We start from the raw sequence: 131249 nt of genomic DNA, 5'->3' as shown, positions 1-131249 counted from the left end.
ATATCAAATGAAGCAACGGCAGGCCAGGCTTTGTCTTCCAGGCACAGAAACAACTGAATGAGAAACTGTAGGAACTGGAACAGAAGACTTCACCTAAAATCTGTGTTCTGCCATTTTTAATAGTATATTGGTAAGATGGTCATACAGTTTCTGTGCCACACTAATCTCTCAATGGTTAACTACCATAGAAAACTCTTGTATATTCCCAGGACTTTGTGCATGCCAGACAGGTACTTCACTATCGAGGCCTATCTCCTGCCATTTCTGTTCCCTTGCTTGCTAGGCCCCAGAGACAAATTTTTTATTTCCAAATTAATTTATCATGATTCCAAGTCTCTCAGTCATCCTTCATTGCTCATTCTCACTCAAACATTCCCCTTCTCATCCTTAGAATAAAGATCATAGAATGTAGTCAGAATAAAATTCAGCACAAGTTTCTGGGTCATGGAAAATGTGTAGAACATTTGATAACATGGTTTTGCTTCCATGAACATTTTAAGGAACGAGTAGATCTAAAAGAACACTGATGTATATGTTTTACTTATATCATTAAAATTTACAATAAACTAAGAGCACTAAAAAGGGAATTTGGAATCAGCTATAATCCAGTCACCTGTTTGTATTTCCGTATTCATTTCCAGTTATAATCAGTGCTCCCAGAACACACTAAAGTGCTCTACCTTGTGTAAGATTTAACTTTTTCACATTTCTCTATATTATCTAATTGAATATGAGAACATGGTTTCTATTTCTCTAATAAATAAATATATACTACTGTAAGAAATCCCCTCTCAATTAAAAAAATTCTTTCACACTCACTCTTCTAACTGTAATTCCCAATGCGCATAAGTTTTTCACATGGTATCATTGGAATCACCAGTCACCCTGGCTACACCTCACTATGATGCACACTGACAACTTTCACTTCATCCTCATTCTAAGATTCCTTAGTTGTTAGTTAAGCATTGTCCATCTCCCACTGACTTCAAAGAAAGGATCTTTTTCCTAACTCACTGGTGAACTAGGAGCCCAAGCTCACTTCCCCATAGCTAGATCCACATTCCTAAGTCACCCTGCAGTGACACTCCTGCCTTGAACAAGTGCTATTAGTGTACCATGTCTCTACAGAGTCTTCATTTTCCAAGGTGTGTGTGCGTCATTTAATATCTGTTATATTTTCAAGATGTTGCTGACCAGTCTCAGTGAACAAGCTAATTCTCTGGGGCTCTCCACACATACACTTCAGAGATTGGCTTCATCTAATAAAATGTCTCCCTGGTTAGGGACCACTCCTCAGTGCAAATAGTAGGAGAAACCCTACTGAGCTTCTGAGCTTAGTCCACAATGTATCCAGAGTGCCTTGTAATCATGCTTCACTCAAGCTTGGCCTCCCTTTCTTCCCAGATGGCAGCTGTTAAGAATAATTACTATTTGATTGCCAAGGATACCTCTTTGCAAATTATGTTTATCACACACAGTGACTTGTCCTAATCCTCACAGGAAATGTTGTTCTAGAGACCATAAAATTATTAAGACATATTATTTTGAGTTATATTGTTATTTTAAAATCAGTACTTTATACTTTAAAATGGTATCTTCATGACTTAAATTTCTCACATCATGAATTAGATTCAGGTCAAGGAGGCTTTTGATTTGTGCAACATCATTTGGTGTCCAGTTTGGGACCGTTCAGAAAACTGGTCTATTTCTATCAGGGGAACAGTGGTTTCATCCTCTAAATGCCATTGTCAGGAAAACGTGACACAAGTCCTCCTCTGTACTCTCACTGGGAGGGGTCTTGTGAAATGCACATCTGTGAGAGCTCAATGCCTCCTTTCCAAGTACATCACCTCAGGTGACTGTTCTGGATTACCTTTCATAAATAAGCAGACGTGCACTCCCATGGCAAATGCAGGCTAGGATAGGGACACCAAAGCCTATGTCCTCTTTAGTTCCATACAAAGAAAGGACATGAATGAAGTCTTGGAGCTTAGATTCTAGCTCTAGTTTTTTTTACTGGTTGGCTCTCTCTTCCTTTCTTAGGGTCCCAGCCCTCCCTTTATTTTACTCTGAGTATGTAAGTTATCTGGGTGAGGGTGCATATTTTCCAGCAAACTCAAAGCCATACCAACATGAATGCTGCTGAAGTTAGCAGTAGGAAACTTGTTTTGTTGCCTATCAAGGTGAGATTGTTTCTCTCAAAGTATTTTGTACTTAGGTTTAAGAATCCCTGACTCAGGCAAATGTTGCTATATGAATGTTGATGCAAGTAACCATGGTGTTTAATTGCACGTGAAAACACATGGCCTCCTGGGTCTGAGATGCGACTGTATGCTCCTCCATTGTCTTTTGCTGTGTTTCATCCTTTCAGATCTCCAAGGACACTGGCAATAATCAGACTGTCCTCTAGGAATAGGGACAGATTCTGTCCAGACTTGTATTTGCCTGAAAGCAAGGAAAACACCTGAACCCACCATACTCTCCTCAACACAGTCAAAGAATATTCAAAGGTTGTTACAGTTTAGGGAAACTGCATAACCCAGGTATACTGCTCACATTCTCTGTTGGGTATTCTGAGAAGACAGAGCTTGCTTCATATCCACAATGTGAACTCACAGTGGATCCCAGCATTTTGCCAGGCACAGCTTATCAGACATTACATGACATGACGTTTCCCAGCATAATAGTTCAAGTTTTTGACCAGTTTGAATCCCAGTTAATGTTTGAATGATAGGTAATGCTAGTACCATGGCAGTATATGCATGGATACAGTAATCATCACCTTGTTTCCTATGCAGAACTCTCTGAATCAGTAGGGAGATTAACGCTGCACTTAGCTTCATTTTTCCTGGGTGCTATTTTTATTTAGGAAGATGTTGAGATCAGGTTTCTTCCTCCTCTAAGTCACTCCATGTTGTATATATCAGTGTTCTTTCAGACTTTGTTTTGCCCCATGGTACTTCTTATTAGAGGTAGCCTTTCATTTTATTTAGCAGTGGAAAATGACTGTGTGCATGGGTTGACATTGCAAGAAAAGAGGGCATGCCATTGGTGTGTTTGGAAATATAGGTAACGTAAATTTACCCTTTTGCAATGCACTTCCTTAGGGCAGTGAGTCTTGCATCCTTGGGAGGCAAGGTCTTGAGGGAGAAGAACAGGGTGAATGTCATACTTGAGACATCATGTTGAGGACTTACAGAGAAAGAGACTCTTCCTTTTAAAGGCAAGGAAGGAGCTTCATTAAGAGGAATACTTATGGTAAAAGAATGATGACCACCAGAGACAGGGTGTATTTTGGGTAATTTTTGCAAACTTGATACAAATTTTTGGCACCTCGGAGGAGGGAATAATGATTGAGAAATTGCCTACATCAGATCGTCTTTGGCCGTATCTTGATGGTTAATTGATATAGGAGAGCCCAGCTTACCAGGGAGGATGCTATCCTTATATAAGTGTGTGTGGGATGACTAATGCTGGTAGCTGAGTAATTCAGGGAGAACATTTGAGTAAGGGGCATTCCCTGTGATCTCTGATTTATTCTGTACCTTTATATTGCTACATTGGCTTATCTCAATGACAACCGGTAACTTGTAAGAGAAATAAACTTTTTTTTTTATTTGCCCTTTGTCATAGTGTTTGCTACTATAATAACAAACCGAACTAGAACAGGACAACAGGGTATGGTAGACTGAATGAGCCTTTGGCTAATCTTGCAGTGGATCCACCTTTCCTGCTTTCTGCAGACACCCTCAGTCTACTCTTATAGCCCATTTCTGTTTCTTTGTTTCAAATGCCAATACCAAGACATTCTTTTCCTGGACATTTAGTATCCACTCCATGTCTGGAAGTCCGGTAGATCATACATATCTCGTTGAGTACAAAAAGTCAAGCTGGTGCCTAACTAGAGCCTTTCCTCTTACTGGTACTAGAAGGTACTCTGCACACTAACCAGCAAAAGGTGTAAACAGCAATCCAGTTACAAATACTTCTGTCTACAATGGTGACCTACCTGCATGATATTCTAGTGCAACAGTGGGACAAACCTTTTGGGAGTAACCAAGTACTCTATGGTGATATTTAGGGTCTATTCCATGAAGTGGAACTAATCTTGACACTGCTTGGGGGTTCAAGAACCTGACAGTAGAGTGAGGAAGATCAGCTGTTCTGCTAAAGGAAAGTAGGTGTAAAATGATTTCCAATGAGACTATGCTCTATCCATAGATCAATGTCTGACTCAGAGAACCTCCCTCCTGAAAGTTCATGGGAAATCAGACAGTGACCCACAACTGGAAAATGTCCAGAAAGTGAGAGGCTTTGGAACACTTAATGCGATGTTTCCATGAAATTCCTCCCCGCAGGGATGTGGAAAGTATGTGGACAATGAGGCACTTAAATTTTAAAAACCAGTGGGGATGGAAGACACCAGGGAAATAGTGCCTTGATCATTTTGGAGGGTGCAGTGATAACTTCACAAGTGTCTTTATAGAGAGAAGCAGAGAGGGCGGCTTCACAGCAGATAACTCAAATGAGCAGGATTGGGTCAAGGTTTTCACTCCAGCCAGTAAGTTAAGCCAAAAAGTGACTCCTCAAGCTTCTAACAAACAGCTTAGCTAGCACTTTGGCCTTAAATTAGTGGATCTGAGTTATACTTATGGTTTTCAGACCCATTACAGAGGAAGTAGATAGAAAGTAAATAGAAAGTTTTTCTTTCAATTTAATTTTATTTGTAATTCACTCTTTACATTCCATATTCCATTCTCTGCTCCTCCCCTCCCACCCTCCAACTCCTCCACATCCCACACCTCCTCTCCACTACACTCCATCTCCACATGGTTGCACCCCATCTGACTTCTAAACTCCCTGGGCCTCCAGTCTCTTGAGGATTAGGTGCATCATCTCTGAATGAACATAGATATGAAAGTCCTCTAATGTATGTGTGTTGGGGGCCTCATATCAGCTGGTGTATGCTGTCTGTTTGGTGGTCCAGTGTTTGAAAGATCTCAGGGGTCCAGATTAATTATGACTTCTGTTCCTTCACCCTTCTCCTCAGCTTCTTTCAGCCTTCCCAAATTCAACAACAGGGGTCAGCTGCTTCTATCCATTGATTGGGTGCAAATATCTGTATCTGACTTTTTCAGATGCTTGTTGGGTCTTTCAGAGAGCAGTGATAATAGATCCTTTTTCTCTTTCTTTCTTTCTTTCTTTCTTTCTTTCTTTCTTTCTTTCTTTCTTTCTTTCTTTCTTTCTTTCTTTCTTTCTTTCTTTCTTTCTTTCTTTTTTTTGAGAGCTACTCCATAGCCTCAGGAATAGTGTCAGGCCTTGGGACCTCCCTTTGATACAGATCCCTGTCACTGGAACTTCTTTTGCTTAGGCTACTCTCCATTTCCATCCCTATAATTCTTTCAGACAGAAACAATTATGGGACAGAAGTGTGACTGTGGGATGGCAACCCCATTCTTCACTTGGTGTCCTGTCTTCCTGCTGAAAGTGAGCTCTATAAGTTCCCTCTCCCTACTGTTAGGAATTTCATCAAAGTCCCCCCCCCCCGCCCCCGCCCCCTGGGAGTCCTGGGAGTCTCTCACCTCCCAGGTCTCTGGTGCACTCTGAGGGATCCCCCGACTCCTATTTCCTGAAGTTGCCTGTTTACATTCTTTCTGCAGGACCTCAGGGCTTTAGTCCTTTTCCCTCACCCAATACCAGATTAGGTTTCTCCCACCCTCATCCACTTTCCCACCCAAGCCCATCCCTCCCTCCTTACTCATGATTGCTTGCTGAGGATGTGGAGAAAAAGGAACACTCTTCCATTGCCGTTGGGATTGCAAACTGGTACAACCACTCTAGAAATCAATCTGGAGGTTCCTGAGAAAACTAGAAATAGATCTACCTGAAGACCCAGCTAAACCACTCTTGGGTATATACCCAAAAAGATGGCCCACCATGCCACAGGGGCATGTGTTCCACTATGTTCATACTGGTCTTATTTGTGATAGCCAGAAGCTGGAAACAACCTAGATGCCCCACTACAGAAGAATGGTTACAGAAAATGTGGTTCATTTACACAATAGATTACTTACTATTCAGCTATTAAGAACAAGGACATCCTGATTTTTTCAGGCAAATGGATGAAACTAGAAAATATCATCCTGAAAAAGGACATGTATGGTATGTACTCACTAATAAGTGTATATTAACCCCCCCCCCCGAAAAAAAATGTTGGGAGCTATTAAGGCAACACTATTGTCCTGATCTCTGAACAACGGATTAAAGAGGTACTGCACAGATAGTAAGACAGTTCCCTGCCACTTCACTGAGTGTCGCGGACGTCGGGAGGTAAGCCTAGGCATTCAGTTGTTATCCCATTAACCATGGGGAATGTTCTGTCCAAAGAGACAGTTTTAGTGAAGAGATGAAGGGGTCTCTTAAGGAGAGAGGGATAAGAGTTTTAAAAAAGGGATTTAATAAAATATTTTTGTTTTGTGGACGAGAGATGTCCATGGCTATTATTGAATGGTTCTAAAACACACCCTTTAACTTAGAATAAAGTAGGCGAAGATATTAATGCTTTGATAAAACAAGGAGAAGATATCCCTGAGTCCCTTTTAGCAATTGGGGAATCATCAGAGATCTCCTTAAACAGGCAGAAGAGGGCCGAGAAGGTGCTCGCCTCCTAGCCCTTACTAAAGATTTTTTAGAAAACTCCCGATCGCCGTCTCGCAAAAGCAAAACTAAGCGGCCGGAGCACAGTATCTATATTAGAAGGTTTAGCAAGAGAAGGCTACTTGATACCCAATGAATGGAATAAAGTTGTTCAGTCTGTCCTCACTAGAGGCCAATATTTAACTTGGAAGTCAGAGTTTGTGGACAGAGGAGAAAATTTGGCTGCAAATAATAGAAAGATCCTACTAGTAAGACAGTCTCCTGGACTGCTGATAAAATCTGCAGTAAAGATAATTTCGCTGCACACATAAAACAATTAGGGCTCTCCCCTGGTGTCCTCGCCCAGACCGCACAAGCGGCTCTGAGAGTTTGGCGCGCTGTCCCTGCAGAAGGGGTGCTAACTACGCCCCTAACCAAGATTATACAAGGGCCCCAAGAGTCCTATGCACAGTTCATTGCCAGATTACAGGAAGCAGCTGAGAGAATTTTGGGACCTGAGGAATGTGAGGGTCTGTTAGTCCGAAAACTTGCTCTTGAAAATGCCAATTCGGCATGTAGGGCTGCCCTGAAAGGTAAAACCAAGAGTTTAGATATGAATAGTATGATCAAGCCTTATAATGAGGTAGATGTGTTTTCTCAACAAGTTTCTAAGTCTATTAACCTGGCCATTGGGGCTGCTCTAACTCTAGCTCCAAGATTGGTGCCGCGCCCCATTGGCCCTAGTTAGAAGTAGACATCTGTGTCCTCACATTGGGTGCAGATGCCGCCTGGGGCACCCCTGTTTATTATATGCCTCAATTAACAGCAGTTAACACAGGTGAATTTGGACCCCCTCCCCAAAAGACTTTTTTTTTCGTCATCGGCTGAGTGTCCAGACTTTTACAAGGCCTAACGGTGATTCCTACAGTGGTTGACACCAACTACCATGGGGAGATAAAAATCTTAGTCACCGACACGCAGGGACCACTTACCCTTAGGGCTAGAGAGCACATCGCCCAAGCCCTACCACTCCTACTATTCAGCCATTTCCTTTATATAAAAGAGGAGCATTGGCCATCCTCCCCGGGATCCTCAGAAGTCTACTGGGCACAGAAAATAACCGATTCATGGCCCATGCTAACTTTGTTTCTAGAGGGCAAACAGTTTCAAGTGCTCCTGGATACCGGGGCAGATGTGACAGTAATTTCCTCAATACATTGGCCTGCAGCCTGGCCCTTACAGCCCACTAAGGGATGGTGTAATCCACTGATCATAAAATTTACTGCTAAGGGGGGGAACTTAGAGGCTTAGAAAAGTTCTCACCTGGGGCCTAAGATTGTATCAAGATAACTATGACAATGGCCTGACCTTTAAGGCTCAGCTTCTTAAAACCATCCCTAACAATCATAAAGCATCCATAGGACTTCCAGGTACCCACCCCCCTGTTCCTGCCCTAGAACATGCTATGACCCTGTTTCAGCCCACTCTCCCTCAGGGAGATTTACTGTGGTCTACATTGAATGCTTCTGCTTTAGCCTTGTTGGATAAGACACAAAGAGACAATGCGTAAAATTTGAAGATTGTTAGATGTGCTTTTCTGCTTCCCCGCCCTTTTATGAGGACATAGCCTTATTTAAAAATTTTACCCTGCTTTCAGATGCTAGGCAGCTTCCCTTCGAGTCAGTTTAGCTTATCTTGACAGAACTCTCTGGGATAAAAAGTTGTGTGTTGGGCCCAGACATGCTTCTGCCGAGGCCCTTGCTAGAGATTTGCAATAACACATTTAGAGTAAATAAAAATTGGTTTTAAAGAGACTTCATAAAGGTCAAAATATAGCTCAATTCTTACTGTTACCTTATTTACAGCTCCCCAATCCCACATTGTGTCAAAAAATTCATAGATTAGGTTTTATTGGGAGTTAAAAAATCATTTCCTAAAACATATATAATTCATTTTGTCAATGGTGTTTTTGTTGTGAAAGACCCACAACGTGAGGACTCCCCCACGTTCTGACTCAGGAGAGGCGACACCCCAAAATCACCCACAAGAAACGGTCTTGCTGCAACTTGCAAGAGGATTTTTATTCAAGAGCGCTCTGGGCCCACGGTCATACCCCACGCAGGGGTAGAGGACTGTGGCGCCCCAGTAGCTGAGTAAGGGGGTATTTAAAGGAAGAAACCACAACTCAAGGAAGTGGGGAGGGCGTTGTTGGAAAATACCAAAGGTACCAGTTAAGAGTCACAAGGAAGTGCAAAGTCACAAGTGTTACAAGGACTACCTGGTAATTGTTCCTGTTAACTCTCAACACAGTTTCTAAGAGCCCCTAACAAAAGCACATTTGCATAGTGGGTTCCAGCGTTGGTCAGGGTGACTTTCTTTGAATGAACACTCTTTGAACCCAGGAAGCAGGTGGGTGGAGGAAGGAATGTCGCTTTCAAGGTATGATTAGCATACCTTGGAGCGATGAGTCACAAAGGTCACATTCCCAAGCCTCGACCTAAAGGCCTAGAATTTTGTTACTTCTTCAGTTGCAAAAAATAGAGAGCGTTCTTGCAGATGGCTATAAAATATTTGACTAAGTGTGGACTGAAAATGGCTTCAAAAAAGATTTAGCATGATAAACTTTTAGGTTATTTGAGACATTTAGTGTATAGAGATTGTGTGCTCTCTCAAAAATTTGCCCTCAGATTAAATAAATTAGAAGTTTTGGATGCTTGCCAGAAATTGTTAGAAAATTTTGGATTTTAATCTTGGTTTGACAAGCTACCTCTTACAAGCAGGAAAGAAAAGGAAGGAATAGAGGAAAATAGATTTTAGAACTCTCCCAGGGACAGAGGGAAATCGGGGGACACCCTGTTTTATTCTCTCTGGCCCCGACAGGAGAAATTCTCCTCTTTATATTGTCTAATGTTTGGTGCACCAATCACATCAATTCATGTATGTTTTTTGTTTCATTGTCTGAATGATTGTTTCTTTGTCTGAATGACTGACTGTTTTATGTTTCATGTTGAAAAAAAAAAAAGAAAAAAAAATGGTTAAAACTTTACCTGCTGAATCACTCTCAGTTGTACAACTGAGGCTGAGAGACCCCTCCCTTTAGCCAAAAATCAAGCACAGCAAGAGAGGTCCTGCTAAAAAACTTGTTTTTAAAGAAAAATAATCTGCAACCTCTTAGTTCTAAGGCAAATAAGCTAATAGTTGTTTTTTCCTAAAAAATTCTCTGCAATTTTGTGATTATTGCACAGCAAATGACAAAGTGTGTTTTTATCTTATAAGTATAGCTATAAAAAGTAAAATTCTTTGATTGATCTAAATTTAAAAGATTCATGTAGCCACTTCATTTGGTTTTTGACTGGTCTTAAAGGTATAAATATAATCTGTATATCTTGGTCATAGAGAATTGGCTTATAATTTATTTGGGTATGATTAAAAAGGTATAACACTGGTTACAAAGTTAGCTTAAGTAGTAACTCAGGGCTAGAGTCATTTTCAAACAAAAGCACCTGGCATAAACCAGCCCAGAAAACTAGTCCTCTAAAGATACTCCTAAATTGAGATAAAATTTTATGTAATTTTTATCCTAGAAAGTAGACTTATAGAGATAAGATTTTTAAAACAATGTCTCCTTGATGGAACATTAAAATTTGCATTGTCATGCATTCATAAATTGGCAGCCAAACTTTGTAATGTGATAGTGATGTTTCTAGTATTGATTTTAAGGAGAATAAATTGTTTAAAATTGGGTCTTGCTTTCCAAAAGTTATAGATATATTCTAATATTGCAACGGAAACTTAAAAATTATGGTTAAAATTGCCAATGTTCCATTGACTACAGCTTGCAGTTTGATTTCAAATTTAAGATTTTTAATTCACCTGTATATTGTAATTAAGATAATTATAAGAGTGATCATCTTATAAGAGTGCCAAGACAGCAGGGCTCAAGGCAGCCCCAGGGATGCTTGTAACCTTCTTTTATCTTGCAAACAGTGCCTGAGAAAGTTTCCCCTGTGTTCAAGGAAATTTCTTTTTAGCTTTGTTGCAGATCTATTCAGATGTTTAAAATAATGGTTAAATTCGAAGAGTTTTGCTTTTAATAAACTGGCGATCACTAGATAATTTTGCCTGTAGGTATGGCTAACATAGCTTTACAATATGTAAGAAATTTTTATTGTCTGCTTCAATACAAAAAACAAAGAGTTTAAATCTTTCAGTATATATTGTTTCCTAAGTAGAAAGTATTTTATTAGCTAATGCCTCTAAAGGAAAGTTTAAAGTTCTAGGGACTAGTTGTTGCTCCATAAGATTCAGAGGCAATATATTTTTAATATTTAAGATTTTAGTTACAGAAAAATCTAAGAAAGAAAAATTTATTTGCTTCAAAATTTTTATTTTCAAAACCTCCAAGAGATGTTTTGTCAACAATTTAATGTTACACATGTTACTGAGATATTTTATAATTCTCAAAGACAAGGTATTATAAAACTTTAATAACTATACCTTCTTTAAAAACAAAGAAGGAGGGAAATTATATCCCCATGTACATTACTTAGATCACATTTTTGTTTTTGGAAAAACTGGATATAATAGTGTCTAGGGCAGATAAAAAGGATCCACTTATTGGCACATGCCATGATCCTGTTCAGATACTTAATATGGGGAAAAGGGGGAATGTTTTTGGTTTTTCCACAGAATGCTACAAGAGCATGCTAGCTTCCAATGTGACAGGCTGACCTGTGACCTGTGAGTGCCCTGACAGTGGTGACCAGAAAGCTGTGTTGAATGCACAAAAGAGGAGAAATCGGAGAGCAGCCACTTACAAACAGATAAAGAAACTTCGTATCTCCACCATGGGCTGCAGCAAGGAGTACCAACCTGGTGCCAACTTAAAATAAAAACAACTAAAAAAGCTGACTCGTGAGGCAAAAAGACTGGTACAGAGAATGTACAAGATGCTTTCTTCAGAAGCACTGGTTTTTTGCCATTCAGGCCAGCTCCTTATAGCTATGAAAGTTTGTGTACCTTACCTATATGCTTATTGTTAGATAATTTTAAGAGTTAAGATCGCCAATCTTGGCAAGTCTTTTCATATTCATTGTAATTCTTGTCAATTAATTGTGTAGATCCTAATTTAGATAAGGAATCTACTGTTATGTTTTTGTTAGAGACCTGCTTATGTTTTGCTGCCTATTAAGAGTTAGGAAATGATCCTTGGATTAAAAATCTGGGAATGCAAACTTTAAAAAGGTATCTACCACAGCTTTAGATCAGCAGCTACGTACTGCCCATTTTGTTAATAATAAGCATAAGAATATTTCCATAGCTTTGTCAGAGCAACATATTATATAGATAAAAATTTGGAGACAAAAGAGGTCTTAGAAGTAGTAGTCTTAGGACAGGATATAGCATCCTAAGAAGTCCTTGAGCTGACCATGGGCTTGGAATTCAGGAAGGCCGTTGCCTATTCATTGACATTCAGAATTGCCTCTGGCATTACACTATCACTTTAAATGAAAGCTAGGTCACTGCCTTACACAGGAATTTACCATCAACTAGAAAGAAGGAAGTTTAAGACCTAAAGAGGAACCAGAGTGGATACTTAGAACTATAGATAGCTGAGTTATACCCATACAATGGCCTAGGGGGAAGGTAGACTACCAAAACTATTTTTCAACCTTCCCCTGGCTTTCGACCTTGTTACCCTCCCTTTTAGGGCCCCTATTGGGACTCCTATTATTGATTTCCTTCGGTCCTTGGGCATTTCAGAAATTGACCCGATTTGTTAAACCTCAAATTGATTCATCTCTTTCAAGCACATTTGTTTCAGTTCATTACCATCGGCTGGACGTTAGTGATAACAAGCAGGTTACTGGAGAAGAGGCAGGCATGGATACCGCTTCATCACCCTTTTCTCGGGGAGAGAGACTCAATTTCCATAAAATGCTTAAGTAAGATCATTCCCCTCCCCCTAAGTTCGGCCATCAATCTCATGCCACGAATCATTTATAGATTGCCATAGTCTGTGCTTCTGACATGGTAACATACATTCTCGCCACATTGGAAACTAAACAGTCATCCCAGGCTAGACACATCGAAAAATTGGAACTTGAAGCTGTCGCCCATGAGAGTTGTAAGACTAAGTACTGCACAGAGATTAGTCTAGAAGCTGTTAGACAGTCTCTGAGAGGCATGTCTGATTGCATAAAGGTTGAGTGCCCTAGGGTCCTTCCCCCAGAAAAAAACGGCACGGGAGCAGGTCGGGGTTACTCTGGGTAAAAATCTGTGGGCCTGAGAGTCAATCCTGTACATGGCCCCTAACATTACACACTGGGGATCAGACCTCTACCTCTACCCACAGAGCTTGCTTCGTTCCTAAATACCTTGGCTGGCCCAGGTTATACCCAACAGACTGGGACCATTAATTCAAGCCTCATAGATGACTTGTCCTTGTGTCCTTTGTGGTCTTAGAGAATCACCCGGTGAACAAACAGACATTTAAGCAGTACGTGGCTACAAATTTATTATACAATATGCCTTTATAAAAATATTAAAATGGGGGAGATGTTGGGAGATATTAAGGCAACGCTATTGTCCTGATCTCTGAATTGGGCCTCTCCCCACAAGAAGAAAAGAGGGTCAAAAGCGGGCCACCGGACACACCGCTCCAAGAAAGTCAGCACCGGATGTCTGACCTCAAGATGTACCCTGATACCGCCAAGTTCCTGCTTCCCCGTGTAGTCGCCAAAAGAAAAATTTCAGCTGCCCCATCCCTCCTGCTGAGGTGCATTTCCTCTGCCCCATTCTTCCTGCTAAAAGACACTTCCCCTTTTGCTTGTGCATTTAAACCTCGGGCCTGGCTAATACATTTGGGGCTTGATGCAATCCAGAACGATTTCCATTTTGTTATTTGCACAAGGCCCCCATCTCTCTCTACCCCCCATTTGGTTCTTAGGAGAAGGTCCCCTCGAGACCCTCGAATAACTGGACCTGCTGGACGGGTCAAAAAAACATACATAATACAAAAGCTCCAGTTCACAGAATTCAAAAGGCTCAACAATAGTAAGGTTGTTTTGTTTTTGTTTTTGTTTTTGTTTTTGTTTTTGTTTTTGTTTGTTTTTGTTTTTTGTAGTGGCAAACAGTAAGGCAATGATGAATGGCATACAAACTAAAATGCCAATATAGGCCTGAAAAAAAAAAACCCAGAAATTCTAAAGTAGGGGATAATTATAAATGTCTCAAGGAAACAGTTAATGATCAAACTCTCTTTTAGCTTTTTCTTTCCTTTCTGTTTTTCCCCCCTTTGGTTTGATTTCGTTTTATCTTTGAGATAGAGAAACTCCTGTAGCCCTGGATGTCCAGGAATTTACTCTATGGCTCAAGCTGGCATTGAACTCTCATTCCCCACCCCCACTCCCCCTCTCTCTGTACAGAGTTACAGTGTACAAAACTACAGACATCCTCCCACTTCTGCCTTCTAAGTGTTGGAAACAAAGGTGACTGATCTTTTCCTTAAAAAGTATGTATGAAAATGATCTGTAGGCTATTGCCACATTAGTAAAGTACACATGGAAATACTTTAGAACTATTTTTAAATGTTTAGCAATTCCCAAGGATATATTATTTTTATAGCAGTAAGTAAGAAATGGCAATGAAAGAAGCTAAGTAATGAAACATCTGCACACAGAAAGGCTTGGGTGATGCAAGAATTCAAGTGGAATGACTTCTTTCTAAATTCTCTGAACACAGTACAAATTGGATTGTCCCTTCAACAGATTTTCAAGGGCTTTCTTGTGTTTTTCCATGTCTGAAGATGTTTATGTATATACTCCTTGCTCGAATTGCACATATTATACTAGAATCTCTGGAGTAGTAATCATTTTTTGTCTCTTTAGATGCAGTTTTTGTGCCAGTCTGAACACTTAGATGTTAAGAATAAAACTAACTAACTAATTAACTAACTAAAAAAAAATTACTGGGAAGGAGGTAATATGCAATAAAATGTTCTGTTGAATAGCATGAACTAAAAAGAATGATAGGTAGTAAGTCCCAACAACACACACAAAATTTATACTGAGTTGAACATCAGTGTTCACCTGTGAGTTTAATGAAAACAACCTGATAGTTGAATCTAGTAATGTCATTTTTTATCTTCATTACATGAGAAAACATGACTAGAAATTGCTGGCAGATATGAATCTAAGGCTCAGAGAGAATTTATAACGTGAAGGTGGACATTCTGCCAATATTTCCTGTCCAATTTGTCTTTAGAGGTTGTGTATATTTGCTGTTCAGAACATGATGTAGGAGAAACAGGTGTCTAGTTTCTGTTCCAGATGTGACTTCTAACATGTGTGTCATGCACAGACACAAACCATTCAATAATATTCCTGATTCCAGAAAGCTCAAATACCCATTCCCACAGATGCTCCATTGCTTCAGCTTTTCAGGTTTCAGATCTGTGGCTGGCCAGTGTGTCAGCATTGAATTTATGTTAACGAGCACAGCTTCATTCACCTTAAAAAAGCTATTCCTATACTTTGAAATCTTTTTCAAAGTAATGCTTATGTTCCCTCAATTGGTGTGTTGAATGAAACAATGTTATGGCATGACTACCTTCAACCAAATACCCCTCTTTGGAAAGAAATCCAATTTAGGGGAGTTTTGACATAGGAATGGAGCTGAGGAGATAGCCATAGTAATTCAACCTGCACTCTGTAATGATTTTACTCAACTTTTCCAGTTATTTAAATTGTGTGTGAGAAAGATCATCATGAAAGGACAGTGTGAAACATGGTGTTGTACAACAGAAGCAGAGTTTCTTTTTTTTATTGGATGTTTTCTTCATTACATTTCAAATGCTATCCCCTTTCCTAGTTTCCTCTCTGATAATCCCCTATACCCTCTCCCCTCCCCCTGTTCCCCAACCCACCCTCTCCCACTTACTGGCCCTGGCATTCCCCTATACTGGGGCCTAGAGTCTTCGCAAGACCAAGGGCATTTCCTCCCACTAATGGCCGACTAGGCCATCCTCTGCTATGTATGCAGATAGAGACATGAGTTCTGGGGGTACTGTTTAGTTCATATTGTTGTTTCTCCTATAGGGCTGCAGACCCCTCAGCTCCTTGGGTACTTTCTCTAGCTCCTTCTTTGGGGACCTTGTGTTCTATCCAATAGATGCTGTGAGCATCTACTTCTGTATTTGCCAGCTACTGGCATGGCCTCACAGAAGACAGCTATATCAGGGTTCTGTCAGCAAAATCTTGTTGGTATATGCAATAGTGTCTGGGTTTGGTGGTTGTTTATGGGATGGATCCCCAGGTGGGGCAGTCTCTGGATGGTCCTTCCTTCCACTCAGCTCCGAACTTTGTCTCTGTAACTCCTTCCATGGGTATTTTGTTCCCCATTCTAAGAAGGAACGAAGTATCCACACTTTGCTCTTCATTCTTCTTGAGTTTCACCAGCTTTACAAATTGTATCTTGCGAATTCTAAGTTTCTGGGCTAATATCCACTTATCAGTGAGCGCATATCATGTGTTTTCTTTTATGATTGGGTTCCTTCACTCAGCATGTGTGGTGGTTTGAATATTCTTGGGCCAGGGAGTGGCACCATTTAGAGGTATGGCCTGTTGGAATAGGTGTGACCTGGTTGGAGTAGGTGTGTCACTGTGGGTGTGGGCTTAAGACCCTCACCCTAGTTGCCTGGAAATCAGTGTTCCACTAACAGCCTTTGGTTGAAGATGTAGAACTCTCAGCTCTGCCTGCGCCATGCCTGCCTGGGTACTGCCATGCTCCCACCTTGATGATAATGGACTGAACCTCTGAACCTGTAAGCCAGTCCTAATTAAGTGTTGTTTTTATAAGACTTGTCATGGTGTCTGTTCACAGCAGTAAAACCCTAACTAAGACAGGGTGATATCCTCCAGATCCATCCACTTGCTTAAGAATTTCATAAATTCATTGTTTTTATTAGCTGAGGAGTACGTTACTGTGTAAATGTATCCCATTTTCTGTAGCCATTTCTCTGTTGAGAGACATCTGGGTTCTTTCTAGCTACTGACTATTATAAATAAGGCTGCTATGAATATAGTGGAGCATGTGTCCTTATTACAAGTGTGTGTCCTTCTGTGTATATGCTCAGGAGTGGTATGAAGCACAGTTTCTTTATCCTTCAAGAAGTTTTCAGTTTAAATAATAAATGTTAAGAAGTTTGGAATATGGTTGCTTTTATATACATAAAATACTACTTCCCTAGAGGTTGATAATCTTCCTTCTAGTATTAATTTTCAACATTTATAGAAGGAATTTGAAATACAAAATCTGAGACTACTCTGTATGTGAGAAGAAAGTTAATGATTTAATGAGACTGTATGGTATTTGGTGCAGGAGACACAGTTGGCCCATGCATGGCCACTGTCTTTTGAGTTAACATTGTGTGGTCCTTGGTTTTTTTCAAGTCTATATGTGATGAATACAGGGAGGATACAAGCAAATAAAAAAAGTTCTCTGAAATTTTGGGAAAATATTTTTTAAAGTAAAGGAGGACTTTAAAAAAAAACTCTTTCCCCATATCACAGTATTTTAGGTAACTACTGGTACATAAATAGATGGGCTTTGTCCCTTTACAGTTAAGTAACTGGCTGCCTCATATATGTCCTTTCTGTATCATGGTACATTTTCTATATTTCTCTGAAATCAGGAGAAATTTTGTGGTTCCTCTATTGATTGAATATTAGTAATATAGTTGTTCAGTTGGGTTTTGTGTATGGAAAGAGTGGCTAGTGTGTATTGTCCTTCATGACTTGGATGTTGGAACACTTGCTAGTGTTGGTGACAGAAGGAAGAAGAGATAGACACACAGACACATGTAAATACAGTGACACTGTGGTCAAGTTGAGTCCTGCATCAATACCAATATTCTGATTAGAGTGTTTTGAGTTTTGTCAGGAATTTATCTATCCACTAACTGGAGACGTTTAAAAGAACTAAAGCTATTTGAGTCACTTGCATGGCAGTATGTGAATGAAGTGTACCATATAATCTTCTGGCATATTCCACTCTGTTACAGGCTGTAAAAAGAAAGTGGTCTAAAGGGTCCTTTAGGATTGCCTTGACAACAGGTTGGAAAAGCTTCACTAATGGAGCATAAGACTACTGGAGCCAGTATAAAAATCTCAACTAATATTGCAAACTCTTCCATTGGGAGGATGTTGGGGGTAACAAGCTATTTATAGGCTGTCCATCCATCCCTCCATTGTGCTGTGAATTCAATACACTTTGAAGGAGAATAACAAATAGAAACACAGCTAATTTAAATAATAAAATAAAGTAACAAAAGTGACGACATTGTAAAGTACAGTAAAGTATAGTAAAAAGGAAAGAAGAGAATCAAGAGAGAGTGGGAGAGAGAGAGACAGAGGGATATATATATATATATATATATATATATATATACATATATTTTTTTAATGTAGTTTCTTCTATAGAATTACAGCCGTATGCATAAGGCAAAAGTGTACCTTAAATATATAGACTTTTTTTTTTCTTTTCCTACAGCTTACGTTGTTGTGGTCAATACTGGACAGTTAATGTCATATAATTTAAGCAGTGTTTTTTACCTCACTATCATTCCTTGTATATTTACAGGTGCCTCTGCTGTCTACACTTAATTTTACTGCTTTTCTGCCCCTCTCACCATGAGAGTTCCTAGATAACTAGATAATATTCTCTGGGGATAATGCTTTAACTGAAATGTGCCCTATTTTCATAGTGAGTTCAACAAGCATTTAGAGTACTGAGGTTGATACAGGTGAAGGATTTGATTTTATATCATCAAGAACTCCTCAATAATGCTCCTGGAAGGATGCAGCTGTGGATATTATACATACCCATGGAATTTCAGTCCTATAGACACAGAGAAAAAAATAGATTACTGTAGAGTGTAATAAACCCACTGGCCTCGGCCCAAGAGTTATCAACACCCTGGGCTAGTCTCAGCTGGTAAAATCTGCTCTTGATCTAGGTAGGGGCTACCATTCTCTATGTACTACTATCTAGCAATGCCATGGTTTCTGTTCCCTAATCTTGTCAGCATCAGCTACCTTGCTCTTCACAACTGACTACTTCTTCCTTTCTCTCACTCTGGATCTGTGATATGTCAAGGTGAGCCTTTCTGATATGTGGTTGTTCCCTATTTTAGGGACCCAATAAAGAGGGTGGTTCTAATTAGTTTATGAGGAATGGGTGTTTACTGACACTAAAGATACTTGTTTCCAACTGGATTTTGATCTATTATTAGAGATGGTGTCATGGCTTAGCACAGAGAGGGACACCGAGAATGGAGTAGGTAGGACACACAGAAAGAATCTGAGATTGAGAGAGGAGATAGGGATGCAAGAGTGGAGGGCATAAGGTCAACCAGTTATGTGAGCCATAAGTTTCTGGGTAAGGACCCACATAACCCTCCTGGGATAGCAGGGTAAGAGTAGGGAGTGCCCAGTCATTGAATTAGCAAAGGCATTTTAAAAATAGTGTGTGTGTGTGTGTGTGTGTGTGTGTGTGTGTCTGTGTGTGTGCTTGCATGTGTTGTCTATGCTTTGATCTGAGACTTCTCCTGGGCAGGTGGGCACATGCAACAGGCCTGGAACACAAAGCAGGCAGCAAAATTTACATGCAATACATGCTACACAATGTGGGGAGAGAATCCATTCATTAATTTAAGGAATTCTCAGATGTAATGCACACATACAAGTCATATAAGTCTAGGAGGTGGGAAGAACAGATTCTCCAGCAAGCCAAGCTGAAACCCAATGCTTCAAGCTTGGAGAAATAAAACAAAGGAACACAGTGGTCTGGCAAGTAAAGCCTCTGCTTAGAGATGATGGGAACTCCTGCTGTGCAAATAGGCTGACTTGTTCCCCTAGTGCAAGGAGTGAGGTAAATAGAAATAGACAATAAATCTGCCTGTCACCAGGCATCAGATAAATAAAGGATAGGGATTTATAAATTTAATTGCTTTTAAGGATAGAAGGGAATATACAGATTTTGCCTGAGCCACATGGAGATTTCTTCCCAAGGTTCAAAAGTGATACAAAGAACTTAAGATGAGAACTAGAGAGCCAGATGGTAGACACAACAGATATTAAGCTTCACAAAAGAGAGAAGTTAGGGAAATAAATGGACAAATGATCTAAAGATATGTAAGAGTATTGCCAGGACAATCTCTTGGGATTTCTGAATGAGGCTGACACAGGATTTCTGGGATTGTCAGCCTAGTATGTTAAATAGGCTTATACAGTAAGTAGAAGGGAATTTAATTAAAGTTAAATATACATATACATTACACACACACACACACACACACACACATAATTATTGAGGCTTTTAAGCTTAAAAGCATAAGTTTGAAAGAAGGACTTAAGGAGCCTAGGATACCTCAGACAGGAGAAGCTTAAGCCTTGAGAATTATATATAGAGAAGGGACACACTACAATATTTACCCACAGAGATATTAACCTGCATATTAGGAATGATTCAAGTTTACAAAGATGTATAATCAAACTTTGCCTTGATCTCATGAAGGTTGGGGCAGGGGAGAGTAGATGCACTGTCTCAACAGGTAATAGTTGTTGAAATTGCTTTAATTTGTTTTGATTATCAAAATGATTGGGGTTATGATTTTGCTGGTTATGTTAAAGTTCCTCTGGGAGAGAGATCAAGCTATACCCTTAATGAATTCCGATTACTGGACCAAGGACATGCTATTTTTGGAAGAAAAACTGTTTTTGTACTGATAGGAAAGGAGAATAGACTCTGGCTTCCTTCTAGAGTGATATGGATCAGATATGATAGGGGAAGACCACCTGAAGATCTCAAAACATTAGAAAAATCCAAGACAGGTAAATTGATCTACTGATTCCTTGACATAGGAACAGTTCAGTAATTGCCCTCCTTCATTTGGAATGAATGAAGATTTATTACATTTGGTTATCCATAAGCTTAACTCATAAAAAGACAGTTGTCTTTCACCTATTCCTACAAAGAAGAATATTTCATCCTTAACTGATCTGTGCACCCTGCACAATCCATATGAAAATCTTGGTGGTACTAATACTTTGATTGTGAGATTTAAATGTTACAGAATATACAGATTTGGCAGAGATGCTGAACTGAACTGCTTGGCACCCTGCTTCCTGATGCCCATAATCAAGGATTGCTGCTGATTCCACATCATCTTGCCTTTCAGACAAATCCAGTCAGAACTTCAGTCAAGCCCTGAGCCTTCTAAGCATACAGAGACTGGATAGCGGATGCTAAAGATAGCTTTCTTAAGTCTAACAAATTTTCTAATTTTCCTATCATTCTTCACCCATTTAAAGAGTTTGAAGTCACCTCAATCAGCAAGAAACCTTAGCCTAATTCCTTATATTTGGGTGTCTGGTTACAGATATTTTATATACTAGATAGGTTGTCATTTTAAGGGATAATTTGGGAATGATCATAATTTTGAACATGGAGGAAATAGATGGGATGGCACAATCTTACATTGGTAGAAACCTTTGTAATTGATTGACGTAATAATTTCATATATTGGTACAGAATTTATATATTCATATAGATTAGAGGTTTTTATTGGTATGAATTGATACAAAATTTAAAATTAATATTATTATTCTTAGAAAGGCACTCTGGTTATGCAATTCTTTTAAATATAATTTACATAGATACTCTTCAAAAACTTCAGAAATCCACAGAATGTGATATTTAATGTTATTTCATTATTAATGATCATTTGACAATGAGACATGTTTGCTCATTACAGATTCCTCATTCTCCTTCAAAGAATTCAACATCTTTACCTTCAGGTGAGGTTGCTTATGGTGGCAAGGTAGCCATGGGACAGATATTGCTTTTTTTATCTACAGACCAAATACTTCCATCAAAAGCACACACTATGTGGAATAGTTGACTAATAAATCTGACAGGACAGGGTAAACAGTCCTTCACAGTTCTGCTTTACAAAGGTCTGTCACATGATCCTAGGCCAGAAGGTAAAAGACAGTAGCTCCAATGTTATAAGAAATAAGAGGACTGTCAAGGTAATCTACTGTCTCTACAATTTGTTTAAGTGTAAGAAACTATGTTGGGTACTTCCTATACTCAGGTAATATTCAATTCATTCTCAGATTTCTGACGGGATTGAAGACTTACTATAGTCCCTTAAACAAACTTAAGTAGTTTATCATTAAAGACATGATATAGAGTAGAAAGCATGGTTTTCAGTTGGTGTTGCAGGATAAACATAATTCAAGGATAGAATTGTAACCCTTTAAGTTAGGAATGATGGGAGAGTAATTTATCTAATTGACAAATATGAAGGACTAGGTTTTAATTATATATCATACTTTGTAATTTACATGATTATTATGGTTCTGCTCAATTTATGTCTGAAAGAAAAGTCTTTTTTTTGTTTTTGTTTTTTGTTTTTAATTGGACAGAAAATGTGAGATGTAGTGGGTGGTTCTGATGCTCTGATCAGGAATCTGTGTTTACTGATGCTGAAGGTCCTCGCCCCCAAGTAGATTTTGATCCAGCAACAAAGATGCCAGTATCCAGTGGTTGAGCATGGGTTGGGATACTGTGAGTTGCATAGGTAGGATGCAGAGAGAGAATCAGAGGACTAAGAGAGGAGAAGGGAACTTCGTAGCATAGGAAATAAATCCTACCAGTCTCGTGAGTTTCTGGAGAAGTAGAAACTGGCCACTAGCCTGACTGTACCTGTGGTAGTATGGGAAGGATTAGGAGTACCCAGTCATTGAGTTATCAAAGGTGTGTGTGTGTGTGTGTGTGTGTGAAATTTCTACGTGAGAATATGAGATAGCTTCTGAGCAGGTACATGCATGTAACCTGCCTGGAAACATGAAGCAGGCAGCAAAAACTACATACAACAACCCATAGTTGCTCTGTTTTGATCAATAGGTCATTTCTGTAGTTGAACTCCATGCTAGTCTCTGAGACACACAGAGTGACAGAATGGACTTCCTCTCTACCAGTGACCAATTAGCTGGAGGAATGAGCTTTTTTCTTTTCCCCTAAGTTTTTAATTGGCTCTTTATGAATTTGGCTTTTTTTTTCACAAAGGGAAATGAAGTAATTTTATTGATTTTTAAAGCTTCTTTCATTTTGTTTGGAGTAATTTCATGAGAATAGAATTGGCATGAAAATGGGAAAGTGTTAGCAGTAAGATGAAGAAAAGAGCAAAACATTGAAATATATGTTCATAAATATAGCATCACAATGGCAACTTTGCAAAACTCCAAGTGATTATCAGTGACTTCTAACAATGAAACTTCTTTGCTTTATTTAAGTGGTTTTAATTCTTCTACTAACATCAGGATACTGAGGATGTGACTTGAACCCTCTGCTACATTTACTTTTTCTTTCTCTTTTTTAAAAAATTGGACATTTTATTTATTTACATTTCAAATGTTATCCCCTTTCCCAGTTTCCCCTCTATAATCTCCCTATCCCATTTCCCCTTACCCTGCTTCTATGAGGGTGCTCCTCCACCTACCTACCCACTCCTGCCTCACCACTTTAGCATTCCTCTACACTGGGGCATCAAGCCTTCACAGCACCAATGGCCTCCCCTCCCATTTATATCATATAAGGCCCCTTCAGCTCCTTCATTCCTTCCCCTAACTCCTCCTTTGGGGTTCCGTGGTCAGTCCGATTGTTGGCTGGGTGCATCCACATCTGTATTGGTTAGGATCTGGCAGAGCCTCTCAGGAGACAGTCCTATCAGGCTGCTGTCAGCAAGCACTTCTTGGCATTTGCCATATGCTCTGGGTTTAATGTCGTATGTGGTATGGATCTCCAGGTGGAACAGTCTCTGGATAGCCTTTCCCTCAGTCTCTGCTACATTCCTTGTCCCTGTGTTTCCTTTAAACAGGAACAACTCTGGGTTAAAATTTTGAAGATAGGTGGGTAGCCCCTTCCCTCACCCAGAGTGGGGCATGCCTAGCCTCTGGATATGGTCTTAACAGGTTCTCCCTCCACTTTGTGGATTAATTCAGCTAATGTCATCCCCATGGGGTCCTGGGAAGCTCTTGATTTCCTGGCATCTGGGACTTTCTGATTGCTACCCCCAGTTCCCCATCTCCCATCGCTACATACCTGTCTTCAATTTCCTGACCCTCTGTACATCTCCACTATCTAATCACATACCTGAGTCTTACTCCTTACCCCTCCCCCACTTCTCTTCCTCCCAAGTCTCTCCAATCCTCTACTTCCTTCCCTTGATTATATTGTTCCCCCTTTTGTTGCGGCCCGCCCACGGTCCACAACACGAACGGTTCACTGAGAAAGGCAGTTCAGGCTGAAAGAGAGGAAACTAGACGGGGCGGAAGAAACAATGGAGTCAAGACAACATTCTGACCAAGACTCAATTTTACTAATTCCAGACACTCAGTTTATAAAGGAAGGGGGAGGGAACCCAATTTCCCGCCAAGTAACTCAGGGTCCAGTAGCAGGACGAACACGTGTGTGACTCCAGGCAGCAAGGGCAGGTTCCAGCAGTGGGCGTGGCAGGACGAATGAGCCGGTAGCTCCACCCTTGAGCAGGCAGGTTCCAGGCTGGGGGAAGGGAGGCCACATTTCCCCCCATTAGATAACAAAACAAAAATAAAAAGGGGGTGGCCTGTGGCAGAAAAATTATCTATGTTCAATAGTTCTGCCTGAGTTCCTAGGGCTAAAGAAAAAACTTGTTTCCGTGGGGTTCCCTAACTTTTCTAATGGTAAACTGTATCTGGCTAAGACTGTCTTTAAGGCACTGACTGAATAGCAGCGCTGGGCTGTAGGCTCTGACTTTATAATGCTAATTAGTGCTGAATAGGTAGCTACCTGTTTGCATTTTAAGTAGGGCGTTGGAACCCTGGCTGAGTTTAACTAAACAATTTTAGAATAACACTGAGCTGAAAATTATCCACAATTTTGGGTGAAAGGCAGGGGGACAGGGAGAAGGGGTTAAGACTGGCTGGCTCCTAGTACAAGGCCAATTGGCTTTTTTATTTTTTGGGTGGGAGGCAGTGAAGGGCCTGCTCTTACAACAGCAAGGTCTCCAACCTCTCTCCCCCCTATTAATTAAGTTTAAATAGGCAATGCTTAACAGAGGTGATCAAATGATTTTCTCATCCGTAGATGAGTGGGCCTTTAACCTTGACTTGGGTGGACATTGGCCTGATTCCTCCTGTGAGCATTGTAACAACTCACATCTGTGGCTCTTGGTATCTTTTGGGGAGGGGAGGCAGAGCCTTAAGTATTTTTGGTTTTTAGCTGGAATCGGATACCAACCTCCGTCAAATCAGGTGTGTCGCACAGGGAACTCAGAAATGGTCAAACTGGACCTTCCCTCCGCAGTAATCTCCTGCGCCAAGCGGTACCCATACCGTATTCATATGATTATGAATCAGTAGCGTAATTCTGAGTTATTGCGAGGTCTCTATATGAGACTTGTCAACCTCAGATTTAGCAAGGCCTAGACAAGAATTATGTCAGTATTAACACCATTAATTTTGGTTAAAATAGGAGCTGAAAGTCTTTCCTCTTCATCCCTGTTATTCCCAGTAGCCTGAGGAACTAAGGACACCTTGCAGTAACAGCAAGGGTGAAAAGCCAGAGGCCAGCTAAGGGACTAAGCCTATATCTATCAAAATAAGAACTAATCTTTGTAAATATATATGAAATTTCTACTTCCCTAGCTCTCCTGGTAAATCTAGATCTTATCTTAGACTGAAAAGCCACATGCTGGGATGTCCCTGGAAGGGAGATTAGCAGAACCACCTGTTTGCTCGTAGGGGCGGGGCGGAGAACTGGAGAATGTAGATCGACCTGCTTGAGAGAAGGAAGAATTCTAAACAATGAGAGTGTAGCAATGTAAATTTTCTGTTTGGAGAAGTCAAGGTACTTTATTTAGATGCAAATTGTAAAGCTAAAGTTAATCTCCGGCCTCTTGTAGGGGAATTGGGAAACAGAGGAAAACAATTTTTTCTGAGAGCTTCCACTCCCAGCACAAGAGGAATTTTAGTCTTTAGAATGATACTTATGAGGAGAGACAGAATCTGTGTTTACCTGACAAATTAATCTCTCTGGTAGCCACCGTGCTTCATCTTCATCTCGTGAAAAAACACAAACCGAGCCTCTTCCCCAGATTAGAACTGGATCTGGACCCTTCCATTTATTAGTCAGGGCGTCCTTCCATTTTACCAATGCATAAGAATTAGAAGTAACTGGGTGCCAGTGGCGTTCCGCTGCAGACTGACCTTTAATGTCAGTTTGCAAAAAGTTTAGGACAAATAAGGTAAAGGCAAGGTGAGCCTTTGGTGACCTTGGGGGATATAGATGCCCCTCTTTTGTTTTAAAAAGCCAATTTTTTAAGGTGCTATGAGCACGTTCAACTATTCCTTGTCCCATGGGGTTGTAAGGAATTCCAGTTTTATGTTTGATACCGAATTCTTTACAGAATGTAATAAAGTTTTTACTAGAATAAGATGGCCCGTTATCTGTCTTAATAAGCTTAGGCAACCCCATGGTATTAAAGGCTTGTAGGCAATGATCAATTACGTTTTTTGAAGCCTCCCCTGTATGCAGGGAAGCAAAGAGAAATCCTGAACAGGTATCAATGCAAACATGTATATATTTTAGTTTTCCAAATTCTGCATAATGGGTTATATCCATTTGCCAAATATGATTAGGCACAAGGCCTCTAGGATTGACTCCTAGATGTGGCACTGGGGATAATGTAATACATTTAGGACATTGTTTTACAATCATTCTCGCTTGCTCCTTAGTGATCTTATGGCAGAGCCTTAGGGTGTGGCTAGAGAGGTGAAACCTTTCATGATCACGTTGGGCCAGAGCAACAGGATTTGAAACTAAAGCTTCTCCTATTAGAGCCCTGTCAATGCGATCATTACCCTCGGCCAGAGGCCCAGGAAGACCAGAGTGAGACCGTATGTGGCCAATATAAAACGGATTTTTCCGGGCAAGAATGATGTTTTGCAATTCTGAAAATAAGGATCCTGATGGCGTATTGAAGTTAAACGTGCCACAGGTTTCCAATAAGGGTACTGATTGAGCAACATATAAACTGTCAGTAAAAATATTAAAAGCCTCATGTACAGACTGAAAGACCTTTAGCACTGCTGTTAATTCGGCTAGCTGAGCCGAGAGACCAGGAGTCTCTACGATAACCTGTTGATCATTAATAAGATATCCAGCTCGCCCTTTAGAGGAGCCATCAGTAAAAATCAATAGAGCATTATTTAAAGGCTGTAAAGAAGTCATCTTAGGAAATATCATATCATGTACATTTAAAAATTTTATTAACCTATCTTGAGGGTAGTGGTTGTCTATAATTCCACTAAACCCTATCTGTGCAAGCAACCAATCTGTACTATGCTGTTTCAGCCAAGTGTCTTGACTTACGCTGTAAGGCTGAACAATGATATCTGGCTCTTTTCCGAAATAAGTCAATGCCTGCCTTCTTCCAGTGATAATCATCTGAGCCACTGCTTCGTGATATGGCAAGATATTATGTTTGGGAGAAATCCTTGAATGTATCCACATTATAGGAAATTTTTGCCATAGCAGTCCCGTAGGCACTGAGTCGTATTAAAAATTAACACGTGCAGCGGCAGGGAGTAATCTATATAGGTAATGAATTGCTCTTCAATAGACTTTTCCACTAGTTGTAAGGCCAGCAATCCTTCTGAGGTTAGGGATCTAGGGGAAGTGGGATCAGAACTCCCTTTAAGAATATCAAATAAAGGTTTTAACTCCCCTGTAGTAAGCTTTAAATAGGGGCGAAGCCAATTAATATCACCCAACAATTTTTGAAAATCATTTAAGGTCTTTAAGTTATCTCTACGAATAACGATCTTTTGGGGAAAAACAGCTTGATCAGTGAGTCTAAAACCCAAATAATTATAAGGATCCTGAGTTTGTACCTTTTCAGAAGCAATTTGCAATCCCTTATCAGCTAGGGCTTTTTGTAAACCTTTATAACACAAAAGCAATTCTTGGGGGTCCTTTCCCACCATCAAGACATCATCTGTGAAATGAACGATGTAAATATTTGGCCATTGTTGTCTAACAGGCTGAATTGCTTTTGCCACAAACCTTTGACATAATGTGGGACTATTAGCCATCCCCTGCGGGAGGACTGTCCATTGATATCTTTTCATGGGTTCCTTGAAATTTACAGAAGGAACACTAAAAGCAAATCTCTCACAATCCTTTGGATGCAAAGGGATGGTAAAGAAACAATCTTTCAAATCTATAACAATCTTCTAATATCCCTTAGGAATGGCCACTGGGGAGGGGAGCCCCGGTTGTAAGGTTCCCATAAGTACCATGGTCTCATTAACTTTTCTTAAATCTTGTAACAGTCTCCATTTTCCAGATTTCTTTCTGATAATGAAAATGGGTGTATTCCAGGGAGAGTGAGACTCTACCAAATGTCCTGCTTCTAACTGCTCCTGCACTAGCAAAGAAGCGGCCTCTATTTTCTCTTTAGGTAAAGACCACTGATCTACCCACACCGGAATATCATTACGCCATTGAATTTTTTCCGCGTGGGATGCAGGCAAGATAGTGGTCGCTATTGAAAATACTTTAAACCTCTCATGTTAGAGTGGGGTTTAAGATCCTTAAAGGTCTTAATTCCCTGTCCTTTTTTTACTAGTTCACGACCAGGCAGGAGTCCCTGCCTGAATGTCTGTTCAGTCACCATCTCCTTAGAACTGCACAGAATAACACCCATCTGTGACAACAGATCTCTTCCCCACAGGGTCACAGGCAAATTTGACATAACATACAGCTGAATCTTTCCTGATTTCCCTTCCTCATCTCTCCAGGTTAGCAATTTGGAACTACGTTTTGGGTTACTGGCGTACCCAATTCCTTGAAGATGAGTCAAGGAAGCAGTCAAGGGCCAGTTTGAGGGCCAGTCCTGCCCTCTTACAATTGTTACGTCGGCCCCGGTATCTATTAATCCTTCAAAGCCTTTTCCATCAAGAGTCAATTTAAGGTTAGGTCTCTGATTTGTGATAGATTTCACCCAATTTACGCCCGAGGAGTCAAAATTATTTTGTCCTTCCTCACTTTCAAAGAATCTATACAGTGACTGGCGTAAAGGGATCAAAGTAAGTTGAGCAATTTTTTGATTAGCAGGTATAGTTATAACACCACGAGGGCAAGCGGCTATGATTTTAAGTTCTCCCTCATAATCATTATTTATAACACCTGGAAACATCTGCAGGCCTTCTACAATAGAACTGCTTCGTCCCAAGAGAAAGCCACAGGTTTCTGTGGGCAGTGGTCCAAAGACTCCGGTAGGCAGAGTTTGGACTCCCATTTCTGGGGTTAATACTGCGTGGACAGTGGAACAGAGGTCCAGTCTTGCATTTCCTGGGTTTGACCTGACAAGTTCAAGAACTGATCTTGTTGGCTGGGCAGCAGATTTATGGCCCCATAAGCTGTCCTCTTTGAGTAACTCGGGGCCTGGGGCTGACCCCTTTCCTCGTTTCCCGGCACCGGGCGGCTCAAAACCCTTGGTTTATGCTTACAATCTTTTGCCCAGTGGCGGCCCTTCCCACACTTGGGACATATTCCTGGGGTACGGCCTGTTTGTCTACCATTGGCGCCCTTGTTCTTAGGACAATTACTTCTAAAATGATCCAAACTTCCACAATTAAAGCATGCATTATTTTCTCGTTTCCTCGAGAACATTGCTTGCGCATGGGTTCCCTGCGAGAACTCGCAGGAAGGCCCGATGTCTGCGCAAAGACGGACATATCCCGCCAAATCTGTCTGTCCCTTATGCGGTTGAATTGCAGCTCGGCAAGTTGCGTTAGCATTCTCATAAGCCAGCTGCATAACAAAGGGACTACCTGTGTCTGGACTTCCAAGGATTCTACTAGCGGAAATCAACAGCCTGTCCACAAAGTCCTGATATGGTTCATCAGAACCCTGCCGAATGCTAGCTAAACTTCCACTAGTATCTCCTTTAACTGGCAACTTTCCCCAAGCACGGCGTGCGGCTGTCGCAACTTGCACGTACACTGCAACGGGAAAATCAATCTGATTTGTCTTTCCCTCATATGGACCCTCTCCTAAAAGCATGTTGCTATCCCAGTCTGGGTTACCAGCCTGAGCATTAGAAGCAGCAGTTTTCTTACTGGCATCTCGCCATTCAGAATCCCAAAGCAAAAAAATCTCCTCCTGACAGGGTAGCCTTGGACAGAGTCTTCCAATCTGAGGGGGTTAAGTTTGACTCCGCCACTGTGTCCAGTAATGCTTGAGTGAATGGGGCTGAAGGACCATATTGCACAACAGCTGCCTTTAACTCTTTTAACAACTTGAAATCCAAGATCTGGTAATGTCTGGTCCTAGCATCTTGCTGATCAACTGCCTCGACCACAGGAAAGGCCAGCGTATTAGACGAATTCTGTCCTTTCCCACGAGTCTGACTCACAACTCTTTCTAGCGGCACCTGGTGAACTACAGAAGAGTTACTCTTCTCCGCTTCTGAGATCTTTTTTAGTTCCCGAAGCTCATTAGTCAGCCTCTGAAGCTTAATTTCAAATTCTAACTCGCTTAGCCGTGTGTCCCTATGTGTAGCACCTCCTGAAGTGGTGACTATGGGTGAAGCGGGAGATTCGCAAGAGGACCAATTCTCATTAGGGTAATGGGCAATTCCTCTATCTGAGTGATTTTTGTTAAAATTCAGTCCATCATCAGAGTTTCCACATTTATCAATTTTTGAGTTAAGAAGATCTTTTCCTGAGGAGGCCTTCTCTGATAGGCACTCCTCCTGAGATACCACAAGTTCCGCCTGAGGGCAATTTAGCCCTGGGGAAGTTGCATCTTTTATAGCATCATTTACGAGCGCCCAGAGACCTAGGGTAAAATTATCTGTCTTAGCGATATTCAGGGCCTCACCAACTTTCTCCCAGGTTCCGCAATCTATCGTTTCTTCTTCTTTGAACCATGGACAACAGCTATCTATCTTATCTAAAAAATTTCTTACTAATTGTACTTCAAGCCTTACTCCTTTTTTCTTAAGCAACTCCTGAAAACTAAAAACAATCGCCTGATCCATGATTTTGAACCCTTCTTTCTTCCACCTAAGCAGTTTTCTAAAAAACTGCGGCACACCGCCTGTCTCCGTATCTAGTTCCGATTAACGAACTGCTGACCCCAAGCAGAACCAGTGTTGGGTCAGCACTGCTTCAAACTTGATTCGTATCCTACCGCATCCTCAGCAACACTTTACAAAACTGAAATTTTTTAGGCTAGCGCTAGCATGTGTACCTGTCCCTTGCTCCGATGCTCCTCCGATACGAAGATTCTTTCCTTTCTTGTGGAGCTCCACACAGCAGTCGTTTCTCTTAACATCCCTCTGCCATTCTTCAGGTCCCAGTTCTGGCGCCAACTGTTGCGGCCCGCCCGCGGTCCACAACACGAACGGTTCACTGAGAAAGGCAGGTCAGGCTGAAAGAGAGGAAACTAGACGGGGCGGAAGAAACAATGGAGTCAAGACAACATTCTGATCAAGACTCAATTTTACTAATTCCAGACACTCAGTTTATAAAGGAAGGGGGAGGGAACCCAATTTCCCGCCAAGTAACTCAGGGTCCAGTAGCAGGACGAACACGTGTGTGACTCCAGGCAGCAAGGGCAGGTTCCAGCAGTGGGCGTGGCAGGACGAATGAGCCGGTAGCTCCACCCTTGAGCAGGCAGGTTCCAGGCTGGGGGAAGGGAGGCCACACCCTTTTAGAACTAAAACATCCACTCTTTCCTTCTTCTTGAGCTTCATGGGGTATGTGAGTTGTGTCATGGGTTTTCCATGCTCTTTGCCTAATACCAGTGAGTACACAGTCTGTGTAGTCTTTAGAGACTGAATTATCTCACTCAGAATGATATTTTCTAGATCCATCCATTTGCCTGAGAATTTCATGGAGTCATTGTTTTTAATAGCTGAGCAGTATTCCATTGTGTAAATGTACCACATTTTCTGTATCCATTTCTCTGTTGAGGGACATTTGGGTCTTTCCAGCTTCTGGCTATTATAAATAAGGCTGCAATGATCATAGTGGAGCATGTGTCCTTACTGTATGTTGGATCATCTTCTGGGTATATGTCCAGGAGTTATATAGCTGAATCCTCTGGTAGTACTATGTCCAATTTTCTGGGAAACTGCCAGACTTATTTCCAGAGAGGTTGTATCAGTTTGCAATCATACCAAAAATGGAGGAGTGTCTCTCTTTCTGCACATCCTTACCAGAATCTACTGTCACCTGAGTTTTTTTTTTTTTTTTTTTTAAGAAAAATTATCCATTTATTTCAGGTTCCCAGTTTGATAGAGTATAGGTTTTAATATAAGTCCTTATGATTCTCAGGATTTCCTTAGTGTCTGTTTTTATGTCTCCCCCTTTTTTATTAGATATTTTCTTCATTTACATTTCAAATGCTATCCCTAATGACCCTTATACCCTCCCCACCACCACCCTGATCCCCAACCCACCCACTCCTGCTTCCTGGCCTTGGCATTCCATTCCCCTATACTGGGGTATATGATCTTCACAAGGGCCTCTCCTCCTAGAGACGCAGCTCTGGGGGGTACTGGTTAGTTCATATTATTGTTCTTCCTATAGGGTTGCAGACCCCTTTCTCTCCTTGGGTATTTTCTCTAGCTCCTTCATTAGGGGCCCTGTGGTCCATCCAATAGATAACTGTGAGCATCCACTTCTATATTTGTCAGGCACAGGCATAGCCTCACAAGAGAGAGCTATATCAGGGTCCTGTCAGCAAAATCTTTCTGGCATATGCTGGAAGATCCAGCAATACCTCTCCTGGGCATATACCCAGAAGATGTTCCAACTGGTAATAAGGACATATGCTCTACTATGTTCATAGCAGACTTATTCATAATAGCCAGAAGCTGGAAAGAACCCAGATGTCCCTCAACAGAGGAATGGATACAGAAAATGTGGTCCATTTACACAATGGAGTACTACTCAGCAATTAAAAACAATGAATTCATGAAATTCTTAGGCAAATAGATAGATCTGGAGGATATCATCCTGAGTGAGGTAACCCAATCACAAAAGAACACACATGATATGCACTCACTGATAAGTGGATATTAGCCAAGAAGCTTAGAATACCCAAGATACAATTTGCAAAACACATGAAAATCAAGAAGAAGGAAGACCAAAGTGTCGATACTTCGTTCCTCCTTAGAATGGGGAACAAAATCCACATGGAAGGAGTTATAGAGACAAAGTTCAGAGGTGAGGCAGAAGGAAGGACCATCCAGAGACTGCCCCACCTGGGGATCAATCCCATATACAACCACCAAACCCAGACACTATTGCATATGTCACCTGAGTTTTTTATGTAAGACATTCTGACTGGTGTGAGTGGAATCTCAGGTTTGTTTTTATTTGCATTTCATCGATGAGTAAGGATGTTGAACATTTCTTTAGGTGCTTATTGTCTGAGTTTCGGCAGTTGAGAATTCTGTTTACCTCTTATCTCCATTTTTAAATAGGATTATTTGAATCTCTGGAGTGTAACTTCTTGTGTTCTTTGTATATATTGGATATTATCCTTCTCTCAGATGTATATATTGCATATTATCCTTCTCTCAGATGTAGGATTGGTAAAGATTTTTTCCCAATCTGTTGGTTGCCATTTTGTCCTATTCACAGTGTCCTTTGCCTTACAAAAACTTAGTAATTTCATGAGGTCCCACTTGTCAATTCTTGCTCTTAGAACATAATTTGTTTGTATTCTATTCAGGAAATATTTCCTTTGCTCATGTGTTCAATACTTTTTGCACTTTCTCTTCTATTCCTTTAAGTATATCTGGTTTTATATCAGGTTCTTAGTCCACTTATACTTGAGCTTTTTACAAGGAGATAAGAATGGGTCAATTTGCATTCTTTTATGTGCTGACTGCCAGGTGAATCAGCACCATTTATTGAAAATGCTGTCTTTTTTCCACTGGATGGTTTTAGCTCTTTTGTCAAAGATCAAGTGACCATAGGTGTGTGGGTTCATTTCTGGGACTTCAATTCTATTTCATTGATCTACCTGCCTGCCACTGTTCCAATACCCTGTAGTTTTTACCACTATAGCTCTGAAGTACAGGTTGAGGTCAGGATTGGCAATTCTACCAGATGTTCGTTTTTGTTGATAATGATTTTTGCTACCCTGGGTTTTTTGTTATTGCAAATGAATTTGCAAATTGTTCTTTCTAACAATATGAAGTATTGACTTTGAATTTTGATGGGGATAGCATTGAATCTGGAGATTGCTTTCCACAAGATGGCCAATTTTATTATATTAATCCTTCCAATCCAATGAGCATGGGACATCTTTTCATCTTCTAAGGTCTTCTTTGATTTCTTTCTTCACAGACTTGAAGTTCTTGTTGCACAGATCTTTCACTTGTTTCACACCAAGATATTTTATATTTTTTGTGACTGTTGTTAGGGGCCAAGTTTCCTTAATTTCTTTCTTAGTCTATTTATCCTTTGAGTATAGGAAAGCTAATGATTTTTTTTTTTAGTTAATTGTACATCTGGCCGCTTTGCTGAAGTTTTTTCTTTCAGCTCTAGGAGTTCTCTGGTGTAACTTTTGGGGTCACTTAATTGTACTATTATATCATCTGCAAAGAGTCATAGTTTGACTTCCTGTTTTCCAATTTGTATCCCTTTGACCTCCTTTTACTTTCTAATTGCTTTGGCTATAACTTCAAGTATTATGTTGAATAGATAGAGAGAGACTGGGCAGGCTTTTCTAGTCCCTGATTTTAGTAGGAATGCTTCAAGTTCTCTCCATGTAGTTTAATGTTTTCTACTGGTTTGCTGGATATTGCTTTTACTGTGTTTAACTGTGGACTTGAGTTCCTGATCTTTCCAAGACTTTTAACATGAAGGGATGTTGAATTTTATCAAATGCTTTTTCAGCACTTAATGAAATGATTTTTTTTTTTTTTTTAGAGTTTGTTTTTGTAGTGGATTACATTGATGGATTTTCATATACTGAACCATCCCTAAATTCCTGGGATGAAGCCTACTTGATTGTGGTGAATGATCATTTGATATGTTCTTGTATTCAGTTTTTGAGAATTTTATTGAATATTTTTGCATCTATATTCATACGGGAAATCAGTCTGAAGTTCTCTTTCTTTTTTGGATCTTTGTGTGGTTTTGATATCAGTGTAACTGTGGCTTCATAAAACGAATTAGGTAGTGTTCCTTCTGTTTCTATTTTGTGTAATAGTTTGAAGAGTATTGGTATTAGTTTTTCTTTGAAGGTCTGATAAAATTATGCACTAAGCCCATCTGGTCCTGAGCTTTTTCTTTGATTGGGAGACTTTTAATGACTGATTCTATTTCTTTAGGCTTTATTAGACTGCTTAGATCATTTATTTGATCCTGTTTTAACTTTGGCATTTGATATCTGTCTAGAAAACTGTCTATTTTATCCAGATTTTCCTGTTTTGTTAAATATAAACTTCAGGAGTAAGAGCTGACGATTTTTTTTTTAATTTCCTCAGTTTCTGTTGTAATATCTGCCTTTTCATTTCTGATTTTGTTAATTTGCATACTGTCTCTATGCCTTCTGGCTAATCTGGCTAAGGTTTTATCTATCTTGTTGATTTTCTCAAATAACCAGCTCCAGGTTTTGTTGATTCTTTGTATAGATTTTTTTTTCTACTTGGCTGATTTCAGCCCTGAGTTTGATTATTTCTTGCCATCTATTCCTGTTGGGTGTATTGCTTCTTTTTGTTCTAGTGCTTTCAGGTGTGCTGTCAAGCTGCTAAGTATGCCCTGTCCAGTTTCTTTTTGGAGGCACTCATAGCTCTGATTATTCCTCTTAGTACTACTTTCATTGTGTCCCATAAGTTTCAATATGTTGTGCCTTCATTTTCATTAAACTCTAAATAGTCGTTAATATCCACTTGGGTATTCTAAGTTTACCCAAGATACAAGATACAATCTGCAAAACGCATGAAACTCAAGAAGAACGAAGACCAAAATGTGGACACTTTGCCCCTTCTTAGAATTGGGAAGAAAACACCCATGGAAGGAGTTGCAGAGACAAAGTTTGAAGCTGAGACGAAAGGATGTACCATCTAGAGAATGCCATACCCGGGGATCCATCCCATAATCAGCCTCCAAACGCTGACACCATTGCATACACTAGCAAGATTTTGCTGAAAGGACCCAGATATAGCTGTCTCTTGTGAGGCTATGCCAGGGCCTAGCAAACACAGAAGCTCACAATCAGCTATTGAATGGATCACAGGGCCCCCAATGGAGGAGCTAGAGAAAGTACCCAAGGAGCTAAAGGGGTCTGCAACCCTATAGGTGGAACAACAATATGAACTAACCAGTACCCCCTCCTCCCCCAGAGCTCATGTTTCTAGCTGCATATGTATCAGAAGATGGCCAAGTTGGCCATCATTGGAAAGAGAGGCCCATTGGTCTTGCAAATTTTATATGCCTCAGTACAGGGGAATGCCAGGGCCAAGAAGTGGGAGTTGGGGAGAGGGGAGTGGGGGATTATGGGGGGACTTTTGGGATAGCATTGGAAATGTAAATGAAGAAAATACCTAATAAAAATATATAAATAAAAAAATGTCGTTAATATCTTTCTTTACTTCTTCCTTGACCGTTTATCATTCAGTAGGGTGTTGTTTCTTCCATGTATATGGATGCTATCTCTCTCTCTCTCTCTCTCTCTCTCTCTCTCTCTCTCTCTCTCTCTCTGTCTGTCTCTGTCTCTCCCTCTCCCTCCCTCTGTCTCTGTCTCTCTCTCTCTTTTGTTCTTGAAGACCAGACTTAGTCTATAGTGATCTAATAGGATGCATGTGATTATTTCAATCTCCTTGTATGTGCTGAGGCCTGTTTTGTGACCAATTATATGGTCAGTTTTGTAAAATGTACCATGCAGTGCCAAGAAGATATATTCCTTTGTTTTAGCATAGAAAATTCTGTAGATATCTGTTAAATCCATATTGTCCATAACTTTTGTCAGCTTCATGGTGTCTCTGTTTAGTTTCTGCTTCCATGTCCGGTCCTTTGATGAGAATGGAGTGTTGAAGTCTCCCACTATTATTTTGTGATGTTCATTCAATGTGTGCTTTAAGCTTTAATCAAGTTTCTTTTATGAATGTGGGTGCCCTTGCATTTGGAGCATAGATGTTCAGAATTGAGAGTTCTTGGTGGATTTTTCCTTTAATGTGTATGAAATGTCCTTCCTTATCTTTTTTGATAACTTTTGGCTCAATGCCAATTTTATTCAATATTAGAATGGCTACTCCAACTTGTTTCTTGGGACCATTTTCTTTGCAAATTGTTTTCCAGGCCTTTACTCTGAGGTGCTCTCTGTCTTTGATACTGAAGTGTGTTTCCTGTATGCAGCAAAATTCTAGGTCCTGTTTATGTATCCAGTCTTTTATTCTGTGCCTTTTTATTTCGGGTTTGAGCCCATTGATGTTAAGAGATACTAAGGAATCGTGATTGTTGCTTTTTGTTATTTTTAATGCTATTTTCATGTTTGTGTGGCTATCTTCTTTTGGGTTTGTTGAAAGAAGATTACTTTCTTACTTTTTCTAGGGTGTAGTTTTCCTCCTCATGTTGGTGTTTTCCATCTATTATCCTTTGTAGGGTTGGATTTGTGTAAAGGTACTGTGTAAATTTGGTTTTGTCATGGAATATTTTGGTTTCTCCATCTATGGTAATTGAGAGTTTTGTTGGATACAGTAGCCTGGACTGGCAGTTGTGTTCTCTTAGGGTCTGTATGACATCTGTCCAGGATCTTCTAGCTTTCATAGTCTCTGGTAAGGAGTCTGACATAAATCTGATAGGTTTGCCTTTATATGTTACTTGACCTTTTTCTCTACTGCTTTTAATATTCTCTCTTTGTTTTGTGCATTTGGTTTTCTGACTGTTATGTGATGGGAGGAATTACTTTTCAGTGCCAATCTATTTGGTGTTCTGTAGAAGTCTTATATGTTTATGGACATCTTTTTCTCAAGGTTAGTGAAGTTTTCTTCTATAACTTTGTTGAAGATATTTACTGGCCCTTTGAGTAAGGAAACTTCACTATCTTCTCTATCTATTATCCTTAGGTTTTGTCTTCTCATTTTGTCCTGGATTTTCTGGATGTTTTTGGTTAGAAACTTTTTGCATTTTGCATTTTCTTTGACTGTTGTGTCAATGTTTTCTAAGGTATCTTCTGTACCTGTGATTTTCTCTTCTATTTTTTTGTGTTCTGTTGGTGATGCTTGCATCCCTGAGTCCTGATATCTTTTCTAGTTTCTTTTGTCTCTAGGCTTGTCCCCCTTTGTGATTCCTTTATTGTTTCTATTTTCATTTTTTAGATTCTGGATGGTTTTGTTCATTTCCTAAACCCATTTGTTTGTGTTTTTCTAGGATTCTTTAAGGGATTTTTGTGTTTCCTCTTTAAGGATTTCAAGCTGTTTGTCTGTGTTCTCCTGTATTTCTGTAAGGATGTCATTTTTGTCCTTCTTAAAGTACTGCATCACCATCATGAGATGTGGTTTTAAATCAGAGTCTTGCTTTTCTGTTGTGTTGGGGTATCCAGGGCTCACTGTGGTGGGAGAACTGCATTCTGATTATGCCAAGTAGCCTTGATTTCTGTTGCCTATGTTCTTGCCCTTGCCTCTTGTCATCTGGTTATCTTTGGTGTTAGCTGTTATTGTTATCTCTGACAATGGCTTGTCCCTCCTGCAAGCCTGTGTATCAGAACTCCTGGGAGACAAGTTATCTCTTGGAGGAATGTGGGCTTGGTTAGCTGTGGCTCAGGATCAGCTCTGGGATGTACTTAGAAACTGGAAGGATCCTATTCCTGACTTTTCCTTGGTATCTGTGTCTTGATGGCTCAGGGCAGGTCCATCTTGTGTTAGGAATTTGAGTAGAAGTGGCGATCTTACCTGTGTTCACAGATGTGTATGCACCCCTGGGAGACTAGCTCTCTCCTGGTAGTATTTGGGTATGGAGCACTGAGGCACAAGATCATCTCTGTGCACAGATGGAAACTGGCACTGAGTGGCATTTTTTTTTTGAGTTTATGTTAGGTAATTCCACAACAACAGATTCTATTGCATTAACAAAGAGGAACCAGGAATATATATGAAATCAGATAGTAATATCAGTGTATATGGAGTGATGCTTTTTTGTTTTTATAATTGTACCTACTCTTCCATTAAATACAATTGCAATCCCACTGGGAATGCTACCTTTCATGGTGGACAGAAATTCCTATCTCAATTAATGCAGAGAGAACAATCTCTTAAATATATATACAGAGTTGGGTCTATACTTTCTCAATTTGAGAAAGCCTCTGATGTCATAGATCATATGGGTGAGTCAGGAGACAGAGAATACACAGATAGAAAAACAGCAGCATCCTCAGTCCCTGCTCAGAGGGTCCAGAAAGAATTTCCTCATGTTCTCTGTATCACTTCCTGATTCCAGATTCCCTCAGTGATGGTCTATTACCTTGGAGCTGTTAGATAAAATAAAGCCTGTTCACCCAAAGTTGCTTCTGGTCATTGTTAAACCACAATGGAGAAGCAAACTAGAAAACATGTAAATGATAGGAATGTTTGAGAATTACAGGAAGTAGACCTGCGTTTTGTGAAATGATTGTGAGTATGAAATTGCAACTGTTGAAAATGGGATGTACTTTGGAGTGTGTTTAACAGCTAACTGTGTCAGCTGATGTTTCCATTGATAATGAAGTGTCATCAGGAGGTGAGAAGCATAGATAAAACTAGGGCTGCTTTAAGGAGGTTCATCTAAGATGTATCACCACTTTTGTTGGTATATTTGTTTTTGATTGAGGATTTTCATGCAAGAAATAACTGCAAAAGAATGAGCCAAGAAGATGAATTAACATCGGGTATGTCTTCTGTGGGTTTAAATAGCTCAAACAAACCAAACTGTGTGGAATGGAAAGGAAACGATAGGATAGGATAGGAATGGAATGGAATGGAATGGAATGGAATGGAATGGAATGGAATGGAATGGAGCAGAGCAGAACAGAACAGAACAGAACAGAACAGAACAGAACAGAACAGAAAGGAATAGTGTTGTAAGCCGGCCCACGGCCTACATGAACCAGGTAGGCACCTGGGAGGCAGGTTGGGGCTGAAAGAGAGTAGATGGCGAGAAAAGAATGAAGCCAAGACAACGTGCTGATCAAGGCCCGCGATTTTACTCAGAAACTGTCCTTATAAAGGGGGAAGACCCCACCCCCCCACTGCCAGTCCATTCTTGGTGTCTGGAGCCAGCCTGCAGGTGATGTGCAGGATAGGATGTGCCTCCAGAATATCTCAGGGGCCTCTCAGCAGGTAGCAGTGTCTTGGAGGAGAGTAGCTGCAGGTAACAGAACAATAGAGCCATCTAGGTCAGAAGGCTCCACCCTAGGTAATCTCCTTCTTAGTGGCAGCAAGGTCAAAGTCTGGATCAGCCTGCTTCAAGGCTGAGGGAGGCTACAGAATAGAAAGGAATAGAATGGAACAGAAAGGAGAGGAGCAGATCAGATCAGAGCAGAACAGAACAGAACAGGACAAGACAGGACAGGACAGACAGGACTGGAAATGACAGGACAGGACAGGACAGGACAGAACAGAACAGGAAACAAAAAATATATCCTGCATATATTTGGTCAGCCCTAAGAAAGATGTTTTACTATTTTGTTTTTCATGTGATTAATCTTCACATTACTTCTCAAGATAACAACCACACAATTTTGATTCAATCTGCTGAAATTAATTCTAATCTGTTCTCCAATACCCAGTGAATGTCCACTAAAATGCTCACCCACAGCAAGGAATTCCACCCACAATTACTTAGATTCTATGTAAAAGAAAACTTACTTAGACTTTTTCTCAAAAAGAAAATGTATTTAAATGCTGTAAGCCACATTGGAATATTTTGTGTCATGGATTACTAAGAATAATATAACATTATAAATTAGGCTATAATCATTTTTAGAGGAAGATATTTTAATTGTAATAAGACTGTTTTGTTACAATACATATGTGTTTCATAAACAAAGGTTTAGACTGACTCTATTTTAGATAAAAATTTGACTCTAAGACTCTAAAGTTACATATGAAAAGTGTTCTAGTACTTGTGAGGGTGTAATTGGCCATCATATTGTAATTGATAATACATTTCTCTTGGAATTCTCAATCAAATATTACCCTGTAGTTTTGGTTGGTCAGTATTTTCAGAAATTTCATTTTTAATTTCATCTATCTATTACCTATTAGGCTAACTACTTATCACCTATAAATTATCTACATCTACATGCCATTTATCTGAAAGAATAGGATCTTGAAAATGTTTTATAACATTCCACAGTGCAATTAAATTCTACTTTACTCTGCAAAATATCATGCCAAATATCTCTGATTTTTTTCCCTCCAAATTAGCATCTTCTCACATGTTCTGTGTAACTAACTGCAAGCTTTATTTTTTAAGTTAAGATCAATTCAATAGAAGATTCTACTGCTATGCTGTCATCTTAATTCTTCTGTTTTTGTTTCCTAAAAGATTGTTTTCATACTGACACTTTCCCACTTATGAAAAAAACATGACACAGCATTTTGTAGAAAATCCCAGGATCCCTTTGAGAAGTTTTCTATTTCTCTTACATGTTAAATAAGAAAAGAAGTTTTCAAAATATTTTCCTGAGTTTTCCCTTTTTAATTCAGATAAGTAATATTTGTCATATCCTCTACTCTAAATCAACATAAATTATTCTAATTGAGTAGTATCCAATTTCAATGATTATAATAATTGCCAAATGGCAGCTGATTGAAAAACAGTGTTAAGGAGAACATTGTGATAAGTAATCATCTAGTTTTGCATGTCACATGGATCTCACAGCTCTACTCATCCAGAACAGTGGACACTGTAGTGTTGTTAAGCTCATTGCTCACATAAGCTGAGGTCAGCTGGATGCTCCTCTCAACAGTAGGGACTCTTCCACCAGCAGTTTCATCAGTGTTCCTCTTTGGCCTTAGCAAGATAATGAGGCACTTGGGAAGAAATAGACAGCCTAACAAGCCATAGCTGGATGCCAAAATGGCAAATATTTCAACAGCCACTTTGAATTTGCCTTTGGTGCTCAAGTAAGCAGGGACAAAAGAGATCCAGACAATTAAAAAGACCAGCATTCCAAAAGTGATGTACTTCCCTTCATAATAGTTATCTGGCAGTTGGCAAGCCACAAAGGTTGTAAGAAAACACAGCAGAGCCAGCAGAACATCAACCCCAAATATAGAGCACAGAAACTCTACAGAACCTTCATTGCATTCAAAGATGATCTTTACATTCTGACGTTCAATGTTCTTGAACATGCCGGGAGGCTTCAACACCAAGTAAGATGCACATACACCAATCTCACCAAAAACATAGATCAGCACAATGAGTTTACGAAAAATGGGGTGCATGGATATAAGCCATGTTTTTGATATAGAAATTCTTTATGCAAAAAGAGTGAAATAGTCTTTCCAAGAATGGAAGACAGACAAAGGCAAAAGCCCAGTGCTAGGATGATCTGGCAGGCCATGCAGGACCAGCTGCTGCATGGCTTGCCTATGACCAGCATAGTTGACAGCATCGTGATAACCAGAGACATCTGAATAAGGAAGCTCAGTTCCCAGTCATTGGCTTTCACTAATGGAGTGTGCCTGTGGATTACATACACAACAGTGACTGCCAAGACCACAAGTGCCCCAAAGATGGACAGGATGACAAGAGTGAACCTCACTGCCTCCTCATAAGTGAGGAATTCCATAAGCTTTAGCACACATTTGCTCTTCTCTGCATTGGACCAGTCATCTTCACTGCAATGATTACACAGTCTTTGTCCTATTGAGAAAAAAAAAAAAAAACTTAGATAATTGGCTATTGACTTCAATGAATTTGACACATGTAAATGTGGACAGTCTGTGGCAGTTTAAGACCAGAGCAGAATTTACTGGAAATCTATTATAAAATCTATATAATATCTTAAAATTAAAATTATTATAGTAGCCTTGTTGCAGATGTTGTAACATATTCAATGTTGTTTTCAGTATCAGGAAAAGATCACTTCTCAACTTGAGCTATTCTTGAGTATTTCTTTTCTATAGATGAGCTCTTTTCTTTCTCCTCTATCTGTTGAATAAAGAGGTCTGTGTCTTCATCAAATTTAAATAGCCAAGGAATGCGAAGGTTACAGCATCTGATACAAAACAATCAAAACGAATGGCACACAGCTGGTTAAAACCCTAGTGTTTTCATTCTCTCATGTAATATCTCTTCATGGAGGAGAATCATGTATTGCTACTCAAAAGTACCCAACTCTAGGTGCTCATTCATTAAGTGATGAGGATGGTGATGGGAAGGAAAACACCACCACCAATCCTCGTCCCTGAGTCTAAGAAGTCTAAGTCTTGAGGGAGACTCTAAGAGTAAGCATTGGTGAACAAGCAAAAGCTAGTTGAGGTAAGATTATGACAGATAATAGAATGGTTTGACTCAGTGTTAATTTAAAGATTCAGGTAAAACAGATATTTTCTTTCAACTGCTCTGACTCCTGGTCTGGACAGCTCTGGATGGATTCTTTGTGGAGACTTTGGGACCTTTAGCAAGGGAGTTGTGTTGCTTACAGGGTGCTTCTTTCCATCACAGACATTTTTTTTTATCATTTTACATGATTATTCTTGTAGGCTGTGTGAAAAAAGACAAGTGAATTTTAGTTTCTTCAACAAAAAATGAATAGAAATTTAAATAAACCTGCTCTAACATATTTTTAGAAACCAAACCTGTCTATGTCACCTCCACTGAGCAGTAACTGAACAGGCTGTCACAGCAATCCAAGCCTCAGCCACTGTGCAATGCATGTGCCTTCAGTGCTTAGAACCTTAGGACAATTTGAGGACTTTCTCCTAGTTAGTGTTCAGTCTAGTTCAAAATCAAGTACTTAGAAGATTTTATGAATTTATTCATATTTCACATTTTATGTGTTTTCTTATGCACATGGTTGTAGTTGTTTTCCAACAATAGTAGTGAAAACAATATTATCCTTCACTTACACTGCAAAAAACATTTAACCATTTAATGAATGTTAATTATTTTGCCATACATTGCTTATATCTCTTATAAAAATAATTTTAAGTATGTCTTTGTAAGAAAATGTTTAATATAATTGCATTACTATTCATGAAAATGTGACCATCTCTACCTGGTTTCTCTGACACATATCCATTCTCACGTAGGATGCAATCAAAGCACCACAGGGGTTGTCCTGGGAGAATTCCATTCCGGGTCCCTGGTCACTTTTGAGCAGACTGAATCTGGAAGCTTGAGAAAATACAGAAGCTGGACATCACAGAGCCTTGAAACATTTCCACTTTTGAAATGGAGAAAGTTTTCATTTGTATATACATGGAAACATATGTCTCATTACAAAGGAGATGAGTGCAGGATACTAAGCAAAGATAGCAGACAAATCATGATAACATGGAGAGTCTGGAAAGAACTTCATCTAAAGGGATGCTAATGAGAGTTGTTCTTCACCTTGGTGATCAAGACCAAACTACCAAATCACATGAAATGCTTTAGATGGGTGTTTGCTAAGACTGTTTCTGGTTTGATGAGACTTGTGACACTAATAATCATCTTCAGCTCCTGAAGGATATTTCCTCAGCAACTGCATCCCAAAACATTTTTTTATTATACTTAGACATCTATCTTCAGTGGCTGACAGAAAAATGGAAAAAAAAAAGAATTATCTTTTCTGTGTTAACTATTATTGAAAATAGATAATGTAGAGAAACCATAGCTTGGCATTTTTGTTGCTCACTACAGTTAGAGATTTCAATACCAAATATAGGCCTCTTTGGTTTTTTGTTTGTTTGTTTGTTTTGTTTATTCTACATGGATGTGCATGTGAAATTCAGAATAAATCAGGCATTTACATATCAATCTGGGACGATAAATATTTACAAACAGATAAAAATATGTTTTGTGATAAATGCCTAGTGATTGCTTGAATAACTTAGTAAGACCTCACTCAGCTTAGAAAACAAACCATACTAAAGAAACAATAACTCTTCTGGTCAGAAGAGCACCGGGGTAGCTAGGGCGCAGGGTCGGCTGACACTTGCCAGCTACCCACAACACCCGCCACAGGATCTTAAGACTTCTGGTGAGTGGAACACAGCTTCTGCTCCAATCCAATTGCCGGCGGGACCTGAGAGTGCATTAGTTAGGGAAGCAGAAAACCGGCCTGAGTAGGGCCACAGGCCTCTTCCTGCCTGACCAGCACCGGGGTAGCTAGAATGCAGGGTCGGCTGACACCTGCCAGCTACCCACGACCCCCGCCACAGGATTTTGAGACTTCTGGTGAGTGGAACACAGCTTCTGCTCCAGTCCAATCACGCGGGACCTGAGACTGCTTTGGTTGGGGAGGCAGAAATCCGGCCTGAGTAGGGCCACAAGCCTCATCCGGTCTGACCAGCACAGGGGTAGCTAGAGCACAGGGTCCGCTGACACCCGCCAGCTACCCACGACCCCCGCCACAGGATTTTGAGACTTCGGGTGAGTGGAACACAGAGACTGCTCCAATCTTTAAACAGTGACAACGATAACAACTAACCCCAGAGATTACCAGATGGCGAAAGGTAAATGTAATAATTTTACTAACAGAAACCAAGACCACTCACCATCATCAGAACCCAGCACTCCCACTTCGCCCAGTCCAGGGCACCCCAACACACCGGAAATGCTAGACACGGATCTAAAAGCATATCTCATGATGATGGTAGAGGACATCAAGAAGGACTTTAATAACTCACTGTACTGGCTGGTTTTGTGTGTCAACTTGACACAGAGAAAGGAGCTTCAGTTGAGGAAATGCCTCCATGAGATCCAACTGTAAGGCATTTTCTCAATTAGTGATCAAGGGGGAAAGGCCCCTTGTGGGTGGGATCATCCCTGGGCTGGTAGTCTTGGGTTCTATAAGAGAGTAGTCTGAGCAAGCCAGAGGAGGCAAGCCAGTAAAGAACATCCCTCCATGGCCTCTGCATCAGCTCCTGCTTTCTGACCTGCTTGAGTTCCAGTCCTGACTTCCTTTGGTGATGAACAGCAGTATGGAAGTATAAGCTGAATAAACCCTTTCCTCCTCAACTTGCTTCTTGGTCATGATGTTTGTGCAGGAATAGAAACCCTGACTAAGACAAATTGGTACCAGCAGAGTGGGGTATTCCTGTGACAACCTGACCATGTTTTGGGGAGGACTGTGGAAGGACTTTGGAACTTTGGGCTTGAAGATCCATTCGTTGTTAAGAGCTCTGTCAGATGTTGTGTAGGAGCTTGGAAGATAATGCTGAGAACAGTGCAGAAGATGGAGGACTGGTTTGTGAAATTTCAGGGGGAAAATTAAAGACTCTCTTCAGGGCCATTGCTGTTTTTTATTGTGAAGATTTTGTAGTTCTGGTTAGCTGGGACTGAAGAATCAGCTGTGATTAACAAGATACCAGAACTACTAAAGCAAAAACTTTGCATTACTGGGACTATTGATGCTGGTTAGGTGGAGCTAAGAAATTAGCGGTGATTAAGAAGAGACCAGCATCGTTGAGGTGACATCTTCTGGGAAGTGTTTTCTGAAAGCACAAAGAGGCTGTGTTCCAGAGATAGGCAAGGTTGTACTCCTTCTGCAGTGGGACTTGGTAATGTGTAAGGGTCACCCAGGTGGTACTGGTTTTGAATGCATGAAGGGGTCACACAGCAGCTCAGGCTCGGCACTGTGAGAGGCCATGGAAGGCCATTGGTGAAGGTGCAGCCCCAGTTGTAATTGCAGGCCCAGGACTGAAGGGGTCATGCAGTGTTTTGGAGATGCCAGTACCACGAGATGACCATCAAGAGCAGCAGCAGCAGTGGAGAACAGGCATCTGGAGCCCAGAGGACGACGTGTGTGCTACAAAGGGCATGGTTGGAGAAGTGACCCAAGCCCTTGGAGGAGCCCAGAAGATCGTGAGTTGGATCCCAGACGTTGGACGGTTGGAGATTGATTTTTGCTTTGATTGTGACTGTGCCCTGATATTTTCCCTCTTGAAGGAAGAAACTGTTTTAGTGGAGCCCACAGTTAAGAGACTTTTAATTGTAAAAAGACTTTGGATTTTAAAAGAGATGGATATTTTAAAGAGATTGAAATTTTAAGAATATGTAAAGACTGTGGGACTTTTAAAGTTATTTAGATCTTGGGGATGAATAAGAATGTAAGGGTTGAGGCTTACTAGTGATGTGTTTGTGTGTCAAGTTGACAAGGGATCAATTGTACTGGCTGGTTTTGTGTGTCAACTTGACACAGCTGGAGTTATCACAGAGAAAGGAGCTTCAGTTGAGGAAATGCCTCCATGAGATCCAACTGTAAGGCATTTTCTCAATTAGTGATCAAGAGGGAAAGGCCCCTTGTGGGTGGGATCATCCCTGGGCTGGTAGTCTTGGGTTCTATAAGAGAGTAGTCTGAGCAAGCCAGAGGAGGCAAGCCAATAAAGAACATCCCTCCATGGCCTCTGCATCAGCTCCTGCTTTCTGACCTGCTTGAGTTCCAGTCCTGACTTCCTTTGGTGATGAACAGCAGTATGGAAGTATAAGCTGAATAAACCCTTTCCTCCCCAACTTGCTTCTTGGTCATGATGTTTGTGCAGGAATAGAAACCCTGACTAAGACACTCACTTAAAGAATTACAGGAGAACATGGCTAAAGAGTTACAAGTCCTTAAAGAAAAACAGGATAACACAATCAAACAGGTAGAAGTCCTTAAAGAAAAACAGGATAACACAATCAAACAGGTAGAAGTCCTTAAAGAAAAACAGGAAAACACATCCAAACAGATGATGGAAATGAACAAAACCATACTAGACCTAAAGAGGGAAGTAGACACAATAAAGAAAACCCAAAATGAGGCAACACTGGAGTTAGAAACCCTAGGAAAGAAATCTGGAACCATAGATACGAGCATCAGCAACAGAATACAAGAGATGGAAGAGAGAATCTCAGGTGCAGAAGATTCCATAGAGAACATCGGCACAACAATCAAGGAAAATGTAAAACGCAAAAAGATCCTAACTCAAAACATCCAAGAAATACAGGACACAATGAGAAGACCAAACCTACAGATAATAGGAGTGGATGAGAATGAAGATTTTCAACTCAAAGGACCAGCAAACATCTTCAACAAAATTATAGAAGAAAACTTCCCAAATCTAAAGAAAGAGATGCCCATGAACATACAAGAAGCCTACCGAACTCCAAATAGACTGGACCAGAAAAGAAATCCCTCCTGACACATAATAATCAGAACAACAAATGCACTAAATAAAGATAGAATACTAAAAGCAGTAAGAGAAAAAGGACAAGTATCATATAAAGGCAAGCCTATCAGAATTACACCAGATTTTTTACCAGAGACTATGAAAGCCAGAAGATCCTGGACAGATGTTATACAGACACTAAAAGAACACAAATTCCAGCCCAGGCTACTATACCCAGCCAAACTCTCAATTAACATAGATGGAGAAACCAAAGTATTCCACGATAAAACCAAATTCACACATTATCTCTCCACGAATCCAGCCCTTCAAAGGATAATAACAGGAAAAAAAACAATACAAGGACGGGAACCACGCCCTAGAAACAACAAGAAGGTAATCCCTCAACAAACCTAAAAGAAGACAGCCACAAGAACAGAATGCCAACTTTAACAACAAAAATAACAGGAAACAACAATTACTTTTCCTTAATATCTCTTAATATCAATGAACTCAACTCCCCAATAAAAAGACATAGACTAACAAACTGGCTACACAAACAAGACCCAACATTTTGCTGCTTATAGGAAACTCATCTCAGAGAAAAAGATAGACACTACCTCAGAATGAAAGGCTGGAAAACAATTTTCCAAGAAAATGGTATGAAGAAACAAGCTGGAGTAGCCATTCTAATATCTGATAAGATTGACTTCCAACCCAAAGTCATCAAGAAAGACAGGGAGGGGCACTTCATACTCATCAAAGGTAAAATCCTCGAAGAGGAACTATCAATCCTGAATATCTATGCTCCAAATACAAAGGCAGCCACATTCATTAAAGAAACTTTAGTAAATCTCAAAGCACACATTGAACCTCATACAATAATAGTGGGAGACTTCAACACACCACTTTCACCAATGGACAGATCATGGAAACAGAAACTAAACAGGGACACAGTGAAACTAACAGAAGTTATGAATCAAATGGATCTGGCAGATATCTACAGAACATTTATCCTAAAACAAAAGGACATACCTTCTTCTCAGCACCTCATGGTACCTTCTCCAAAATTGAACACATAATTGGTCACAAAACAGGCTTCAACAGATACAAAAATATTGAAATTGTCCCATGCATCCTATCAGATCACCATGGACTAAGGCTGATCTTCAATAACAAAATAAATAATAGAAAGCCAACCTTCACGTGGAAACTGAAAAACACTCTTCTCAATGATACCTTGGTCAAGGAAGGAATAAAGAAAAAAATTAAGGACTTTTTAGAGTTCAATGAAAATGAAGCCACAACATACCCAAACTTATGGGATGCAATGAAAGCATTTCTAAGAGGAAAACTCATAGCTCTGAGTGCCTCCAAAAAGAAACTAGAGAGAGCACACATTAGAAGCTTGACAACAAACCTAAAAGCACTAGAACAAAAGGAAGCAAATTCACCCAAGAGGAGTAGACGGCAGGAAATAAACTCAGGGGCGAAATCAACCAAGTGGAAACAAGAAGAACTATTCAAGAATCAACCAATCAAGGAGCTGGTTCTTTGAGAAAATCAACAAGATAGATAAACCCTTACCCAGACTCACTAGAGGGCACAGGGAAAGCATCCTAATTAACAAAATCAGAAATGAAAAAGGAGACATAACAAGAGATCCTGAAGACATCCAAAACACCATCAGATCCTTCTACCACAGGCTATACTCAACAAAACTGGAGAACCTGGATGAAATGGAGAAGTTCCTAGACAGATACCAGGTACCAAAGTTGAATCAAGATCAGGTTAATGATCTAAACAGCTCTATATCCCCAAAAGAAATAGAAGCAGTCATTAATAGTCTCCCAACCAACAAAAGCCCAGGGCCATAAGGGTTTAGTGCAGAGTTCTATCAAACCTTCAAAGAAGATCTAATCCCAGTTCTTCACAAACTATTCCACAAAATAGAAACAGAAGGTACTCTACCCAACTCATTCTATGAAGCCACAATTACTCTGATACCTAAGCCACAAAAAGACCCAACAAAGATAGAAAACTTCAGACCAATATCCCTTATGAATATTGATGCAAAAATCCTCAATAAAGTTCTTGCTAACCGAATCCAAGAACACATCAAAACAATCATCCATCCTGACCAAGTAGGTTTCATTCCAGGGATGCAGGGATGGTTCAATATATGGAAATCCATTGACGTAATCCAGTATATAAACAAACTCAAAGACAAAAACCACATGGTCATCTTGTTAGATGCGGAAAAAGCATTTGACAAGATCCAACACCCATTCATGATAAAAGTCTTGGAATGATCAGGAATTCAAGGCCCATACCTAAACATGATAAAAGCAATCTACAGCAAACCAGTAGCCAACATCAAAGTAAATGGTGAGAAGCTTGAAGCAATCCCTCTAAAATCAGGGGCTAGACAAGGCTGTCCACTTTCTCCATACCAATTCAACATTGTACTTGAAGTCCTAGCCAGAGCAATTCGGCAACAAAAGGAGATCAAAGGGATACAAATTGGAAAAGATGAAGTCAAAATATCACTTTTTGCAGATGATATGATAGTATATATAAGTGACCCTAAAAATTCCACCAGAGAACTCCTAAACCTGATAAACAGCTTCGGTGAAGTAGCTGGATACAAAATTAACTCAAACAAATCAATGGCCTTTCTCTGCACAAAGAATAAACAGGGTGAGAAAGAAATTAGGGAAACAACACCCTTCTCAATAGTCACAAATAATATAAAATATCTTGGCGTGACTCTAACTATGGAAGTGAAAGATCTGTATAATAAAAACTTCAAGTCTCTGAAGAAAGAAATTATAGAAGATCTCAGAAGATGGAAAGATCTCCCATGCTCATGGATTGGCAGGATCAACATTATAAAAATGGCTATCTTGCCAAAAGCATTCTACAGATTCAATGCAATCCCCATCAAAATTCCAACTCAATTCTTCAACGAATTAGAAAGTGCAATCTGCAAATTCATCTGGAATAACAAAAAACCTAGGATAGCAAAAACTCTTCTCAAGGATAAAAGAACCTCTGGTGGAATCACCATGCCGGAACTAAAGCTTTACTACAGAGCAATTGTGATAAAAACTGTGTGGTACTGGTATAGTGACAGACAAATAGACCAATGGAATAGAATTGAAGACCCAGAAATGAACCCACACACCTAAGGTCACTTGATCTTCGACAAGGGAGCTAAAAACATCCAGTGGAAGAAAGACAGCATTTTCAACAAATGGTGCTGGCACAACTGGTTGTTAACATGTAGAAGAATGCGAATCGATCCATTCCTATCTCCTTGTACTAAGGTCAAGTCTAAGTGGATCAAGGAACTTCACATAAAACCAGAGACACTGAAACTTATAGAGGAGAAAGTGGGGAAAAGCCTTGAAGATATGGGCACAGGGGAAAAATTCTTGAATAGAACAGCAATGGCTTGTGCTGTAAGATCGAGAATTGACAAGTGGGACCTCATGAAACTGCAAAGCTTCTGCAAGGCAGAAGACACCATCAATAAGACAAAATAACCACCAACAGATTGGGAAAGGATCTTCACCTATCCTAAATCAGATTAGGGACTAATATCCAGTATATATAAAGAACTCAAGAAGGTGGACTCCAGAATGTCAAATAACCCCATTAAAAAATGGGGCTCAGAACTGAACAAAGAATTCTCACCTGAGGAATACCGAATGGCAGAGAAGCACCTGAAAAAATATTCAACATCCTTAATCATCAGGGAAATGCAAATCAAAACAACCCTGAGATTCCACCTCACACCAGTCAGAATGGCTAAGATCAAAAATTCAGGTGACAGCAGATGCTGGCGAGGATGTGGAGAAAGAGGAACACTCCTCCATTGTTGGTGGGATTGCAAGCTTGTACAACCACTCTGGAAATCAGTCTGGCGGTTCCTCAGAAAATTGGACATAGTACTACCGGAGGATCCAGCAATATCTCTCCTGGGCATATATCCAGAAGATGTCCCAACTGGTAAGAAGGACACATGCTCCACTATGTTCATAGCAGCCCTATTTATAATAGCCAGAAGGTGGAAAGAACCCAGATGTCCCTCAACAGAGGAATGGATTCAGAAATTATGGTACATTTACACAATGGAGTACTACTCAGCTATTAAAAAGAATGAATTTATGAAATTCCTAGCCAAATGGATGGACCTGGAGGGCATCATCTTGAGTGAGGTAACACAATCACAAAGGAACTCACAGAATATGTATTCACTGATAAGTGGATATTAGCCCAAAACTTAGGATACCCAAGATATAAGATACAATTTGCTAAATGCATGAAACTCAAGAAGAATGAAGACCAAAGTGTCGCCACTGTGCCCCTTCTTAGAATTGGGAACAAAACACCCATGGAAGGAGTTACAGAGACAAAGTTTCGAGCTTTGATGAAAGGATGGACCATTTAGAGACTGTCGTATCCAGGGATCCATCCCATAAGCAGCTTCTAAACGCTGACACCATTGCATACACTAGCAAGGTTTTGCTGAAAGGACCCAAATATAGCTGTCTCTTGTGAGACGATGCCGGGGCCTAGCAAACACAGGAGCGGATGCTCACAGTCAGCTATTGGATGTATCACAGGGCTCCCAATGGAGAAGCTAGAGAAAGTACCCAAGGAGCTAAAGGGATCTGCAACCCTATAGTTGGAACAACATGATGAACTTATCACTACCCCGGAGCTCTAGTCTCTAGCTGCATATGTATCGAACGATGGCCTAGTCGGCCATCACTGGAAAGAGAGGCCCATTGGACTTGCAAAATTTATATGCCCCAATAAAGGGGAATGCCAGTGCCAAATGAATGGGAATGGGTGGGTAGGGAAGTGGGGCGCGCTATGGGGGACTTTTGGGATAGCATTGGAAATGTAATTGAGGAAAATATGTAACAAAAAATATTAAAAATTAAAAAAAAGAATGAGTTTCTACAGTTGTAATTATTCATGTCCCCACACAAAATATTTCAGAGATACTCTCTACTTCTGTAGTAGAAGAGTATACAAATCAAGCGAGGCATCACTCTTTCATGTAAGAAATGGTACTATTAACTTTATTCTTCATTCTAGAAGTTTCTTAATAGATTTACTCCTACTAGCCTAATTAGTTAAATCATTTTTTTAACATCATATTTGCCTCAGGTATGAATTCCATAAAAATTGCTATTGGACATCTTTTTAAAGGTTTGTAATTTACTAGTCTGGACGTTTTGTTTGGGCTTGTTAATCAACTTCTAGAGAAATTTGTTCTGAGATTTTCCTACATTATAATCTAGAAGCAAAGTTCCTCAAGGTAGGGACTACTCATCAACCACCTCTAACTAGTAGCATTTTTCTAAAAGAAAAAAAAATATTTATATAGTATTTGTGCAGAAAGATTGTTCCATGCTCAAATTCATGTTAAGCTTATGTTTGTTTGTGAAGTAGTTTATGCAAATAGAGCCCTTCAAAAACACTTGACGAAATGTTTTGATATTACTTTCAACCTCATAGAAGAAAGATTGTAGATGTCAAAGGGAAGCAAACAGCATTAGTAAATGAATCTGTAGCATCTCAATTGTGCTATGTGAAATGGCATGGGGAGCAAAACAGACACTCAGAATCACATAGAAGCAAAAAAAGGGAAGAAACAGTGATTCTATGCTTACATTTTCAATAAGTTTCCAAGGGAAATATAACTAAAGAGAAATAATCAATTGCCTTACTTGATGATATGAATTATATTTTTTCTAGAGAGTAAATGCTCTAGAGCTGGAAAAAAACACTGACTACAGCACATTTTTATACTAGGAAATGTGAAGAAATCCTGTTGCTGTGTTCTCATTTAGTGTAATTTAACGTACGATGTTGCTAATTACATGCTGTTAATACTGAGTGAAATAAAGAACTCTAATTCTCACAAAAAAAGGAACAATAACCAAAGGCAAAAGCAAAATAAAAACCTAGAACAGTGATGCCTACAATGCCATAAACCATTTAAGAAGCAATACACATTTTTGTGCTGTTTATGCATTTTATTTGTTTGAATTACATATAAATCAGCTTCATTATTTGAATATAACCTCAATTTAATCCTCTCCTGGCCTCTATAAACTGAAGACAATGTTCAAAACGACTCCTCATCTAGTAGAGACTATGCCAGTATTAAAATCCTCAGAACCCTAAGGTACCTGGAACCCAATAAAGCCAACCAGTATCCAGAACTCCTGAGGCTTTTGCTAATTTCCAGAACCTAAGAGGAGACAGGAACCCCAAACCCAAAACTCCAGACATTATGCAGGTTACCAAAACTCCAGTGGAGAGACACTACTAGACATAAAGTGTCTCTGATTACTGCAACCACTGGGTGTTCAAGGCAGAAGATCAGAGAAGAAAAAAAGCAAGGAGAAATCATCCTCCCAACAAGACAATGTCAAAACTGACACTTAACCCTATAGTATCTCCAAACCCAGACGAGTACAGGCTCTAGTAAGAAACAAACAAGAACACCCAGAGCAATATGCTACCACCAGACCCCACCTACCCTTTTCCAGAAAACCCTGGGTATTCTAACACAGCTGAAGCTCAAGGAAAATACTTTATATTTTAAATCCAATCTTATGAAGATGATACAAGTTTTTAAATAGGAAATTAAAAAAAAGCAAACCCAGAAAGACAGATAACTCTTGTGGGCTACAAGACACTCAACCACTAGCCAATGAGCATACATAAGCTGGACCTAGGACACCCTAACATATGTAGGAGATGCGCAGCTTGTTCTTTATTCAGCCCTACAACAACTGGAGTAAGGCCTCTCCCTAAATCTGTTGATTGCCTATAGATACTATTCCTCTAACTGTGCTGCCTTATCTGGCCTCAGTGGGATAGGATATGCACACTCATGCAGTAACTTGATGTGCCATGTGGGTTTTTACCCAGGTACCTCTTTTCAGAGGAGAAAGAAACAGGGGATGATGGGCATGTTTAAGTGAAGGGGTAAATAAGGCATGGGGGTGCCATGATTCAGATATAAAATGAATAAATAAATAAATATATGAGTAAATGAATATATATGTATAGATAATCTATATTGAATACATAAATGAATAAAGCAAAAGAAATCTAGAAAAGCACAAACAAGTGAATGAAATAAACAAGTTCAAGACCTCAATATAGAAATATCTATGCCTCAAATGCAAGGGTACCCACATTTGTAAAAGAAACAATGCTAAAGCTTAATTATACACTGAACCCAACACATTAACAGTGGGAGTCAGCAACATCCCACTCTCAACAATGGGTAAGTCATCCAGAGTGAAAATAAATGCTGAAATAATGGAACTAATAAATTCTCTGACACAAACATCCCTAACAGATACCTGCAGACCATTTCATCTAAACATAAGAGGATATACCTTCTTCTCAGCAAATCATACAACATTCTCCAAAATTGAATACACACTTTCTCACAGAGCAAATCTCAAAAGATATGAGAATATTGAAATAACCTCATGTATCTTATCAGACCAGTATGAATTAATGCAGGATTTCAACAAAAATAGAAACAGCAGAAAGCCTATAAAGTCAGGAAAACTGAACAACACTCTACTGAATGACCACTGGGTCAAGGCAGAAATAAAACAATTAAAGACTTGCTAGAACTCAATGAAAAAGAATGAACAACATACCCAAAACCTATTTAACACAATGAAAACACTGGTAAGAGGAAAGCTCATAGCACTAAGTGCTTCATGAAGAAATTAGCATGAATCCATGCTAGTAAACTAAAAGCATAAATAAAATAATCAAAAAACAACAAAAGAAAACAAACAAAACAAAAAACTCTAGCACAAAATGAAACAAATACACCCAAGTGGAGTAGAAGTCAGACATAATCAATCTGAGGGATGAAATCAATAAAGTAGAAACAAAGAGATCAATACAATGAATCAATGAAATAAAGAGTTAGTTCTTTGAGAAATACACAAGACAAATCAAACTTTATCCAAACTAACTACAAGGCAGAGAGGGAATATCCCAATAAATAAAATCAGTAATGGAAAAGGGGACATAATAGCATTGAGAAATTTCACTGATCATTTTGTCATACTGTGAATACCTGTATTCCATAGAATTGGAATAGCTAAAAGAAATTCATAAATTTCTTGAGACATACCAGTTACCAAAGTAAAGTCAAGACCAGATAAACTTTTAAAATAGACCCATAGCCAGTAAGGAAATAGATATAGTCATTGATGTTTTCCATTGGGGGAAAAAAACAAAGAAAGAACAAAAGAGAGAGAGAGAGAGAGAGAGAGAGAGAGAGAGAGAGAGAGAGAGAGAGAGAGAGAGAGAGAGAGGGGAAGGAAGGAAGGAAGGAAGGAAGGAAGGAAGGAAGGAAGGAAGGAAGGAAGGAAGGAAGGAAAGGAAGAAAGACAGACCTCAGGGTCAAAATATTTCAACACAAAATCTGACTTGAGATTCAAAGAAGAGCTAATGTTTACTCCTGAAATTATTCCAAATAATAGAAAATGGAAACCATAATCACCCTGATACCAAAAACAAAGAAAGACTCAGCAAAGAAAGAAGTACACACCAATATATCTTATGAACATATGAAAAAATACTTACTAAATTATTTGCAAACCAAATTTAAGAGCATGTCAAATATATCATTCACCATGATCAAGTAGGATTCATCCCAGGGATGAAGGTATGTTTTAACATGTGAAAATCTGTCAATGTAATCCACCATCTAAACAAATTAAAAAAACAAAAAACAAAAAACAAAATGATCATCTCATTAGATGCTTACAGGCCTTTGAAAGAGCCCAACACACCTTCATGAAAGAAGTCTTAGAGAGATCAGGGATACAGGAACAAACCTAAACTACTAAAGTCAATATAGAGCAAACTGATACCTAGCATAAAATAAAGTGGAGAGAAAAATAAAAGCAATCCTTCTAAAATGAGGAGCCAGACAAGACTGTACAGTCTCCCCATATGAATTTAATATAGTACTTGAAGTTCTATCCAGAACAATAATACAACTAAAATAGATCAAGAAACTCCAAATTGGAAAGAAAGTCAAAGTATTGTTATTTGGAGATGATCTGATAGTATACATAGGTGACCCCAAAAATTCTACCAGAGAACTCCTACCACTTATAAACAGCTTATGCAAAATGCCAGTACCCAGAGGGTGACTAGCTCAGAGACTTAGGATAAATCCAAACAAGACTACCAACTCCCACTTATACTACTCAAAGTTCTAGACAGGGCAATTAGACAACAAAAGGAGGTCAAAGGTATACAAATTGGAAAGGAGGAGTCAAGATATCACTATTTGTAGATGACATGATATTATACTTATGTGACCCAAAAAATTCCACTAGAGAACTCTTATAGCTGATAAAGAACTACTTCAGCAAAGTGGCTGCATATAAAATTAACACAAAGAAATCCCTGTACTCAAAGAATAAATGGGCTGAGAAAAAATTAGGAAATGATATCCTTCACACTTGTTACAAATAATATAAAATATCTTGGTGTGACGATAACTAAGGCCAGTGAAAGATTTGTATGACAAGAACTTCAAGTCTCTGAACAAAGAAATAGAAGACCTCAGACGATGGAAGATCTCCCAGGCTTATGGATTGGCAGGATTAACATAGTAAAAACAGACATTTTACCAAAAGCAATCAACAGAGTCAATGTAAACCCCATCTAAATTCCAACTGGGTTATTCACAGAGACTGAAAGAGCAATTCTCAAATTCATCTGGAATAACAACAAACCTAGGATAACAAAAACTATTCTCAACAATAAGAGAACTTCTGGGAGGGATCACCATCCCTGACCTCAAGCTGTACTACAGAACAATAGTGATAAAATCTGCATGGTATTGGTTCAGAGACAGGTAGGTAGATCAATGAAATAGAAAGGAATACACAGAGTTAAACCCATACACCTATGGTCACTTGATCTTTCACAAACAAGTCAAAAGCATCTAGCAGAAAAAAGACAGCATATTCAACAAATAGTGCTGACTCAAGTGGAGATTGGCATGAAGAAGAATGCAAATCTATCCATTCATTTTTTAAATTAGATATTTTCTTTATTTACATTTCAAATGTTATCCCCTTTACTGGCTTCTCCTCAGAAAAGCTCCCTATCTCATTCCCCCTCCCTCTGTTTACCAATCCACCCATTCCTGCTTCCCTGTCCAGGCATTCCCCTACACTGGGATATCGAGCTTTCACAGGACCAAAGGCCTCTCCTCCCATTGGTGTCCAACAAGAACATATGCAACTGGAGCCATGGGTCCCTCTATCTGTATTCTTTGGTTGATGGTTTATTCCCTGGGAGCACTGGGGGACTGGCTGGTTGATATTCTTGTTCCTCCTATGGGGCTGTAAACCCCTTCAGATCCTTTGGTCCTTTCTCTAGACCCTCTGTTGGGGACACTATACTAGGTCCAATTGTTGGCTGAGAGCATCCACCTCTGTATTTGTCAGGTACTGGCAGAGCCTCTCAGGAGACAACTATATGAGGCTTCTGTCAGCAAGCACTTGTTGGCATCTACCATAGTATCTGGGTTTGGTAACTGTATATGGGATAGATCTCCAGGTAGGGCAGTCTCAGGATGGCCTGTTTTTCAGTCCCTGCTGGATACTTTGTCTCTCTTTCTCCTCCCATGGCTATTTTGTTCCCCCTTCAAAGAAGGACAGAAGCACCCACACTTTCATCTTCCTTCTTCTTGAGCTTCATGTGGTCTGTGAATTGTATCTTGGGTATTCCAAGATTACAGGCTAAAATCCACTTATCAGTGAGTACATACCAGGTATGTCTTCTTGTTATTGGGTTACCTCACTCAGGATGATATTTTCTAGTTCCATTCACTTGCCTAAGAATTTCATGAATTCATTATTTTTAATAGCTGAATAGTACTCCAATGTGTAAATGTACCACATTTTCTGTATCCATTCCTATGTTGAGGGACATCTGGGTTGTTTCCAGCTTCATATTATTATAAATAAGGCTGCCAAGAATGTAGTAGAGTAGATACTATGATCAAGGCAAGTCTTATAAAAAACAACATTTACTTGGGGCTGGCTTACAAGTTCAGAGGTTCAGTCCATTATTATCAAGGTGAGAACATGGCAGTATCCAGGCAGGCATGGCACAGGCAGAGCTGAGAGTTCTATGTCTTCATCCAAAAGCTGCTAGTGGAAGACTGACTTCCAGGCAACTAAGGTGAGGATCTTATGCCCACACCCACAGTGACCCACCCATTCCAACCAAGTCACACCTATTCTAACAAGGCCACACCTCCAGATGGTGCCACTCCCTGGTCCAAAGATATCCAAACCATTACAGTTATCCATGTGCCAATTGAGGATATCATAGTATCCATTTTCTATGTCTTCATTGAAATTAAACTCAATTTTGTTTCCATCATGGGTAGTAAATTTTATTTTTCTAATGTGATCCCGTAGCTACTAGTGAGGAGTAAAGGAAGAGTTACAAAAGAAGAAAAAGTAATTTGGAAACATTTACTTAGAAAATGAAGATTCATAAAGAAAGTAGATTAATTTCATATGTAATTCATCGTATTCTCTTTTTTCTAATGCTTTTTTTTTGTTACCAACTCTGATATCCTCTAGCCACAGGTAGCAGTTAAAACAGAAAGAATGTTTGGGGGAAATTGACATATTCTGTGCATATAATATGCATACTACATTATAAAGCTTTAAAAAGAATTGAATCTATCTCATAAATAATTTCACTTTATTATTTTAATATCATGAAAATATTAAATTATTAAAACCTACTAAATATTATTTTAGACATACTAGGTTAAATAATTTATGAAATTTAATTTTACCAATTTTTTCTTACTTTTGGCATCTGTACAAATTTAATATGCCATTGATGTATACTACAATTGTATGTATTTGCTAGTGTAAAATGATTTCATTTCTCCTTACCCATTTTCCCTTTGTAAAGATTCAAATATTCACAAGTATTTCCTTCTTTTGAAAATCTCAGTCTAGTAGAAAGACTGGACAATCAAGCTCTTAAATTAAAATTCAATAAGATTATGTTGCTGTTGTGTCACAGTTTCCACCAAAATTGAAACATTTCTTTGTTTCACGGAAGCTCTTTATGTAGTAAGGCAAATATCTCAAAATAGCTTTAAGAAGTCCATGAAACAGTGCATATTAACTAGATAGCACTGATGGCATAAGAAAGGAAAACTGAGAATCCTTCTTAGAGTGAGTTAAAGTGCAAAGAAGAATCAGACAAGATGAGGTTCAAAGAAAACTCTTGAGAACAGTCCTTCTGCTGAGGATAAACAGACACCAGCTGAGCTGCCTGAAATTTGTTTTGACCAATTAGGGAAGGACAGACTTTTGACCTGCATGAAAGCTATTCTTAAGGTTCAAAGATTTTTGTGAGCTGTTATTCATGCTGGGGTTGACCTGGTGTTGCATCTGTCTTAGAATAATTTCTGCTTCTGTACTTAACTCCTCTCTCAAATTCCTTTAAGTTACCCCAGTAAAATCCACTGGTTGACTGAGTTGGTCTTTGTTGGTGTGTGAATGTGGTGTGTTTAGGGCTCCCTATCTGGGTGAGTAGATGTGTGTTATCTTTTTACAGGAAATGATTTTTCACATCATAGTTGCTAGTGTAGAAAGAACGTTGAAAAGGTCATGGAGGAGGTAATGGCTGACTGACTTAGGAAACTGGAAATTCTTCATTTCTCAGATAAAGTCCACTTTAGCTGGACTGTAAAAGATTAGGAGGAAATTGTCTTGAGAGTGTACTTCTCAATTGTAAGCTACCTTTATGCAGAAATTGCCACGGCCTGTGGTACAATAGTTCATGGCACTAACATTAAATCTATAGGATCAATGACACATTGAGGATAATCCCTTCTTCTCAATAAAAAAACGCACAAAGAACAGAATTTCAAAGTTTTTTTAGTCTTGTCTATTGGTGGGATAATCGTGAAACACAAGCAAATAATGGGTATTGTTTTGGTTTCTTTAAAAATAGAGTATTGTATTGATATATTTACCAGCTTTTTAGATTCACAAAATGAAGAGTGTAATCTCAGGGACTAACAACAGCCAGAACTGAATACAGTGTGGACCAAGTGAAAATGAAAGTTAAGTGGAAATGCAAGGGTCCCAGCCAATGAGGCCACTGGTAAATTGACAGGTTATTATATAAGAGTAAAGAAATAATGGTCAGGAAAGGAAGAAGTAATGCACGAGTAATGTTTTGTGGACCTCCTGTGGGTCAAGACCAAAGCACTGATGCTCAAGTTCCTTATCTTTTCTAAATGGGAGGGATGGACAGAAACATGCAGAAATTGAATGGATAAGACTAGTCTTGGCAAACCTGCTCATGTTTTTTTTTTTTACCACATTGAATTGTTTGACAGATGATGGAGAGGCACAGTAGACTGAATGTCGCAGATACCAGCTATAATCTCTATCCCCTGACATCCATCCATTTGTCTTGCTCTTGCTATTTTGTAAAAAGACCTCACTGTCTAGTCGATCCTTTAAATAGATAAGACAAATTGTTAAAACAAAAGGCCTGGAGTGTAAGCAAAATTGTAAATAATATGCAGGACTCATCCTAACCTGGAGGGACATAATTGTCTTTGCCTAACATGAAGCTCATTTTTTTCGAATCCAAGTAGTGATCTTAGATTGCAAGTTGCATATTGTTTACATGGGTAAAAGACCAAAGGAGTAAACCAGAGGCACTACCTCATGCTTTATTTCTAGACACATTTACATTTCATTGCTGTGAAGAATAATTATTTTGTAAATATTTTGTAAAAGGCATTATTTATTTTTTGTGAGAGGGGTTTGTTATCATTGATAACAAACCTAGTAAATGGTAAGAAATGAGGACTGATAATGAAGAATCAAGTCACCCAGACAAGTTTTGATGCTGTAAAACCATATGGAAGCAAATCAGCAGTTTCAGTGGTATGAATATGGGAATAAACACTTGATTTACATCATGCTACATTATAGGGTTAAATAACGTACTTTATCGGACTCAAAGTCAGGTATAATGGGACATACTATATTTTCCCTATATTGTTCTGTTATGTCAGCTCTGCTTAAATGATCCATGGCATAAGCTATAAGATAAACAGCTTGTCTGGCATTGTTTGTGATTCTTAGCTGAGATGTATCCATATAGGTATTTTTCAGATCTTCTAGCTTCTCCTCTCCAGTGCAAAGCTGATCAGACATGCCATACAATCTATCTTCTTTTACCAGTCATATTCACTCTGTGGTCCACATTGTAAGGCACACTACTGTTGGGCTAGGTACAGTTAAAAGCAGTTTGCCAGAATTCAATAGTCAAGACATCATTTGGATCTTTGTTAGTGTATACATCATAAAGGAATTCTTTTAGTCCTGGTATAAAACTTCTCGCTATTGCAAATCCAATAGTGCCACCAAAATAGGGAAAATACTCAGGCTTTGCAATGAGACCTGAGGTAATCCAGGCTTCACTGGCTACCCATGTCCTGTGAGTTATATTATGATGAATCACTTCCAGCATAAAGGGGCTGAAGTCAATGTCAGTTGCATAAAGCACAATGACTTTGGCAGTGGAACTCTTTATTGCATCAACAGCTGTTTGCATTTTCTCATTGGAGTAGACTTTTGGAATGGTTTCAGAGAAAGCAACACAGAGGTTGGCACTCTCCATTTTTTTCTCTAAATGATTTTACTCCATGTTTTCCATAATCATCATCAGATGCTATAGCACCTACCCATACCCACCCAAAATGTCTTATTAAACTCACAATGGCCTCACTCTGGTACTTATCACTGGGTATTGTGCGAAAAGTATTTGAGAATTGAAAAATGTCACTGAGAATTGAGGAGGAAGAAGCAACTCCCACCTAAAATTGAAAATATTTATAGTTACTAGATAGCAGGAGTCAAAAATAAAATGACAGCTTCAAAATATTTGAGAGGGAGCTCAACAGGGATCTCTTTGCCCTCACATCCTTTTGTAGACAATGACTTTCTACTTGATTTTCTACTTACTGGGTGGGGATGGGGACAATTCTGAGAATACTTTGGTTGCTATATCAGCAAAAGTGTTTCATGGCTGCCAATTGTTAAGATGAAGACTCTTAGTATCACTGTTTTTTATTGGTGGCGTCAAAGCAGTGTCAGGAATGTCTCTTTCACTTTCTTCCATCTTGCTGGACATTGTTGACTCCCCTGAGTCAGGGTATGCAGATTCTTCATCACATTTAGTGTCTCATGTGTAGAGATGATAGACTGAGTCCAAGTCTCAATTTGCACATTCATATGACTTTCTCTCCTGTGTGCTCTCCTTGTCTTATCTTTGATCTCTTAATTCTGTTCTATTCTTTCTCCTGTCTCCTCATTTCTTGCTGTCAGGACTCCTGAATATATAGGTTCTAAAACTTGTCATGAGTGACATGAAAGAATGGACAACTCTAATCAGAAGAGTAAACACTCTTGTCATACAAATTACCTGAAACTCTGTTTTTAATATACATTAAATGAAATAAATATCTTCAGATAAATGAAAAACATGTCTTCCCTACTTCCTCAGCAGTTCCCCATTACTCTTAGCATTTATGGAGACCTAAGCATGGAGATCAGCTGAGCACATATTCCTGACACTCCTTCATGTATCTTTGCTGTAACATACCCTGTAACTGCTGACAAATACGCTAAATATTTACTTTCTCTCCAATTCAGTTTTATGTTCTTAAGGTATCACTTCCAGTGTGATGTTTTATAACTCCCAAGATCCAATTGTTTCCTTCATTTACACTATATTATTCCTGGGTTCTGTTTTTCTCTGTCATTTTTAGCCTCTTATTCCACCTTCTAATATTTGTATTTTACTTTCTAACCACACAAACAGAAGATTCATTGCACCTCTTTTGTTGGAATAAAACTCTTCAAAAGGAGTGATATCAGAATTTTGAGTGAATTATTTGTCATGTAAATCCTTGTTACTTGTACCATCTCAGTCTTTTTTTCTTCTACAAGAAAATTAATAACATGATAGCCTATAATTTTTAGTTTAATATCAGTATGAGAAATAGAAATTTTACTTCATTCTTATTTTTTTTCTAAGAGTTTCTAAAAGAACTTATGAAGAAGATATCTAAAAGTTTCCAGTATGTTTGTGAGTTTATTAGAGGTTAGGAAAGATAGAACTCTGTAGTAGGAGGCTGGCCTGCGGCCTACATGAACCAGGTATTTCTGGAAGGGAGGCTGGGGCTGAAAGAGAGAGAAGCTAGACGGCGAGAAAAAATAATGAAGCCAAGACAAATTTTTTCTCTGATCAAGGCCCACGAGTTTAGTAAACTAGGATGAAAATAGGTATATGAACAAGAAAATTCAAAGACTATGCATCCTAGACTATAACAGCAACATAAATGCTTGAAAAGCGATAGAGAGATGGGGATAGCACAGCAGGCAGACAAGTGGTGTGGGAAGTTACTACAACTAGAGAAAGACACTAGAAGTAGAAAAACATTCAAGAATAGAAAAGATCAAAAATTTAAAGACAGAGCCAGGGAGGTAACATAATTAAGGAAAAGTAAAAAACAGGAGAGACTAGACCAGTACATTGTTTACCATCTTGTTACTTAATTTCCAGGTTCATACTGATGACATTACGTAACCTTCCAGCCTAGCCAGGCTGGTTCAGACCATCTACCACTGAGGCAGAGCCACCTGCTGTGCTGCTTCTCATCACTCTTCTTGGATGTTACACTGCCTGCTACCTGCCTGAGGCTGAACCTGTTCTCTAAGATTTTCCAGAGTTAACACTGAACTGTGATTTTCGCGAGTTCCTGCTAAAAGCCAATTCTGACAACTTCACAAGGAACTTGGCATGTCGGGCGGATGGGCTTCCCTTTTTATAAAGTACAGATTATCATTAAACATTTGAGTCTTGATCTGAATACTGTCTTGGCTCCATTTGTCTTGCTACCCGCCTAGATTCCCTCTTTTCTTTCAGTTTCAAAATGCATCCCAGGCTCGAACCCAGACATGAGAGCCAAATGCTAGCCCCAACAAATTGATGTCCCACTCGGGGCCTGGGAAAGGCAGAGGACACTGGGAGTAACACTGCTGGTTTGGAGCTCCATGGAAGAAGAAAGGATTAAAGAAAATTCGTACCGGAACATGAGAAGCCACAGGCATATGGTTGCCAGGTGTGGTATGGGCTAAGCTGGAACAGTGCTAAACCTGAGCGCTGGGTTCACTTATGTTCAGCAGTGAGATATCAGGATCTGGGAACATAACAGGCAGACTGCAGCTTCTAGAAGCTGCTTTCTTAGGTGAGAGAGATAAAAGGGTTTGGATTTAATAATCAGGCAGACTGGCTGTAGTCAGAAACTGCATCAGGTGGGAAGAAAATGTCCCAGAAGCAGAGAGAAATTTTAGGGGCACCCTGCTTTGTTCTCTCTGGGCCCTACAGCACAAGTTCTCTGCCCTCTTTGTGTTTTTGTCTAAGGTCTTGTCTAATGTCTGGTGCACTGGTCTGTCCATGTATTCAATTCATGTATGTTCGTGTCTAGTTGTCTGAATGACTGAATGTTCTGTGTTCCGTGTTGAAAAACAGAAGATGGCTGGTATAAGCAAAGAGGAGAGTGGCCACACACTTTTCAGGCACAGCAGGAGGGCCCCTGCTGGAAAAACTTTTTTTTTTTTTTTTTAAAGGGAGTCTGCAGCCTCATCTTATTGGGGCAAAAAAACTGATAGATGGTTTTTTCCTAAGAAAATTCTCTGCCTTCGTGATTATTGTGTTTAGCTAATGACAAAGTGCTTTTTATTTTATAATTATAGCTAGAAAAATTAATATTCTCTGATTGGTCTAAGTGTAGCTGCTTCATTGGGTTTTTTACTGGTAATGTGCTCTGCGCGTCTTCACAATCAGCTCATAAGTTATTGGTTAGGATTAAATAATTGTTACATTGGTAACAGAGGGTTAGCCTTCTATTGGCAACTCAGGAGTCTTTCAAACACGTGGCATAAGCAGGCCAAAAAACTGGGCTTCCTAAGATACTTCTAGCAGAGATAATATTTAATATGATTCTTATCCTAGAAAGTAAATTTAAAGATAAGATTTAAAGCAATGTCTCTTTAATAAAGCAGTAAAGCTTGCACTGCCATGTATTCATAGATATAAATTGGCAGCCAAACTTCGTATTATGATAGTAATGCTTCTAATATTGATTCTAAAGTTGATAAATTGTTTTGAAATTGGGTTTTGCTTTCCCAAAGTTGTAGTTATAGTCTAATATTGCAAAAGAAACTTAGTAGTTCTAAAATCTGTCCTCATGGCAGGAAGAACTAAGTTTGGAGCAGCCTCTGCAAGGTTTGTGTGACTTTCTTTTGTTTTTTTAAATGGTGTGCCTAAAGAAGTTCTTGAAACTTGCCTCCCTTTACCTCCAGGGGAATTTTCTTTTAGCTAAAGAGCACCTTTGCAGATCTAGCCTGATGCTGTTTTAATAAAGTTCATATTCAAAGTTTATAAAGGGTCAATCAGACTGGTAGAATTTATAAAGGCATTACAATCTGGCTTGCCTACTTCATATAATGTTATTATAGATTTAAAGGTTTGTTTTCTCCTTTGCATTCTGATAATTGTAAAGAGTTTTGCTTCTAGTGAGCTATAATCAAGAAGCCAAGAGTTTGAATCTTTCAGTGTATATTATTTTCTAAGTGGAAAGTATTTTATTAGCTAATGCCTCTCAAGGGAAGTTTACTTAAAACCTTAGCTGTCATTAAGCTGACCCTAAGCAGAACTGCTTTATCCTTACTGTAAACATTTATTTGGTTCCTGTTAATCCTTTTGAAGTCCTTCCTTTGTTTCTCATCAGGTAACTTTTAGGTACTATTGCCTGCTGTGACTTCCTACCCCCTTTATTTTCTGTATTCTTTGGCAAGAAAAAAATTATTCTTATCTTCTAGGCCAGCAGCTGCTGACTGCTATGGGGCGGGGCCTTTGGGCACGCAGCTTGTTTTTCAAGGCCCTGTAATTGGAATGAGTCCACTTTAAATCCTTTAACAAGGATCCATTGGAGGGCAAGTCTGGTGCCAGCAGCCACGATAATTCCAGCTTTAATAGCGTATGTTAAAGTTGCTGTAGTTAAAAAGCTCATAGCTGGATCTTGGGAGCAGGCGGGCCCGCCCCTTACCTCTCTGCGACCCCTCGATGCTCTTAGCTGAGTGTCCTGCGGGTCCTGAAGTGTTTACTTAGAAAAAATTATAGTGTTCAAAGCAGCTAGGAATAATGGAATAGGACCGCGGTTCTATTTTGTTGGTTTTCATAACTGAGGCCATGATTAAGAGGAAGGCCAAGGTGACAGCGGTGTTGGGGGCGGCAGCCGAAGGCGGCACCTTTAAAGGTGCACACCGCCTCTGCTTTGGAGATAGGGGGCTCAGCAGCAGGTTTTAATCCAGAGTCCTTTTCAGAGTGGTTCCGTAAGCCATGGGGGTGAGTGGCCATGGTTCGGTTCAGGTGGGGCGGAGAAAGACGATGGCAAACGGGCCCTCCAAGGTGCCAGGTGGATGTTGGGCCCGAGACCACGGAGCCTTGACAAGGCAGGTGGGCAGGGCCGAAGTGGCACTCACCTCAAAGCACAGTTTCAGCGTCCTATTAAAACTACTGTGGTGCTAATAAAGAATTGTAAGATATATTCAGGTATTTTAGAAAACCTATAACAAAATTGTGTCTTAGGAACCTGACAAAGTGTCTGTTCCTTGTTCCAAACAGCAATTAATTTGTTTATTACAGAATATTAATAATTGATCTATTACATACCATCATTTTAAATAAAATTGACAATCAATATTCCAAAGATAAGTTAAAAATTGTTTTTATGCATGCTTTTATATCTTCTATAAATTCATGCATGCATGCATCCCAATTATTGTGTTTAAAAACAACCCCTATATGGGAAATAAGTAGATGTGAATTAGATCACACGTTTATTCTTTTGAGCTTCCCCCTGCTTCAGCACAGATAATCAAGTTGTGTGCTGTGGATGATGTTTTAAAATGTGGAACAATCAAACCTTAATTTGTATATTAATAGTCAATATTATATCTCAGAGCTCACAATTGCTTAAGATTGCTCGTCCCTCAGATGCTATTAATTCTCAAATTTGCAATTGCTTATGGATATACAACCTATAAGAAAAAATGCTGTCCTTTTAAGAAGGCTGTTTTTGGACATTTAATAAATTGTTCTAGATTGCCTGGATATCTTAAAGTAATGCCATGCTAGATTATTATCTCAGGCAGTCTATAGGTCCTACATATATGGATATATAATCTCATTCTTTATATATTCATAACAGTTATGGTTTAAGATAATATTTTAGTATTCTTGGAAATTGTGCATGTTAATTTCTTTGCTATTAGCGTCCTCAGTTACTACTTGTTTCCACATAATAGTGTTAATTCTTGAGGACTTATACTTAATAAATTGCTGCAAATAAATGCTCCTATTTCTGCTTAATAAATAAATAAATTATGCACATGTGACTATTAATAACTTTTCAAACTTTCTAGTTACAACTGCTCTTCAAGAGAAACAATTGAAAGTGCTATTAGTCACTGCCCATGTCACATTAAAACTGACTATTACAGTCAAGTATTTGAGATGTTTTGTCAACAAATTATTAATTCTCAAGGACAAGGTATTGTGGAACTTTAAAACTCTAGCTTCTTAAAAGACAAAGAAGGGGGAAAATATATCCCCATGCATATTATTTAATGTACTCCATGCACATTATTTAAATCATACTTTTATTTTAGAATTTTGAAATTTGGATGTCAAAGAATTTAATAAATGCCTTATAGTATCTTAAAAGGACCTACTTTTTGGCATATGGCTTGATCCTGAACAGCTACCTTATTAGGAAAGGGAAAAACAGGTTCTCTCCACAGAACGCTGCAGAAGCATGATGGCTAATTTGTGTGACAAACTGACAGGTGAGTTGGCTCAGTGCCCTGACTAAAGTTACAAGGAAGCTAAATTGGGTACATGTTTTCAACCCATCCTTGCTTGACAATTTTCCAATTTGGACAAACGAAGGAAGTTGCCTTGCTTCAAGCTTTTTAACTTTATGGTAAAAAGAACATCAGAGACTGTGTAATCTGACTTAAAAAGATTAGTCATATAATAGAGTCATAATCATTTTTCTCTTTTCTTCAATGTGACCAGTTATTCTAATTCAATCTTAGACTGGTCTAGTAATAATTCCAATATTAGAGATTCCTATTGAAGATAGCTAAAATTCTTAATTACCTAGCAAAGTTAATTTGGAGCTCAGCCTCCACTTCCAGAGAATCTCAGGCCTTTCTGATAATTCCCAAGGCCAGCTCCCCTACACTGGGAGGCCAGAACCTGAGCTTGGTCGTTGCTAATTTGCAACTGAATGGATAGAATGGATAGAAAACTGAAGGGATAGAAAAAACTATTCTCAACAATAAAAGAACTTCTGTGGGAAATAGCATGTCTGAACTCAAGTTGTACTACAGAGCAATTGTGTTAGAAACTGCATGGTATTGGTACAGTGACATGCAGGTAGATCAATGGAATAGAATTGAAGCCCTAAAAATGAACTCATGCACCTATGGTCACTTTTCTTTGACAAAGAAGCTAAAACCATCCATTGGATAAAAGACAGCATTTTCAATTCAACTGAAGGTCAACATGTAGAAGAATGTAAATTGACCCACTCTTATCTCCTTATAAAAAACTAAAGTCCAAGTGGATCAAGGACCTGCACATAAAACCATAAGCACTTAATCTAATAGAAGAAAAAGTGAGGAAAATCTCAAACACATGGGCACAGGGGAAAGTTTCCTGAACAGAACACCAATGGCTTATGCTCTAAGATCAAGAATCAACAAATGTGACCTCATAAAATTGCAAAGTTTCTATAAGTTAAAGGACACTGTCAACAGGACAAAATGGCAACCAATAGACTGAGAAAATATCTTTACCAATCTTACATCCAATAGAGTCCCACAGTCAACATTAGTCTGAGAACTTGAAATCTTGTGGACAAGGTAGGGGAATGATTGATGAACCTGGAGGGAGTATGGGTTCCACAAGAAGACCAACACAATTAACTAACCTTGACAACTGGGTGGTCCTATAGACTGAACCACCAACCAAAGCAAATACAAAGTCTGGATGTGGGCTTCTGCACAATGTAACAGACATACAGTTTGGACTTCATGTCGGTCCCCCCTAGACTTGGACCAGGGGCTAACCCTAACTCTGTTGCTTGCCTGTGGATCCAGTTCCCTTAAATGTGCTGCCTTGTCTGACCTCATAGGCAGAGGACATTTCTAGTCCTGCAGTGACTTGATGTGCCAGGATGGGTTAATACCTGTGTGGGGAGCTCCACATACTCAGAGGTGAAAAAGATAAGTAGTCGGGGAGAAGCCTTATAAAGTGAATTCTGGCAGAAGAGGAGGCATTGGAGTTTGCATTTAAGGTCAATAAATAGGTAAATAGATGATAGATAGATAGATAGATAGATAGATAGATAGATAGATAGATAGATAATACACACACAAAAGTAAGATAGATTTCATTTCAAGATCTACAACATATCCACCTGCTTTGAGCCTGTATCTATACCTTTAAATTAGTCAAAGAATTAGTTCTTCCCAACGGGAAAAAAGTTATTTGCTCCAAACTGGGTTATTTACAATATTTCAAAAACTGGAATAATCCATTTGTGGCTTCTTAACTGTGTGGGAGTATTTTCTATTTTTAAAAATCATTTAATATTGAGATGATAGAGTGTGAATACAACAGGCATTGAAATGGGTAGTAGGTCTCTTACTATGATTAAAACTGCATAGAAAGTGGCCCCCTTAAATATCTTTGGGTTTTTTTTTTTAAAGACAGAGTTTCTCTGTGTAGCCCTGGCTGTCCTGGAACTCACTCTGTAGACCAGGCTAGCCTTGAGCTCAGAAATCCACCTGCTTCTGCCTCCCAAGTGCTGGGATTAAAGGCATGTGCCACCACTGCCTGGCTTGGCTCCCTTAAATATTAACAAGGAAAATATTTCAAAGTAAATAGTTGAGGTTTGTGGAGAGTTTTTGTCATTCATTGGTTTCTATTATGATTCCCATAGTACTATTATGTGATGTATCATTTTTCTTCAAACATTTTATAAATTTAACTTGTATGGGCCTTAATCAAAGCAAGATATAAAATGCTCTCTTCTTTGTATCATTGTAATATTTTCAGAATAATATAAATCTTCCTCTTTTATATAAATTAACCCATGTTCACCTGAAACTAGTATGTTGCAAAAGTTGTTGATTTACGAATGAAATTTCTCCAAACTTCATTTTGAATTCATGAAACAGTTACTGTTAAGTAAATGATGACATAATGAACCTAACACTAGATTGCATCCACCCTAGCTTCTGAATACTATGTAAAGTGAATCTGTATGGGGTACTCACACTAGGAGAATTTGTTTTACATGAAGAAAATGTAAACTACTTGGAGAACATTTGGAACTGGGTGGGAATAAGGGGACTGTGGAATGTTAATGGTGAAAATGAATTATATAGAATGAATTTTAAAGATATATGTTAAAATATAAACCTAAAGAGTATCCCCTCAAATCATAATTATAAATACTAAGCAGATCCGTAATAACCACAGTGATGACATTAGTTTTTCCAGAGGCTATTTTTATTTCTCACCCTTTTCTATCATAGGATATACGAAATTAATTCTATTCTATAATTTATTTATTTTATGTGCATTGGTGTTTTGCCTTCTGGTATGTCTGTATAAGGATGGTACAGACAGTTTTGAGCTGCAATGTGGGTAGTGAGAATTGAACCATTGTCTTCTGGAAGAGCAACCAGTAGTCTTTTTTTTTTATTTTTAATATTTTTATTACATATTTTCCTCAATTATATTTCCAATGCTATCCCAAAAGTCCCCCATAGCGCCCCCCACTTCCCTACCCACCCATTCCCATTCTTTTGGCCCTGGCATTCCCCTATATTGGGGCATATAAAGTTTGCAAGTCCAATGGGCCTCTCTTTCCGTTGATGGCCGACTAGGCCATCTTTCGATACATATGCAGCTAGAGACAAGAGCTCCGGGGTTCTGGTTAGTACATCATGTTGTTCCAACAATAGGGTTGCAGATCCCTTTAGCTCCTTGGGTACTTTCTCTAGCTTCTCCATTGGGAGCCCTGTGATACATCCAATAGCTGACTATGAACATCCACTCCTGTGTTTGCTAGGCCCCGGCATCGTCTCACAAGAGACAGCTATATTTGGGTCCTTTCAGCAAAATCTTGCTAGTGTATGCAATGGTGTCAGCGTTTAGAAGCTGATTATGGGATGGATCCCTGGATACAGCAGTCTCTAAATGGTCCATCCTTTCATCACAGCTACGAACTTTGTCTCTGTAACTCCTTCCCTGGGTGTTTTGTTCCCAATTCTAAGAAGGTGCACAGTGTCCACACTTTGGTCTTCATTCTTCTTGAGTTTCATGCGTTTATCAAATTGTATCTTATATCTTGGGTATCCTAAGTTTTGGGCTAATATCCACTTATCAATGAATACATATTGTGTGAGTTCTTTTGTGATTGTGTTACTTCACTCAAGATGATGCCCTCCAGGTCCATCCATTTGGCTAGGAATTTCATAAATTCATTCTTTTTAATAGCTGAGTAGTACTCCATTGTGTAAATGTACCATAATTTCTGTATCCATTCCTCTGTTGAGGGACATCTGGGTTCTTTCCAGCTTCTGGCTATTATAAATAGGGCTGCTATGAACATAGTGGAGCATGTGTCCTTTTTACCGGTTGGGACATCTTCTGGATATATGCCCAGGAGAGGTATTGCTGGATCCTCCGGTAGTACTATGTCCAATTTTCTGAGGAACCGCCAAACTGATTTCCAGAGTGGTTGTACAAGCTTGCAATCCCACCAACAATGGAGGAGTGTTCCTCTTTCTCCACATCCTCACCAGCATCTGCTGTCACCTGAATTTTTGATCTTAGCCATTCTGACTGGTGTGAGGTGGAATCTCAGGGTTGTTTTGATTTGCATTTCCCTGATGATTAAGGATGTTGAACATTTTTTCAGGTGCTTCTCTGCCATTCGGTATTCCTCAGGTGAGAATTCTTTGTTCAGTTCTGAGCCCCATTTTTTAATGGGGTTATTTGACTTTCTGGAGTCCACCTTCTTGAGTTCTTTATATATATTGGATATTAGTCCCTTATCTGATTTAGGATAGGTGAAGATCCTTTCCCAATCTGTTGGTGTTTTTTTTTTGTCTTATTGATGGTGTCTTTAGCCTTGCAGAAGCTTTGTAGTTTCATGAGGTCCCACTTGTCAATTCTCGATCTTACAGCACAAGCCATTACTGTTCTATTCAGGAATTTTTCCCCTGTGCCCATATCTTCAAGGCTTTTCCCCACTTTCTCCTCTATAAGTTTCAGTGTCTCTGGTTTTATGTGAAGTTCCTTGATCCACTTAGACTTGACCTTAGTACAAGGAGATAGGAATGGATCGATTCGCATTCTTCTACATGTTAACAACCAGTTGTGCCAGCACCATTTGTTGAAAATGCTGTCTTTCTTCCACTGGATGTTTTTAGCTCCCTTGTCAAAGATCAAGTGACCTTAGGTGTGTGGGTTCATTTCTGGGTCTTCAATTCTATTCCATTGGTCTATTTGTCTGTCACTATACCAGTACCATGCAGTTTTTATCACAATTGCTCTGTAATAGAGCTTTAGGTCCGGCATGGTGATTCCACCAGAGGTTCTTTTATCCTTGAGAAGAGTTTTTGCTATCCTTGGTTTTTTGTTATTCCAGATGAATTTGCAGATTGCACTTTCTAATTCGTTGAAGAATTGATTTGGAATTTTGATGGGGATTGCATTGAATCTGTAGATTGCTTTTGGCAAGATAGCCATTTTTACAATGTTGATCCTGCAAATCCATGAGCATGGGAGATCTTTCCATCTTCTGAGATCTTCTAGAATTTCTTTCTTCAGAGACTTGCAGTTTTTATTATACAGATCTTTCACTTCCTTAGTTAGAGTCACGCCAAGATATTTTATATTATTTGTGACTATTGAGAAGGGTGTTGTTTCCCTAATTTCTTTCTCAGCCTGTTTATTCTTTGTGTAGAGAAAGGCCATTGATTTGTTTGAGTTAATTTTATATCCAGCTACTTCACCGAAGCTGTTTATCAGGCTTAGGAGTTCTCTGGTGGAATTTTTAGGGTCACTTATATATACTATCATATCATCTGCAAAGAGTGATATTTTGACTTCATCTTTTCCAATTTGTATCCCTTTGATCTCCTTTTGTTGTCGAATTGCTCTGGCTAGGACTTCAAGTACAATGTTGAATAGGTATGGAGAAAGTGGACAGCCTTGTCTAGTCCCTGATTTTAGAGGGATTGCTTCAAGCTTCTCACCATTTACTTTGATGTTGGCTACTGGTTTGCTGTAGATTGCTTTTATCATGTTTAGGTATGGGCCTTGAATTCCTGATCTTTCCAAGACTTTTATCATGAATGGGTGTTGGATCTTGTCAAATGCTTTTTCCGCATCTAACGAGATGACCATGTGGTTTTTGTCTTTGAGTTTGTTTATATACTGGATTACGTTGATGGATTTCCGTATATGTCATATTGCACTTCAAATATGGTTATTTCCTCCTTTCTCTATTTCAGCATTCTCTGACTATCTGCACAGCAAATGCAACAAGGCAGGCTGCCTGCAGCTAGAAGCTCTATGACTCACACAGCTTACTTCCCAATATAACCAAAGACTTTCCACACTCTTGAGCATAGCCTAAGACCCATCTACAGATCCTTGTGTGACCCTGAAAGATGAAGTGGATTTTAGAAACATACAGATTCCCCTGAGGTGAAGCTTTGCCAATTCCATGCCTCTGAGGCATTGGGTCCTTGGACACAGGTGTTCTCATGTCAATATACATTCACTCTGAACTTTATCCACTCACCACCCCTGCTCAGGTAGATCAAAGACAGCAGACGTTCTTCCCATAGTGACAGTTAAATCTAAAATGTCTCAGAACTTGGATTCCCTACAGGGAATGATGGGAAACAAATAATCAGAGGAAGTTAATATTCAAAAATGACATGGAAACTTTTTCATTCTGCTAGCAATGGAAATAAAGGCTTTATGAACTGAAGGGTATGCTGTTTCTATATTTCGTTAATTGTAAAATATTAAATTATTTTAACCTTTATCATAAGGATGTTTATCTTTTTATTCACTCAAGTGGCCACTTAAATCTTTCTAACCCATAGGCAACTACACACACACATACACACACACACACAAACACACACACACACACACACACACACACACACACTTATGTGTATATATTGCAACAAGCAGAGTCCAGAGGAAGGTTTGAAATTCTTCTCAGAAGAACAAATACAGACAGTGAATTTCATTACTGGAAATAGATTCATGTATCTTATTATAATACATTATTGTAATCATCATTATATTGGTTGGATTTGTTATCTCTTACTAAACTTGCTTCATATGTGAAAATGTGTTACCAATGCTTATCTATCAAGAGAACATATTAACTATTTGATACTATCAAACCTTTGTGAAAGGTTGAGTTCTTGAAAAATGTTCTCTTTGACTTTTTAAAAAAGGTGCATACTGTTTCAGTCCCTAGAAACTCTGGGGCTTCTGGTTGGTTGATATTGTTCTTCTTCCTAAGGGGTTGCAAATCCCTTAAGCCTCTTCAGTCCTCACCCTAACTCCTCCATTGGAGTACCTGTGCTCTGTCAGTGGTTGACTGCAAGCATCGAATCTGTATTGGTCAGGCTCTGGCAGAGACTCTTAGGGCACAAATATGTGAGGCTCCTTTTGACTAGTGCTTCTTGGCATCAGAAATGGTGTCTGGGTTTGGTATCTGCAGATGGGATATATCCCTAGGTGTGGCAGTCTCTGGATGGCCTTTCCTTCAGTCTCTGCTCTATTCTCTACATTTCCTATAAACAAGAGCAATTCTAGGTTAATATTTTTGAGATGGGTGCGTGGCCACATCCCTCATCCAGGGGCTGTGCCATACCTCTTCAGTCCTCACCCTAACTCCTCCATTGGAGTACCTGTGCTCTGTCAGTGGTTGGCTGCAAGCATCGAATCTGTATTGGTCAGGCTCTGGCAGAGACTCTTAGGGCACAAATATGTGAGGCTCCTTTTGACTAGTGCTTCTTGGCATCAGAAATGGTGTCTGGGTTTGGTATCTGCAGATGGGATATATCCCTAGGTGTGGCAGTCTCTGGATGGCCTTTCCTTCAGTCTCTGCTCTATTCTCTACATTTCCTATAAACAAGAGCAATTCTAGGTTAATATTTTTGAGATGGGTGCGTGGCCGCATCCCTCATCCAGGGGCTGTGCCATACCTCTGGATATGTTCTCTATAGGTTTTATCTCCCCTTTGTCACATATTTCAGCTAAAGTTCTCCCTGTTAAGTCCTGGCAGCCTCATGCTTTCCTGGCATCTGGGACTTTCTACTAACTATCCCCAGTCCCCTGTTCTCCACTGCAAAATACCTCTGATCTATTTCCTGATTCTCTATACTTCTCCCCTGTCTCCTCCCACTCCTAATCCTACCCACTATTCCCTTCCCCTCCTCTCTACTTCCTAGGTTCAAAGACCTGGAGCCTCCCATCGCTCCAACTGCCTATATAACAGAGCATTGCCTTATCTGGCATCAATGGGAGGGAAGGCTCTTGGTTCTGTGGATACTTATTGCCCCAGTGTGGGGGAATGCTAAGGCTGTAAGCCAGGACTGGGAGGGTGATTGTGGTGCAACCTCATAGAAGCAGGGACGATAGGGAATTTGCAGAGGGGAAACCAGGAATGGGGATAACATTTGAAATGTATGCAAATAAAGTAATCAATAAAAATTAAAAATTAAAATGAAATAAAGCAGCAAACTTACTGTGAGCACCACTAATACCCTGGATTTATCCTTAGTTGCCCAGCGCTAGGGTAATTTGTCATTTCCTGTTGATTTTCTTGCTGTGAATTAATGTAAATCATCTGTATCATATTTTAAATATCTAACACCGGGGAGTAAATGTTAATATTGCATTTCTGTGGATTAATGCACTAGACACTTCTCTGATAAAATATATATATAAGAAAATGAAGTTCATCTCTAGCAGGTTATAAATTATTTGTTTATGAAGGAGAGAGAAAAATACCTATAAAAATATTTAAGTGTCTGACAAAAGAATAAAAAGCCATTAAGCCATTAAGCCACCAGGAATACTCATGAACAATCCTATACCCTTCTTACCCTCTTCACTTTAAGGAAACACCATGAAAAAATAGCATTCTATATGGGCTGTCAAAACCCTTCTATACAAATAAATAAAGAGACTTAGAAACTACCCATCAATATATACCTAAGGGTACAATAGTGACAGTCACATACTGGTGGTAACCAAGAGCTATCTATTTGGAGTTAGGTCTCACTCAACAGGGTGAAAGGATACCTGGCACTAGAAATCTAGTCAACTTTTCAGGGTTAGTGAGATAACAGACATTAGAAAAGAATATACTATTGCCTCTTTGCTAGACCTGCATAATACATTTCCAAATTTCAGATACTATCTTTATGCCAACAGATAAGTGTCCCCTTCATCAAATGGACAGCATTGCAAAAATACAAAAAATTGATACAATGCAGAGATCAAGCAATGGCAAGGAGTCCAAGGGCAATAGATACTTCTCTCTGTGTGTTTGTGTGTGTGTGTGTGTGTGTGTGTGTGTGTGTGTGTGTGTGTAATTAATTACACAATTTTATGTGCCAGGAGCCATCATAGGACAAGCTAATAACAAGCAGATGATCTTCCTGAAATGACTTCACTTTAGGTAATATCTACAACAAAGCTCCATAGGCATGGCTTAGGAATAAATCATTTAGGAAGGATTAATAGGAAGGGTTCCTGCTATTAATATGATTTTCCTATTATTATTGTACATATATAACAATCACTATATATTAGACCACCCCTTTTGACTAGATCTCTGCAGATCTATGAAGATGTACTGTCTTCTAGTGATGCTATATAAACTAATGGATGACATCTTAATTCTTAATTATGATCTTATAAGAATTCCTAAAACTGTATCTGTGACTATTAAGCTCCTTTATGGTGTGACTCCTACTAGGTCCTCTGCTGATAGTCAAAACTGTAATGAGAACTTTGTCAGTCACCAGTTATTTGCACACACACACACACACACACACACATAAACACACACACAACACAAGCACACAGAAAAGAAATCAAAGGAGAAAGTAGGGAAGAGGGACAAGAGAAGATAACCAGGTGTATGTGATTCGACATGTATAAAAGTATCAAAGTAAAACATATTATATGTACATAACATAATTGTAACTATATCTGTTTGACTTAATTTAAATGAAATAAAATGTGGTCATACAGTAATTTAACTTAACAGAAAAAAAAAGAAAAGAAATTTGCTGGACACTTGTAACACACCCTTTTATCCCAGTCACTTAGGCAGAGACAAGGGAATCTCTGAGTTCAAGCTCAGATTCACTCAGAGAGGTGAGGGATTCACAGAGAAAACTTTTCAAAAATAAACAAATGAAAGACAGACAGACAGACAGACAGACAGACAGACAGACAGGAAGCGAAAAGAAAGAGAAGAGAGAGAGAAAGAGAGAGAGAGAGAAAGAGAGAAAAGATGGAAGGAAGGAAGGAAGGAAGGAAGGAAGGAAGGAAGGAAGGAAGGAAGGAAGGAAGGAAGACAGAAAGAGTATATCTCATTGCACATGGGTGTAAATAGCTACAATATTAAACACTACACAAGCGTCCATCCTTAAATAGGACAATGAACTGAATATGCACAAAGGAAACAACAGTAGGCAAGAGAGACAGCTGAGTGATAATGGCACTTGTTATTCAAACCCTGCAACCTGAGTTCCACCCTCAGAACCCACACAAAGGAGAAGAGGAAAACTGATTATACAGAGTGTCCTCCTATTTCCATATGCACTGCACATGGATAATCAGCAGCGGTGCCAGGGCAGGAGAGAGAGAGAGGGAGTGGGAGGGACAAGAGACAGGAAGATTGACAGCAAGTCAATCATGCTGATCAAGCTCTGAAAAAACTTTATTCAGGAGTGGCAATATATGCATAAGCAAAAGGAGGCTTCAAGGGAGGGGGAAAGAGTCAGGGGGCTCTCTGAAGGTCAGGTGGCAATCTTCAGCTCCTGGAACCAAGGGTCACAGTGTCCTCTTTACCCACAAACATTCTTACTGTTATGACCATGAATGTTCTCTCAGGATTGTTTATGAAAGCTATGCAATATTCACAAGGCCATGGCTGAGGCCATGGCTCCCAGCAGTAGTAGACATACTAACCCCATGTATGTGAAACCAGGTAAGTCAGGCTTCCAGTGCAGGTGGCCAGTACACATTTCAAGAACCACCAAAAAGGCCACTGGAGCATTTTTTCAGAATAACAACTAAACACATTTAAAGATTAAACAATTGGCTTACCTTCTAGTTCAGTCTGCCTGACTTCAAATTCCCACCATCCAAAATCCTTACTACATCCCTCATTGGACTCAATAGCCTTTAAACCAGGACTTCACAGCACCACTGAGGGAGAGTTGTACAGCCCAGAAAACAGTCTGTTACTCCCAGAATCCTCCCAATGGAAGAGATTGGTTGCCATATTAGTTGAGATATTTATACTGGCACCAGTATTCTCCTGTTCCATTATCAAACCTTTTCCAACCTGTTGTCAGGGCAATCCTAAAGGGCCCTTCATACCACTTTTTTTTTTTTTTTTTTTACAGCCTGTCCAACAAATTGGAGTATGCCAGAAGATTAGGCAGTACAGTTCATTTACATACTGCCATGCAAGTGAATCAAATGCCTTTAGTTCTTCTAAATACCTTCAATTGGTGGATGATAAATTCCCCACAAAAATCAAAACACTCTCATCTTCTGTAAAGAATACATTTTCCTTCACTTTGTACTCCTATGTCCCCAAAGTCAGATAATGACCCACTTTTCAATTCTAACTGTGCTGCCATGACTAAAGGAATGATTCAATTAAAGAAACAAGCAGGACTTTCTCCCTGAAATCTGCTTTCTGGACTTAGAACAACAAGTTCCCTCCTCAGATCCAAGGTACAGAAAAATAGTTGTTCATTAATGAGCCTGAAAATGTGACCATGAGGCTGTAGCTTTCTCTCATTCTAGAGCCTTTGAGAAAGCAAAGTTTCAGGCCTCTACTTACACCTACTGATTCTGAAATACTAGAGATGGAACCCCATATTCTGTTTAAGGATATAGCCTGGTGATTCTGATAGTTACTACACTTTGAAAATTAGCATTTCTGATAGGAATTCTGAATGTATTTTACAGGATGTCCACATGCTCAGAACAATCAATCCATTGCTATGATCAGAAGAAATGATTATTCTTTACCACTCAGTGGAATATCACAGCCAGTAATCCAAAATGGCCCATTGTTTGCTTTTTCAAAAATTCTCATGGGAATATGGACATACCAACTAATTTACACATCTATGGTACTTTCTTGCCACATGGTGGCGATAGAGTTTTAACACAGACCAAATGTCTTAGAAAGCCGAACATAAATATCAAACAAGACTATTGATCCCTGTCCTCTTCCCTCTATAGATATAATCTACTTGGGACAAACTATATAACTCTTTACAAATGCAGTTTTAGGACTAATTGTAATTATAAATGAAATGGAGAACTTGCCTGTTTTCTTAGATATAAGTTAAAGTGTGTTTGGAATCACCTTCTCCTTATAGACATAAGTATACAAGGATTTAGTTTCCTAAGCATGAAAACACAGCCCTAACTGGGATCAGAAGTGTAGTTTGAGGTGTGGAAGCAGCATTTCCCTGGCCAGTTCATGTCTGACACCTAGACAGTTAGTGAAATTTGTAGGTGCCTAGGACTAGATAGACCAACATCCTAAGATGTCAATTGGAATATACCATGGTATTTTCTAGCAGTTTGTGCATTCAGTAATGAAATAGAAAGGAGATTGACAGATTAACATAACTCAAGATGCTAAGATTCTTCCCGTTTTCCATGGTACCAATAAGAGCATTTTTAATTTATGTATATATGGGGTGTGTATACACATGAGTGCTGGTGTCCAAGAGACCAGAGGCATTGAGTTCACATGAAGGTGGAGCTACAGGTAATTATGAGCTGCACAAATGTGTGCTGAAAATTAAAATTGGGTTCTCTCTAAGAGCAGTACATACTTTTAACCACTTAACCATCTCTCCAGCCCCTAAACTTAATTTTTTAATGTCAATCCTATATTTTATTAGTTCAAATCTTAAAGGGAGAGAGCATTCAAATTGTGACACATATATTGGGAGTTCTCTTTCAGTTTACCATATTCACCATGGAAATTCCTCATGCACAAACATGCCATTGTTCTCTGTAGTTACTGTCTTATACCATTCACCTGTCTTCATTCGAAATTACAGCCATCATTTCAAATTACCACGTAATGATACAGGTATATTCAAACATCACAGAATCTGCTTCACAAACTTTATCAGGTACATCCTATGTTTATTTGCTCATGTTTTTGGCATGTCTATTGCTGCATTCTCAAGAAGTGAGGAGCGCCACAGCAGTGTATGGTAGGCAGAGAACTTAGATGAGGAAATGAGTCAAGCCTCTTCACAATATTTTTAAGGTCTTGCTTAGTATGTGTGTCCCACTGTAATATGATTTCAAATCAAGCTAATTCAATAATAATATCTTACTTCAGGAAGATTTCCAGGGTCACAGAGTTATTATTTGTTTGCTCATTTCTAAGTAATAAACAATAAACTTTTTTTGTAAAGATTCTGGAGTACCAACACTGAAAGTGAATGATTCGTATGTTTATAGTAGCAAAACACGAGCTTTTAACAGGTCAGTTACTGTAGGATTTACATTTAGTGTAGGATTTTTGAGATATTATCAAAAATAAGGAAATATCTCTTTCAAATTCATTAACATTCTTAGCATGTATGCCTGTCTACATTAGCAAATTATTTTCTACACCTGCGAACATGATTCTAGAATATTTTCTTATATTAAGAGTTAAACCATCTCGAGAATAATTAAATTTGACTCGGACATGAAATAGTATACTTTCCATATTTTGTTGAGTATAATTTGACATCAACATGACATTTGTCAGCCACATTCCTCTTATGTTTTTTTTTTTGTCCTTTCTACTCTCAAGATCATTGGACCTTATAGTATTATCCAAGAATATTCTCTATTTTCTTTGTCAGCATTGCCTCCAGTACTTGGTAGAAGTCACTGCTGAGTTTCTTAGCCCTAGAGTTTCCCTGTCCTTCTCCCTATGCTGAGAAAATCATCAGATTTTAATTGGTCTAAATACACAATTCTAGCAGCTTTTTCAAGCCACAGCATACATTCAATTTGCCCTTGCTTCTATTATTTAGCACTTCGGACTACCAAACCGTAGTGGAGTTTATACAGAGCACAAAAGCACCCCCACACCCCTACACACACATACACACAAAGGTACATCCTGGAATACAGGTATCATATATTATACCCTTAGCCAAGGAAGTATGTCACCATGCCATCAAAATGATGATCTTCTTATGAATCCATAGAACCACACTCCTCCCCACCATAAAACAAAGCAAACCCTAATCCCAAGATCAATACTCTGAGCTCCAGAATTTGTATTTCAAATTCTCTCTATAAATGTTGAAAATTTACACTAGAAGGAAGATGATAACCTGTAGGGAAGTACTATTTTATGTAAATAAAAGTAAGCTTCTTATATTCTTAAACTTCATTATTTAAAGTGAAAACTTCTTGAAGAATAAAGAAATTGTGCCTCTGTTGGACATCACCATGTTTCAAACTGTCTTTTCATGATAATTTTTTTTCTCACACAGTTTAAATCAGTGAAACACTGAAAGAAAATAACAGAGTGCAGGTTGAATTATGATGGCTATCTCGTCAACTATATTTCTACGTCAAAACTCCCCTACATTGGATTTCTTTCCAAAGAGAAGTATTTGGTTTAAGGTATACATGCCATAACATTGTTTCATTCAACACACCCATTGAGGGAACATAAGCATGACTTTGAGATAGACTTCAAAGCATAGGAATACCTTCTTGAGGAGAATGAAGCTGTGCTCTTCAACATAAATTCAATGCTGACACACTGGCCAGCCACAGACCTGAAGCCTGCCAAGCTGAAGCAATGGAGTAACTGTGGGAATGGGCATTTGAACATTTGGGAATCAAGAATATTGTTGAATGCTTTGTGGCTGTGCATGACAAACATGTTAGAAGTCACATCAGGGACACAGGATAGACACCAGTTTCTCCTACACGTGCTCTGAACAGCAAATATACACAACCCTAAAGACAAATTGGACAGGAAATATTGACCAGAATGTCCACCCTCACATTAGAAATTCCTTCTGAGCCTTAGATTTGTATCAGCCAGCCCTCTAGTGAGTGCAACCAGTAGTCTTAACTACTGATTCTTCTCTCCAGATCCACAAAATTGTTTATAATAGGCAAAGAATTTATACTGAAATATTTGAAAATCTAGGATACGATACTTGTAATCACAGAATAGGGCAGAATAAGGATAAATTTTCTGATTTCATGGTTAGCCTAGCCTACATTGTAATTTACTGGCACCCTAGGGTTAATGGTATGACCTATCTATGTAAGCCAAAACCAAAACCAACATCCATATAAAGGTATTTGTGCATTTCCCATCTGATCTTTTGTTGAGAATAAACTTCCAATATTCCAGTAAAAATTGTAGCCTAAATCAAATAATTCAAATCATGGAAATTTAGTGTGAGGCATTATGATCGAGAGGTGGCAGCTGTGACTAAGTGATGACCTGTTGCTGAGTTATCACAGGCATCGCTCACTTCCTCTTGTTTCCTTCACTGTAAGAATGGAAATCTTTTAGAGAGATGAAGAAAGTATTAACTAGTGACTCATCACAAATCTCTCTTTGTCAGCAACCTTACTGAAGATTGGTCCTTCCAGTAATAACTTGGATTAGGAACATGTATAAAAGGAAAGGAGTTGTGATTGATAGATACAATGATGTAAGAAACTTCCAAAACAGCTATAATGACCACACAGCATCATGGAAAAGTCTGCTGTATAAGGTAAAATGTCGAATACAATGAGTACCTGTGCTACCCTCATATTGTTGACAATCATAAGTTTATTTTTTAAAAGACTCAAAAATGGATATGAAAAAATAAAACTGCAGTTGTGTGCTGGCAATGAAATTGGAGGTTATTTTTCTTGTTTTCTCTTATTTTTTTGACAATATTTTTATGTCTAACCTGTGTGTGTGTTGAATGTGTGTAAGATACATATATTAACAGGCATTAGTCCTGTTCCAACATTCATTCTCTGACAATAATTGCTATATTTGATGAGTGGGAATTCCATTTTTGATATGATATCTTGCAGGAGATACAAGTTTTCCTGCAGGTTAGAATCTGATCATGAACATTTTCTTAGACACCAAGCAGAATTCTCATACTACACACTTGAATTTGAGCTTAGAATAATCAACAGTGAAGCTGCATCACACCGTGCAACACCTGTGCTCCTCAAACCTCAGTGTTCACACACCCCACCAGAGGTATTCAGAACATGTAGATTCTCTTCTGCAGATGTGGTATGCAACCCTGGCTCTATATGCCTAACAAGCTTTTAGATACTGCTGCTTCTGGTCTAATAGAGTCCTCTGAGGGATGAATTTCTGAGAATCTTTCACAGAAATCCACTCCTTTAAACTGAGATAAAAGGCAGATAGTGCCAGAGTAAGAACTTCAACTGAAATCTAGGCTCCAAGCTATATACTCTTTTCTGGCCACCCAAATTAATGTGAAATAAAAAGATTTAACAATAGCTTACCCTTCACACATGGGTGATTCTATTTCCTCATTGGAGTCAGTTGTTGGCACGGTCCTATAGTGAACAGGAAATAGCCCTCCAAAAACAGAAGAATGGTTTTCAACTTCTACATATCCAGTTAAATTAAATTTGCTCAGCCATCTGCATGTCACATTCTGGTCTTCATATTGAGCATATAATTCAACACACAAAAATACAGTTAATCCCAGAGTCAAGCACTTCTGTATGCTAGCCATTTTCATGTGGTGATCTTGAGGGTAATGAAAGTGTTGAGGTGACACAGGTTTTAAGGAAGCACCTTGATGGAGTGTTGGAGTGTGTGAGTGCCTAACCTGCTTGCTTTTTCTTAGTCAATAATTTCATGTTGTAGACACAGATGTTACAATCAGTTGCAACTTATGGATCTGGAATAGGAGCTGAACAGTCCTCTGAGATGTGGAACCTGGCTATCCTGTAAGCTTTGCAAAGATAAATAGCCACAGAATCATGGTATTCAGTTTGAAAGTTATTTTAAGCTGTAAAAACTCCCCCCTCTTGTTTGGCACTGGCAGCTTCATCACATCTCCATGCAGCCAACTCCTTGGACTTTGTGCATAACTTGGGCTTTATGCCCTCCATTGTGGAGACACATCTCCAGCCATTTCTGCTCTCTTGCTTGCTCGCCCTCACTCAGAGACAAATTTCTTGTTTCCTGGTCAACATATCATGATTCCTAGTCTCCCAGTCTTCCTTCATCCCTGCTCATTTTCTTTTTTTAAATTTTTAATATTTTTTATTACATATTTTCCTCAATTACATTTCCAATGCTATCCCAAAAGTCCCCCATACCGCCCCCCACTTCCCTACCCACCCATTCCCATTCTTTTGGTGCTGGCATTCCCCTTTATTGGGGCATATAAAGTTTGCAAATCCAATGGGCCTCTCTTTCCAGTGATGGCCGACTAGGCCATCTTTCGATACATACGCAGCTAGAGACAAGAGCTCCGGGGTACTGGTTAGTTCATCATGTTGTTACAACTATAGGGTTGCAGATCCCTTTAGCTCCTTGGGTACTTTCTCTAGCTTCTCCATTGGGAGCCCTGTGATACATCCAATAGCTGACTGTGAGCATCCACTCCTGTGTTTGCTAGGCCCCGGCATAGTGTCACAAGAGACAGCTATATTTGGGTCCTTTCAGCAAAATCTTGCTAGTGTATGCAATGGTGTCAGCGTTTAGAAGCTGATTATGGGATGGATCCCTGGATACAGCAGTCTCTAGATGGTCCATCCTTTCATCACAGCTCGAAACTTTGACTCTGTAATTCCTTCCATGAGTGTTTTGTTCCCAATTCTAAGAAGGGGCATAGTGTCCACATTTTGGTCTTCATTCTTCTTGAGTTTCATGGGTTTAACAAATTGTATCTTATATCTTGGGTATCCTAAGTTTTGGGCTAATATCCACTTATCAGTGAATACATATTGTGTGAGTTCCTTTGTGATTGTGTTACCTCACTCAAGATGATGCCCTCCAGGTCCATCCATTTGGCTAGGAACTTCATAAATTCATTTTTTTTAATAGCTGAGTAGTACTCCATTGTGTAAATGTACCATAATTTCTGTATCCATTCCTCTGTTGAGGGACATCTGGGTTCTTTCCACCTTCTGGCTATTATAAATAGGGCTGCTATGAACATAGTGGAGCATGTGTCCTTCTTACCAGTTGGGACATCTTCTGGATATATGCCCAGGAGAGGTATTGCTGGACCCTCCGGTAGTACTATGTCCAATTTTCTGAGGAACCGCCAGACTGATTTCCAGAGTGGTTGTACAAGCTTGCAATCCCACCAACAATGGAGGAGTGTTCCTCTTTCTCCACATCCTCACCAGCATCTGCTGTCACCTGAATTTTTTATCTTAGCCATTCTGACTGGTGTGAGGTGGAATCTCAGGGTTGTTTTGATTTGCATTTCCCTGATGATTAAGGATGTTGAACATTTTTTCAGGTGCTTCTCTGCCATTCGGTATTCCTCAGGTGAGAATTCTTTGTTCAGTTCTGAGCCCCATTTTTTAATGGGGTTATTTGACTTTCTGGAGTCCACCTTCTTGAGTTCTTTATATATATTGGATATTAGTCCCTTATCTGATTTAGGATAGGTGAAGATCCTTTCCCAATCTGTTGGTGGTTTTTTTGTCTTATTGATGGTGTCTTTAGCCTTGCAGAAGCTTTGCAGTTTCATGAGGTCCCACTTGTCAATTCTCGGTCTCACAGCAAAAGCCATTGCTGATCTATTCAAGAATTTTTCCCTTGTACCCATATCTTCAAGGCTTTTCCCCACTTTCTCCTCTATAAGTTTCAGTGTCTCTGGTTTTATGTGAAGTTCCTTGATCCACTTAGACTTGACCTAAGTACAAGGAGATAGGAATGGATCGATTCGCATTCTTCTACATGTTAACAACCAGTTGTGCCAGCACCATTTGTTGAAAATGCTGTCTTTCTTCCACTGGATGTTTTTAGCTCCCTTGTCGAAGATCAAGTGACCGTAGGTGTGTGGGTTCATTTCTGGGTCTTCAATTCTATTCCATTGGTCTATTTGTCTGTCACTATACCAGTACTACACAGTTTTTATCACAATTGCTCTGTAGTAAAGTTTAGTTCCGGCATGGTGATTCCACCAGTTTCTTTTATCCTTGAGAAAATTTTCTGATATCTTAGGTTTTTTGTTATTCCAGGTCAATTTGCAGATTGCTCTTTCTAATTCGTTGAAGAATTGAGTTGGAATTTTGATGGGGATTGCATTGAATCTGTAGATTGCTTTTGGCAAGATAGCCATTTTTACAATGTTGATCCTGCCAATCCATTAGCATGGGAGATCTTTCCATCTTCTGAGATCTTCTTTAATTTCTTTCTTCAGAGACTTGAAGTTCTTATCATACAGATCTTTCACTTCCTTAGTTAGAGTCACGCCAAGGTATTTTATAATATTTGTGACTATTGAGAAGAGTGTTGTTTCCCTAATTTCTTTCTCAGTCTGTTTATCCTTTGTATAGTGAAAGGCCATTGATTTGTTTGAGTTAATTTTATATCCAGCTACTTCACCGAAGCTGTTTATCAGGTTTAGGAGTTCTCTGGTGGAATTTTTAGGGTCACTTATATATACTATCTTATCATCTGCAAAAAGTGATATTTTGACTTCATCTTTTCCAATTTGTATCCCTTTGATCTCCTTTTGTTGTCGAATTGCTCTGGCTAGGATTTCAAGTACAATGTTGAATAGGTATGGAGAAAGTGGATAGCCTTGTCGAGTCCCTGATTTTAGAGGGATTGCTTCAAGCTTCTCACCATTTACTTTGATGTTGGCTACTGGTTTGCTGTAGATTGCTTTTATCATGTTTAGGTATGGGCCTTAAATTCCTGATCTTTCCAAGACTTTCATCATGAATGGGTGTTGGATCTTGTCAAATGCTTTTTCCGCATCTAACGATATGACCGTGTGGTTTTTGTCTTTGAGTTTATTTATATACTGGATTACGTTGATGGATTTCCATGTATTGAACCATCCCTGCATCCCTGGGATGAAACCTACTTGGTCAGGATGGATGATTGTTTTGATGTGTTCTTGGATTCGGTTAGCAAGAACTTTATTGAGGATTTTTGCATCAATATTCATAAGGGATATTGGTCTGAAGTTTTCTATCTTTGTTGGGTCTTTTTGTGGTTTAGGTATCAGAGTAATTGTGGCTTCATTGAATGAGTTGGATAGAGTACCTTCTGTTTCTATTTTGTGGAATAGTTTGTGAAGAACTTGGATTAGATCTTCTTTGAAGGTCTGATAGAACTCTGCACTAAACCCATCTGGTCCTGGGCTTTTTTTGGTTGGGAGACTATTAATGACTGCTTCTATTTCTTTGGGGGATATAGGGCTGTTTAGATCATTAACCTGATCTTGATTCAACTTTGGTACCTGGTATCTGTCTAGGAACGTCTCCATTTCATCCAGGTTCTCCAGTTTTGTTGAGTATAGCCTTTGGTAGAAGGATCTGATGGTGTTTTGGATGTCTTCAGGATCTGTTGTTATGTCTCCTTTTTCATTTCTGATTTTGTTAATTAGAATGCTTTCCCTTTGCCCTCTAGTGAGTCTGGCTAAGGGTTTATCTATCTTGTTGATTTTCTCAAAGAACCAGCTCCTTGATTGGTTGATTCTTTGAATAGTTCTTCTTGTTTCTACTTGGTTGATTTCACCCCTGAGTTTGATTATTTCCTGCCATCTACTCCTCTTGGGTGAATTTGCTTCCTTTTGTTCTAGTGCTTTTAGGTGTGTTTTTAAGCTGCTAATGTGTGCTCTCTCTAGTTTCTTTTTGGAGGCACTCAGAGCTATGAGTTTTCCTCTTAGAAATGCTTTCATTGTGTCCCATAAGTTTGGGTATGTTGTGGCTTCATTTTCATTGAACTCTAAAAAGTCCTTAATTTCTTTCTTTATTCCTTCCTTGACCAAGGTATCATTGAGAAGAGTGTTGTTCAGTTTCCACGTGAATGTTGGCTTTCTATTATTTATTTTGTTATTGAAGATCAGCCTTAGTCCATGGTTATCTGATAGGATGCATGGGACAATTTCAACATTTTTGTATCTGTTGAGGCCTGTTTTGTGACCAATTATGTGGTCAGTTTTGGAGAAGGTACCATGAGGTGCTGAGAAGAAGGTATATCCTTTTGTTTTAGGATAGAATGTTCTGTAGATATCTGCCAGATCCATTTGATTCATAACTTCTGTTAGTTTCACTGTGTCCCTGTTTAGTTTCTGTTTCCATGATCTGTCCATTGGTGAAAGTGGTGTGTTGAAGTTTCCCACTATTATTGTATGAGGTGCAATGTGTGCTTTGAGATTAACTAAAGTTTCTTTAATGAATGTGGCTGCCTTTGTATTTGGAGCATAGTTATTCATGATTGATAGTTCCTCTTGGAGAATTTCATCTTTGATGAGAATAAAGTGCCCCTCCCTGTCTTTTTTGATGACTTTGGGTTGGAAATCAATCTTATCAGATATTAGAATGGCTACTCCAGCTTGTTTCTTCATATCATTTGCTTGGAAAATTGTTTTCCAGCCTTTCATTCTGAGGAAGTGTCTATCTTTTTCTCTGAGATGAGTTTCCTGTAAGCAACAAAATGTTGGGTCTTGTTTGTGTAGCCAGTTTGTTAGTCTATGTCTTTTTATCGGGGAGTTGAGTCCATTGATATTAAGAGATATTAAGGAAAAGTAATTGTTGTTTCCTGTTATTTTTGTTGTTAAAGTTGGCATTCTGTTCTTGTGGCTGTCTTCTTTTAGGTTTGTTGAGGGATTACCTTCTTGTTGTTTCTAGGGCATGGTTCCCGTCCTTGTATTGGTTTTTTTCTGTTATTATCCTTTGAAGGGCTGGATTCGTGGAGAGATAATGTGTGAATTTGGTTTTATCGTGGAATACTTTGGTTTCTCCATCTATGTTAATTGAGAGTTTGGCTGGGTATAGTAGCCTGGGCAGGAATTTGTGTTCTTTTAGTGTCTGTATAACATCTGTCCAGGATCTTCTGGCTTTCATAGTCTCTGATGAAAAATCTGGTGTAATTCTGATAGGCTTGTCTTTATATGTTACTTGGCCTTTTTCTCTTACTGCTTTTAGTATTCTATCTTTATTTAGTGCATTTGTTGTTCTGATTATTATGTGTTGGGAGGTATTTCTTTTCTGGTCCAGTCTATTTGGAGTTCGGTAGGCTTCTTGTATGTTCATGGGCATCTCTTTCTTTAGATTTGGGAAGTTTTCTTCTATAATTTTGTTGAAGATGTTTGCTGGTCCTTTGAGTTGAAAATCTTCATTCTCATCCTCTCCTATTATCCATAGGTTTGGTCTTCTCATTGTGTCCTGTATTTCTTGGATGTTTTGAGTTAGGATGTTTTTGCGTTTTACATTTTCCTTGATTGTTGTGCCGATGTTCTCTATGGAATCTTCTGCACCTGAGATTCTCTCTTCCATCTCTTGTATTCTGTTGCTGATGCTCGTATCTATGGTTCCAGATTTCTTTCCTAGGGTTTCTATCTCCAGTGTTGCCTCATTTTGGGTTTTTTTTATTGTGTCTACTTCCCTTTTTAGGTCTAGTATGGTTTTGTTCATTTCCATCATCTGTTTGGATGTGTTTTCCTGTTTTTCTTTAAGGACTTCTACCTGTTTGATTGTGTTATCCTGTTTTTCTTTAAGGACTTGTAACTCTTTAGCCATGTTCTCCTGTAGTTCTTTTTTTTTTTTTTTTTTTTTGGTTTTTTCGGTTTTTTCGAGACAGGGTTTCTCTGTATAGTCCTGGCTGTCCTGGAACTCACTTTGTAGACCAGGCTGGCCTCGAACTCAGAAATCCGCCTGCCTCTGCCTCCCGAGTGCTGGGATTAAAGGCGTGCGCCACCACGCCTGGCTCTCCTGTAATTCTTTAAGTGAGTTATTAAAGTCCTTCTTGATGTCCTCTACCATCATCATGAGATATGCTTTTAGATCCGTGTCTAGCTTTTCCGGTGTGTTGGGGTGCCCTGGACTGAGCGAAGTGGGAGTGCTGGGTTCTGATGATGGTGAGTGGTCTTGGTTTCTGTTAGTAAGATTATTACGTTTACCTTTGGCCATCTGGTAATCTCTGGGGTTAGTTGTTATCGTTGTCACTGTTTAAAGATTGGAGCAGACTCTGTGTTCCACTCACCAGAAGTCTCAAAATCCTGTGGCGGGTGTCGTGGATAGCTGGTGGGTGTCAGCTGACCCTACCCTCTAGCTACCCCGGTGCTGGTAAGACCGGAAGAGGCTTGTGGCCCTACTCAGTCTGATTTTCTGCTTCCCTAACTAATGCAGTCTCCGGTTCCGTGTGCAATTGGGTTGGAGCAGAAGCTGTGTTCCACTCACCAGAAGTCTTAAGATCCTGTGGCGGGTGTTGTGGGTAGCTGGCGAGTGTCAGCCGACCCCGCGCCCTAACTATCCCAGTGCTGGTCAGACCGGAAGAGGCTTGTGGACCCACTCATGCTGGTTTTTTGCTTCCCTAACTAATGCACTCTCAGGCCCCGCGTGCAATTGGATTGGAGCAGAAGCTGTGTTCCACTCACCAGAAGTCTTAAGATCCTGTGGCGGGTGTTGTGGGTAGCTGGCGAGTGTCAGCCGACCCTGCGCCCTAGCTACTCTGGTGCTGGTCTGACCGGAAGAGGCTTGTGCCCCTGCTCATTTTCAAACATTCCCATTCCTTCCCTTAGATAAAGTTCATAGAACATTGTCAGAATAAAATTCAGTACAAGTTTTGGATCATGGAAAATGTGTAGAACATTTGATAACATAGTTTTTCTCGCAAACAAAAATTTAAGGAACCAGTAGAAATCTAAAACAAAAAACCTTGTGATGTATAAATTTTGCTCATAATATTGAAATTTACAATAAACTAAAATTTTACCAGATGGAGCTCAGGGAGTCTTGTGGAATTTTTGTGAGCAGTAGTGGTTCTCTTAGAGACTAAACCACCAACCTAAGAGAGAACATGGCCTAGACCTAGGTTGCCTGCACATATGTAGCAGAAGTACAGCTTGTTCTTCAAGTGGGTCTGCCAACATCTGAAGTGGTGGCTGACCCTGAATCTGTCACCAGCCTCTGCACCCTGTTTCCCTAAATGAGCAACATTGTCTGGCTTCAGTGGGAAAAGATATGTCCAATCTTGCAGTGACTTGATGTGTGGTTGTAGGAATGAGTTGGGAAAAAGGGACTGGGTGGGACCTGTTAAGATGATGACCCATTCTCCTCTAAATAGGGAGCAGGGAATGGGGAAAAGATCAGTGTGAGGGGCACTGGGCAGAGAAGCAGGGCATGATGTTTGGATGTAAAGTGAATGAATACAATTTTTAAAAAAAATCCTTTGTGTACAAGTTTACTTATAATATTAAAATTAATAATAATCCAAAGGTACTAAATATAGAACTTAGAATTAGCTATAATATAGTTAAATGCTGGGCTACAATGGTCCTGTAGATCATATTCCTGAATATATTCACTGACTCCCAGGAAATCTCAATAAAATTCAAGAAAAAAAAGTCAACAAAGCTACACTTAAAATTATGTCCCCGCTGGGTGGTGATGGTACACTCCTTTAATCCCAGCACTTGGGAGGCAGAGGCAGGTGGATTTTGGAGTTTGAGGCCAGCCTGATCTACAAAGTGAGTTCCAGGACAGCCAGGGCTATACAGAGAATCCTTGTCTCAAAAAAAAAAAAACCAACAACAAAAAATTATGTTCCCAATTTCTAAAATTTACCTGTATTTTCCACTTGTTCACCTCTCTAGTATCTTTAATAGGCAAAAATTAGTAATTATAAGCAAGAAATCAAAAGGCTGGGGGGCTGTCCTCTCTTTGTAGCTTCACAGCCTGTCATCTTTGTGTTTTCATATTCACTTCCATTTACAATCAATGCTTACACAACACACTAGACAGCTATATTTTGGTAAGTATTTTTTGTTTTTGTTTTTTTTGAGACAGGGTTTCTCTGTCCTATAACTCACTCTATAGACCAGGCTTGCCTCGAACTCAGAAATCCATCTGCCTCTGCCTCCCAAGTGCTGGGATTAAAGGCATGCTCCAGCACTGCCTGGCATATTTTGGTAAGTTTTATCTTTCTCATATTTCTGGTTTTCATATGAGAATATGGCTTCTATTTCCATAATGAATAAAAATATGCTAGTGAAAGAATGTCCTTCTCATTTTAAAAACAATTCTTTTGCCACAAGTACTCTTCTTACTGTAACCCTGACATGCATTTGTTTTTCACATGACATCGTTAGACTCATCAGTCACCGTGGCTACACTGCACTATGAAGTACATTGACTACCTCCACCTGATCCTCATTGAATGATTTCTTAGTTGTTGACTAGGAATAGTCCATTTCCCACCAACTCCAGATTTTCCCAAAGAAAGGATCTTATTTCCAACTTACTGGTGAACCAGGAGACCAAGCTTATTTCCACACAGCTGGCTCAACCTTCAAAAGTCACCCTCAGTGACACTCCTTGCTTGACCAAGTTCTATAAGTATGCCATACAGAGTCTTCATTTTTCAAAGTGTGTTTACCTCATATAATCTTTCTTATATTTTCAAGGTATTGTTGACCAGTCTTAGTGAATAGCCTGATTCTCAGGGCTATCTCCCAATGAGATTTTCAGAGTTTGGCTTCATCTAATAAAGTATCTCACTGGTAAGCGACCACTCCTCAATGCCTATAGTATGAGAATCCCTATTGAGCTATTGGGCTCAGTCCAGAACTTTTCCAGAATGTCTCAGAATGATGCCTGGCCTCCCTTTCTTCCCAGAGGGTAGCTGTTTTGGAATATTTACTATTTGGTTGCCAAGGATACATGTTGGCAAAGGATTTTAGAGCCCATAAAATTACTAAGACATATTTATTTTAAGTTACATCATATTTTAAAATCAGTACGTTATACTTTAAAATGGTATCCTCATTACTTAATCTTTCCTGTATTATGAATTAGATTCAGGTTGAGGAGGCTTCTGGTTTGTGTAGCAGCATTTGGTATTCAGTTTGGGACCCTTCAGAATATTGCCCATCAAGGTGAGATTGATTCTCTCAAAGTATTTTGAACTTAGGTTTAAGAATCCCTGACTCAGGAAAACGATGCCATATGGATATTGATACAAGTCGCCATGGTATTTAATTGCATGTGAACACTCATAGCTTCCTGGGTTTGAGATGTGACTGTATGCTCCTCCATGGTTCTTTGCTGTGTTTTATTCTTGCAGATCTCTAAGTGCATTGGCAGTAATCAGTCTGTCCTTTAATAACAGGGAGAGATTCTGTTCAGACATGGTTTGCCAGTAAGCAAAGAGAACACCGGAACCTACCATACTCTCCTCAACACAGATTAAGAATATTCAAAAGTTGTTTCAATTTAGGGAAACGACATGAACCATGCATACTGCTGATGAATGGTGTTGGGTATTCTGGGAGGTCAGAGCTTCATATCTATCATGGTGAACTCATAATGGATCACAGCCTTTGGCCAGCCACAGCTTATCAGACATTCCATGCCCATTACATTTCCCAACATTCAGGTTTTTGACCAGTTTGAATCTCAGTAATGATGGAATACCAGGCATAATCATTATTATGCCTCAACAATGACATTCTCCCTGTGTACTATTCTTACCCGGATGCAAGACACTCTGTCCCAAAGGGGTAAATTCAAGTTACCTATATTTCTAAACAAACTTTCTAATTTCTAATAATTCTTGTGCTATGATAGTGTACTCATGGGCCCAGTCATTATCACATTGTTTCCTAAGCAGAACTCTCTGAATCAGTAGGGAAATCAACAGTGCACTTAGTATTATGTTTCCTGGATATTCTTTTTATTAAGGAGGATGTTGAGATGAGGTTATCTCCTGCACTATGTCACTCCATGTTATGTACAACAATGTTCTTTCAGAGTTTGCTTTGCCCCATGACACTTCCAATTACAAGCAGAACTTCATTTTATTTGATAGTGGAAAATGTCTGTGTGCCCAGGTAGACATTATGAGAAAAGAGGTATGTCATTAGTTTGTTTAGAAATATAGGTAACTTGAATTTACCCCTTTGGGACAGAGTGTCTTGCATCCGGGTAAGAACAGTACACAGGGAGAATGTCATTGTTGAGGCATAATAATGAGACCTTACATAGAAAGCCTTTTAAAGCCTTCATTTTAAAACCAAGGGAGGAGCTTCATTATGAGGAATACTTACAGTAAAAAATGATGGCCCCCAATAGACACTGTGTAACCTGGGTAATTTATGCTAATTTGACACAAACTATTGGCACCTGGGAGAAGGAAATAATAATCAAGGTATTGCCTCCATCAAATTGTGTTTGGCCAAATCTTCATGGCTAATTGATATAGGAGAGCACAGCCCACCATAGAAGGTGGTAGCATATATAAGATGGTGTGGGATTAATAAGATAGGTAGTTGAGCAATTCAGGGAGAGCAAGCCAGTAAGGGGCATTCCCTGTGGTCAATATTGCTATATTGGCTTATCTCAATGACGACCTGTAACATGTAAGCCAAATAAACCCTTTTCTTTCATTTGTCCTTTGTCATAGTGTTCCCTACTAGAATAACAAACTAGAACAGGACAATAGGGTATGGTGGACTGATGTGCCTTTGGCTAATCTTTCAGTGAATCTAGTTTTTCTCCTTCCTGAAGAAACCATCAGCTTCCTCTCATAGCCCATTTCTGTTTCTTTGTTTCAAATGCCATTACCTAAGTCATTCTTTTCCTTGAAATTCAGTACACAGTCAAGGCTCTAATTCAGACAGCTGATGCATATCTTATCGAGTTACAAAAGTCAAGAAGAGCCTTTATCCCTACTTGTATTAGAATGTACTAATACAAGTAGGGGTAAAGGCTACTAAATACTACTACTGCATACTAAACTGGAGAAAGGAATAATACCAATCCAGTTACAAACACTTCTATCTACTTTGGTGACCTGCCTGCTTGATATTCTAATGCAACAGTGTAGCAAACATTTTGGGAGTAGTCAGACACTCTATGGTGGTATTTAGGTCTATTCCATGAGATGGAACCAATGCCTGACACTGCTTGGGTGGTCTAGAACGTAAGAGTAAATAGGTGAAGATCAACCATTATGCTAAAGGAATGTAGGTGTAAAATGATTTCTTTTTTTTAATAGGTATTTATTTCATTTACATTTCCAATGCTATCCCCAAAGTCCCCCACACGCTCCCCCACCCACTCCCCCACCCACCCACTCCCACTTCTTGATCCTGGTGTTCCCCTGTACTGAGGCCGATAAAGTTTGCACGACCAACGGGCCTCTCTTTCCACTGATGGCTGACTAGGCCATATTCTGATACATATGCAGCTAGAGACATGAGCTCTGGGGAGTACTGGGTAGTTCATATTGTTCTTCCACCTATAGGGTTGCAGATCCCTTTAGCTCCTTGGTTACTTTCTCTAGCTCCTCCACTGGGGGCCCTGTGATCCATCCAATAGCTGACTGTTAGCATCCACTTTTGTGTTTGCTAGGCCCCGGCATAGTCTCACAAGAGACAGCTATATCTGGCTCCTTTCAGCAAAATCTTGCTAGTGTATGCAATGGTGTCACCGTTTGGAAGCTGAGTATGGGATGGATCCCCAGGTATGGAAGTCTGTAGATGGTCCATCCTTTCATCTCAGCTCCAAACTGTGTGGTAAAATGATTTAATGAGACTTTGTTGTATCCATAGATCAATGTCTGACTCAGAAGCTTCCCCCTAAAAATATTTGAAGTCACACAGTGACCTACAACTGGACAATGTGCAGAAAGGGAGAGGCTTTGGTACACTCAGTCCTAAGTGGGATGTTTCCATGAAAGTCTTTCCCTTAGGGATATGGAAAGTATGTGTACAATGAGGCACTTAAATTATAAGAGCCAGAGGGGATGGAAGACACCAGGGAAATAGTGCCTTGAACATTTTGGAGGGCGCAGTGATAACATCACAGGTGTGTTTATAGAGAGTAACAGAGAGGGCTTCTTCACAGGATATAACCTAAATGAGCAGGACTGGTCTGGGTGGTCGTTCCATCCACTAAGTTAAGCCAAAAAAGTGACTCCTCAAGCTTCTAGTATGCAGCTCAGCTAGCCCTTTGGCTGTAACTCTGTGGAGATGAGTTATACTTATGGTTTTCAGACCCATATCAGAGGAAGTAAGTAGAAAGTAAATAGAAAGGATTTTATATCGGTAAACAGTTAGGCATTGATGAGTGACAAATAACCTAAAATTCCAGTAAAGGCCTGAAAAAAAAATTAGAACTTTCAAAGTAGAGGATAATTATAAATGTCTCAAGGAAACAATTGCTGATCAAACCCTGTTCTAACTTTTCCTTTCCTTCCCCCCCCAGCCCCCACCCCCCACCCAGGTTTGTTTTGGTTTCATCTTCTAAGACAGGATTCCTTTGTGTAGCACCTGCTATTCAGTAACTCACTTTGTAGCTCAGGCTGGCATTGAACTCTCTCTAATTCTTTCTCATTCTCTTTCTCTCTCTCTCTCTCTCTCTCTCTCTCTCTCTCTCTCTCTCTCTCTCTCCCTCCCTCCCTCCTTTCTATCTCTCTCTCTCTTTGTGTGTGTGTGTCTTTTCTCTGTCTCTTTGTCTCTCTAATTTAAAAACAGTGTTTCAGTGTACAAACTCACAGAGATCCTCCCATTTCAGCCTTCTGAGTGTGGGAAATAAAGGTGACTGATCTTTTTCTTTGAAAGTATGTATGAAAATGATCTGTAGGCTATTTCAAAGTCAGTAAAGTTGATACAGAACTACTTTACAACTGTTTATTGATTCTAAAGATATACTATTTTAATAACAATAAGTGAGAAATGGCAACGAAAGAAGCTAGTTAATGAAACATCTGCACACAGAAAAGCTTGGATGTTGTAAGAATTAAAGGGGAATGACTTCTTTCTAAATTATCTCAACATAGCACACAATGGATGGTTCCATTTCAAGGACTTTCTTATGTTTTCTGTGTCTGAAGATGGTATGGATGCAATCCTTGCTCACAGTTTTGCAGGGCTTGAGCTACTGAACATATCATATTAGAATTTCTGGTATAGCAATTGTTTTGTGTTTTCTTAGTTGCAATTTATGCCTGAAACCGATCACTTAGATGTTAAGAATAAAATAAATAAATAAAGTAAATAAAATTACTGGGATTGATTATGGGATTTGATATGCAATCAAATGTTCTGTTGAATAGCATGAATTTAAAAAGAATAATAGGTAGTAAATCCCAACAACACACAGAGAATTTGTATGGAGTTACACATCCGTGTTCACCTGTGAGTTTAAAGTATATGAATCAATAGGTGCATCTAGTAATTTCATTCTTTATCTTCAGTGCAGGAGAAAAGATGGCCAGAAATTGCTGGCTGATACAAATCTAAGGCTCAGAAGGAATTTCTAATGTGAGGGTGGACATTCTGGTCAATATTTCCTGTCCAATTTGTCTTTAGGGTTGTGTATATTTGCTGTTCAGAGCACGTGTAGGAGAAACTGGTGTCTATCCTGTGTCCCTGATGTGACTTCTAACATGTTTGTCATGCACAGCCACAAAGCATTCAACAATATTCTTGATTCCCAAATGTTCAAATGCCCATTCCCACAGTTACTCCATTGCTTCAGCTTGGCAGGCTTCAGGTCTGTGGCTGGCCAGTGTGTCAGCATTGAATTTATGTTGAAGAGCACAGCTTCATTCTCCTCAAGAAGGTATTCCTATGCTTTGAAGTCTATCTCAAAGTCATGCTTATGTTCCCTCAATGGGTGTGTTGAATGAAACAATGTTATGGCATGTATACCTTAAACCAAATACTTCTCTTTGGAAAGAAATCCAATGTAGGGGAGTTTTGACGTAGAAATATAGTTGACGAGATAGCCATCATAATTCAACCTGCACTCTGTTATTTTCTTTCAGTGTTTCACTGATTTAAACTGTGTGAGAAAAAAAATTATCATGAAAAGACAGTTTGAAACATGGTGATGTCCAACAGAGGCACAATTTCTTTATTCTTCAAGAAGTTTTCACTTTAAATAATGAAGTTTAAGAATATAAGAAGCTTACTTTTATTTACATAAAATAGTACTTCCCTACAGGTTATCATCTTCCTTCTAGTGTAAATTTTCAACATTTATAGAGAGAATTTGAAATACAAATTCTGGAGCTCAGAGTATTGATCTTGGGATTAGGGTTTGCTTTGTTTTATGGTGGGGAGGAGTGTGGTTCTATGGATTCATAAGAAGATCATCATTTTGATGGCATGGTGACATACTTCCTTGGCTAAGGGTATAATATATGATACCTGTATTCCAGGATGTACCTTTGTGTGTATGTGTGTGTAGGGGTGTGGGGGTGCTTTTGTGCTCTGTATAAACTCCACTACGGTTTGGTAGTCCGAAGTGCTAAATAATAGAAGCAAGGGCAAATTGAATGTATGCTGTGGCTTGAAAAAGCTGCTAGAATTGTGTATTTAGACCAATTAAAATCTGATGATTTTCTCAGCATAGGGAGAAGGACAGGGAAACTCTAGGGCTAAGAAACTCAGCAGTGACTTCTACCAAGTACTGGAGGCAATGCTGACAAAGAAAATAGAGAATATTCTTGGATAATACTATAAGGTCCAATGATCTTGAGAGTAGAAAGGACAAAAAAAAAAACATAAGAGGAATGTGGCTGACAAATGTCATGTTGATGTCAAATTATACTCAACAAAATATGGAAAGTATACTATTTCATGTCCGAGTCAAATTTAATTATTCTCGAGATGGTTTAACTCTTAATATAAGAAAATATTCTAGAATCATGTTCGCAGGTGTAGAAAATAATTTGCTAATGTAGACAGGCATACATGCTAAGAATGTTAATGAATTTGAAAGAGATATTTCCTTATTTTTGATAATATCTCAAAAATCCTACACTAAATGTAAATCCTACAGTAACTGACCTGTTAAAAGCTCGTGTTTTGCTACTATAAACATACGAATCATTCACTTTCAGTGTTGGTACTCCAGAATCTTTACAAAAAAAGTTTATTGTTTATTACTTAGAAATGAGCAAACAAATAATAACTCTGTGACCCTGGAAATCTTCCTGAAGTAAGATATTATTATTGAATTAGCTTGATTTGAAATCATATTACAGTGGGACACACATACTAAGCAAGACCTTAAAAATATTGTGAAGAGGCTTGACTCATTTCCTCATCTAAGTTCTCTGCCTACCATACACTGCTGTGGCGCTCCTCACTTCTTGAGAATGCAGCAATAGACATGCCAAAAACATGAGCAAATAAACATAGGATGTACCTGATAAAGTTTGTGAAGCAGATTCTGTGATGTTTGAATATACCTGTATCATTACGTGGTAATTTGAAATGATGGCTGTAATTTCGAATGAAGACAGGTGAATGGTATAAGACAGTAACTACAGAGAACAATGGCATGTTTGTGCATGAGGAATTTCCATGGTGAATATGGTAAACTGAAAGAGAACTCCCAATATATGTGTCACAATTTGAATGCTCTCTCCCTTTAAGATTTGAACTAATAAAATATAGGATTGACATTAAAAAATTAAGTTTAGGGGCTGGAGAGATGGTTAAGTGGTTAAAAGTATGTACTGCTCTTAGAGAGAACCCAATTTTAATTTTCAGCACACATTTGTGCAGCTCATAATTACCTGTAGCTCCACCTTCATGTGAACTCAATGCCTCTGGTCTCTTGGACACCAGCACTCATGTGTATACACACCCCATATATACATAAATTAAAAATGCTCTTATTGGTACCATGGAAAACGGGAAGAATCTTAGCATCTTGAGTTATGTTAATCTGTCAATCTCCTTTCTATTTCATTACTGAATGCACAAACTGCTAGAAAATACCATGGTATATTCCAATTGACATCTTAGGATGTTGGTCTATCTAGTCCTAGGCACCTACAAATTTCACTAACTGTCTAGGTGTCAGACATGAACTGGCCAGGGAAATGCTGCTTCCACACCTCAAACTACACTTCTGATCCCAGTTAGGGCTGTGTTTTCATGCTTAGGAAACTAAATCCTTGTATACTTATGTCTATAAGGAGAAGGTGATTCCAAACACACTTTAACTTATATCTAAGAAAACAGGCAAGTTCTCCATTTCATTTATAATTACAATTAGTCCTAAAACTGCATTTGTAAAGAGTTATATAGTTTGTCCCAAGTAGATTATATCTATAGAGGGAAGAGGACAGGGATCAATAGTCTTGTTTGATATTTATGTTCGGCTTTCTAAGACATTTGGTCTGTGTTAAAACTCTATCGCCACCATGTGGCAAGAAAGTACCATAGATGTGTAAATTAGTTGGTATGTCCATATTCCCATGAGAATTTTTGAAAAAGCAAACAATGGGCCATTTTGGATTACTGGCTGTGATATTCCACTGAGTGGTAAAGAATAATCATTTCTTCTGATCATAGCAATGGATTGATTGTTCTGAGCATGTGGACATCCTGTAAAATACATTCAGAATTCCTATCAGAAATGCTAATTTTCAAAGTGTAGTAACTATCAGAATCACCAGGCTATATCCTTAAACAGAATATGGGGTTCCATCTCTAGTATTTCAGAATCAGTAGGTGTAAGTAGAGGCCTGAAACTTTGCTTTCTCAAAGGCTCTAGAATGAGAGAAAGCTACAGCCTCATGGTCACATTTTCAGGCTCATTAATGAACAACTATTTTTCTGTACCTTGGATCTGAGGAGGGAACTTGTTGTTCTAAGTCCAGAAAGCAGATTTCAGGGAGAAAGTCCTGCTTGTTTCTTTAATTGAATCATTCCTTTAGTCATGGCAGCACAGTTAGAATTGAAAAGTGGGTCATTATCTGACTTTGGGGACATAGGAGTACAAAGTGAAGGAAAATGTATTCTTTACAGAAGATGAGAGTGTTTTGATTTTTGTGGGGAATTTATCATCCACCAATTGAAGGTATTTAGAAGAACTAAAGGCATTTGATTCACTTGCATGGCAGTATGTAAATGAACTGTACTGCCTAATCTTCTGGCATACTCCAATTTGTTGGACAGGCTGTAAAAAAAAAAAAAAAAAGTGGTATGAAGGGCCCTTTAGGATTGCCCTGACAACAGGTTGGAAAAGGTTTGATAATGGAACAGGAGAATACTGGTGCCAGTATAAATATCTCAACTAATATGGCAACCAATCTCTTCCATTGGGAGGATTCTGGGAGTAACAGACTGTTTTCTGGGCTGTACAACTCTCCCTCAGTGGTGCTGTGAAGTCCTGGTTTAAAGGCTATTGAGTCCAATGAGGGATGTAGTAAGGATTTTGGATGGTGGGAATTTGAAGTCAGGCAGACTGAACTAGAAGGTAAGCCAATTGTTTAATCTTTAAATGTGTTTAGTTGTTATTCTGAAAAAATGCTCCAGTGGCCTTTTTGGTGGTTCTTGAAATGTGTACTGGCCACCTGCACTGGAAGCCTGACTTACCTGGTTCCACATACATGGGGTTAGTATGTCTACTACTGCTGGGAGCCATGGCCTCAGCCATGGCCTTGTGAATATTGCATAGCTTTCATAAACAATCCTGAGAGAACATTCATGGTCATAACAGTAAGAATGTTTGTGGGTAAAGAGGACACTGTGACCCTTGGTTCCAGGAGCTGAAGATTGCCACCTGACCTTCAGAGAGCCCCCTGACTCTTTCCCCCTCCCTTGAAGCCTCCTTTTGCTTATGCATATATTGCCACTCCTGAATAAAGTTTTTTCAGAGCTTGATCAGCATGATTGACTTGCTGTCAATCTTCCTGTCTCTTGTCCCTCCCACTCCCTCTCTCTCTCTCCTGCCCTGGCACCGCTGCTGATTATCCATGTGCAGTGCATATGGAAATAGGAGGACACTCTGTATAATCAGTTTTCCTCTTCTCCTTTGTGTGGGTTCTGAGGGTGGAACTCAGGTTGCAGGGTTTGAATAACAAGTGCCATTATCACTCAGCTGTCTCTCTTGCCTACTGTTGTTTCCTTTGTGCATATTCAGTTCATTGTCCTATTTAAGGATGGACGCTTGTGTAGTGTTTAATATTGTAGCTATTTACACCCATGTGCAATGAGATATACTCTTTCTGTCTTCCTTCCTTCCTTCCTTCCTTCCTTCCTTCCTTCCTTCCTTCCTTCCTTCCTTCCTTCCTTCCTTCCTTCCATCTTTTCTCTCTTTCTCTCTCTCTCTCTTTCTCTCTCTCTTCTCTTTCTTTTCGCTTCCTGTCTGTCTGTCTGTCTGTCTGTCTGTCTGTCTGTCTGTCTTTCATTTGTTTATTTTTGAAAAGTTTTCTCTGTGAATCCCTCACCTCTCTGAGTGAATCTGAGCTTGAACTCAGAGATTCCCTTGTCTCTGCCTAAGTGACTGGGATAAAAGGGTGTGTTACAAGTGTCCAGCAAATTTCTTTTCTTTTTTTTTCTGTTAAGTTAAATTACTGTATGACCACATTTTATTTCATTTAAATTAAGTCAAACAGATATAGTTACAATTATGTTATGTACATATAATATGTTTTACTTTGATACTTTTATACATGTCGAATCACATACACCTGGTTATCTTCTCTTGTCCCTCTTCCCTACTTTCTCCTTTGATTTCTTTTCTGTGTGCTTGTGTTGTGTGTGTGTTTATGTGTGTGTGTGTGTGTGTGTGTGTGTGCAAATAACTGGTGACTGACAAAGTTCTCATTACAGTTTTGACTATCAGCAGAGGACCTAGTAGGAGTCACACCATAAAGGAGCTTAATAGTCACAGATACAGTTTTAGGAATTCTTATAAGATCATAATTAAGAATTAAGATGTCATCCATTAGTTTATATAGCATCACTAGAAGACAGTACATCTTCATAGATCTGCAGAGATCTAGTCAAAAGGGGTGGTCTAATATATAGTGATTGTTATATATGTACAATAATAATAGGAAAATCATATTAATAGCAGGAACCCTTCCTATTAATCCTTCCTAAATGATTTATTCCTAAGCCATGCCTATGGAGCTTTGTTGTAGATATTACCTAAAGTGAAGTCATTTCAGGAAGATCATCTGCTTGTTATTAGCTTGTCCTATGATGGCTCCTGGCACATAAAATTGTGTAATTAATTACACACACACACACACACACACACACACACACACACACACACAAACACACAGAGAGAAGTATCTATTGCCCTTGGACTCCTTGCCATTGCTTGATCTCTGCATTGTATCAATTTTTTGTATTTTTGCAATGCTGTCCATTTGATGAAGGGGACACTTATCTGTTGGCATAAAGATAGTATCTGAAATTTGGAAATGTATTATGCAGGTCTAGCAAAGAGGCAATAGTATATTCTTTTCTAATGTCTGTTATCTCACTAACCCTGAAAAGTTGACTAGATTTCTAGTGCCAGGTATCCTTTCACCCTGTTGAGTGAGACCTAACTCCAAATAGATAGCTCTTGGTTACCACCAGTATGTGACTGTCACTATTGTACCCTTAGGTATATATTGATGGGTAGTTTCTAAGTCTCTTTATTTATTTGTATAGAAGGGTTTTGACAGCCCATATAGAATGCTATTTTTTCATGGTGTTTCCTTAAAGTGAAGAGGGTAAGAAGGGTATAGGATTGTTCATGAGTATTCCTGGTGGCTTAATGGCTTAATGGCTTTTTATTCTTTTGTCAGACACTTAAATATTTTTATAGGTATTTTTCTCTCTCCTTCATAAACAAATAATTTATAACCTGCTAGAGATGAACTTCATTTTCTTATATATATATTTTATCAGAGAAGTGTCTAGTGCATTAATCCACAGAAATGCAATATTAACATTTACTCCCCGGTGTTAGATATTTAAAATATGATACAGATGATTTACATTAATTCACAGCAAGAAAATCAACAGGAAATGACAAATTACCCTAGCGCTGGGCAACTAAGGATAAATCCAGGGTATTAGTGGTGCTCACAGTAAGTTTGCTGCTTTATTTCATTTTAATTTTTAATTTTTATTGATTACTTTATTTGCATACATTTCAAATGTTATCCCCATTCCTGGTTTCCCCTCTGCAAATTCCCTATCGTCCCTGCTTCTATGAGGTTGCACCACAATCACCCTCCCAGTCCTGGCTTACAGCCTTAGCATTCCCCCACACTGGGGCAATAAGTATCCACAGAACCAAGAGCCTTCCCTCCCATTGATGCCAGATAAGGCAATGCTCTGTTATATAGGCAGTTGGAGCGATGGGAGGCTCCAGGTCTTTGAACCTAGGAAGTAGAGAGGAGGGGAAGGGAATAGTGGGTAGGATTAGGAGTGGGAGGAGACAGGGGAGAAGTATAGAGAATCAGGAAATAGATCAGAGGTATTTTGCAGTGGAGAACAGGGGACTGGGGATAGTTAGTAGAAAGTCCCAGATGCCAGGAAAGCATGAGGCTGCCAGGACTTAACAGGGAGAACTTTAGCTGAAATATGTGACAAAGGGGAGATAAAACCTATAGAGAACATATCCAGAGGTATGGCACAGCCCCTGGATGAGGGATGCGGCCACGCACCCATCTCAAAAATATTAACCTAGAATTGCTCTTGTTTATAGGAAATGTAGAGAATAGAGCAGAGACTGAAGGAAAGGCCATCCAGAGACTGCCACACCTAGGGATATATCCCATCTGCAGATACCAAACCCAGACACCATTTCTGATGCCAAGAAGCACTAGTCAAAAGGAGCCTCACATATTTGTGCCCTAAGAGTCTCTGCCAGAGCCTGACCAATACAGATTCGATGCTTGCAGCCAACCACTGACAGAGCACAGGTACTCCAATGGAGGAGTTAGGGTGAGGACTGAAGAGGTATGGCACAGCCCCTGGATGAGGGATGTGGCCACGCACCCATCTCAAAAATATTAACCTAGAATTGCTCTTGTTTATAGGAAATGTAGAGAATAGAGCAGAGACTGAAGGAAAGGCCATCCAGAGACTGCCACACCTAGGGATATATCCCATCTGCAGATACCAAACCCAGACACCATTTCTGATGCCAAGAAGCACTAGTCAAAAGGAGCCTCACATATTTGTGCCCTAAGAGTCTCTGCCAGAGCCTGACCAATACAGATTCGATGCTTGCAGTCAACCACTGACAGAGCACAGGTACTCCAATGGAGGAGTTAGGGTGAGGACTGAAGAGGCTTAAGGGATTTGCAACCCCTTAGGAAGAAGAACAATATCAACCAACCAGAAGCCCCAGAGTTTCTAGGGACTGAAACAGTATGCACCTTTTTTAAAAAGTCAAAGAGAACATTTTTCAAGAACTCAACCTTTCACAAAGGTTTGATAGTATCAAATAGTTAATATGTTCTCTTGATAGATAAGCATTGGTAACACATTTTCACATATGAAGCAAGTTTAGTAAGAGATAACAAATCCAACCAATATAATGATGATTACAATAATGTATTATAATAAGATACATGAATCTATTTCCAGTAATGAAATTCACTGTCTGTATTTGTTCTTCTGAGAAGAATTTCAAACCTTCCTCTGGACTCTGCTTGTTGCAATATATACACATAAGTGTGTGTGTGTGTGTGTGTGTGTGTGTGTGTGTTTGTGTGTGTGTGTGTATGTGTGTGTGTAGTTGCCTATGGGTTAGAAAGATTTAAGTGGCCACTTGAGTGAATAAAAAGATAAACATCCTTATGATAAAGGTTAAAATAATTTAATATTTTACAATTAACGAAATATAGAAACAGCATACCCTTCAGTTCATAAAGCCTTTATTTCCATTGCTAGCAGAATGAAAAAGTTTCCATGTCATTTTTGAATATTAACTTCCTCTGATTATTTGTTTCCCATCATTCCCTGTAGGGAATCCAAGTTCTGAGACATTTTAGATTTAACTGTCACTATGGGAAGAACGTCTGCTGTCTTTGATCTACCTGAGCAGGGGTGGTGAGTGGATAAAGTTCAGAGTGAATGTATATTGACATGAGAACACCTGTGTCCAAGGACCCAATGCCTCAGAGGCATGGAATTGGCAAAGCTTCACCTCAGGGGAATCTGTATGTTTCTAAAATCCACTTCATCTTTCAGGGTCACACAAGGATCTGTAGATGGGTCTTAGGCTATGCTCAAGAGTGTGGAAAGTCTTTGGTTATATTGGGAAGTAAGCTGTGTGAGTCATAGAGCTTCTAGCTGCAGGCAGCCTGCCTTGTTGCATTTGCTGTGCAGATAGTCAGAGAATGCTGAAATAGAGAAAGGAGGAAATAACCATATTTGAAGTGCAATATGACATATACGGAAATCCATCAACGTAATCCAGTATATAAACAAACTCAAAGACAAAAACCACATGGTCATCTCGTTAGATGCGGAAAAAGCATTTGACAAGATCCAACACCCATTCATGATAAAAGTCTTGGAAAGATCAGGAATTCAAGGCCCATACCTAAACATGATAAAAGCAATCTACAGCAAACCAGTAGCCAACATCAAAGTAAATGGTGAGAAGCTTGAAGCAATCCCTCTAAAATCAGGGACTAGACAAGGCTGTCCACTTTCTCCATACCTATTCAACATTGTACTTGAAGTCCTAGCCAGAGCAATTCGACAACAAAAGGAGATCAAAGGGATACAAATTGGAAAAGATGAAGTCAAAATATCACTCTTTGCAGATGATATGATAGTATATATAAGTGACCCTAAAAATTCCACCAGAGAACTCCTAAGCCTGATAAACAGCTTCGGTGAAGTAGCTGGATATAAAATTAACTCAAACAAATCAATGGCCTTTCTCTACACAAAGAATAAACAGGCTGAGAAAGAAATTAGGGAAACAACACCCTTCTCAATAGTCACAAATAATATAAAATATCTTGGCGTTACTCTAACTAAGGAAGTGAAAGATCTGTATAATAAAAACTGCAAGTCTCTGAAGAAAGAAATTCTAGAAGATCTCAGAAGATGGAAAGATCTCCCATGCTCATGGATTTGCAGGATCAACATTGTAAAAATGGCTATCTTGCCAAAAGCAATCTACAGATTCAATGCAATCCCCATCAAAATTCCAAATCAATTCTTCAACGAATTAGAAAGTGCAATCTGCAAATTCATCTGGAATAACAAAAAACCTAGGATAGCAAAAACTCTTCTCAAGGATAAAAGAACCTCTGGCGGAATCACCATGCCGGACCTAAAGCTCTATTACAGAGCAATTGTGATAAAAACTGCATGGTACTGGTATAGCGACAGACAAATAGACCAATGGAATAGAATTGAAGACCCAGAAATGAACCCACACACCTACGGTCACTTGATCTTCGACAAGGGAGCTAAAAACATCCAGTGGAAGAAAGACAGCATTTTCAACAAATGGTGCTGGCACAACTGGTTGTTAACATGTAGAAGAATGCGAATCGATCCATTCCTATCTCCTTGTACTAAGGTCAAGTCTAAGTGGATCAAGGAACTTCACATAAAACCAGAGACACTGAAACTTATAGAGGAGAAAGTGGGGAAAAGCCTTGAAGATATGGGCACAGGGGAAAAATTCCTGAATAGAACAGTAATGGCTTGTGCTGTAAGATCGAGAATTGACAAGTGGGACCTCATGAAACTACAAAGCTTCTGCAAGGCTAAAGACACCATCAAAAAGACAAAAAAACCACCAACAGATTGGGAAAGGATCTTCACCTATCCTAAATCAGATAAGGGACTAATATCCAATATATATAAAGAACTCAAGAAGGTGGACTCCAGAAAGTCAAATAACCCCATTAAAAAATGGGGCTCAGAACTGAACAAAGAATTCTCTCCTGAGGAATACCGAATGGCAGAGAAACACCTGAAAAAATGTTCAACATCCTTAATCATCAGGGAAATGCAAATCAAAACAACCCTGAGATTCCACCTCACACCAGTCAGAATGGCTAAGATCAAAAATTCAGGTGACAGCAGATGCTGGCGAGGATGTGGAGAAAGAGGAACACTCCTCCATTGTTGGTGGGATTGCAAGCTTGTACAACCACTCTGGAAATCAGTCTGGCGGTTCCTCAGAAAATTGGACATAGTACTACCGGAGGATCCAGCAATACCTCTCCTGGGCATATATCCAGAAAATGTCCCAATCGGTAAAAAGGACACATGCTCCACTATGTTCATAGCAGCCCTATTTATAATAGCCAGAAGCTGGAAAGAACCCAGATGTCCCTCAACAGAGGAATGGATACAGAAATTATGGTACATTTACACAATGGAGTACTACTCAGCTATTAAAAAGAATGAATTTATGAAATTCCTAACCAAATGGATGGACCTGGAGGGCATCATCTTGAGTGAAGTAACACAATCACAAAAGAAGTCACACAATATGTATTCACTGATAAGTGGATAGTAGCCCAAAACTTAGGATACCCAAGATATAAGATACAATTTGATAAACGCATGAAACTCAAGAAGAATGAAGACCAAAGTGTGGACACTGTGCACCTTCTTAGAATTGGGAACAAAACACCCAGGGAAGGAGTTACAGAGACAAAGTTCGTAGCTGTGATGAAAGGATGGACCATTTAGAGACTGCCGTATCCAGGGATCCATCCCATAATCAGCTTCTAAACGCTGACACCATTGCATACACTAGCAAGATTTTGCTGAAAGGACCTAAATATAGCTGTCTCTTGTGAGACGATGCCGGGGCCTAGCAAACACAGGAGTGGATGTTCATAGTCAGCTATTGGATGTATCACAGGGCTCCCAATGGAGAAGCTAGAGAAAGTACCCAAGGAGCTAAAGGGATCTGCAACCCTATTGTTGGAACAACATGATGTACTAACCAGAACCCCGGAGCTCTTGTCTCTAGCTGCATATGTATCGAACGATGGCCTATTCGGCCATCAATGGAAAGAGAGGCCCATTGGACTTGCAAACTTTATATGCCCCAATATAGGGGAATGCCAGGGCCAAAAGAATGGGAATGGGTGGGTAGGGAAGTGGGGGTCGCTATGGGGGACTTTTGGGATAGCATTGGAAATGTAATTGAGGAAAATATGTAATAAAAATATTAACAATCAAAAAAAAAGAATAAACAAAAACTTAGATATGAAACAAACAAAAAAAAAGAAGTGCAATATGACAAAATAAGTAGCAGAAGCAGTGAGGAAGTATAATGGTACAAATAAAGTTCTAGATCTTCTTTGAATTGTAGTGTCAAAAACTATCCCCAGCAACTATGGAATGCTCAGAGCAGGAGCAAGCGAATTTCTCCAAAAAGAGAACACCTGCTGGTTATGAAATACCCAATGAGAAATCCTTAAAATATACATACAGGAAACATTTTACAGAATTATCAGGTTATATCTATGTGCTATGCACACATGCAGATATATGTATGTAAATACAATTTTTAAAAAGGTGCTGGGTGTGGTGGCGCACGCCTTTAATCCCAGCACTCGGGAGGTAGAGGCAGGTGGATTTCTGAGTTCGAGGCCAGTCTGGTCTACAAAGTGAGTGCCAGGACAGCCAGGGCTACACAGAAAAACCCTGTCTCGAAAAAAACCAAAAAAAAAAAAAAAAAAAAAAAAAAGGCATGAATTTGAAACAAGGACAAAGTGCAGTGGTACATAGGAGTTTTTGAGTGAGAAAAAGGATTGATAGAAATGATTTAATTATATTATACTCTCAACAAATATTAAAACATTATCCCCAGGGTTCTGGAACGGAATGGAATTTTTTTGGGGGGGGTGAGGTGTATGCTTGGTACTTGCTTAACAACGGGGTCTAATGCAGTTGCAAAGAGGAACCATGAATGTATGTAATATCAGATAGTAATATCAGAATCTATAAAGTGATGCCGGTGTTTGATTTTTTTTTTATTTTTTTAATTTAATTATAGTACATGTTCTTCCCATTACATCCCAGCAGGGAAAGTTATCTTGCAAGGTGGACAAAACTTTCTATCTCAATTAATGCAGAGATAACATACTTTCATCCTCTCTTTTTAATCTTTGATTTATTTTTTTCTTTTCTTTTATTAGATATTTTCTGTCTTTCTTTGGATGTGTTCTTTGTTTACATTTCAAATGTTATCCCCTTTCCTGGTTTCTCTACTTCTAGAAACCTCCTATCCCATCCCTTCTCCCCAGGCTACTATAGGTCTATTCCTCTACTCGTCTACCCACCCACTCCTGCCTCCCTGTCCTCCATTCCTCTACACTGGGGAATCTCTCAGACATATAGGACCAAGGACCGCTCTTCCCAGTGATGCCTGACAAGGTCATCCTATGCTACATATGAGCCTAGAGCCATGTGTACTCCTTGGTTGGTGGTTTAATCCCTGGGATCTCTGGGGGTGGGGGTTGGTCGGTTGATATTTTTGTTCTTCCTATAAGGTTGAAAACCCCTCCATTTCCTTCAGTCCTTGCTCCAACTCCTCCATTGGGGTCCCTGTGCTCAGGCCAGTGGTTGGCTGTGAGCATCTACCTCTGTATTTGTAAGATTTGGGCAGGTCCTTTCAGAAGACAGATATATCAGGCTCCTTTCAGCAAGCATTTCTTTTTCTTTCTTTTTTTTGTTTTACTAATTTTTTATTAGATATTTTCTTCATTTACATTTCAAATGCTATTCCGATGGTCTCCTATACCCTCTCCTGCCCTGCTCCCTTACTCTCCCACTCCCACTTCCTGGCCCTGGTGTTCCTCTGTACTGGGGCATATAAAGTTTGCAAGACCAAGGGGCCTCTCTTCCCAATGATGGCCGACTGTTGGAGACTGACACTGAGTCATAAGCCAAAGTTCCCCTCCCTTCTTGAGAAACTCCCGACCTTTTGAAATGACAGCTGACAGAACATCAAGATCGGATAATAGTAACTGCAAACTTTCAGGGGAAAAACACAGGATGTTCCCTGAGCTAAGAATCAATAGTGTGTTCCCAGAGAGTTATGCAAAACCACATCCGCCCCGGGCTGGGCACTGGCAAGTTTCTCCCTCTTTACTTTCTCCTTCTTACTATTTTTATTCTGTAACCTTGCTCACAATAAACAGACCTCGATAGGATCATTTACTTGGTCTCCTCCTTCTTTCCTGCCCATTTCTGTTTCAGGCAAGGTCTCCCTCGGATAACTGGGTCCCACAGGTCGGGACAAGTGGAGCGCAACATGGGGCCCGAGGTACGGAGACCATTTTCCTGAGAAGGTCACCACCGAGGAAGTCGTTTTGAGGAGCGCTCTCACTGCTCATAAGAGAAAGTCATCCTCCTCGGTAAGTTAACATTTCTCTGTCCTATAGAAATGGTCCAAAACCTTTCTAAAGAGGCATGCTTCATTAAGGATCTCAAAGCCTCTCACAGGGAAAGAGGGGTTAGAGTTAAAAAGAAAGATTTGACAAAATTTTTTCTTTGTCTCCCAAGTCTGTCCATGGTTCATAATAGATGGACCAGAGATTCATCCCCTTAAATGAGAAAAGGTAGAATGTGATCTTAATGATCTTTTAAATAAAGAAGGACCAGATGCAGTGCCTACTCAGACCTTTAGTTATTGGGGTCTTATTAGAGATATCATTAAGTCATCCTCGGCTGAGTCAGGCAAGATTGTTTCATTGGCTGACGATTTCCTTAAACAAATTTCTCACTCGGCCTTTATATTCTCTGTAAAGATTGCAGACCCACAGTTGCCACAACCTTCCTCACCATGCCCCTCCGTTATTATTCCTCCGTTAGCTGTTCCCTGTGTTAACCCGCCAGAGCGCCAAAGAGGCTTCCTCCTCAGAGGAGGACCCCACTGCTGATAACAGAAAATGGCAAAGAGGATGAAAAAGCAAGCGATAGTGAAACTGAAAATGTGACCTCGGCTGCAGCTCCCGAGGACCCGCTTCGAGAGATGACTGAGTATAAAAGATTAAAGTTTAAGCCTCTTAAGTATCTTAATACTGCAGTCAAAAATTATGCTCCTAATGCACCCTTTACTGTTACCATGCTTGAAGCCCTCTCTGGAGGGGGATACCTTACTCCCAGAGTGGTTTAGTAACTAGTTACCCAGGCAGTTTTGACTCATGGACAGTTTTTGTCTTGGAAAGCTGATTTTCTAGATAGGTGCCAATCTCTCGCAAGGCAGAACCAGAGAGATCCCAAAATGCCTTCGGCTGAGTTGACTCTTGATAAACTCAGTGGACAGGTCAAATGTGTGTCTGAGAAGCGCCAGCCTAAATTCCCCACCTGACTCCTGTTGCAGGTTAATGAGGCTGCCTTTGGGGCATGGCGGGCTTTCCCTTCAAAGGACTCTATGACCAAAATTATTCAGGGAGCTAAGGAGCCTTACAATGAGTTTGTGGGGAGAATCTTAGAAACCACTGAAAAGGTCCTGGGCCCTGAGGAAAATAATAGCAAGTTTATAAAACAGTTGGCCTATGAGAATGCCAGTTCTGCCTATAAGGCTGATCTTCGAGGCCAGACTAAAAATAAGACTCTTGATGATTTCATGAGACTTTGCAGTGACAGAGATACCTTCACTCATAGGATCTTGCAGAGCCTTTCTCAGAGTGTGAATTTGGCTGTGGGGGCTGCCTTGTAAGCTGTTGGTCCTTCCAAAATTTGTTTTAAATGTGGACAGCGTGGACATTTTGCCAAGCAGTGCCCCCTGACACAGGACATGCCGAGCCCTCTGCCTTAGCCTCTGGGGCCAACACTTTCTGTACCTGCCATGGTGTGCCCCCGATGTAAGAGAGGCAAACATTGGGCTAATCAGTGCTGCTCCAAGATGGGTGCCATGGGTAATCCTTTGTCACCCCTTCAGGGAAACGGCTTGAGGGGCCAGCCCCAGGCCCTGAGACCCATCCATTTCCGGCAGGCCTCAGGGGCAACAACAATGTCTCAGCCTGTGACTGCTCCACTCAATTCTTCAAAGCAACCCCTGGGAGTGCAGGACTGGTCCTGTGTACCTCCACCAGTACAATTTTAAAACCTGAAAATGGTGTTCAAGCCTTACCTACTGGTGTCTTTGGTCCTCCTCCCTCTTAATATGTTTTTTCTTATTCTGGGATGCGCCTCATCCACCATCAAGGGCCTAATTGTTCACCCTTCCCTGGTTGATAATGACTTTACAGGAGAAATTATGATTTTAGCTAGTTCCAGATCAGGGCTGATCAAGGACAGTGGGTTGCACAGGCTTTGTCCCTCCCATTGAACACCCAGAACCTGGTTATTGGGAGGCATTGGGGGGCCTCTCAGTCAGGATCCTCAGATATTTTCTGGGTCCAGATGGTGTCTAGAGAACGTCCTACACTATGCCTTAAGTTAGAGGGCGATGGCTTTGGGGCATTGTTGATACGGGGCTGATGCCACCGTCCTTGCAAAAAATTCCTGGCCCTCTGCTTGGCCACTTCAACCTTCCCTTACACATTTACAGGGCATTGGCCAGTCTAAAACTACTTTACAGAGTTCTAAAATTTTGACATTGGAAGATTCAGAAGGGAATTCTGGCATAGTGTAGCCTTTTGTTGTTGAAGCCCTGCCGGTTAATTTGTGGGGAAGAGATATTCTCTCTCAGATGAAAGTGTAGTCCAAATGAGGTTGTAACCCAACAGATGTTGTCACAAGGCTTTTTGCCAGGACAAGGCCTAGGAAAGGAGGGCCAAAGCATGCCTACACCCATAAGCGTTTCACATAAGAGTGATCGCACTGGGCTAGGGTATCAAAGTTTTTCTTGAGGGCCATTGCTCCCCCTGTGCTCCAGGCTGATAAAATCACTTGGAAGAGTGACGATCCCATCCAGATTGACCAATGGTCCCTTTCTTCCCAAAAGTTATCAGCTGTCCTAGAGTTAGTGTAGGAACAGCTGGCTGCTGGGCATATTGAGCCCTCCACGTCCCCTTGGAATACACCCATATTTGTCATACAGAAAAGATCAGGAAAATGGCGCCTATTACAAGATTTACGCACCATCAACAAAACTGTGGTTCCCATGGGGGCATTGCAACCTGGCCTGCCATCCCCCGTTGTCATCCCTAAGAATTATTCTAAAATTGTTATAGATCTTAAAGATTGTTTCTTTTCCATTCCCCTACATGCAGATGATTGTAAACACTTTGCCTTCATCTTTCCCATAATTAATTTTGTAGGTCCTTTGCCTTGTTTTCAATGGAGGGTTCTCCCCCAGGGCATGGCTAATAGTCCCACACTTTGTCAGAAATTTGTTGCTCAGGCTGTTGATCCTTTTAGGATTCGCTTCCCCAATCTTTATATTGTCCATTACATGGATGATATTCTTCTGGCTGAAGCTGATGAGTACCAACTTCACCAGGCTGCCCAACAGCTTATATCTGCTCTTCAGCAACAAGGCTTACAAATTTCTCCCGAGAAAGTACAACTCCAGTCTCCACATTCGTTTCTGGTATTTGAGCTCTTCCCTAACAAGTTTATTTTCCAAAAAATAAAAATTAGAAAGGATTCACTTCTTACCCTTAATGATTTCCAGCTTCTTTTAGGCGATATTAATTGGCTTCACCCTGACTTCAAACTCACTATAGGAGAACTCAAGCCCTTGTTTGATATCCTTATGGGAGAAATCAGATCCGTGGTCTCTGCACAGCCTTATTGCTGAAGTCGCTCAGGCTTTGTCCTTAGTTGAAAATGCTATTAATAGTCAAACCATTACTTATTTCTCTCCTGATATTCCCTTAGCTTTTCTTGTTCTCCCTACTCCATTCTCTCCCACGGGATATTTTTGGCAAACTAAGCCCCTCTTTTGGTTCATTTGTCAGCCTCCCCTCCTAAGGTTCTCTCTACATATCCTTGGCTGGTGTCACAGCTAATTAAGATGGGAAGAGAACAGTCTCTCAAGCTTTTTGAAAAAGACTCTGATACCCTGATTCTTCAATATAGTCCCTCTCAGGTTCAGTGGTTTAGCCAATATGATGATGAGTGGGCCATTAGCTGTGATTCCTTTCAGGGCACTATTGATAATCATTACCCACCTGATAGGCTTATTCAGTTTTTATATAAAACCCCCATAGTGTTCCCTAAAGTAACCAAGACTGTGTCCATTGCCGGGGCCACCTTGGCTTTTACTGGCAGCTCCTCCAGTGGCATTGCAGCATACTCCATTGATTCAAAAGTTTTTCGGTTTCCCACCACTTTTTCTTCTGCTCAGCTGGTCGAGTTGGCAGCTATTATCAAGGTTTTTGAAACATTGCCGGATCTACCCTTTAATTTGTTTACAGATAGCTCTTAGGTTGCTTGTTTGGTTCCACTTTTGGAAACTGTTCCCTTAGATCCAACCATCCACTAATACAGCACCCTTGTTTTCAGTCCTTCAAAACTGGATTCATGAGCTTTCCTGTCCTTTTTTTATTGGCCATATACGTGCTCATTCTGGTTTACCTGGTCCTTTAGCACAGGGCAATGAGTCTGTAGACCATGCAACTCAAATGACAGGAATAGCTCAGCGAATTACCCCCAAGCCTGCTGATTCCCTGCTTCAAGCTCAGAAGGCTCATGATCTCCATCATCTTAATTCCTGCACCTTAAGATATAAATTTGGCATTTCTAGAGAACAGGCACAACAGATAGTACACAACTGCAGACGGTGCCTCACCTTTTTGCCTGAGGCCCATTTGGGAGTCAGACCCTGAGGTTTAGTTCATGGGGAATTATGGCAGATGGATGTTACTCATTTTGTTCCATTTGGAAAGCTTAAATATGAATAATGAAACATGAATAATGTTACCATTGATACCTTTAGTGGTTTTATTTATGCCACACTCCAGACTGGAGAAGCCACTAAACATGTTATTAGTCATGTTATTTCTTGTCTTACAGTCTTGCCTCAGCCTAAAATTATTAAGACAGATAATGGCCCCAGCTACACCAGCAGCAGCTTTAAGCAGTTCTGTTCACAGTTGGGCATTAAAAATGTTACTGGCATTCCATATAATCCTCAAGGTCAAGGCATTGTTGAGAGAGCTCATCAAACTCTTAAAAATATGATCTTCAAACTACAGTCAAATGGGGGAATTTTATATCCATTGTCGGGAAATTATAAGACCCTACTTAACCATTCACTTTTTGTTTTGAATTATCTCATGGTAGTTGCTGAAGGCAAATCTGCCGCAGATAGCCTGTGGCAACCATCCACCCCACAAAACTATGCCCAGGCTCTTTGGAAAGATCCATTATCTAATAAATGTCAGGGACCTGACCCAGTCCTTATCTGGGGAAAAGGACATGCCTGCGTTTATGATACTCAAGCAGGAAATGCCAGATGGTTGCCACAGTGCCTGATAAAATTATATAATACACCCAGGGAACCCCCTGAGAAGGTGTTTAATTGTGCTTAATTACAGGAAAGATGGTCCTTCCATGGGTGTTCTTGTGCCTTGTGGTTGCAGATGCTGCCTCCACACATCAGGTTTTTAACTTTACCTGGATAGTTATTAATGAGGCCAGAGATGCTGCCTTTGCCACCTCTAACATTGGGGTGTCACCCCTCTGACCCACTTTAGTCCCTGATTTGTGTAACTTGGCTGTGGGAGGGAATCCATATTGGGGCCTCCCTGATAAATATTTATCCTTAGATAAAGCACCTCAGTGGTCTGATTTTAATGAACATCTTATTGGGTGCAATACAGTCCATCAACACACCAACAATAGAGAAACAGACTTCTATGTCTGTCCTGGAGCCCATAGAGATAGATCCTTGAATTATAAATGTGGCTATAGGGATTCCTTTTATTGTTCATCCTGGGAGTGTGAGACTACCGGAGATGCATATTGGAGTCCTACCTCTGCCTGGGATTATATTCAGCTCAAAAAGGGATGGAAGAATTCTCACAGAAACAACACCCTGATGGCTGCATGCCGAAATTCCAAATCTACCAAAGGGTGATGTAACACCCTCGAGGTATCATTTACTGAAGCTGGTAAAAAGATTTTCCTGGAAGATTGGTCCCAAGGGTTTGACTGGGGCCTCTGCATGTATGTTAGTAACAAAGACCCTGGATTAACCTTTAAAATAAAATTGCTCAAAACCATCCCCAACCAAAAGCCGGTTGCCATAGGACCCAACCCTCTGCTTCACCGCAAGGATCCTAAAGAACCTGTGGTCCCTAAAGGGACCATTTCATCTTATACCGATGTCCCTATTACCTTCCTTCAACCCACACTCCCTGCAGGCCCGCCCTCCTTGGCAGAATTTATTGTTACCATGATTAATGCCTCACTACCAGCCATTCATGAGGCCAATTCTACCCTTGCTAGGGATTGTTGGACTTGTTTTTCGTCCCAGACTACTTTTTATGAAGGAATAGCCCTTTTTGGAGAGGTGATTGCCACCAATGATACTTCCTTTCTGAGATGGCATCCAGAGTCTAAAGAAGGGCTGACTCTTGGCCAAATATCTGGTATTGGTCTCTGTCTTTTGGGACCCCAGATGCTTCCCCCCTTGCCCCTGTTTGAAGTGTGTAATCAAACCCTGGTTGTTAATAATACCTTTCAATATGTTATGGCCCCTAATGATACATATTTTGCTGCTCTTCAGGTTTAACTACATTTATAGTTACTTCCACCTTTTTAAAAGGCAGAGAATATTGTGTTTTGACTAAATTGCTTCCTCACTTAACAGTATACCCGTCTGATGACTTTCTAAGATTCTTGGAGAGAGGGTCGACACTTCCATCGAGTCACAGGAGAGAGCCTATCATAGTTGTTACCCTCGAGGTTCTCCTTGGATTAGGAGCTGTGGGGGCAGGAACAAATTGTATTTTGTGTCTTGGATATTCTACATTTCTGGGTAATATCCACTTATCAGTGAGTACATATCATGTGAGTTCTTTTGTGATTGGGTTACCTCACTCAGGATGATATCCTCCAGATCTATATATCTGCCTAAGAATTTCATGAATTCATTGTTTTTAATTGCTGAGTAGTACTCCATTGTGTAAATGTACCACAATTTCTGTATCCATTCCTCTTTAGAGGGGCATCTAGGTTCTTTCCAGCTTCTGGCTATTGTAAATAAGTCAGCAAGCATTTCTTGACATCCACATTAGAGTTGGGGTTTGGTCACTGTATATGGGATGAAGACTCAGGTGGGACAGATTCTGGATGACCTTTGCTTCAGTCACTGTTCTGTCTTCATATGCCCCCTTGAGCATTTTGCTCCCCTTTATAAGAAGGACTGAAGCACCCACACTTTGGTCTTCCATCTTCTTGAGAATCTTGTGGCCTGTTAGTTATATCTTGGGTATTCTGAGCTCATATGTACTTATAAGTGAGTATTCCATGTGTGTTCTTTTGTAATTGGATTACCTCACTCAGGATGATATTTTCTCGTTCCATTCATTTGCCTAAGAATTACATGAATTCATCATTTTTTTTTCTGGCTTCCTCTTTCTCTCTCTTTTTTTAAAATATTTTTATTACATATTTTCCTCAATTACATTTCCAATGCTATCCTAAAAGTCCCCCATAGCGCCCCCCAATTCCCTACCCACCCATTTCCATTCTTATGGCCCTGGCATTCCCCTATATTGGGGCATATAAAGTTTGCAAGTCCAATGGGCCTCTCTTTCCATTGATGGCCGACTAGGCCATCTTTCGATACATATGCAGCTAGAGACAAGAGCTCCGGGGTTCTGGTTAGTACATCATGTTGTTCCAACAATAGGGTTGCAGATCCCTTTAGCTCCTTGGGTACTTTCTCTAGCTTCTCCATTGGGAGCCCTGTGATACATCCAATAGCTGACTGTGAACATTCACTCCTGTGTTTGCTAGGCCCCGGCATCGTCTCACAAGAGACAGCTATATTTGGGTCCTTTCACCAAAATCTTGCTAGTGTATGCAATGGTGTCAGCGTTTAGAAGCTGCTTATGGGATGGATCCCTGGATACGGCAATCTCTAAATGGTCCATCCTTTCATCACAGCTACGAACTTTGTCTCTGTAACTCATTCCCTGGGTGTTTTGTTCCCAATTCTAAGAAGGGGCACAATGTCCACACTTTGGTCTTCATTCTTCTTGAGTTTCATGCATTTAGCAAATTGTATCTTATATCTTGGGTATCCTAAGTTTTGGGCTAATATCCACTTATCAGTGATTACATATTGTGTGAATTCTTTTGTGATTGTGTTACTTCACTCAAGATGATGCCCTCCAGGTCCACCCATTTGGCTAGGAATTTCATATATTCATTCTTTTTAATAACTGAGTAGTACTCCATTGTGTAAATGTACCATAATTTCTGTATCCATTCCTCTGTTGAGGGACATCTGGGTTCTTTCCAGCTTCTGGCTATTATAAATAGGGCTGCTATGAACATAGTGGAGCATGTGTCCTTTTTACCGGTTGGGACATCTTCTGGATATATGCCCAGGAGAGGTATTGCTGGATCCTCCGGTAGTACTATGTCCAATTTTCTGAGGAACCGCCAAACTGATTTCCAGAGTGGTTGTACAAGCTTGCAATCCCACCAACAATGGAGGAGTGTTCCTCTTACTCCACATCCTCGCCAGCATCTGCTGTCACCTGAATTTTTACCCTTAGCCATTCTGACTGGTGTGAGGTGGAATCTCAAGGTTGTTTTGATTTGCATTTCCCTGATGATTAAGGATGTTGAACATTTTTTCAGGTGCTTCTCTGCCATTCGGTATTCCTCAGGTGAGAATTCTTTGTTCAGTTCTGAGCCCCATTTTTTAATGGGGTTATTTGACTTTCTGGAGTCCACCTTCTTGAGTTCTTTATATATATTGGATATTAGTCCCTTATCTGATTTAGGATAGGTGAAGATCCTTTCCCAATCTGTTGGTGGTTTTTTTTTTGTCTTATTGATGGTGTCTTTAGCCTTGCAGAAGCTTTGTAGTTTCATGAGGTCCCACTTGTCAATTCTCGATCTTACAGCACAAGCCATTACTGTTCTATTCAGGAATTTTTCCCCTGTGCCCATATCTTCAAGGCTTTTCCCCACTTTCTCCTCTATAAGTTTCAGTGTCTCTGGTTTTATGTGAAGTTCCTTGATCCACTTGGACTTGACCTTAGTACAAGGACATAGGAATGGATCGATTCGCATTCTTCTACATGTTAACAACCAGTTGTGCCAGCACCATTTGTTGAAAATGCTGTCTTTCTTCCACTGGATGTTTTTAGCTCCCTTGTCGAAGATCAAGTGACCGTAGGTGTGTGGGTTCATTTCTGGGTCTTCAATTCTATTCCATTGGTCTATTTGTCTGTCGCTATACCAGTACCATGCAGTTTTTATCACAATTGCTCTGTAGTAAAGCTTTAGGTCCGGCATGGTGATTCCACCAGAGGTTCTTTTATCCTTGAGAAGAGTTTTTGCTATCCTAGGTTTTTTGTTATTCCAGATGAATTTTCAGATTGCAATTTCTAATTCGTTGAAGAATTGATTTGGAATTTTGATGGGGATTGCATTGAATCTGTAGAATGCTTTTGGCAAGATAGCCATTTTTACAATGTTGATCCTGCCAATCAATGAGCATGGGAGATCTTTCCATCTTCTGAGATCTTCTAGAATTTCTTTCTTCAGAGGCTTGAAGTTTTTATTATACAGATCTTTCACTTCCTTAGTTAGAGTCACGCCAAGATATTTTATATTATTTGTGACTATTGAGAAGGGTGTTGTTTCCCTAATTTCTTTCTCGGCCTGTTTATTCTTTGTGTAGAGAAAGGCCATTGATTTGTTTGAGTTAATTTTATATCCAGCTACTTCAGCGAAGCTGTTTATCAGGCTTAGGATTTCTCTGGTGGAATTTTTAGGGTCACTTATATATACTATCATATCATCTTCATAAAGTGATATTTTGACTTCATCTTTTCCAATTTGTATCCCTTTGATCTCCTTTTGTTGTCGAATTGCTCTGGCTAGGACTTCAAGTACAATGTTGAATAAGTATGGAGAAAGTGGACAGCCTTGTCTAGTCCCTGATTTTAGAGGGATTGCTTCAAGCTTCTCACCATTTACTTTGATGTTGGCTACTGGTTTGCTGTAAATTGCTTTTATCATGTTTAGGTATGGGCCTTGAATTCCTGATCATTCCAAGACTTTTATCATGAATGGGTGTTGGATCTTGTCAAATGCTTTTTCCGCATCTAACGAGATGACCATGTGGTTTTTGTCTTTGGGTTTGTTTATATACTGGATTACGTTGATGGATTTCCATATATTGAACCATCCCTGCATTCCTGGGATGAAACCTACTTGGTCAGGATGGATGATTGTTTTGATGTGTTCTTGGATTCGGTTAGCAAGAACTTTATTGAGGATTTTTGCATCAATATTCATAAGGCATATTGGTCTGAAGTTTTCTATCTTTGTTGGGTCTTTTTGTGGTTTAGGTATCAGAGTAATTGTGGCTTCATAGAATGAGTTGGGTAGAGTACCTTCTGTTTCTATTTTGTGGAATAGTTTGTGAAGAACTGGGATTTGATCTTCTTTGAAGGTCTGATAGAACTCTGCACTAAACCCATCTGGTCCTGGGCTTTTTTTAGTTGGGATACTATTAATGACTGCTTCTATTTCTTTGGGGGATATAGGGCTGTTTAGATCATTAACCTGATCTTGATTCAACTTTGGTACCTGGTATCTGTCTAGGAACTTCTCCATTTCATCCAGGTTCTCCAGTTTTGTTGAGTATCGCCTTTGGTAGAAGGATCTGATGGTGTTTTGGATGTCTTCAGGATCTCTTGTTATGTCTCCTTTTTCATTTCTGATTTTGTTAATTAGGATGCTTTCCTTGTGCCCTCTAGTGAGTCTGGCTAAGGGTTTATCTATCTTGTTGATTTTCTCAAATAACCAGCTCCTTGATTGGTTGATTCTTTGAATAGTTTTTCTTGTTTCCACTTGGTTGATTTCGCCCCTGAGTTTGATTATTTCCTGCCGTCTACTCCTCTTGGGTGAATTTGCTTCCTTTTGTTCTAGTGCTTTTAGGTATGTTGTCAAGCTGCTAATGTGTGCTCTCTCTAGTTTCCTTTTGGAGGCACTCAGAGCTATGAGTTTTCCTGTTAGAAATGCTTTCATTGCATCCCATAAGTTTGGGTATGTTGTGGCTTCATTTTCATTGAACTCTAAAAAGTCCTTAATTTCTTTCTTTATTCCTTCCTTGACCAAGGTATCATTGAGAAGAGTGTTGTTCAGTTTCCACGTGAAGGTTGGCTTTCTATTATTCATTTTGTTATTGAAGATCAGCCTTAGTCCATGGTGATCTGATAGGATGCATGGGACAATTTCAGTATTTTTGTATCTGTTGAGGCCTGTTTTGTGACCAATTATGTGGTCAGTTTTGGAGAAGGTACCATGAGGTGCTGAGAAGAAGGTATATCCTTTTGTTTTAGGACAGAATGTTCTGTAGATATCTGCCAGATCCATTTGATTCATAATTTCTCTTAGTTTCTCTGTGTCCCTGTTTAGTTTCTGTTTCCATGATCTGTCCATTGGTGAAAGTGGTGTGTTGAAGTCTCCCACTATTATTGTATGAGGTGCAATGTGTGCTTTGAGATTTACTAAAGTTTCTTTAATGAATGTGGCTGCCTTTGTATTTGGAGCATAGATATTCAGGATTGATAGTTCCTCTTGGAGGATTTTACCTTTGATGAGTATGAAGTGTCCCTCCCTGTCTTTTTTAATGACTTTGGGTTGGAAGTCAATCTTATCAGATATTAGAATGGCTACTCCAGCTTGTTTCTTCATATCATTTGCTTGGAAAATTGTTTTCCAGCCTTTCATTCTGAGGTAGTGTCTATCTTTTTCTCTGAGATGAGTTTCCTGTAAGCAGCAAAATGTTGGGTCTTGTTTGTGTAGCCAGTTTTTTAGTCTATGTCTTTTTATCGGGGAGTTGAGTCCATTGATATTAAGAGATATTAAGGAAAAGTAATTGTTGTTTCCTGTTATTTTTGTTGTTAAAGTTGGCATTCTGTTCTTGTGGCTGACTTCTTTTAGGTTTGTTGAGGGATTACCTTCTTGTTGTTTCTAGGGCTTGGTTCCTGTTCTTGTATTGGTTTTTTTCTGTTATTATCCTTTGAAGGGCTGGATTCGTGGAGAGATAATATGTGAATTTGGTTTTGTCGTGGAATACTTTGGTTTCTCCATCTATGTTAATTGAGAGTTTGGCTGGGTATAGTAGCCTGGGCTGGAATTTGGGTTCTTTTAGTGTCTGTATAACATCCGTCCAGGATCTTCTGGCTTTCATAGTCTCTGGTGAAAAATCTGGTATAATTCTGATAGGCTTGCCTTTATATGTTACTTGGCCTTTTTCTCTTACTGCTTTTAGTATTGTATCTTTATTTAGAGCATTTGTTGTTCTGATTATTATGTGTCAGGAGGTATTTCTTTTCTGGTCCAGTCTATTTGGAGTTCTGTAGGCTTCTTGTATGTTCATGGGCATCTCTTTCTTTAGATTTGGGAAGTTTTCTTCTATAATTTTGTTGAAGATGTTTGCTGGTCCTTTGAGTTGAAAATCTTCATTCTCATCCACTCCTATTATCCGTAGGTTTGGTCTTCTCATTGTGTCCTGGAATTCTTGGATGTTTTGAGTTAGGATCTTTTTGCATTTTACATTTTCCTTGATTGTTGTGCTGATGTTCCCTATGGAATCTTCTGCACCTGAGATTCTCTCTTCCATCTCTTGTATTCTGTTGCTGATGCTCGTATCTATGGTTCCAGATTTCTTTCCTAGGGTTTCTATCTCCAGTGTTGCCTCATTTTGGGTTTTCTTTATTGTGTCTACTTCCCTTTTTAGGTCTAGTATGGTTTTGTTCATTTCCATCACCTGTTTGGATGTGTTTTCCTGTTTTTCATTAAGGACTTCTACCTGTTTGATTATGTTATCCTGTTTTTCTTTAAGGATTTGTAACTCTTTAGCAGTGTTCTCCTGCAATTCTTTAAGGGATTTTTGTGCTTCCTCTTTACTGTCTTCTACTTGTTTGTCAGTGTTCCTTTGTATTTCTTTAAGTGTGTTATTAAATTCCTTCTTGAAGTCCTCTACCATCATCATGAGATATGCTTTTAGATCCGTGTCTAGCTTTTCCGGTGTGTTGGGGTGCCCTGGACTGGGCGAAGTGGGAGTGCTGGGTTCTGATGATGGTGAGTGGTCTTGGTTTCTGTTAGTAAGATTATTACGTTTACCTTTTGCCATCTGGTAATCTCTGGGGTTAGTTGTTGTCGTCACTGTTTAAAGATTGGAGCAGAAGCTGTGTTCCACTCACCAGCAGTCTCAAAATCCTGTGGTGGGGGTCGTGGGTAGCTGGCGGTACCCCGGTACTGGTCCAGTCGGAAGAGCCTGTGGTCCTACTCAGGCCGGTTTTCTGCTTCCCTAACTAATGCAGTCTCAGGTCCCACGTGCAATTGGATTGGAGCAGAAGCTGTGTTCCACTCACCAGAAGTCTTAAGATCCTGTGGCAGGTGTTGTGGGTAGCTGGCAAGTGTCAGCCGACCCTGCCCCCTAGCTACCCCGGTGCTTTTCTGACCGGAAGAGGATGTGGCCCTACGTAGGCCGGATTTCTGCCTTCCCAACCAGAGCAGTCTCAGTTCCCGCGTGATTGGACTGGAGCAGAAGCTGTGTTCCACTCACCAGCAGTCTCAAAATCCTTTGGCGGGGGTCGTGGGTAGCTGGCGGGTGTCAGCTGACCCTGTGCTCTAGCTACCCTGGTGCTGGTCCGGCCGGATGAGGCCTGTGGCCCTACTCAGGCCGGTTTCTGCTTCCCTAACTAATGCAGTCTCAGGTCCCGCGCGCAATTGGATTGGAGCAGAAGCTGTGTTCCACTCACCAGAAGTCTTAAGATCCTGTGGCAGGTGTTGTGGGTAGCTGGCGAGTGTCAGCCAACCCTGCGTCCTAGCTATCCCGGTGCTTTTCTGACCGGAAGAGGATGTGGCCCTATGTAGGCCGGATTTCTGCCTCCCCAACCAGAGCAGTCTCAGGTCCCGCGTGATTGGACTGGAGCAGAAGCTGTGTTCCACTCACCAGCAGTCTCAAAATCCTGTGGCGGGGGTCGTGGGTAGCTGGAGTGTGTCAGCCGACCCTGCGCTCTAGCTACTCCGGTGCTGTTCCGGCCTGATGAGGCCTGTGGCCCTACTCAGGCCGGTTTCTGCTTCCCTAACTAATGCAGTCTCAGGTCCCGTGTGCAATTGGATTGGAGCAGAAGCTGTGTTCCACTCACCAGAAGTCTTAAGATCCTGTGGCCGGTGTTGTGGGTAGCTGGCGAGTGTCAGCAGACCCTGCGCCCTAGCTACCCCGGTGCTTTTCTGACCGGAAGAGCGAATTCATCATTTTTAATAGCTGAGTAGTTCTCCATTGTGTAAATGTACTACATTTTTTGTATCCATTCCTCCATTGAGGGACATCTGGGTTCTTTCCAGCTTCTGGATATTATAAATAAGGCTGCTGTGAACATAATGGATCATGTGTCCTTTTTATATGTTAGAGTATTTTGGGGTATATGTTCAGGAGTAGTACAAGCTGAGTTCTCAGGTAATACTATGTCTAGTTTTCTGAGGAACTGTCAAACTGATTTACAGAGTGGTTCTACCACCTTGCAATCCTAACAATGGAGTTGTTTTTCTTTCTCCACATCCTCTCTAGCATCTGCTGTCATCTGAGTTTTTGATCTTAGCCATTCTGATTGGCGTATGGCAGAATCTCAGACAGAGTTGCTTTGATTTCATTTCCCTGATGACTAAGGATGTTGAACATTATTTAGGTGCTTCCTGGTGATTCGAGATTCCTCAGTTGAAAATTCTTCGATGTGTTCTTATATTAATTTTGTGAGAATTTTATTGAGCATTTTTGCATCAATATTCATAAAGGGAATTGGTCTGGAGTTCTCTTTCTTTGTTGGGTCGTTGTGAAGTTTAGGTATAATTGTAATTGTGGCTTCATAGAAATAAATGGGTAGTGGTCCTTCTGTTTGTGTTTTGTGGAATAGTTTGAAGAGTGCCATAGACCCTCTTTGGTCCCTGTCTGCATGGACCAAAATCAAATTGAGCATCAAACTTTTTATAGAGAGGAAAGTGGGGAAGTTGGGTGACACACCGGCAAGGTACAAAGAGGTTACTGGATTCTTACACAAAGCCGAGGAATGCAAACACGGAAGGACTGGCAGGAACCAACTGGGATAAAATTCAATGTTAACAACTGGGATCAAAAACAGCACCACCTAGGTCCACTTAATCTTAGAAGCCAGGGTCAAGGGCTTCATGCCCTTGCCATAGTTCCTATTCTAGTCTATTGTATAGTGCACCTTCCCCCTAGGCCATTGTAAATACTTGTGTATGGGTGTAACTCAGCTATCTATGGTTCTACGGATCTATTCTGGTTCCTCTTTTGGTCACAAACTTCCTTCTTCCTAGATAATGGTAAATTTCTGTGTAGGGCAGTGACTTAGCTATCCATGCCCAGGGTCAGATCAAGGGCTGCCTAGAATCTAACTTAGCTATATGTCAAAATATCAATCCTTATGAGCACTTGTAAAAACGCAATATTAAGGGAAAGTACACAGATCCATTTACCACTAAAACAAGGACATTGGAGCATTCATTATACAGGATGCCACGATTCCAAGACACTATGTTTCTGTGAACTTTTTGCCTCAGGACAGTGCCCAGGTCTTTGGGGCCTGTCGCGCTTGTCATACTGGAGTGGATGTAGCAGAAGAGTACTGGTATTAGGTCTTCTTTGAAGGCAGAGTGAGGAGACAAAGAACAGGTAAATAGAAAACAGCAGCATCCTTAGTCAGTACCTGGAGGGGTCCTGAATTAATTCTTTCATGTTCTCTGTATCACTTACTGACTCTAGATTCCTGTGAACTCATGACCTGAAATCCCTCAATGATGGAGTGTTTCCTGGTACTGTTAGGTACAATAAAGCCTGTCCACCCAAAGTTGCTTCTGATTTTTAAGCACAACAGAGAAACAAACTAGCAAACAAGTAAATGATAGGAATGTTTGAGTGTTGGAGAAGTGGAGTTGGGTTGTGTGAAATGGTTTGGAGTATAAGAGGTCAATTATTCAAAACAGGAAGTAGTTTGGAGAGTGTTGTGGATAGCCCTGGGGCTAATTGTATTTGATGTTAATTCTGTTCTCCTGTGAGGGAAATAAGGAATGAGTCAGCACTCAGGTGATTTCCTATAAACCTTCCCACCATAATTTATAAATAAAGGCTAGAGCCAGTGATTGTTTGGAGAAAGAGGGGAAGGTGAAGCTGAAATTTTGGGAGAAAGAGAGAGAGTACAACAGAGAAGGAGGAAGAAGGAAAGTACAGCAGAACCACCTGGCTTGGAGAATCTTCAAGGTAAAAGGGATCTCTTATATGGGGAACATGTTAGTGTAGTGGTTGATCTACCCAATCTAGGTGCACAGCGTGTATTCATATTAATTAAGTTGTGTGTTCATTGCCCGGGTTTATTTGGGTTGGAGATTTAACACAATAGGAGGGTGTTTAACATCTGGCTGTGTCAGCTGATGTTTTCATTGATGATGAAGATCCATTGGAAGGTAAGAGAGAAGCAGAGAAGAGATGAGACTAGGGTTGGTTTAAGAAGGCTCATGTGAGATGTTTCACTCTTGCATTGGTATATTTGTTTCATATAAGGATTTTCATATAAGAATTAACTACAAAAGAATGAGCCAAGAAGACTAATTAACATGGAATATGTCTTCTGTGGGTTTAAATGCTCAAACAAACTAAACAGAATGTGAAAGAACCTAGTGGGGAAACTCCCACTCAATTCCTGATTTGGCATGTACCCAAGAATCAGGAACAGACGACCATCTTGAGGTAAAAGCATGAGGTAGTTTAATGACGGAGCTCTGGGCCAACACATATCTCCCGCAGGAGACAGAGGTGTTGACCACATGGTGGAGCCATAATGGCGGAGCTCCGGTTCGAAACGTATCTCATGCAGGAGGCAGTGGTTTCGACCCCGAGGCTTGGAAGCTAGGGGCTTTTATAGAAAAGGGGTGGGGCTAGGGGAGTAATTGGCACAGTTTCACATGATTGGTCCATTTAAACATCAACAGACTGTCAGAAGGGCGGGAGATAGGGAGGTACCAGGCCAGTCAGGACATTAAATGATGGGCCTGCCCGGGCATGTCCTGGCTTGTTCTGCTAAGTTCTCAGCCCCAGGTTTTAAAGCTCACAAACAACTCTTTGGGCTATTTGACATAAATTACATGAATCGCATGTCTCAAGTTTTATTTCCTTTCATTCCCCTCTTCTATGGAACAAACCAGACCAGACCAGACCAGACCAGACCAGACCAGACCAGACCAGAACAGACCAGACCAGACCAGACCAGAACAGACCAGAACAGGTGTAGAACAGAAAACAAAAAAAAAAAAATGTATCCTGTACATATTTGGTCAACCCTAAGAAAGATGTTTTGCAATTTTGTTTGTCATGTGATTAATCTTTATAATACTTCTCAAGGAAACCACCACATAATTTTGATCCAATCTGCTGAAATTAATTCTAATCTGCTCCTCAATGTCCACGGAATGTCCACACAAATGCTCACCCACAATTACTGAGATTCTTTTTACAAGAAAACTTAGAATTTTTCCCCAAAAGAAAATATATTTCAATGCTTAATTCATATTGTAATGTTTTGATAGTCATGGATTTCAAATAATAAAATAACACTATAAATTAGGCTATAATATCTTGGTCTTCTAAAGGCTTGATTCCACAGTGTAGGCAAAAACCAGGGTATGAGATGGGAGTGGGTAGGTGGGAGGGGAGCATCCTCATAGAAGCAGGGGGAGGGGGAATAGGATAGGAGACTTCTGAAGGGGAAACTAGTTAAATATAAGTATTTAAAATATCCATTAAAATAGAAAAACAAGCTATAATCATATTTTCAGGAAGATATTTTATCTGTTATAAGACTGTTTTATAGCAATGCATATATGTTTAATCAACAAAGGGTAGATTGATTCTATTTTAGATAAAATTTTTACTTTAAGATTCTAAAGTTATACATGAAAAACATTTCATCATTTGTGGTGATATAATAGACAAACAGATTGTCAAATTATTTGATAATTTGTTACTCTTGACATTCTTAACTCAAATATTCCCCTGTAATTTTAGTTGGTTAGTACTTATAGAAAATGTATTTTAAACTCTTATATCTATCATTCTCTCTCTCTCTCTCTCTCTCTCTCTCTCTCTCTCTCTCTCTCTCTCTCTCTCTCTCTCTGTCTCTCTCTCTCTCTCTCTGTTATCTATTATGTTTTTATATCAATAAGCCAGTTATATAGATGAATATGACATTAAAAACATTTTATAACATTCCACAGTGCGATTAAATTCTACTGTACTTTGCAAAATTTCATGCCACATATCCCTGAATTTTTCTTTTCACACTAGCATCTTCTTACATGTCCTGGGTAAGTAATTTTAAGATTCCTTTGAACTCAAGATCCTTTCTATAGAAGATTCTTAACTTCTATGCTGACATCTAAATTCCCCTTGTTTTTCTTTCTTAGAAAAATGTTTTCAAACT

The 131249-nt window shown here is 39.6% G+C and overlaps 1 pseudogene; it reads right to left on the bottom strand.

The window, feature by feature from the left end:
• Nucleotides 1-41635: 41635 nt before the first annotated feature.
• Nucleotides 41636-103297, bottom strand: LOC110288914 (vomeronasal type-2 receptor 1-like; annotated as a pseudogene).
• Between the last annotated feature and the right edge of the window lie 27952 nt (nucleotides 103298-131249).

This window comes from Mus caroli, unplaced genomic scaffold (assembly GCF_978045245.1).
Source record: "Mus caroli unplaced genomic scaffold, Mus_caroli_1 scaffold_3, whole genome shotgun sequence".
Classification (NCBI taxonomy): Eukaryota; Metazoa; Chordata; class Mammalia; order Rodentia; family Muridae; genus Mus; species Mus caroli.
This window is presented reverse-complemented; position numbering and strand designations above follow the sequence as displayed.